The 129,237-nt window shown below is 38.4% G+C and overlaps 5 protein-coding genes across 5 annotated transcripts; 2 read left to right on the forward strand and 3 right to left on the reverse strand.

Annotated features, from left to right (window-relative positions):
- The first annotated feature begins 36,740 nt into the window (after nucleotides 1-36,740).
- Nucleotides 36,741-39,692, forward strand: LOC128220463 (carboxypeptidase N subunit 2-like). The gene has a single exon (XM_052928872.1). The coding sequence runs from the start codon at nucleotides 36,858-36,860 to the stop codon at nucleotides 39,054-39,056; it is 2,199 nt and encodes a 732-aa protein (XP_052784832.1). The 5' UTR covers nucleotides 36,741-36,857; the 3' UTR covers nucleotides 39,057-39,692.
- A 4,190-nt stretch (nucleotides 39,693-43,882) lies between these two features.
- On the reverse strand, nucleotides 43,883-44,377 carry LOC128219359 (octapeptide-repeat protein T2-like). Its single transcript, XM_052927166.1, has 2 exons — nucleotides 44,218-44,377; nucleotides 43,883-44,052 (listed from the first exon to the last, which is right to left on the reverse strand). The coding sequence occupies exons 1-2, from the start codon at nucleotides 44,375-44,377 to the stop codon at nucleotides 43,883-43,885; spliced, it is 330 nt and encodes a 109-aa protein (XP_052783126.1).
- A 6,831-nt stretch (nucleotides 44,378-51,208) lies between these two features.
- On the reverse strand, nucleotides 51,209-62,521 carry LOC128220702 (serine/threonine-protein kinase TNNI3K-like). The gene is made up of 5 exons (XM_052929200.1): nucleotides 62,462-62,521; nucleotides 60,439-60,898; nucleotides 59,629-59,730; nucleotides 52,833-53,039; nucleotides 51,209-52,235 (listed from the first exon to the last, which is right to left on the reverse strand). Exons 2-5 carry the CDS (start codon nucleotides 60,881-60,883, stop codon nucleotides 52,048-52,050), a joined length of 942 nt encoding a protein of 313 aa, XP_052785160.1. The 5' UTR covers nucleotides 60,884-60,898; nucleotides 62,462-62,521; the 3' UTR covers nucleotides 51,209-52,047.
- Nucleotides 62,522-83,822: 21,301 nt separating this feature from the next.
- On the reverse strand, nucleotides 83,823-96,873 carry LOC128220505 (uncharacterized). Its single transcript, XM_052928925.1, has 6 exons — nucleotides 96,721-96,873; nucleotides 90,336-90,498; nucleotides 88,624-88,707; nucleotides 87,698-87,866; nucleotides 86,051-86,104; nucleotides 83,823-84,749 (listed from the first exon to the last, which is right to left on the reverse strand). The coding sequence occupies exons 2-6, from the start codon at nucleotides 90,474-90,476 to the stop codon at nucleotides 84,706-84,708; spliced, it is 492 nt and encodes a 163-aa protein (XP_052784885.1). The 5' UTR covers nucleotides 90,477-90,498; nucleotides 96,721-96,873; the 3' UTR covers nucleotides 83,823-84,705.
- A 931-nt stretch (nucleotides 96,874-97,804) lies between these two features.
- LOC128219360 (uncharacterized) lies at nucleotides 97,805-100,335 on the forward strand. Its single transcript, XM_052927167.1, has 4 exons — nucleotides 97,805-98,194; nucleotides 98,587-98,738; nucleotides 99,177-99,785; nucleotides 100,170-100,335. Exons 1-4 carry the CDS (start codon nucleotides 97,805-97,807, stop codon nucleotides 100,333-100,335), a joined length of 1,317 nt encoding a protein of 438 aa, XP_052783127.1.
- The last annotated feature ends 28,902 nt before the right edge of the window (nucleotides 100,336-129,237 follow it).

Genomic DNA, 129,237 nt, shown 5'->3' on the forward strand with positions numbered 1-129,237 from the left:
TCAAACCCATCATTTAGGCTGACCTCAAGCACATCATTTAGGCTGCGCTTCAACCAATTATTTAGGCTGACCTTAAACCCACCAATTAGGCTTACCTTTAATGCATCATTTAGGCTGTCTTTCAACCCATCATATAGGCTGACCTTCAATCCATCATTTAGGCTGACCTCCAGCACATCATTTAGGCTGCGTTTCAACCAATTATTTAGGCTGACCTTAAACCCACCATTAAGGCTGACCTTCAAACCATCATGTAGAATGACCAACAACACATCATTTAGGCTACGCTTCAACTAATTATTTAGGCTGACCTCAAACCCATCATTTAGGTTGAGCTTCAACCCATCATTTAGGCTGACCTCCAACCCACCATTTAGGTTGACCTTCAATCCATCACTTAGGCTGACCTTCAATTCATCATTTAGGCTGACCTCAAATCCATCATTTAGGTTGAGCTTTAACCCATCATTTGGGCTGACCTCCAACACATCATTTAGGCTACGCTTCAACCAATTATTTAAGGTTGACCTCAAACACATCATTTAGGCTGACCTTCAATCCATCATTTAGGCTGACCTTCAATCCATCATAAAGGCTGACATCAAACCCATCATATAGGGGTTGCGCTTCGACCAATTATTTAGGCTGACCTTAAACCAATCATTCAGGCTGACCTCCAACCCATCATTTTGGCTGACCTCCAACCCATCATTTAGGCTGATCTCCATCCCATCATTTAGGTTGAGGTTCAATCCATCATTTAGGCTGACCTCCAACCCATCATTTAGGCTGACCTTCAACCCATTATTTAGGCTGACCTTCAACCCATTATTTAGGCTGACCTTCAATCCATTATTTAGGCTGACCTTCAACCCATTATTAAGGCTGACCTTCAACCCATTATTTAGGCTGACATTCAACTAATTATTTAGGCTGACCTTCAACCCATTATTTAGGCTGACCTTCAAGCCATTATTCAGGCTGACCTTCAACCCATTATTTAGGCTGACCTCCAACCCATTATTTCCAACCCATTATTTAGGCTGACCTTCAACCAATCATTTAGGCTGACCTCCAACCCATCATTGAGGCTGACCTCCAACCCATTATTTAGGCTGACCTTCAACCAATCATTTAGGATGACATCCAACCCATCGTTCTTGTTTAGGCTAATCTTCAACATATTTTTGAGCATAAGCTTCAACCCATTGTTTAGGATGAGCATCTAACTATCATTTAAGCTAAGCTTCAACCAATCATTTTTGCAAGAAATATCAGTATGTCAAATGGTGCAAACGACGCAAGAGATACGCCTCTAAATGAAGTCATTCCACTTTGTCATTTAACAATTATTGTCTAACTTAAACTATTTTGAATATATATCCCTAATATCATAAACATGCTAAAATTAATTAACGTTTTCATTTTTAACTCAGTTTACCATAAAAGATCAGCATTCATTTAATCTCATACTTGTTTCTTTCAGACATTATTCATTCGTTCATACTAAACGTTGTTTTTTACATTTTTTGTCAAGTTCTCGGAGAATATATTTTTAAAGAGCAAACAAATGTAATTGAGTACCACTCATTCTTTTGAAAATCAGCCAATGACATTTTTAGTAAGTTGTCTTTGAAGCATTTACACTGATGGGTTATCAAAACATTCTATGAAAAGAGACGTTTTTAAAAGGAGTAAAAAATATTTGAGCTGAGGTTAAGATTGAGATTTGACATAAGTATTTATTTTTGACACTGGGGCCTGATGTTCTCAAATGAAGCTAAAATATTCATTTAAAGGCCTAGTTTAAGGAATTTTGGGCATGATAATCCCCTGCTGTGCATCTTCTGCTAATTGTACTGGTATCACAGTAGGGGCCTGTTTCCTGTGTATTCGCTTTACCGGCTATCGGGTCAATTTCCATAATAAAACCTCCCAAACTGCACAGCAGAATACTCACATAGGAGCTCTGATAAGAGAGATCCAGGCAACTATATTAAGATCAATACACAGAGGTTGTGTACTGTACACAGATTGGGGGGGGGGGGCACTTATAGCAGGTTGAAACTAAGCCCTTTAAGGGTACTATAACCATAATATCAAAATATCGACGGTACGCTTAATCTCAGTGCAAATAAAAAAACAACAAGAGTGTTTCCCCCGAACAAACATATATCATAGATTCGGGATGAGGTTATGTTTATATCTGTCTACCTATGGCGTATGATCTAGTATACTTGTGCGTTTGGGCTTTTACTTGACGCTCTTCTTGAAAAGATAATTCACTATGCACTCCAATAATATACCTTACGGTTTTACTATAACACTTGCTCATGTGTTTCATTCCATAATCACCAACTGACCCACTTTAAAATACGTTTGCAACACATTATACAGCAATGGCCTTTCTATGTTCACTATGACTATTGACCCACTATGACTAGACATTTGCCCATTAAATGCAACACAATATTCAGTTATGATCTCTCCATATTTACCAATTGACCCACTATGACTAGATGTTTGCCCATTAAATGCAACTCAATATACAGTTATGGCCTTTTTCATGTTTACAAATTAACCCACTATGACTAGACATTTGCACATTTAATGCAACACAATAAAAAGTAATGGCCTTTCCATACTCACCAATTGACCCAATACGACTAGGTATTTGCCCATTAAATGCAACACAATAAAAAGTAATGGCCTTTCCATACTCACCAATTGACCCACTATGACTAGACATTTGCCCATTAAATGCAACTCAATATACAGTAAAGGCCTTTCCATGCTCACCAATTGACCAACTATGACTAGACACTTGCCCATTATATGCAACACAATACACATATATGACAGCTCCATATTTACCAATTGAGCCACTTTGACTAGACACTTGCCCATTATATGCAACACAATATACATATATGACTGCTCCATATTTACCAATTGAGCCACTTTGACTAGACACTTGCCCATTATATGCAACACAATATACATATATGACTGCTCCATATTTACCAATTGAGCCACTTTGACTAGACACTTGCCCATTATATGCAACACAATATACATATTTGACTGCTCCATATTTACCAATTGAGCCACTTTGACTAGACACTTGCCCATTATATGCAACACAATATACATATCTGACTGCTCCATATTTACCAATTGAGCCACTTTGACTAGACACTTGTCCATTATATGCAACACAATATACATATATGACTGCTCCATATTTACCAATTGAGTACTTTTACTGGACATTTGTCCATTAAATGCAACTCAATATACAGTTATGACTGCTCCATATTTACCAATTGAGCCACTTTGACTAGACACTTGCCCATTATATGCAACACAATATACATATCTGACTGCTCCATATTTACCAATTGAGCCACTTTGACTAGACACTTGCCCATTATATGCAACACAATATACATATATGACTGCTCCATATTTACCAATTGCGCCACTTTTACTGGACATTTGTCCATTAAATGCAACTCAATATACAGTTATGGCCTTTCCATATTCACCAATTGACCCACTTTGACTAGACATTTGCTCATTTAATTTCAAGTCAACAGTTTATTGAGTAATTAAGGCCACTGGCCCAAAATACATAACATACATGAAAGTCATGAGTTGTGTCAGGGTTATTAATCAATACATGCAAAGTGTAAATCAAAATCATGATTACTTCCCCTTAACCATTAATGATTAGGAGATGGTATACATAATAAGCTAGTTTTTGTAAATCTTCAGATTGATTTATGTTTAATAACTTATAAAAATCTTCTTATTCAGTACCATTAGAATGCCAATTAAATAAATATTGCGTTCGTATATCATTACATTTACAACATATAAAGATTGCATGGTATTCACAGTTTAAAACAAAAATGTTAATAATATCTAGACAAAACCGACAAACGCGGTCTTCTCTTGGGAAATTATTATGCCTACCAGTTTCAATTAACAATTTATGATTTGAACATCTAAATTTGCTAAAAGCTAATATGTGTTTGTAAGGTATGTCTAAAGATAAATAACGTTCCACATTAAGCACAGTTTTGTATTCTTGATAATGAAAACACCGACTGGAACTGTTTATAGAATCGTGCCAGTTTTGTTTGAAACAATCAATAATTCTCCGTTTAAAAACACTGATAAATATAGATATATCGCCAACATCTTGAGATATCCAGATATAACCGAAGCCATGCATTAAAAGCATATTCTTAATATAAGTTGCCCAGCAAGTGCGTCCAACTTCATCCAACGACTTGAGCATTAAGTAATATTGTTTAGGGTATCTATTATTAGAACGTTGTAATAATTTGCAAAAAATATCTGATACAATTAGAAAAATAATTTATACATGAAGGCAATCTTCCACATTCACTAAGAATCATACATGTATTAGTGATTTTATTAACACCAATATGCGTCCTACAGAAATCGTTTTGTACATATTCAATCTTAGGACAGAATGTATAGCCCCAAATCTGGGACCCATAACATAGAATAGGTTTTATCATAGTGTCAAGCATTTCTTTTGTTGGAAAATAACCAAAAGGTTTCTGGTAACGTTAAATAGCAAAAATAGCTTTTTGAGCTTGAGCTGCTAGTTTGTTTTTTGCTGGCGTCCATGCCAACTGTGGACTAAACAATATACCCATGTATTAATGCAACACAAAATGGCTACGTCATATTCACCAACTGGCCCACTATCACTAGACGTTTGCCCATTAAATGAATAATAATATACAGTTATGGCCTTTCCATATTCACCAATTGACCCACTATCACTAGACGTTTGCCCATTAAATGAATAATAATATACAGCTATGGCCTTTCCATTTTCACCAATTGACCCACTATCACTAGACGTGTGCCTATTAAATGAATAATAATATACAGCTATGGCCTTTCCATATTCACCAACTGGCCCACTATCACTAGACGTTTGCCCATTAAATGAATAATAATATACAGCTATGGCCTTTCCATATTCACCAATTGACCCACTATCACTAGACGTTTGCCCATTAAATGAAGAATAATATACAGCTATGGCCTTTCCATATTCACCAATTGACCCACTATGACTAGACGTGTGCCCATTAAATGCAACAAAATGTACAGCTGTGGCCTTTCCATGTTCACCCACTATGACCAGATAAATCGAAAATAAACCCCATATAAACTAGTGAAGGGGATAAAGGAAATTTAGGCCGCTTACAAAAATACAAACACTACAAAAACAACCAACCCTTATCAAATTAGCTTTACAAATAAAGAATGTGTTTACATCCTTGAAATGGTCTACTCCGTGTGTGTATACCACGTGATAAAATGAGTCATAAATGCCACGTCGGAAGGCAATATTAATTATGAAGACTTTAAACAAAGATAACTAGTTCTTCACCATATTAAATGAGACCTAGCGCAGTCTATGCCGCTTACAGAGCCCCGCATTCTTGTACCAGAGTTTAATTGAGAGTTTAGTTTCTTAAAACACTTCGATTAACCTTTTCTCAAAACCGCCGCCTGATGGAACACGGTCAAAATATTATTTTGAAAACAGGTTTGTCGAAGTGTTTGATAAAACTTATCACCTTATCGAACTCCTGTAAGTACACGAATATGGGACATTTTAAGCGACATTAAGTATGAAAGAATGAAAAACGACTAAATAAATGTTGATGTTATATGGTAAACTGTGTTTAGATTGAAAACGTTAATTAATTTTAGCATGTATATAATATCAGGGACATATATTCAAAAAGTTCTAAGTTAGACAATTATTGTTTAATGACAAAGTGAAATGGCTTCATTTGAAGTCGTACCTCTTTTGTCGCTTGGATTATTTGATAAAACTTGACGTTTACTAGTATATTATATAACAAGCAAGGTATTATGACGTCATTGTTTATTTCAATTTTGCGCGCCTGCTTAATAAGTGCAACATCATTTAACCAATGCAATACGACGTTACAAAATCAGCTGTTCTTTTGCACAAACTTAACCCCATAGGTGCGCTCGGGGTGCATACATAACCCAAGTGGTGCGCTCGGCATGTATACATAACCCAAGTGGTGCGCTTGTAGTATATACATAAGCCAAGTAGTGCGCTTGTAGTATATACATAAGCCAAGTGGTGCGCTTGTAGTATATACATAAGCCAAGTGGTGCGCTTGTAGTATATACATAACCCAAGTGGTGCGGTTGTAGTATATACATAACCCAAGTGGTCCGCTCGGCGTGTATAAATAACCCAAGTGGTGCGCTTGTAGTATATACATAACCCAAGTGGTGCGCTAGTAGTATATACATAACCCAAGTTGTGCCCTCGGCGTGTATAAATAATCCAAGTGGTACGCTTGTAGAGGATATATTACCCAATTGGTGTGCTCGGCGTGTATATATAACCCAAGTGGTGCACTTGTAGTGTAAACATTACCCAATGAGTGCGCTTGTAGTGTATACATAACCCAATTAGTGAGCTTGTAGTGTATTCATAACCCAAGTGGTGCGCTTGTGGTGTAGACATTACTCAATTGTTGCGCTTGTGGTGCATACATAACCCAAGTGGTGCGCTTAAGGTGTATGCATAACACAAGTGATATACATGACAAAATTGGAGCGCTTGGGGTGTAAACATTACCCAAGTGGTGCGATTGTAGTCTATACATAAAACAAGTGGCGCGCTTATTGTGTATACATAGCCCGTGAAGTGCGTTTTTAGTGTACACAATACCCATGTTGAGCGGTTGTGGTGTATACATTACCCAAGTGGTGCGGTTGTGGTGTATACATAACCCAAGAGGAGCGAATGTTGTGTATACATTACCCAAGTGGTGGGGTTGTGGTGTATAAATTACCCAAGTGGTGCCCTTGTGGTGTATCCATAACCCAAAGTAGTGCGCTTGTGGTGTAAACATAATCCAAGTCGTACCGTTGTGGTGTATACATAATCCAAGTGGTGCGGTTGTGGTGTATACACGATACAAGTGGTTCGGTTGTGGTGTATACATAACCCAAAAGAGTGCACTTGTGGTGTATACATAATCCAAGTGGTGCGGTTGTGGTGTATACATAACCCAAAAGAGTGCGCTTGTGGTGTATACATAATCCAAGTGGTGCGGTTGTGGTGTATACATAACCCAAAAGAGTACGCTTGTGGTGTATACATAATCCAAGTGGTGCGGTTGTGGTGTATACATTACCCAAAAGAGTGCGCTTGAGTTGTGAACATAATCCAAGTGGTGCGGTTGTGATGCATACATAACCAAACGTAGTGCGGTTGTGGTGAACATAATGTATGTGGTGCGGTTGTGATGTATAAATTACGCAGAGTAGTGCGCTTGTGGTGTATACATAACCCAAGTGGTGCGGTTGTTGGGCATACATTACCCAAGTTGTGCGGTTTTAGTCTATACATAACCCAAGTGGTGCGCTTGTGGTGTATACATAACCCAATTGGTGCGTTTTTGGTGTATACAATATCCAAGTGGTGCGGTTGTAGTCTATACATAACCAAAGTGGTGCGCTTGTGGTGTATACATACCCCAAGTGGTGAGCTTTGAGTGTATACAATATCCAAGTGGTGCGTTTGTTGTGTATACATAACGGAAGTGGTGCACTTGTGATGTATACAATACCAAAGTGGTGCGCTTGTGGTGTATACATAACCCAAGTGGTGCGTTTGTGGTGTATACAATATCCAAGCGGTGCGCTTGTGGTGTATACAATATCCAAGTGGTGCGCTTGTGGTGTTTACAATATCCACGTGTTGCGCTTGTGTTGTATACAATATCCAAGTGGTGGGCTTGTGGTGTATACATAACCCAACTGGTGAGCTTGTAGTGTATACAATATCCAAGTGGTGCGGTCGTGGTGTATACATAACCTAAGTGGTGCGCCTGTAGTGTTTACAATATCCAAATGATGTAGTTGCGGTTTAAACATAACCCGAGTGGTGCGGTTGTGGTGTTTACATTACCCAAAGTAATGCGCTTGTGGTGTATACTTAACAAAAGAGATGCGGTGGTGATGTATACATTACCCAGGTGGTGCGCTTGTGGTGTTTACATTACCCAAAGTAATGCGCTTGTGGTGTATACTTAACCAAAGAGATGCGGTGGTGATGTATACATTACCTAGATGGTGCGCTTGTGGTGTAAACATAACCCAAGAGGTGTGCTTGTGGTGTAAACATAACCAAGGTGGTGCGCTTGTAGTGTATACATAACACAATGGGTGTGTTTGTAGTGTATACATAACCCAAGTGGTGCGCTCGTGGTGTATACATACTCCAAGTAATGCGGTTGTGGTGAATACATTACCAAAGTGCTGCGGTTGTAGTGTATAAATATCTCAAGTGGTGCGGTTGTGCTGTATACAATATCCAAGTGGTGCGCTTGTGGTGTATACAATATCCAAGTGGTGCGCTTGTAGTATATACATAACCCAAGTTGTGCCCTCGGCATGTATAAATAACCCAAGTGGTGCGCTTGTAGAGGATATATTACCCAAGTGGTGCGCTTGTAGTGTATACATAACCCAATTGGTGAGCTTGTAGTGTATACATAACCCAAGTGGTGCGCTAGTTGTGTAGACATTGCCCAATTATTGCGCTTGTGGTGTATACATAACCCAAGTGGTGCACTTGTAGTGTAAACATTACCCAATGGGTGCGCTTGTAGTGTATACATAACCCAATGAGTGAGCTTGTAGTGTATTCATAACCCAAGTGGTGCGCTTGTGGTATAAATATTACTCAATTGTTGCGCTTGTGGTATATTCATAACCCAAGTGGTGCGCTTAAGGTGTATGAATAACACAAGTGATATACATGACAAAATTGGTGCGCTTGTGGTGTAAACATTACCCAAGTGGTGCGATTGTAGTCTATAAATAACACAAGTGGAGCGCTTATTGTGTATACATAGCCCGTGAAGTGCGTTTTTTAGTGTACACATAACCCATGTTGAGCGGTTGTGGTGTATACATTACTCAAGTGGTGCGGTTGTGGTGTATACATAACCCAAGAGCAGCGATTGTTGTGTATACATTACCCAAGTGCTGGGGTTGTGGTGTATACATTACCCAAAAGGTGCGGTTGTGATGTATACATTACCCAAGTGGTGCGCTTGTGGTGTATCCATAACCCAAAGTAGTGCGCTTGTGGTGTAAACATAATCCAAGTCGTTCTGCTGTGGTGTATACATAATCCAAGTGGTGCGGTTGTGGTGTATACATAATCCAAGTGGTTCGGTTCTGGTGTAAACATAACCCAAAAGAGTGCACTTGTGGTGTATACATAATCTAAGTGGTGCGGTTGTGGTGTATACATAACCCAAAAGAGTGCGCTTGTGGTGTATACATAATCCAAGTGGTGCGCTTGTGGTGTATACATAACCCAAAAGAGTACGCTTGTGGTGTATACATAATCTCAGTGGTGCGGTTGTGGTGTATACATTACCCAAAAGAGTGCGTTTGAGTTGTGAATATAATCCAAGTGGTGCGGTTGTAAAGCATACATAACCAAAAGTAGTGCGGTTGTGGTGAGCATAATGTATGTGCTGCGGTTGTGATGTATACATTACCCAAAGTAGTGCGCTTGTGGTGTATACATTACCTAAGTGGTGCGGTTGTTGTGCATATATTACCCAAGATGTGCGGTTTTAGTCTATACATAACCCAAGTGGTGCGCTTGTGGTGTATACATAACCCAATTGGTGCGTTTGTGGTGTATACAATATCCAAGTGGTGCGGTTGTAGTCTATACATAACCAAAGTGGTGCGCTTGTGGTGTATACATACCCCAAGTGTCGCGCTTGTGGTGTATACATAACCCAAGTGGTGAGCTTTGAGTGTATACAATATCCAAGTGGTGCGTTTGTGGTGTATACATAACCCAAGTGGTGCGCTTGTGGTGTATAAAATATCAAAGCGGTGCGATTGTGGTGTATACAATATCCAAGTGGTGGGCTTGTGGTGTATATATAACCCAACTGGTGAGCTTGTAGTGTATACAATATCCAAGTGGTGCGGTCGTGGTGTATACATAACCCAACTGGTGAGCTTGTAATGTATACAATATCCAAGTGGTGCGGTCGTGGTGTATACATAACCTAAGTGGTGCGCCTGTAGTGTTTACAATATCCAAATGATGTGGTTGCGGTTTAAATATAACCCGAGTGGTGCGGTTGTTGTGTTTACATTACCCAAAGTAATGCGCTTGTGGTGTATACTTAACCAAAGAGATGCGGTGGTGATGTATACATTACCCAGATGGTGCGCTTGTGGTGTAACCATAATCCAAGAGGTGTGCTTGTTGTGTAAACATAACCCAGGTGGTGCGCTTATAGTGTATACATAACACAATGGGTGTGCTTGTAGTGTAAACATAACCCAAGTGGTGCGCTTGTGGTGTATACATTACCCCTGTTGTGAGCTTGTAGTGTACATATAATTCGAGTGGTGCGCTTGTGGTGTATTCATAACCCAAAGTAGTGCGCTTGTGGTGTAAACATAATCCAGGTCGTTCAGTTGTGGCGATACATAATCCAAGTGGTGCGGTTGTGTTGTATACATGATCCAAGTGGTTCGGTTGTGGTGTATACATAACCCAAAAGAGTGCACTTGTGGTGTATAAATAATCCAAGTGGTGCGGTTGTGGTGTATACATAACCCAAAATAATGCGCTTGTGGTGTATACATAATCCAAGTGGTGCGGTTGTGGTGTATACATAATCCGAAAGAGTGCGCTTGTGGTGTAAACATAATCCAAGTGGTGCGGTTGTGGTGTATACATTACTCAAAAGATTGCGCTTGAGTTGTAAACATAATCCAAGTGATGCGGTTGTGATGCATACATAACCAAAAGTAGTGCGGTCGGGTGAACATAATTTAGTTGGTGCGGTTGTGATGTATACATTACCCAAAGTAGTGCGCTTGTGGTGTATACATAACCAAAGTGGTGCGGTTGTTGTGCATGCATTACCCAAGTTGTGCAGTTGTTGTCTATACATAACCCAAGTGGTGCGCTTGTGGTGTATACATAACCCATTTGGTGCGTTTATGGTGTATACAATACCCAAGTGGTGCGGTTGTAGTCTATACATAACCAAAGTGGTGCGCTTGTGGTGTATACATAACCAAATTGTTGCGTTTGTGGTGTATACAATATCCAAGTGGTGCGGTTGTAGTCTATACATAACCCAGGTGGTGCGATTATGGTGTATACATAACCCAAGTGTCGCGCTTGTGGTGTATACATAACCCAAGTGGTGAGCTTAGAGTGTATACAATATCCAAGTGGTGCGTTTGTGGTGTAAGCATAACGGAAGTGGTGCACTTGTGATGTATACAATACCAAAGTGGTGCGCTTGTGGTGTATACATAACCCAAGTGGTGCGCTTGTGTTGTATACAATATCCAAGCGGTGCGCTTGTGGTGTATACAATATCCAAGTGATGCGCTTTTGGTGTATATAATATTCAAGTGTTGCGCTTGTGGTGTATATAATGTCCAAGTGGTGCGCTTGTGGTGTATACATAACCCAACTGGTGAGCTTGTTGTGTATACAATATCCAAGTGTTGCGGTCGTGGTGTATTCATAACCTAAGTGGTGCGCCTGTAGTGTTTACAATATCCAAGTGATGTGGTTGCGGTTTAAACATAACCCGAGTGGTGCGGTTGTGGTGTTTACATTACCCAAAGTAATGCGCTTGTGGTGTATACTTAACCAAAGAGGTGCGGTGGTAATGTAAACATTATCCAGGTGGTGCGCTTGTGGTGTAAACATAACCCAAGAGGTGTGCGTGTGGTGTAAACATAACCCAGGTGGTGCGCATGTAGTGTATATATAACACAATGGGTGTGCTTGTAGTGTATCCATAACCCAAGTGGTGCGCTTATGGTGTATACATAACCCCTGTTGTGAGCTTGTAGTGTATATATAATTCGAGTGATGCACTTGTGGTGTATACATACTACAAGTAATGCGGTTGTGGTGAATACATTACCAAAGTGCTGCGGTTGTAGTGTATACATAACTCAAGTGGTGCGGTTGTGGTGTATACAATATCCAAGTTGTGCGCTTGTGTTATATACAATATCCAAGTGGTGCGGTTGTGGTGTATACAATATCCAAGTGGTGCGGTTGTGGTGTATACAATACCCAAGTGGTGCGGTTGTGGTTTATACATTATTCAAATGGTGCGGTTGTGATGTATACATTACCCAAGTGGTGCGGTTGTTCTCTATACATAACCCAAGTGGTGCACTTGTAGTGTATACATTATCTCAGTGGTGCAAGTATGATGTATACATAACCCAAGAGGTGCACTTGTGATGTATACATTACAATTATGGTGCGCTTGTGGTGTATACATAACCCAAGTGCACGCATGGTGCGCTTGTGGTGTAAACATTACCCAAGTGGTGCGCTTGTTGTTTATACATAAACCAAGAGCAGCGAATGTTGTGTATACATTACCCAAGTGGTGCGCTTGTGGTGTATACATAACCCAACAGCAGCGAATGCTATGTATACATTACCCAAGTGGTGCGCTTGTGGTGTATACATAACCTGTGTGTCGCGCATGCCGTGTATACATAGCCTGTGTGTCTTCCTCGACTTGCCGAGTATACAAAACGCGCTCTCCGTGTATATATCACGCGAGTGTCGCGCTTGCCGTGAATATATTACGCGTGTGTCGCGCTCGTCGTGTATATATCACGCGTGTATCGCGCTCGCCGTGTATATATGACGCGTGTGTCGCGCTTGCCGTGTATACATAACCCGTATGCCGCGCTCGCCGTGTATACATAGCCCGTGTGTCGCGCTTGCCGTATATACATAGCCCGTGTGTCGCGCTTGCCGTGGATGCGTTACCCGTTTCTTGCGCTTGCCGTTTATGCATAAACTCTGTGTCGCGCTTCCCGTGTATACATAGCCCGTGTGTCGCGCATGCCGTGTATGCGTTACCCGTTTCTTGCGCTTGCCGTTTATGCATAAACTGTGTGTCGCGCTTGCCGTGTATGCATTACCCGTTTCTTGCGCTTGCCGTTTATGCATAAACTGTGTGTCGCGCTTGCCGTTTATGCATAACCTGTGTCGCGCTTGCCGTGTATACATAGCCCGTTTGTCGCGCTTGCCGTGTATACATAGCCCGTGTGTCGCGCTTGCCGTGTATACATAACCCGTGTGTCGCGCTTGCCGTGTATACATAGCCCGTGTGTCGCGCTTGCCGTGTATACATAGCCCGTGTGTCGCGCTTGCCGTGTATACATAGCCCGTGTGTCGCGCTTGCCGTGTATACATAACCCGTGTGTCGCGCTTGCCGTGTATACATAACCCGTGTGTCGCGCTTGCCGTGTATACATAACCCGTGTGTCGCGCTTGCCGTGTATACATAACCCGTGTGTCGCGCTTGCCGTGTATACATAACCCGTGTGTCGCGCTTGCCGTGTATACATAACCCGCGTGTGTCGCGCTTGCCGTGTATACATAGCCCGTGTGTCGCGCTTGCCGTGTATACATAGCCCGTGTGTCGCGCTTGCCGTGTATACATAGCCCGTGTGTCGCGCTTGCCGTGTATACATAGCCCGTGTGTCGCGTTTGCCGTGTATACATAACCCGTGTGTCGCGCTTGCCGTGTATACATAACCCGTGTGTCGCGCTTGCCGTGTATACATAACCCGTATGTCGCGCTTGCCGTGTATACATAACCCGTGTGTCGCGCTTGCCGTGTACACATAACCCGCGTGTGTTTGATTGTCATACCTCTATTCTTCTAGTGCCTTAATGGGTAAAAAATTAAAATAAAAAAGAGATTTACCGACAAAGGGCTGGAAACGTATCCTTTCGGACATGTCGTTGTTTTTTCCACTATAATATCGGTCGGTTTGCGGTACAAATCGAAGATATTCATTGTCAATCTTGTGAGGATTTCGTTGCCCTTTCTTTTCATCCCTACCATTGGTTCATCGCAAACAATCTGGTCAGAAATCTCACCAGACACACACTGGTAACAGTAAGGATTTCTATACACACGTTTGTCCGGTGCGATAAACGGCGCAACAATAGACATACATTTGCGTTTCAAAACTGGATCGGAGCAGTCTTCGGCGTAATGATAGTGACATATAGGCATCCTATAGGTGTTTAGGTGCATCTTGACTGGCACGTATTGTTGATAGTATGGACCAGTCCCCTTGCGAACTTCTTTTTCATTCATAACGTTTGTGATTACATCGCTTCGAAGTCCTAATGGCATTGAAGTAGTTCCCGTCACATGTATGCTGCGTTTCCATTTATCGTAGTTATAGTAGCCATTACATTCTGCGTAATATGCATTTTTAAAAATTATAACATTGGCTACCACAGGCGCCACTTCATCAGTGAAGACTGTAGTAAGATTTTCAGTTTTCGTACAAGTGTCCATCATATAATAATCCTTTGAATCAGGAATAATCTTACTACCAGTTGGTATACAATTATTATTAAAGAATGTGGTTTCAACGGATTCATCACAGCACGGTCTCATATAGACTTTGCAGTAGAAGCTACAGCTGCACGGCCTACAGCAGAACTCTTTCTTCTCACCAAGTGATTTATTATATTGTGCACCTTGTATTTTTTCACAATAGGACGTATATGGACAATATTTAGGCAGATCATCAAAGATGTCAAAATCGTACCCACATGCCAAATATAACAGTCCATTTAATGCACAGAAGAACACGAATTTTAACATCGTTAGTTCAGATGTGAAACAGAATCCCAGGTATATTTAATTTCAAAATATATTTTCATATCGAACGCAAATATGCAACTTAAAAATACACTATGCTTTGGAAATTTAAAATACAAATCCAAAGAAATATCCTCCTTGTTTCCGAGTAAACATTTCGAAAAGGCTACCGTGCTTTATTCAAGCGATGTTTACTGTGACACGCCCGATCTCGTCGCTTTATATTCAGTTCAACACGTATGAAGGCCGTGCAAAACTAATTATATGTTTAATGTTTGGTTAAATGTTTCATATTGAAAAATATTTATTAAATATTTTCATTTATTATTATGTTGAATACTTAAATGTGTGAGTAATGTATTTTCATTATTCCCGCCAAGATATTCCAAAACGAGCTATATAAATTTGATACACTCATATGTATAATTGTCCTAATATTAATTGCTCATTTTCACACTTGTCTTAATATTTATTGCTCATGTTCACACTTGTCCTAATATTTATTGCTCATTTTCACACTTGTCCTGATATTTATTGCTCATTTTCACACTTATCCTGATATTTATTGCTCATCTTCACACTTGTTCTAATATTCATAACTCAGCTTCACACTTGTTCTAATATTCATAACTCAGCTTCACACTTGTCCTAATATTCATAATTCAGCTTCACACTTGTCCTAGTATTCATAACTCAGCTTCACACTTGTCCTAGTATTCATATCTCAGCTTCACACTTGTCCTAATATTAATAACGCAGCTTCACACTTGTCCTAATATTAATAACGCAGCTTCACACTTGTCCTAACATTTATAACTCAGCTTTAAACTTGTCCTAATATTTGTAACTCAGCTTCACACTTGTCCAATTTGTTACTGCTCAACCTCACACTTGTTTTTTTATTGTTAAGAAATACTGACACCGCAACGGCCAAACAAACAGTTCATTTATTTAAACACGGTTACACATTAATTCAAGAATGGTAGAACATAGGAACAAAGGATTGGTATAAGTAGAACATGTATTTAGTTTTGTGGTTTTGCATTGCAGTACAATATGCCCGACAAATTAAACACAAAATAAACTTGGCATGGCGTACGACACTCCGTATGTTTTATTTAGTAATTATTAAAGGGCAACGAAGGTTCAAGACAAATATTAGGTTCACTTTATTCACTTATTTGCAAATGGAAACCATTCATTATTGTGGTTTATCTACGATGTGAGGATAAAATATCGAAGACAGTCTTATGCCCGTATTGCATTTCAACAAATTAGATGAACGGAATACCATTATTTTCAAATAAGCAGGATTCGCGGATCAGCATTTGAAGGTTTTCATGTACCTTATGTATGTGAAAGAGAGAAGCTGCACTCTCACAGATACTCTGTTTTTAAAACTCTTTTATTATTTGTCTTGGAAGGAGCAAATTTTTGCGTAAATATCTGCAAACCAATGAAAAAAGATTGCTGACGAAAGATCAGATCGCCGATTTTCACATTTCCGTTCGAGAATTAATGTTTTATGGCTTAAACCGTTAATAACGGTTTAAGAAAAATGCATAAAACATTAATTTTTGAACTTAAATATAACACTCTGCAATCTAATTTTTTGTCAGCAGTATATACCTGGTTTCCATGCATTTTCACAAAAAAATGGCTCGTTCCAACACAAATAATAAAAACGTTTTTTTAAACGTTAAATGTGTGAGAGTGCAGCTTAAGACACGATGACATGAGGGATATAGGATACCTTTCCCGAGGATGTGTTTTGATGTATCAACGCCAAAGGTATGATGTATTTAAGGACTGAATTGTTCCTCTAGACATCATGTCAATTATGAAAACAAACATGGAACCATCATAGACAACTCCAGTACACAAACATAAACATTTAAAGATGCACTCTTACTCCCAAATAAGATTTACCACAATAAATAATATTGTTTCAATATACGAAAAATGATGAATAAAGGTCGAAAACAATGGTTCTATGAAGGATAAAAAGTTTAATTTGAAAGAAATGAGCATGAAACACGGTATTTCTACCTGATGAGACTATAGTAGACCACCGTAAATCTTTTAGCACTCACTAATCATTTAATATTTTTGCGCTTTCTGTTATTAAATACACGGTTACAATCTTGTTATCAGTAATTAATATTTTCCATAAAATACATTATTTAGTAAGTAGTTAAAGGTATATCTGTCAAATTGATGTGTATTATATATGTGTATGTATTGAGTTTGACTTAGAGTGTTACTTTAAAGCTGCACTCTCACAGACCGTTTGGACATTTTGGACACTTTTGTTTTGTTTCAGAATCAGCTGCTTTAATGATTTCTCCTTCAATGTAATCATATAAATAAACTCACATTAGAATCGATCTCAATTGTTCCGTACCCAGCGTTGGTAGCGCCATTAGCAATAAAATGGCTCATGCAGAGACATATATAAACGACAATATGTACAAACGGTCAATCTTTGAGAGTGCAGCTTCAAACCATGATAAAGGAACAATGTATGAGTCCTAACGACATGATACGACTATACCCCCAGCAGTTCTGTTTAGAAAATGTCTTCTTACGGTTGTAAGCGGACCACGCATGAGAATTTCGAGTAAACCCACTAGCCGATACATTGTATTAAGAAAGGTCATGATAATAATATAATGTTTACCTTCCGGATATTTTTCTTCTATTTATCAATCTGAATATATTAATTTATTAATGCATTTATTTGCTCACTTATATATGCAATATATTTATCGTCGTATAAGTCAGATACAGTTAGACGTTTTTTCTTCGAACCGTTATCAAGGACGAACACCAAACAAATTGGTTTTCGTCCTAGCGGAACGGCTTCTTACGTCTGTAAGAGGACACTTTTGAACTCGTACTGTATCTTTTATTTCAGCAAGAGACACAACCGAACATATACCATAAGACAACATATGAATCAGAACGATCTTTATCAATAAGTAAGGAGATAGTCGCCTTGGAAACGATCAGTGACAGAAAAGCAGTTAAAAGCTTTAACAATGTTTGTTTTTTAACAATTTGGTTAACTAAATAATTTTCTGCATATCTTATGATGATGATTAGCTGTGATATGCACTCAGTTCCTTGACAATAGGAACAGAACTGAACACAAACGAAAACATATTAGATACGGAAATGAAAGGTCTCCTTTACGATTTAAGCATAAAGAGCTCATCGTCACATTACACAATTGTAAACTACAAATACAGAACACACTAACAAACGCACGCATGTACGCACGCTTGCACGCACGCAAATACACACACACACACACACACACACACACACACACACACACACAATTATTCAATCATAGTCTGACATATTATGGATGTTTATCATTCGGGTTTGATATTTCTGAATATAATTATGCCAATATAGAAGGGTGCGTAGTATTATTGTCACAATTAACCTTAACTTGAACCTCATTAAATTCACCGTGTTGAAATCAGATACTTTGTTAACTCAAATATTTCCATTATTGGTATCGTTAAAAGTAATGACTGTCTTGGCTGGCTGCCATATAAGGTGCGTCTCTTACTTTTGCCAATTTCGGAATTTGTTGTTTGTTCATTCCTCATTTGTTATAGTCAAAAGGTAACCAGAAGGTAGAACTCTTACCATGTGATATGTACCAATGCCATTCACTTATTTGCTCGCTTCCCATTAAACGTAGCCCTTGATATTAATATGGTACTGGACATTCATCATATAGGTTCTAATTCGGAACTCCTCGGCCATTTTTATCGAAAACAACCTCGGATGTGTGTCGTTACATCAGTTGAAGTAGTTCGTAAATTTGTTAATTGTATCATTAATTAAATGTAGCGTTTTAGAGTTGTATTTATTGATGTAAGTTTAAATTAATTGCCAGTAAAGTGAATTATTGCAAACATAATTAAGATTTCTAAGAGTTAAGTCATAAAGTTTAACTGCTAAATGAAATTCCGACGCGATCTACTTGCAGCGCACGTAAACGTACCACTTTTTGAGTATGTAAACCGTCCAAATACATCCGAGGTTGTTTTCGATAAAAATGACCAAGGAGCTCCGAATGATAGGTTCTTTAGTTGTCCGGTTAGAGCAGTGATAAACGCATTCGCTTCTCACCAAGGCGACCCGGGTTCGATCCCCAGCCTGGGCGCATGTGAGTTTGGTTCACGCCGGACAAGTGGGTTTTCTCCAGGTACTCCATTTCCCCCCACAGCACAAGACCACATTCTCGCGCAATATACTGCATACTAACGGGTGTGACTCGTTATCATAAATTTCTTCACAATCGTTGTAAAACATATATAATATTTCAAGTGACACTCTTATTCAAAAACAATACACATGTATAACAAATATAAATTTTGAGTGATGAACCTTAAACTACTCACTAAAAGATGCATTTATGGATAATATCAATTACTGATAACAAGATTGTAACCGTGTATTTCAAAGCAGAATGCGCAAACAAATTAAATGAAAGATGCTAAAGGATTAACTGTGGTCTTCTATAGTTTTATAAGGTAGAAAAACCGTGTTTTATGCTCATTTCTCCTCTTTACTATGTTACTATTGAGGACACATTTGATGGTATCAAGCGTGCCCACATTGCTACTGGTCATGGTGGTCGTGATCGCATGATCAAGGAACTACAACGAAAATATGCGAACATCACTACCAAGGCTCTAGAGCACTTCAAGTCACTTTGTGCGGAGTGTCAGAAAAAGAGGAAGCGCCCAATGACCAAGGGTGTAGTGGTGCGACCTATTCTGACCAAGGAGTTTGCATGTAGAGGCCAGGTTGATTTAATAGACATGCAGGCTATGGCACACTCCAACTACAAGTGGATCATGGTTTACCAGGACCACCTGACCAAATTTTGTGTCATCCGACCACTCACCACCAAGCGTGCCTCAGAGGTTGCCTTCCAGCTCATGGACATATTCCTCCTCATGGGAGCTCCTGTCATTCTCCAGAGTGACAATGGTTCAGAGTTTACATCCCATGTGATCACAGAGCTGAAGGAAGTGTGGCCAACCCTTAAGTTTGTACATGGCAAACCCCGTCATCCACAAAGCCAAGGTTCTGTAGAACTTGCAAATGGAGACATCAAGGACATGTTAGTGGCATGGATGGCAGACAATGAAACACAGGACTGGGCTACAGGCATCAAGTTTGTACAATTCCAGAAGAACTCAGCACATCACTCGGGAATTAAGTGTTCACCATACTCGGCCATGTTTGGGTGTGAAGCTCGAGTGGGCTTAACCTCTTCAGCACTACCCACAGAAGTGATCTACAGGATGGAGAGTGAGGATGATCTTCTGGCTGCTTTCTCGTGTAGCACACCTCATACACAAGAAGCTGACATCATACAAGTCATCTCAAGCAGCACAACTCCTTCTCATGAAACTAACAGCATCACAGCCTCATCAAACAGCCCAGCTTCTTCTCAAGAAACTGACAGCATACCAGCCTCCTCAAGCAGCCCAACATCTCCACATGAAACTGACAGTATACCAGCCGACCATTCCCAGATATCCCCATCAGTCACCACCACACCAATCTTGGAAGACCACACTATCCAGACCAGGAAGCGTAGAGCTGAAGCCTATACAGCACTACTATCTCAGGCAGAGAGGATGGTGAAACGCAGGTGTGTGGATCTCAAAACCGGTGTGCCTGGGGACAATGTGGCTGTTCCTATACCGGCAGTAGATCGTGGCAGAGGGGATCCTCGTAACATTCTTGGTGTCATCGTCAACAGAGACGTTGACACTGACCAGTACAAGATTGCTGTAAAGGCGGGTGTTTTAAAGGGACAATACTCCAGGAACCAGTTTGATTTGTGTCCTCAGTGATTACTGACAGAAGCTGATGTCAGTCAGGAGAATGTAACGTCACTTCGTTCTTCTGTTATTGCGGAATCTTCATCTGGTGGGCAAGGTTTTACCAAGTGCAACTGCAACGGTCCAAAAAAGTGCCAGTCCAACAGATGCAAATGTTTTAAAGCAAAGCTGAAGTGTAACTCAAGATGTCATTCCAGCCTCACACGCTGCAACAAATAAACTGTTGATAGATATGCCCAATATACAATGGGAAATGTGCCGCATTAATCAGTTACTGCAGTGCTCATTGCACTGGTGCAGTTTGGTTGAACTACGCAAGAAACTATACCTGAAATGTATACCTGATTATTCAAATGTATAAATAAATAAAAAATCACCAGATGTATTGTCTGCTTATTTCCTCTTCAGGGATTTCATGAAATCCCTGACTACATTTTTTCGGGATTTTTTAGGGATTTCACGAAATTACTGGAATTTTCAGGGATTTCATGAAATCCCTGAGTGATTCAGTAATTTCGCGAAATTACTGAAATTTTCAGGGATTTCATGAAATCCCTGGTTTCACAATTTTACTGTAACACACACATATATATAAATAAATAAAAAATCACCAGATGTATTGTCTGCTTATTTCCTCTTCAGGGATTTCATGAAATCCCTGACTACATTTTTTCGGGATTTTTTAGGGATTTCACGAAATTACTGGAATTTTCAGGGATTTCATGAAATCCCTGAGTGATTCAGTAATTTCGCGAAATTACTGAAATTTTCAGGGATTTCATGAAATCCCTGGTTTCACAATTTTACTGTTACACACACACATATATATATATATATATATATATATATATATATATATATATATATATATATATATATATATATATATATATATATATATATATAAAGAGAGAGAGAGAGAGAGAGAGAGAGAGAGAGAGAGAGAGAGAGAGAGATAATATAATCCATTTAGAGCTTGAGAGAGAGTAACGGCAAACATATATCCCAGTAATAATTGTTTGAGAGAAATTAAGAGTACACATAAAGTCCAGTTACCTTTTTACAGAAGGGAACAGCAAACATATGAGAACCAAATCGTTTGAGAGAGAGTAACAACAATCATGAACTCGTTCAACCGAATACGAGGGGACAACAGCAAACATGTTTCCATTAACACTTCAAAAAGGGCACTAAATATCATTAACAGAATCAATCCCATGTATGCTAAAGGGTTTTCAGTGAAATCATGTCATACTTATATGTTAAAATTTAGCAGTGGAAAAGAATGATTAGCAACAATAACTGGTAACAGCATCACTTTAGACCAGCATATATCAATATATATATTAGTCATTGAATCACATTCTTTCCATTTGTAATACTCGTAAGAACATATGTTCACATAATTTCGCCTAGAAACAATGCTGCTACAGTATTACTATCTACAACTATCAATAACAACAATACGTTGTGATCATAAGACGTCCACTTATTTTCATAATAATAAAACCTTGAAAACTTAAACTGAGAGTGACTGGTCCACTATAAAACAGCTTCCGTAAACCCTTTAGAACAAATGGGAATACGGTTTCTTACACAGGCACAAGTGCCATCTATAGTTTCAACACGTTTCCTGTGTGAATTTAAATAGCCTTAGTTGAACCAAATCCATGACTCTAGAAACGGAAAAGGTATAATGCTTTTATCCTAAACCTGTAAGATTGTGGCCATTATTGTCTGAGCAGTAAAATACAGTCGAACCCCGTTGGCTCGAACTCGCTTGGCTCAAAATCCTCGTTGGCTCGAACTGGATGTAAAGGACCAGTTTATTTACACTGAATGTAAGCATTCCCGCTTGGCTCGAATTTTCCAAGGCTCGAGATATTTTCGCCGGTCCCTGGGAGTTCGAGCGATCGGGGTTCGACTGTATGATTTGTTGAAGCAAAATTTGTTATCGGGCTCCCAAGGGAAAGATTATACGCCAAGCTTTTCTTAATTTTAGAGCAATAGTTACACTTTAGCACGTATATTGAAATATTTGTTGAGCAAATCCAAACCAATCTTAGTGAAGAGAGTCATATTTTACCTTATGAAGGTGGCAAAGTAGCACCGACTTTTGCAGACTCAATCAAATCGAGAAGGTTTTTGTTCATGCTTACATAGTTTGACACACTTTGTATTTTCATAAGATCCCTCGTCTAGAATGTGATCAAGTTCTAAAGCTGAAATCTTACAGTTTTGCTGGAACGAATTTTATTTGAAGTTAAACTTAATTCTTATCAATATACGAGTAACAAAAGAGTTCTTTAGAAAATGCTTTGTCGTTTCTAAAAACAATTTATCGACAATCTATTATGCCCGTGTCATTGCTAAATATATGTTTTATCTACTACATATTATAGTTCAACATACTGAAAAAACAGATAATACTAATGTATGACGAAGTAGATCAAAAGGCTAAATTAGTACACACAACTGCTTTCTTAACAAACAATGATCCTCTGCCGTCCGTATGCTTAAGGCTAATAAAAAGACATGTTTTTTTTTTCTTACAGGCACTGTTGTAATTATTTGCTTGTATCATCCTGGCAATTGCATGCCAATTGTTGAACAGATTGTTGACCTGTCTGGCGCAAACACTTCCCATGACATGCTATCCTTTAGCTAAGCAAACGATGGAACTAAGGTGGAATCAGCTTAACATTTGATATCCGTATTATGTTATGTGATAATAAACGTTCGCTCAAATCATTTGACATTTGTACTTAAAATAAAAAAAAACTTTTTATATGATTGTTTGCTGCAACGCATGAACAAAACAGATAGATTTGAGTTATTCAGGTTGACGATAGTGTGTGCATCCCCGTTTAAAATAGTTTTAAGCTTTTGAGTAATGCCCCACTAAAGAGGTATCAATATGCAGATTGTTTTAACTTATCTTTATTATTCAACCTTGATTTGCAAAGATCAGCTCAAAATACGTTTTAGATTCATAGACAACCTATTGGGCAACATCAGGGGTTTCAGGTAATTCGATTAGTAAATAAGATCAAACGAATGGCATATACCCAGTTCGATGAATCCTATTCTTATTTTTATATCTAATACGCACTTTTACCACTTCCATGATAAGGTGACAATTAACTATACACGAGATGTATCCAGTTTATATTTCAGCAAAATGCAAAACGGAATACAACATAAATAACAATACTTTTATCGACGTAAGTGTTCTATATGATATTCATGACAACTGCCAACGAGTCTTTAACGTTTAGCCCATGAGTTTATAGCCTTATTAATATTTTTATCAAGTTTTTTTCTCCACCCGTCCCTAAGAGCCTTTTAAGACCTATCACTAAGTTAACGTTACGTTTCTGTAACCGGCGTTTGATGATGCTCTATATTCCAAAGCCCATTGGAACATCATCTGGTGATATTGGCATTGATTCGTTATATAGTTCACTTTATTATATTCTTTAAGTAATAAACGGTTTATTGCTGATATGTGCTGATTGAGGCACTGTCCTTTTGAAAAAAACATTGTGTTTGAACCTTCTGAAAAGCGTTCTGGAACCTCGCGTTGATGACACAGCAGCCGAAGCCATGAAACCCTTGGGAAAAGAATCACGCTTAACAAATTTAAGTTTGTCACTAAATGTTCACCCTTTCTCATGTATCAAACTTTCAGACGTCCATACGAACCACATAAATACACATTGCCTCGACCGAAGTAACACTAAATTTTTATCTGCCCATGCGCAGCCTCAGGTACAGACTCCATGATCTAGCCTCCTCTTTATACGGGCCATGTTGAGCTGATAAACTATGCACCTTTTCTAAACATAAGCCTAAAGGAGTTCGTTAATAATGTTCTAACAGGTCTTCAAGAGATGCCTAACTTCGATTGCTTCTCCCATTGCGTCAGTGAACTGACCTTTGAGGTCATACAATATATGTTTATGTTGTCAGGTGTGGCCACATGACGCCGGTATCTAAACTTCGGGGCAGTGAGCCAAGCATTGCATAGCGTTGTTGATCAATATTATCATGAATTAACTTGATAGAGCCCAAAGGAATTGTATATTAAAACTCAGACCTTGTACATGGACACTACCTATTCCCTTTTGCAGTAATACTTCTTATAACACCAGCCGCCACCACTACCAGCCCACTTCAACTGAAACCTGGTTGATTGGACATTACCGTCTACCTTTCAAAATTAAACTTCTATGACCACCAGCCGACAACCAGGCAAACACCTTCCCACCAAAGACTTATTACAAGGACGACACTTTCTAGCTTTCTCTGTCATGCTTCTTTTACTCCAACCGACGACCTGGCCTAGACCTATTCATTGATACCAGTTACATAGATAAATTATACCTTTCGCAGTCACACTTTTATTAACAACATCCGATAACCTGGCCATGACCTCAACATTCAAGAATAGAAAATGGACGGTACTTCTTTTAACTTTGGCCGACAGCCGGGCCCAGCCCTATACACCCGAGATTTGGTAATAGCTGGTTCCTTCTATCTTTCGCAGTCATTTGTCTATTTACTCCTATTGACAACCTTGCATAGATGCGAGACCCTGAGCATAGCCGTTAGCTTCTACCCGTTACAAATTGTACTCCTGTTACCACCAGGCGACAACCTGGACAAGCCCTCCACGCTCAAAACCTTGTACATTGACGCTATCTTCTACCTTTTTGCAGCCATACTTAATTCTATTATTAGCGTTTTAACTCGAGCCGACCACCTGGCCTAGTCATCTATATCTGAGACATGATACACGGATTATGCCTTCTACTTTTCGTAGCCATACTTCTTTTTAACACCAGCAACAAACTAGCCGAGTGAGTATCAACTGATGAACCGAGGGAGTAAACATTAAGGTTAAGATGCTGCATGCCAGATGGTTGAAGTGAAAATTAAAGATAGATTGTTTATTTCCTCCATAATTGGAGAGCAAATACATAGTTACATACAAATGTGACATAGATACAAAAGTTTGGTGACACATAAGCACATATTAAACATTACATACAGCAAATAAATAGTATACATGTAAAAAAACAAAGCAAATACATAGTTACATACAAATGTGACATAGATACAAAAGTTTGGTGACAAATAAGCACATATTAAACATTACATACAGCAAATAAATAGTATACATGTAAACAAACAAAGTGTGCAAATTAATAATACTTAGAGCATAACCTATTAAGACTATAGGAAAATATAAGTAATTATTAATTACAAACAAATACGTGTAAGTTCAATAATAATCAACCTAAACATTCTAGGGTCGAAACAAAATGTACTAGACATGTTCTATGACATTAAAGAACTATTATCACATATTTTCAAATATTTTATATGTTTAATACATTGCACCCATATTGTCCTAAAAAATGCACATAGCGTACTGCAATTTTAAAGCAGGACACACGTTTCATATCATTCATGCTAATGTGAACGAACCCAGATAGTAGTTCGAGCATTTGTTCGTCGGGTTCAAGACTCACAAACTGTTGGTAGTTTTTCGCACCCATGCATTTGTATATATGTTTCCACATTTGCTGTCTATACTGGTCCGTTTTTCTACAATAGAGTATTGAGTGTGCTGCTATGTTTTCAGTCGAAATGTTACATTGGTGACATGTTACAGTATATCGTCGTCCGAAGAATTTGCAGAGGACTCTCATTGATGAGCGGCAGTATAGAAGCTGATCGCTGTAGATTTTACTGAAGACCCACAGAATCGATGAGGAGTAGTCACAGTGTATTGTTTTGAAAGTTTCTAACTGTGTATCGCCTCCTCTAGACTTGTACTCTTGACATACATGAATATGAATCGCTTTTCGGACTGCTGTTTTCCACGCGTTTTCATTTGGGAAGTGTGAGGTCGCCATAAATTCTTCGAGTACAGCTTTCAATGAATATTTACAAAATAGTCTATACAAATCTGGAACAAATCCAATTTGATCACTTGGAGAATTGATAAAGCTGAAAAGCCGGTATATAAATAGGCGCTTCAGATTTTTGTCAGAATTGGTCCTGCATAATTGTCCAAAGAACAGTAGCTTTCTCTTGTCTATATATGTTTCTAGTGGGTATACGGCAAGACAGCTAAGTTTTATGTCCGATCTTGTATGTCGTGGCATACTTTGAATATGCTTCACACATGTGCGGTGTGCCCGTTCTAGCTGCAATATTTGTGATGATGTCAATCTGTTCCATACTTCGCAGCCATAGAGTGCTTTAGGTAGGACTACACTTTCGTAAAGACGTTTTATGGATAATGGATGTACAGTGTTACTGTTAAGGCCCGTTTCACCAAGACCAAAATAAGTTCTTCGTAGCTTTGCACAACATTCATCTATATTTACATTTAGGGTCGAGTATTTGTCTTTTGTTATCCCAAGATGAACGTAGCTCTCAGCTTCTTCTACGATGTCACGACCAATTAACCATTGTAGTTTCTGTTGATTTGGCTTTGGTTTAGAGTCATTGTATACTACAATTTTACATTTACTGGCGTTATACATGTAGCGATTTTTTCTAGTGTATTCATAGCATATATGTAACATACTTTGTAGACCGTCTGGTGTTAATGAAAAAAGCATCATATCGTCGGCGACTGTTGGGCATGCGAACTTTGTGTCGTTAATATGGAGACTTATTGAGGAACCACAAAGGTCTTCGAGAAGATCGTTTATGTATACGAGGTAGTAGAAGGAACTGAGACACTGGCCCTGTCTGGCCCCTTTTCTGATCGGGAACCAATCTGACGTAATCGGACCTGATCTGACGCAGCTTTGTACCTCAGCCTGTAGATTAATCATTATTTTAAGTATATTGAGGGGAATACCAGCGTTATAAAGTTTATATATAAGAATCTTGAAGTCCAAATTGTCAAAAGCTTGTTTTGCATCCAGGTAGCAGGCGTATAATTTAGATTTATTTTCAATGGCATAATTTATACACTCGTTGGTCATAAATGATGTTGATAAACAGCTAAGCCCTCTTTGGAATCCACCCTGCAGTCCATTTATTTTGACGTACCTACATGTGTCTATATTCCATAATATCACTTTCTCGTATAATTTGAGAATGGTCGAGCAGAGAGAAATTGCTCGGTAATTGTTTGGATTAGTTTTATCCTTTTTTCCAGTTTTGAAGAGTGTCGTTATTATTCCCTTTTTCATATCTTTAGGACAATATCCGAAGTCCGACATGTTTTTAAATAAGTATGTTAAGACACTGATAAAGACATCTCCACCATATTTCATATGTTCATAGTAAATTCCGTCATGCCCACAGGATTTATTTTTCTTACATGTCTTCAAGGCGCTTTTTACGATATCTTCTGAAATAAGTAAATTGTTCTCGTTCGAATTCTCTGCAAGTATCCTGTTAGGTGGTATTAATCTATAGCATTGCACATGCATTATCAATTATATGCAACGAATGTTTTTATTTTAAATTGTTTTATATTGATGGGTTTAAACGCATACCGATCATAGTTTAAACCATTGATGTGATGCATATATTTAATATACAGTGATATTGACTCAATTAACTATGATGTGTTTTATTATACATCAATTTATATGTGATATTAATTAAGTTAAATAATTATTTTATATCCTTGTGTAATTTATCTTTAATTCAGATTTTAGGTAAACATATGGACTTCAAATTTTTAAGCTCTATTTGATTTTGTTCTTATACATGCAGGTACATATTTATCTAAACTTTAAATACAATCGATACAATGCATATGCATCAAATATTCTGATTTGTTTAAAATACTAATTACTAATGTGAAAAACTATATCAATATTACATAAAGCCGTATTTGTTAAGTATGCGACATGATAAAAAGTATAGAATAGACATTTATCGTATATACCTTTAACCATACAGCGTGAAAACGTGTATATACACGTGGACAAGTAGATGGTATATTTTATTCTAATTAAAAAAATAGTGGTCAAACAAAAACATATAAGTATTTGCATAAATTGTAAGTAATTCTATACTGAGAGTTTTGCATAATTAAAAGGTTATAAGTATAGTATTACTATCTGTGATCAATAAACCATGGACATAAATATACAAAATCCATCATCTCGAGGTGTTCGATATATTGCCTATCTCCCTGTTAAAACGATAGATTGTTGTACAGTGAGTCAAAGTCTAGTAAAATATAAACAAAATCCATAATCATCTTATAATTGCCTAATATTGGATACCAACGTTATATAATCATTATTTCAATCATAAATGGTTTGCTCATAAATAACATTACAATGAAATTATCAGTAATTGTTTTTAAGCCAGTACTTCATTACTATTTTATATAGGTTTAAATACACAGGAAATATCATTTTTTCACTGAATGCACATGCATTTTATGTTTCCGGTTTTATAATTAATATCGTATATTGCATTTTTTTAGTTTTTAAGATATTCAATTTCCCCAGACCTCCGAAACAGAATACAAATGGGACATATGCAAATCATGAAACAAATGGCATAAGGCTTTTGAACTGATGTCGTTTTAAATTCCTTTGGGAAAGAAAAATAGTTATATCGTCTCGATTATCGATAACGTTAACATTATATGAGCTTATTTAAAAGGTTATTTCACATTTATTATAATATTCGACAGATATTAGTCTTCTGCAAAGTCAAAAAACGAAAAAAGGGACATAATCTACCCTTTGCGTATGCCAACAGCATAATCCAAATACAAGATTTGTCATAGAATAACACAAAAAAATTCTTATCGACAAAGAAAATATAAAGTCGTTTATATCAAAATGAAAAACACTGTGTAAAGGGGCACAAACTGAGGAACAAAACGACAATCGTTCCATTTCGTGCAATGCGTTCGAAGTCGATTTCACTTGTGATGACCCACACTTAACTTGACGCTACGTCAATAATAAAAGCTAATTTCTTTTGATATAGTGATGCAAAAACTGCAGTGCCGTCGTGCACTTCTTGCACTTATTTTATAGTTTATACGAATAATACAAAATTAACAAGTTAACATAAAGTTAACTTCTGGCTACATGGTTCATCTTTGTTCTTTTACTGCAATATTTTATACGAATAATGCAAAATTAACAAACTAACATAAATATAGTTCTCAGCGTTACACCTTATAGCAGAGAACAATTGTCTCAAAATAGCCTGTCAAAAACTGGTTTGGTCAGTTTTGTTGGCGGCGCTATAAAGCGCGGGAAATGACGTTGTTAGGCGGGAAAAGTGGGCTTTGGTCATTTCTACCGAGACTGCTGTTAGGTCAACATCTAATTTGAATTATATTTCCGTGATGACCATGTAATTGGGTGAAATTTATATTATTTCACAATATAACCGCAATGAGATTGAATATACATTTAAATCATATTTTTTAATTTGTATAATGGAGCATGTTGAGATATATTCGTTGTCTCATATTTGAAGGGTTAGTCGGTGAATGACTAAAGTGTTTCGGGCATTGTTACGAATACAGGTTTCCTTGCACATTTTAAAAAGATGGACGGCCAGTATCCCAGAGAAAATATTCGATCTTATCTTTTTACATAAGTTACTGATTCAGAAACATATGTTTTTCGATAGGATTGTGACATGCTCAGTTTAGGGGTGATATATGTATACTTATTTGGGATGCAAACGAATATTCGAATATTCGATCAAACATTTGTTATTTGAATGTCAAAATCGGTATTCGATTATTCGATGTTTTGTTGTTGAATAAATATAGTAATAAATATGTTGCCTACAACATTGTTGTTGTGTTTAAGATTCGTTTGTCTTGTTTTAACAACGATTGACCCATAATACCAGAGGTGTGAATGTGATGACAATACACTAAACACGCGTCATATGCCATTTAGGTACATATATTGTATGTGTACAAGTGACGCGAAAAATCCAAATATTTTCCGTAAATTGCCTTTACCAATTAAGAAATAAAATAGTTCCAAGTTGGTTTGGTTTTTCCATAGTCTGTTTAGCAAAAGTCAATCCTAGAACTATGCTGCTCTTCCTACTGAAATACCCTCCATTGGCGCATAACGCCAATTGACCAGAAATCCATCTAAGTCCACGTTGTTTACAAATATGAAGGCAGAGGAATATAAATTAAAAGTAATTTTGTTTTTTTTCTTTGTTCATAAATAATTACTGTTTTTTTCTGAAATGAGGAATTTCAGAGGCTCATTTGGTGAAATTCAGGTTCCGCCGTGCGTAGTGGTTACGACAAAGTAAAGCTAAAATGCCCCGGCTATTACTATAGTGAAATTATAATAGTTTACTACAACTTTTAAATGATGTATTTTGGTAATCGAATATTCGAATATTCGTTCTAAAGAATTACCAAATATTCAAATATCATTTTTGCCATTCGTTTGCATCCCTAATACTTATGTACATGTTATAACGTTATAACGTTATGTATGATAATACATAAAAATGATAGTATAGTTTTATATACACGCAAAGAAGTAAATAATAGTTATAGTACACTCTTGTGTTTAGATTTTTGTTGTTGCCACCCCCTTGTATATGTTGTTGCCACAAATAAACGTCAGCATAAACAATGTTTGTTTTGGTAAGGGTGGGTTGAGAAAGTTAATTTCTGGCTACATGGTCCTTCTCTTTTTTTACTGCAATATTTTATATGTTATACGTATAATACAAAATCAACAAGTTTACATTAAGTAAATTTCTGGCTAGACATGGTTCCTCTCTGTTCTTTTACTGCAACATTTAATACGAATAATGCACAATTAGTATATTAACATAAAGTTAATTTCTGGTTCGATGGATCGTATCTGTTCTTTTACTGCAATATTTTATATTTTATACGAATAATACAATATAAACAAGTTAACATAAAGTTAATTCCTGGCTACATGGTTCATATCTGTTCTTTTACTGCAATATTTTATATTTTATACGAATAATACAATATCAACAAGTTAACATAAAGTTAATTCCTGGCTACATGGTTCATATCTGTTCTTTTACTGCAATATTTTATATTTTATACACATAATACAAAATTAACAAGTTAACATAAAGGTAATTCCTGGCTTCATGGTTAATCTCTGTTCTTTTACTGCAATATTCGTTCCCAACTGTTCCAAGAAACATTTTAACAAATAATCATTTTATTAATAAAAACAAGTTAAAGTTACACTGCAGGTTTTAAATTGACATGATGACTTTGGTCTTATTTTCATTTCTCGTCAGACGACCGTTTAACGACGCTTGATGAAAGGTAGCACAGCCATTACCGATCCACCAAATATGCACAGCGAACCAAGCAAATAATAAGAGTAAACGTAGGATCCGGCTTTGTCCTTTATCATTCCTGGAATAAACACAAAACAATCTAGGAAAATGAAAAGTGTACATATTTAATCCATAAGTTACATGCATTCATTAGCTTTTTAGAAAGTAACAATTAAAACGAAAATAAAGATCTGTCCACAGAGGAAATGTGTGTCCCAAGACCACAATTAATAAAATAATCACCAACAAAATAAAACATCAATGCCTCCATCAATCCGGAAAACAATGCATTGAAGCCAAGTGCTCCGTTAAGCAGATCATGCCCGAGGAAATCCACGATGATTGCACAATTTAGCGAAAAGTAGGTCAGACTAAACAGTCCCAAAATAATGGAATATATTACAAGACTCGTGTATGTTGTGTACAATTCCAAAAGTAGTTCTGATATCCCAACTATGGTTGACGATGCAACTGCCATGGTAGACCGCCTCAAATAGTTCTTATCAGCAAAAAAGCCTAAAATAATCCTTGCCAGTAAGTCCGATAGACTGTAGAAAGTTGCTAATGCTGCTATACTGTTTTTGTCAATTCCATTTTCTTTTGCCCATGGTGCAACGAACAATGGACTTATTAAATTACCTGATCCGAGAAAAATGACGCAAAATTCATATGCAATAAACATTGGATTTTTTAGTATGTTTATGTCGAGCATTTTATTAATGAACTTTATCTTTTTGTTTGAGTTTCCTTTGTCTTCATCGTACAATTCAGCACAGTCTCGTTCTTGATTCATAGTTAACTGGAGGCCGCCATCTACTAAATCCTTTGTTTCTTTGTCTTCCTTTGATGAGGTTTCTTTGTCTGTATTGTGTGAGTCAGTATTATCATGCACAAGAAGCTCCATACATGTATCAAAACCGATTTTTTCACTTCCAGTGTTTTATCGTTTGTACATTTAAAGGCTTTTATTGCAATCTTTGAAGACAATGAATGTTCAATATTTAACTTTTTGTCATAGAATGCAATTGGTCGCAGAACAAACAGAACAAAGTGTACGTTCATAGCAACAGAGGTGAATATGTTGGCAACGCAAAGTACCAAACCCCCACTCATTACGAATGTCCTGCAACTGAAGACCTTCAACCCCACTGTCATTACTAACGGAGCTGAAAAAGTGACATAGATTTTGAACTAGTGATTTAATGCACCCGGTTTTACAATAACTGGAAAGCCGTTAGGATATTCGAATGTTTTTTCTCGTATAAAGTGGCTTACCCGTGAAGCAGTACGACATGAATTTTAGGGTATACATTAGAGAAGTCAAGGCTGCGGTGGCGTGGAACCTCTCCTGTATCGCTACACACAAGATTCCTGTGGACTTCTGTACGCCCAAAGTCAACCCCAACTGCAAAGATGTGCCTAAAACAGTAATGTTTATTAGACAGTATATGTTTTCTCACAGACAGTTTGAACTGTCGAACACTATTACAAATCTCGCTAAAATGTTTGCTTTTAGACACATTTGTCTTCGGTTACACTATGATTGACAACTTTTTTGACGGCGGAAATAGAAGAGCTACCTGTTTTTCACTTCGGTACAAGTTGCCCGCGAAATAATCAGAAGATCTGGTGTGTCGAACAATATTGGCAAAATGTGTGGGTAACAATACGTTGACTTTATTTGTATGTTACAGTAACGTTTAAAATGTCTTTGAATAAAATTATTATTGATTATAAAAGACTTAACAGTGTTGGTACAACGGAGTTAAGTTGTGTGGACGAGCAGTGCGGGGCCTCATATATGACTGAGGCGGCGTAAGTGATGTCCCCAGTGTATACTCTGAAAAAGAAAGAGCTGAATTTGGACGACGAGGGCGATTCGGGCGTCGAGGTTGCTGAAATGTTGGCGGAGTTGAAGTTCTTGGACGAGAAAGAGCAGCAACTTCGATGACATGGAGAGGAGGAAGAGCTACGACGGCGGTTGGCAGAGAAGAAACGGTCGGTCGAGGCACTACATAAGTATAAACAACATTTTTCTAGCCCATTTCAGAAACCGACAAATTCCATAACATAGACCTAACATCATCAAGACAGATGCCAGATTTACAGAGAGTGGTGGCAAAACAACTTAAAAAGTTGGATTTAACATTATCAGACACTGATTCTTATACTAGTTCAGAAAACAATTCATCTTGTGCAGAATATTCTACAGATATAAGGGTTAAAGGGACTGTCAAACCTAAGAAAAAGAAACAAATCAGGAATAAAGGCTAACTGCGCAGATAAAATACGGAACTCCCAGAAATATCCTCATTCGATATGAATATGTGATCCAAAATATTGCTTTTAATGAACTAACTTTTACCTTGTTTGTAGCCGGTGAGCTTGAGATCAATTTAAGATGAAGCTACTTCGTCTATTGACAAAAATGGTCGTTTAGATTCATTGAAACACATTATGTATCTGAATTCTCATTTCAGTTTTGTTAGCCTGAGAGCCTTTCACGCAGCAGTATTAAGGGAGATAGAATTGGGTGAAAAACATTGATGAGCCATTTTTCATTACATAGAAACTTGCATTTTGAGTAATAAGGTGAATGCCAGTCCCTTAGGGTTCCAAGCAAGCCGGGAATCGAACCTACGTAGTCGTTTTAAGAGTTCTAAAACTACAGAAGAAGACAGGTCAGTGTGATTTTGTAACTTTTATCAGAAAATAAGTGTCTGCATTCTTTAGTATTTAAAGGGAAGTTGAGAATGGCCCAACACATTTGTGCGGTATACTGGCAGAAAGCTAAAAATAAACTGGAACATCTAGAATGTGCATCGACAAGTCCATACTCAGGCTCAGCCTTACGTTGGAGTCAGATGAAAAAAAAATATGAAAATAAAGTGGTAGATATATTTTTACCACGATACTGTTTTGGCAAGTATGAATCGGATATCAATTCAGCAAAGACAAATACATTTGAAGTTCATGGGATAATAAGTCAGGAAATAAAGGATGTACGTAAATAAAAATACGAAGCATTTGTGTGTAAATTTCATACACTCATGTAAATTGTGCAAAGTTTTGACACCACATGAGAGTTGGAAAGAAGTTGGTAATATGGTTAGGGTTCATGAGTTAGTTAAACGTTCAGGAAACTTTAATTTCGAGGGCTGTAGAATACCTAATAATAGGATCAATACAAGGTAAATGAGGTTGATGATGTCAAATTTTCGATATAAGGATAAGTTAGTATGTGATTTGTTTAAATATGGTTTCCCAACAGGTTTTACAGGTGATGCGAATGGTATGACTGAGATAAAGGATATCTGGAAGTATAAGAATTACACCATGACGATGACGCGTATTATATTTAAATCAGTAGGTCTATGGTCAAGATAATATATAGAGATGGACTGCCTTGATGGTGACAGTGGATATTGTCGACTTTAGGTATAAACTGTCGACCGAGGCGAAGCTGAAGTCAATATCTATTTCATTTTACAGAACAAAAACACCGAGATATTCCCGAGCAACACACCTACAAACAATCCTCCGTGCATTATCAGAATCCTTCGAAGTCTATGAGCCATTTTCACTGAAAGCTGCAATTCTTGCTGCCATTTTGGCAACAATTGTCGGCTGGTAAACAAAGCGCTCAGGTGGTGCAGACTTTAAGTCAAAACCTAAGTAAATCACGTATTCGTAGCATATTGCCAATTACGAATGTTCTATAGAAGGGATGTAAAATAATAAGTGTATTTTAAGGTTGCAATGCCAGTTTTATTTATCATAATGTTCACATAAAATTCCAACATGGCGGCGTATTTGTAGCGTATTGTCGAGTTCATGACGTCAGAGGGTAACAGTGCGGCAGAGGGTGATAGTCGAAAATATTGCCCTGGCGTTTATACTGTATGTTCTTTAGAAGTGAGGTATAATGACAGCTAATGTTAATATAAAAAAGTCCGCGCAATAGTATAAAAATAGCTGTCGTTTGATATACTAATAACAATGTATTAATGACGTTTACCTCTTTGGTTTTCCTTGATATCAAAATGAATACATATGTCTTGAATAGGTTTGTCATCATTTTTTTTGACGATTTATGACAACTCTTATATCTATGTTTCCATAGCTACCCCGACTTATTGCGACTGTATTGGTACTTTCTATTTTAAACGGACCGACTTTTTAAAGAAATTGTCTTCGGAAAATGGTCAAATGTTGATACAAGGAACTCAAAACTTATATTAAAGTTTTCATCAAATTTCTGTACGAAAATTGTATGTTTAAAACCCTTCTACCTAGATCATTATCAAGTTTACTATTAAACAAACTATCAAGCTTAGTATAATTGAAGAATGTTTTGTTTATACACCGCGTGTTAGAAAATTACTATCAAATCGCATATGTCTTAATGAATTTAAATGACATAGGACAAGTCTACACTAAACAAATCATTTAAACCAATTTGTATAAATGAATACGGATTGAATAGCACAATACCGAAGTTCATCTTTATCTGTATAAGGTTGCGAACGTAGTGTTTGAACAAGAGATCTAATCGATTAAAGGACATTGTATCGTCGCTGTCATCACTCTACAAATACGATTATAATAGAATGAATTGCATAGCACATTGTTACATTAGACATTTAAAACTCCAATCCATTCAAAAACAATCGATTTAGGTATAATGATTTGCATAATGCATACTTGTAAATTCACATTATATTTTCAGTTTAGAACGCCTAATGAATAAAGTTTATGATAAAGCATTTAATTTGAGTTGTCTGCACTTTTGAAAACAAAACATTAATCAAATACTGCGGTTAATGATTTGTATCCCCCAAACTAATAGACACTGTAAATAAGAATGGATGTGCTAATGTTAACCTTGTGGATATTAATTGGATTGATGTATTCCACAACGTCAGCCAAGCATTGTCCACAACAATGTGAATGCCTAGAACATGAGATAGTGTGTAAGGATATACCAATATCTGATGTTCCCTTGCACAAGGGAGTGACGCAGGTCCAACTGAGCAATCTAGACCCGAGTCGCCTGTTTTTGGAGGTGTTCATGACAAATTTATTATGGACACACATACAATCACTGGACATAACATGCATCGGTCAGCAACAACTAATCAACGGTGTTTTTAAGGGTTTAGGAAATCTCACAAAACTAGGCTTTCATAGTGAGAATTTACATCACATGGATAGTGATGTATTTCAAGGACTAGATTCTTTAAAAGAGTTGGATTTTTCTGGACAAAAACGCCTGTTCCTGGAAGAGTTATTGCCAAGTTTGAGAAACTCGGACTTAGTCCATCTTGAAAAGGTTGCCTTGTCATATATACAGAATCCCCGTGTGAAAACTATAGAACTTGACATGGATTTCTTCAGAAGCTTGAGCGGAAGTAGGAAGAGGAATATCAAGTATATTGATATATCCCATGTTCACATTGGTACATTAGACTTTGCTTCGTTTGTAAATGCAGGATTATGCCAGTCGGTAGAAGAAATAGTTTTTCGGTATAATCATTTCCAAAACTTCTACAACCATATGATTCCAACTTGTGAAAGTTTAAAGATCTTGGACATAAGCTATTCATCAATTCCAAACTTGTTTGAGTTCTATCTTGAAGACATAGACTTCATTTGCCAGGCGGCAAGCTTCTTTTTTAATATAGAAGAGATATACATGGACTCGATGCTAGTGACTCTTCCTTTCAAGGAAACATCGGAACTTCATTTTAAAGACTGCCCATTAAGGCTACGAAAAGTGTCTTTAGCTGACAATCGGCTTGAGTTTATAAACATTTCTGTTCCTGATATGAGTGATGTGATGAGAGAAAGCTTAAGTTGGATCGATATATCGGCGAATCAGATCGAATATCTATCACCAGGACTATTTTCACCATCAGTGAACTTGCAACATCTAAATATCTCGTATAACAACCTAGGAAAGATGCTGACGATACATACCCAAGACTTTGAAACATTTTTAATGAATAACAATGAACTTCGTTTTCTTGGCTTATCTGGAAACAACATTAACAAATTGCCGTTTCTCACGCTTCAAAATAAAAGCAAACTTGTGGACCTTGACTTGTCAGACAACAAATTGGTGGATTTAAACTTCAATGTAGATGATCTGAAGAGTTTGCGTACACTTAACTTAAGTAAGAACATGATGAAATCATTAAGCGTAGTTTTAATGAATACGTTTGATCTTATGTCTAGAACAAACGGATCTTTGCGTCATCTAGATCTATCCCGTAACCCATTTGAGTGCTCCTGTGAGGAAAAACATCAGGAAACAGTAGAATGGATCAGAAAGCAATCTGGAGCATTGATTAAAGATTCTATTTCTAATTATGCATGTCACTTAAACGAGAAGAAAATAGCCTTTCTTAAAGACGAAGATTTTGCCTTTGTTATAAACTATTGCAAAGTACAAAGGATAAAGGTCATTATCGCTATAGTTGTTCCCTTGCTTGTTGTTTTGGGGGTTGTGTTTGTGACAGCATTTGTGCTCGTGAGACGAAAAAGGCAAAGACAGATTTCAAGACAAAAATTATTTGACAACATTCAACTGGGTCAGTTCCGAAAAAAGTATCTTGTTTTCCTATCATATTGTTCGGAGGATGCCGATCTGGTTGAAACCAAAATCAGACCTGGCATTAGAGCAGGTCTTAGGGATTTGACGCAGTATAGCGGTGAGTTGATCTGCTCAGGTGATCTCAATTTTAGACCCGGGTTCCAGATAGGGGAAGAAATAATAAGATGTATCGAGGACTCTGCCGTAACAATAATTGTGGTTTCTAATTCATTTTGCTTCAAACAGTGGTGTAAAAGAGAGGTACAGGAATCATACGATCAGAACAGCCCTGTGATAATTCTGCTTGTTGAACATGTAGAGCCAGACTTGATGGGGACAGTTCTTACGAAGTTGTTTAAACGGTTTTCGCATGCGTCATGGATTTCTGACTCTGATGGAGGCCACATTGAACCAGATTGGCCTATACTTTGCCAGTCAATTATTGATCTTGCTTCATGCCAAACGTGATCAGTCGCTGATAAATGTGTCTAACCATGTGTTTTACTGCAACTGTGTGTTACGAAAAAAAACCAAGTCACACTCCCAGTTATTCTGATTATTCTTATGTTGTAGTGAAAAGGGAAATTCAACTTCTGTTGCCACAATGTTTTGACATAACGATTTTATCTGAAGACTGCCTATGCCGTACGTCACTGTGTTTCACTAATTCATCGTAGATTTAAGATTAAGTGTTATTAATACGTCTGCTTCATCGTTCAATACACTAGCATCACTTTTTATCAGCATCAATTAACCTTGACATGTCAGGATTTTATTGCAGTTATGTCAGTTTTTTAATTATATTTTAACATTTGTTCCTGAATATAATTATGACGTCACTAGCTCTTGACGAAGGTCACTTTAAGCCTAAAATAAAATGGTAAATGATTTCCCTGCCATTATTGTTCTTTTATATAGGTTTGCATTTCTCCTTATTCGACTGTAAAATTTGTATAGTGTTTGTTTCCGCTGTGTTTTATGTTTACAATTAACATTCAAGCAAAAGTGCGAAATCATTTAGCTATTTCTTAACTGTTAACTATCTGTTTTTGCACACGTATAATATGACACTTTCTTTCATGCAGTTCGATTATGTATTGAGTTTTATCAGTGCAATAAACAATTGTGAAAATATCGATTTGATGTTTATACTGCAAACTAAAACGAGAAAATATCAACTGTAGGAACTAATAAACTATGCTTCATTGTAGCTCCTTCCCCTTGATCAAAACTAAACAAGTCCCTTTTGAACCAGAAATCGTTTCCAAGAGGAAACAAACAAAATTAATAAGGTTGCATAAGTTTAAAATTAGTTTAAATACATTTGGAAATAAAAAAAATCAACGTTTATTAGAAAATGGTTATTCTGTTTTTCAAACGTTTTCTTTAACTATGAAGCTGAATGTTCGAACATTTCATTTCGTAATAAACACATTACAGACAAAAAACAACTGCTTGAACATAAATTCGATGTTATATCATCATTCAAATATTTTGTTGAACTGTGTGTCTTTGTTATACGTAATACGAAATTCCCGAAAAATTCACAGAACATTTCACACATTAAGTAATGGTTGTTTTGCCTCACCCACGCCTCAATATTTGCCAACAACTTTGCGTGGTCTTCACCCTTTTACCTGCATTTAAGAAAATCAAACTGGTCACTGACAGTGAAGGATGACTGAATTATACCCATGTACCACGGAAGACACTCTTAAACTAGTAGTTTTAAGAGCACATATTCCCGAACGTCCACAAATCAAGTCACGGACCTCGGCACATATTCCTGAACGTCCAAATATCAAGTCACGAACCTCGGCACATATTCCTGAACGTCCACAAACCAAATCACGGACCTCGGCACATATTCCCGAACGTCCACAAACCAAGTCACGGACCTCGGCACATATTCCTGAACGTCCACAAACCAAGTCACGGACCTCGGCACATATTCATGAACGTCCACAAACCAAGTCACGTACCGTGGCACATATTCCCGAACGTCCAAAAACCAAGTCACGTACCGTGGCACATATTCCCGAACGTCCACAAATCAAGTCACGTACCGTGGCACATATTCCTGAACGTCCACAAACCAAGTCACGTTCCGTGGCACATATTCCTGAACGTCCACAAACCAAGTCACGGACATCGGCACATATACCCGAACGTCCACAAGCCAAGTCACGTACCGTGGCACATATTCCCGAACGTCCACAAACAAAGTCACGTACCGTGGCACATATTCCCGAACGTCCACAAGCCAAGTCACGTACCGTGGCACATATTCCGGAACGTCCACAAACCAAGTCACGTACCGTGGCACATATTCCGGAACGTCCACAAACCAAGTCACGTACCGTGGCACATATTCCCGAACGTCCACAAACCAAGTCACGTACCGTGGCACATATTCCCGAACGTCCACAAACCAAGTCACGTACCGTGGCACATATTCCCGAACGTCCACAAACCAAGTCACGTACCGTGGCACATATTCCTGAACACCAAGTCACGTACCGTGGCACATATTCCTGAACGTCCACAAACCAAGTCACGTACCGTGGCACATATTCCTGAACACCAAGTCACGTACCGTGGCACATATTCCCGAACGTCCACAAATCAAGTCACGTACCGTGGCACATATTCCTGAACACCAAGTCACGTACCGTGGCACATATTTCCGAACGTCCACAAACCAAGTCACGTACCGTGGCACATATTCCCAAACGTCCACAAACCAAGTCACGTACCTCGGCACATATTCCCGAACGTCCACAAAACAAGTCACGTACCGTGGCACATATTCCCGAACGTCCACAAACCAAGTCACGAACCGTGATACATATTCCCGAACGTCCACAAGCCAAGTCACGTACCGTGGCACATATTCCCGAACGTCCACAAACCAAGTCACGTACCGTGGCACATATTACCGAACGTCCACAAACCAAGTCACGTACCGTGGCACGTATTTACGAATGCCCACAATGTTCAAAAATGTTAAAATAATAGCACAGTTGTTTTATATTCATAATAACGCAATAGCTGAATTTCCAGCAATCTGATAAGCTCTTGCGATAGATTTTTTTCTACTCAGTTATTTTTTTAGGCGAACATTTCATTTCTGCAATTTACTTTTTAAATCGCTTTAAAAACGTTTTTCAAACGGACCCGGTAAAGTCTCCGCTTCATTGTTTGCATTAGGTATGTTTTGGTATTTTAATCAGTTAATTGTGTAAATTTTCAGGCAAGTTCGTATTGCAAAGTCTGAGAGAATGAAAGTATATTAGTTACATGCGCTTAACAACAAAATTATTTTTGAATCTTTGTTTTGTACTGAAGCAATGTTCAAGCTCTTAGCTTCAAAAAGCGTTCGAAAAAAGGGATGGCCAATTTGCCATTGTAGTGTCAGACCTATAGGGCACCTCCAACATATCTTTTGTTGAGCCAACTTTTAAAGCGATGTTGTTTTCATGCGGGTCGAAAGGTACGGGGTTGGTGCAATTTACGTACCTTGGCACATATTCCCGAACGCTCACAAAGGGAGGTAACGATAAGTTATGCTGCGTGCTGTTAACTACGCAGTTATCACGCCTGAGTAATTAACCTAAGCATTGACTATCTCAACCAGTAAATCATAGTATTTAATACAATTTAAAAATGTATTAAATATCAATAGTTAAAAATAAATATTTATCAGTCGCAAATGGTCTACTTTTTTGGTAAATATAAACTTTTAACCTACCCTTTGTTTAAAAAAATGATATACATTGAGGATTTACAGCGACAAAATAATATACTATGGCTTTGGCTACATAAGTCACACAATTGATGTAATTTCCATTTAAACACAGCGAAGCTAAATTTTAAGATTTTACATTTGATTTGATATTATCTATAGATTACATTTAATTTACAGTCGAACCCCTTTGGCACGAACTCCCAGGGACCTGCGAAAATACCTCGAGCCTTGGAAATCTCGAGCCAGGCGGGTATGCTAACATTCAGTATAAGGAATCGGTCCTTTACATCAAGTTCGAGCCAAAGAGAAATTCGAGCCAAACGAGTTCGAGCCAACGGGGTTCGGCTGTATTTCACAATCCCATCAGCTCACTAATTATTTCCTCAAAACAAACATAGAATTGTCAATACGGTCACGTATTGTGACGATAATGCCTCATTTACATTATTTAAATAATAAACACAACAATCATGTTACCCAACGTGCAGTCTAAGGAGTGTTGCCCCGTTTCAGAATAACGCGGAATGGTTTATCTTTTATAAATAATGCCGATTGTTTTCAGAACGCCTTGATCATTTTAAACACGAACCTGTCAATAACCGTTTTAGCCAACTCGCATTTTCAGCAGTGTAATTAATCTCTTTCAAAAGTGACCATCGATCAATTTCATCAACGATGTCAAGCTGCCGGGTTCTGTATCTACGTTGTTTTGCTGCAATTGTTCCTTTCCTTGCACTGTCGGTCCATTTGAAAAGCTATGATGTGTGTACAGTCGAAACTCGATGGTTCGATATTCTAGGGACCGGCCAAAGTATATATTCAGCACGCAAATACGACGTCATAAATAACGATTAATTTACTGACATAAACTCACTGGGAAAACACACATGGTAGATTTCGAAATAGAAAAATGTAAAATACTGAGAAGGATAAATGCGAAAGTCACGTGATACTTTCATTTTTTGTGAAATATCACCACCTCCTCTCTTCCCCTTTCTAACCTCCCTCCCTACCCACACCTCCTCTCTTCCCCTTTCTCACCACCCTTCCTATCCCCCACCTCCACATCCTTCACCTTTTTTACCTCCCTCCCTATCCCCGCCTCCTCTTTTCCCCTATCTTGCCTCCTTCCATATTCCCCGCATCCCCTCCTTTCCCTACCTCACCTCACTCTATATCCTCCACCTCCTCTCTTCCCCTTTCTTACCTCCCTTCCTACCCACACCTCCTCTCGTTCCCTTTCTCACCTCCCTCAATATTCCCCACCTCCACATCCTTCACCTTTAGTACCTCCCTCCCTATCCCCGCCTCCTCTCTTCCCCTTTCTCACCTCTCTCCATATCCCCCGCATCCCTTCCTTCCACTACCTCACACCACTCTATATCCCCATCTCCTCTCTTCCCCCTTTCTCACCTCCCTCCATACCCACACCCCCTCCTTCCCCTTTCTCCCCCTATCCGTATCTCCTCTCTTCCACTTTTCTCACCTCCCTCCCTATCCCTCTTCTTCCCATTTTTTCACCTCCCTCACTAACCCCAACCTCCCCTTATTCCCCTTTCTCACCTCCCTCCCTATCCCCCTTCTCCCCTTTCATACCCTTTCTCCCTTTCCCCATCTCCCCTCCTTCACCTTTCTCACCCCCATATCCGTACCACATCTCTTCCACCTTTCTCACCTCCCTCCCTATCCCCCTCCTTCCCTTTCCCACCTCCTTCTCTTAACCCCACCTCCTCTCATTCCCTTTTCTCATCTTCCTCCCCAACCTCTAGCTCCCCACCTTTCCTTTCATACTTCCATTCCTCACTCCATATCCCCCTACTCCCCTCCACCCCGTTCTCACCTCACTCCCTATCCCCACCTCCCATCCTTCCCCTTTCTAACCTCCTTCCCTATCTTCCACCTCCTCTCTTACCCGTTTCTTATCCCCCCTCCTATCCCCCACCACCTCTCTTCCCCTTTTCTCATCTCCTTCCCTATCCCCGCATCCGCACCTTCCCCTTTTCTCATCTCCCTCCCTATCCCCCACCTCCTCTCTTCCCATTTTCTCAACTCCCTCCCTATCCCCCACATCCTCTCTTACCCTTTTCTCATCTCCCTCCCTATCCCCCACCTCCTCTCTTCCCCTTTTCTCAACTCACTCCCTATCCCCACCTCCTCTCTTCCACTTTTCTCAACTCCCTCCCTATCCCCCACCTCCTCTCTTCCCCTTTTCTCATCTCCCTCCCTATCCCCCACCTCCTCTCTTCCCCTTTCTCATCTCCCTCCCTATCCCCTACCTCCTCTCCTCCCCCTTGACATAGCGATTGTTTAATATTGTTCGAAGCCGCGCAGTCATTTCACACACACACAATGTTTGAAAATGATGACCTAGTAAAATTTCTTAAAACAGAATCACATTGTCATTTCAATATTTAAAGCTGCACTCTCACAGATTTTCCGTTTTTACAACTTTTTTTATTTTTTTGTCTTGAAAAGAGCAAATTTTTGATAACATATCTGTAAACCAATGATAAAAGATTGCTGACAAAAGATAAGAAAGCAGATTTTCATATTTCCGTTCGAAAATTAATGTTTTATGATTTAAACCGTTACTAACGATTTAAGAAAAATGCATAAAACATCTATTTTTGAACTTTAATATAAACTCTGCGATCTTTTTGTCATCAGTCTTATATAACTGCTTTCTATGCATTTTCACAAAATTTGACTCATTCCAAGACAAAAAAAGACAAAAAAGTTGTCAAAACCTTCAATCAGTGAGAGTGCAGCTTTAAGTAAGGCCGTAATCAAGTATCATCCATCCTAGCCTTCTCCGTCCATGCAGGACCCCGCTAAAGATGGGTAGGCTGTACGGTGCAATTGACCAGGACGTCCCCACTTCCCCCCTCGTCACACGGGTGAACTCAACTGTATTTAAATGTTAAATAGCAAACACAACGCTATCGAGGTTATATTGGTTTACCATTGTGCTAATGGATAAAAAAATATGTGTGCGCTTTTTTAAATGAAGCCACTATGGAAGCGTTAATTGGACGCCCACTTTATATTATCAATGGTATATGTAAAAAAAACTATAAATTCAGCAAACGGTACGTATGTATTTTAATAATGACATCATTTGTTTTTATAATGTATTTTAGACCAAAAATACGGAAGAAGCGAATAGTTCCTAAACGCTTCCGTACTAATCATATTCATGACATTCCACAACTTGGAAATTTAAATGTTAAAAGATCACTGTCTAGAAATCGATTGATACTGTGATTTGTTTTTCTTTCTTTTTCCTTTAAGGTATATGGAGCGAAATCTTCTTGTTTGATTTTTAAAACTGTGAACACTATCAAATTATTGTTTCATGATAAAATATAATCTTAATATCACTGATAAATCTCTTCAAATCACCGGAAAACAAATAATAAACTGATGCATGGTGGATGATTTCTGCCTTTTCTATATTTGCCGTACGAAAGTATGACAAAACAAAAAAAAACACAATACAAAAAAACGCCAAGTAGCGGGCCGACGAGAACACACAACAACGACATTGCAGAAATCATCCACGTAAAGATGTGTTCAACTGATGTTACCGAACAATTTCTTGTGTGCCGGAAGGTGATGTATTCAGAAAAGCTGCGTGTGGGTACGAAAAATATTGCAAGAATTGTATGTTTTGTATTAATTTATATGCATGACAAATATGAACCTACAGACAGAAAAAAAGATCAGTACTTTTTGCTCTGCAAACTTTGTATATATTCTTAAAGACAAAACGGTTTGATGGATTATATTTGCAGATAGTCTTTGACCTTATGTGTTTTTGCTTATTAGCTTACACTTGATCGAAGTTTACCATAAATTTCCCCGCATCCCCCGTGAATCAATATCCATACACGACTAAAGTGCAATTATCGTTTTTATTACTCCGATAGACAGCTTTATCAAGCAAATCAAATAATATGGTATAATTAACTATCGCCTTATCTTATTTAAGTACAAATTCAAGCAGCTGAATGTGTCACTAGACGACTTTATTTGTCATGTTTTTATTTGTGATATCAGTGGCCACACTGCAAAAATATACATACATTAAAACATAAACAATACTGTGTGTGGGTGCTTCTATGCAATCTCTATGGAGCATAACTTGCAAAGTCTTCGATGTATTGACTTCAAACTTCATATACAGGTAAATCTCATTGAGGCAAATTACAGTGCACAGGAACCGTAATCATTTGATAACCATTCAGATCTGCTCATGCCTCACTGGGTTATGGCCCCTTGAAATTGACATAATTGCTATAATTTAGTTTTAGGAATAGTGCTTCCAGTTGTTATTGATCTTCACCCAGCTTGGACATTAGTTGGATATTCATGAGGCCTCGGTTCTTTTTCGAAACCCTTCCAGATCTGACCATGCATGACCGGGTTATGGTCTTTGAAATAGGCTACATTTCTGTATTCAATTAAGAGCCTTCATATTCTCATTGCAGATTATATGTAACAAGACTGTAATGGCGGCATCCAGGAACTAACACGAACTGTTTCAAGTGAACTATCAGTATGCTGCCTATTACCCATAAGTAAATGCTTTGTATACAAAACATGCCATGACAGTAGAGCATAGGCCATCGCGAGCCTCTTGTTTTAATCGGTCCGTATAGTCAAGGACAATGTTAGAATAAGCGCGTTTCTGTGCGACGTTTTGATTTGTACAGTATGCCAGAAATACTTAAAACTGACGAAGTGAAAACAAATAGAAATATTGTGCATTTAACTGGTTTATTTGAAAATACTCAAAGCTGTGTTTAAACTAGCGCAGACGGCAGAGATTGTTTAATGTTTCAGACCAATTGACCTTGTAAAACCGTTTAATGAGGACAAATTTCAGTATTCTTCATCAAAATAAAGCACAAGCTCTCTAAGTATTGGTTATAGGTCATACATTACGAAAAAAACGAATATTTTCCGTGGGATCGACAGCGTAAGCATTTTTGTATTTTATAAAAACTCTTGTTTCTTAGGATATGCAGATAGATAATCTGTCTGCGGCGGGATTAATAATATCTTATTTGATATCCTTTGAAATTTAAACTCCAAAGTAATAGTAGAACATTGTGATTTAAAAAAAATCTAATTAAAAAGATATCATCAATTAAGTACGAACCCCAAGAATGAAGGTCACATGGTCCGTGCTATAAATTGGAATATTTTTAGAGCAAGGGCTGCATGATGCATGACGCATTGCAAAAAGAAAATGTGTGACTTCCGCACACACACACACACACACGCAGGCGCACACGCACACACACACGCACACACACACACACACACACACACGTGATCATGTGAATCTGGCATGTAACCAATCATACCATCATTCACTCTGACACTCGGACGTAGCAAACAAACGAACCCTGACATTGGCTGAAGGCATTACAGCCAGACGCTATTAACATGTCCCTTGGGATTAATTAATCAGATGCCGCATGACAATGACGCAGATCAACTTATAAAGAACATCGGCTAAATTCGACAGTGTCGGAATCTTCCGAGTCGACTCACCCGAAGCACATATTCATTGAAGTGAGGAAATATTTTAAAATGGACTCTACGTTTATGCAATGGGACCGATAAAACCAGTAAATAACACCGTGACAAAGGTAATGAAGTGAAGCTAATTAAGGGACCTAAGGAAGCATATATAATAATTGCGATGTCAAGCTCTCGCTGTATATGCATTGTTATGAAAACGTTCACGTGCGCTTAACGCTCAAGAAAAACAAACCTGAAATAAACATCTTACAATTTGAGTGCGATTCCACAAGGAAGCCATAAATATGATATTCTGCCACTGTATTGTTTTTTGAGTGTCCAGGCAGTGTTGTTGTCATGGCTGTCGTGCTATCATTTGACGAAACCCGTTAAGTTCTGCCCCGACGTGTTGTACACGGCTCCAGAAAGGTATGGACCACTAACTGTGGCAGGAGTTAGAATCCAGTACAATTTGAACTCCTCCGCCATTTTCCATTGAAAACAATCTCGGATATATTCCGGTACATCAGTAAAAGTAGTTCGTAAAAATAATAAAATTCATTAATTGTAGTGTTTTAACGTGTAATCTGTATTACTGCGCAAATTCCTAGTGAATAATTAATAAGGAATATCTAAGAGTAAAGTCCTTTATCTGTTTATTCGTCTAATTGAAGTTATTATGCGATCTAATTGCAGCGTAGTTAAATGTAAAGAATAGCATTGTAAACCGTTCATATGCAGGTTACAGACTATTAAAAACTCAATATATTCTGAAGACAATTAAATGACGTCCAGCTCGACGTTCCAGGTCGACATTAAATATCTGCTATTATATCGAATGTCGAGCTAGAATTCCGTCCAGCTCGACGTTCCATGTCGACATTTAAGATTTGCTATATAATATCGAATGTCGAGCTAGAATTCCGTCCAGCTCGACAATTCATCACTACATTAGATATTTGCTATATAATATCGAATCTCGGGCTAGAATTCCGCCCAGCTCGACGTTCCATGTCGACATTGAAGATTTGCTATATAATATCGAATGTCGAGCTAGAATTCCGTCCAGCTCGACAATTCATCACGACATTAGATATTTGCTATATAATATCGAATCTCGAGCTAGAATTCCGCCCAGCTCGACATTGCAGCTCGACATTGAAGATTTGCTATATAATATCGAATGTCGATTGTCGATGGCTGAGTCAACTTCAGACACATGTTTTATGGTTTAAACCGTTAATAACGGTTTAAGAAAAATGCATAAAACATCATTTTTTTAGAGGAAATGTGAACTTCTGAGATCTGATCGTTTGTCATCAGTCTTTTATCACTGGTTTTCAGATATTTACGCAAAAACACTCGTTCGAAGACAAAAAATAAAAAAAAAGTGGTCGAATCGTTAAATCTTTAAGAGTGCAGCTTTAATAAATTATGCTCTATTTTCATTTCAGCTTGTGTTACGTTTTCCTTTCATCCATACGAGTTCGATCCGGCCTGTGACTAAGTACCTTGACCTGACAATACATAACACAATTAGTCTTATGTCTCTTAATTTTAGAAAGTTCAAACTGTCTTCTGTCTTTTTTTGTTGTATGCTCTTCGAATGATTTACTTATCTTTACATTTATTTGATGATATCAAAATAATTATACAGCTGAAAAGCACATTCAAAAATGCCTCTTCCTCCTTGCCATATGAATATTCACAAATTAAGGCTCTGTCCTTAACTTTAAAGAATATGTGCTGAAAAATTGCGACTTGTCTGTATAAAACAGCTAGTTGTTCTTAATGGCCCGAGAGGCCAGAAATGCCGGCCGCGATGTATTGTAGAACACGTGTTTCATAAAAAGAACTACGATTCCGGCAATAACACTTCAAGCCCGTAGAGGCAGCGCCTTAGTTCATATTATCAAGGGCAAAAAGTGACGCTGAAAACGACGACATTTCAATCATTTGACGAGAATTATGACCACGGTTTCTAGTAATTCTTATAAAAAGCTATTTAGCAGTTCATGCCTGACGTATAACGACAGAGAAAAAATAGGACCTATATAGGACCTATTATTCCGCGGTGTTTCTTTTATGTTGTTCGGTGATTTGAAATGAAAATTAAAAGTAGAGTGCAAATATCGATTTAATATTGATCCATCTGACTATTTATATATACAGTTGTTATCTGCAAATCTGTAGAAAATATCTGCAGTTATATAAATAAATGTACTCGAAATTTACTGAATTTATAAGTATGAAATGTTGTTTATAGACTTATCTAATTGTATTTTAGTCATGGTTTAAACGTGCATGTTACATATTTATAAATTGCTTGTGTTGCTTTAATGCAGTATCATAATGGAGGAAAAGTATCTGTACGCAATTTGGAGCGCTATGCTAAAAATCTGCTAACAACTGTCACTTTATATCATTTTCATAATAATAACTATCGATTTCAATGTAAGACCGCAGTTAACCTCGTGATCACCAAAACTAAACTTGTGCTTGAATTCTTGAAACTTTGTATGCATATTTGTCAGGGTCAATGTATGGCCCCTATTTATTTTAACATTAATAGGTGAAAGGTCAATGTTGTGGTGACCTTTACTTGGAAAACTGTTTTCGATCAACAACTTACGAAGACTTCGTTTCTGGAGTCCTTGAACTTAATAGGTTAACAAACATGACTAATACATTGTAACCCCTTGAGCTTTACGTTACTAGGTCAAAAGTCAAGGTCGTAGTGACGTCGACTTGAAAAGGTCTCGACTGTTTATGTCCGTTTGATCGTATATATATAACAGTCCTCAAACTTGGTAGAATATTGATTTTGATTTTGACAAGTAATGATTCCTTTTGATTTTTGAGGTGAAGGTTAAGGTTATGATGTCCTTAATTTAAATAGCGAGTTTAGCTTAATAAATCACAGTATGCTTGGCTCATCAAAGTATGAAGGATATTGATAATGACTCAATATGAAGCACATGCTTTTGATGTCAATTAGGTCATATTGCAAGGTTGTAATATCCTTTACTTCAGATAAGTATAGTTTCATATGCATAAATGATAGCAAAATAAATCTAAATTGTATGTATTTGTTATGATTTATTTTTCACTTAATCCTACGCGTCACAATATAAATAGGACGGTTGAGCAGGAACAGTAGATGACCCCTATTATGTTCGAAGTCAAAGTAAACCATTACCATGGCAATAAGAGGCACTCCCGAAGGTCTAGTGGCTTGTGACATGTCCATTCGTTGAATTCTAGTAAAAAAAACCCTCACATTTTTGTTAAGACTTTATTCAATTTTTATCTTGAATACAACAAAATGTATATAACGTCCTATTAGTGCAAAAAGGTGAAGAGCGGTTTTTTCGAGGTAGTCGAATTTATATCTTTTACCTACTAGAATTTAAATATATATATGAATATATTGCAATAAAAATTTTCATGGTTGTAAACGGCTGAAATATGCCCCAAAATCATTTTTGGTAACAATGTTAGTTAGCACCTTTCTGCACTAAGGGGCGATAACATGACATCGTTAAACACTTTGAAGTTTTAATTTGTATGTAATACCGTCGTTCAAACTATATACATGCATGTATATGCTTCGTTGATATGATACTGTGTTTAATGTTTCCTTATATAAATAGATGTTTAAACAAATAGACACAATTTAAGATAATCTTTCATTTTGATTTTAATTCAATTTTGCTGAAAATGAAAAACATATATTTACAACTGAAATAGTCTGTGTTTTACAAATGTATTAAATGTTTTCAGTGGTGTTAATGTTCTCAATACAAAACGAAAACGTTTCACTTTGTGGACGCACACATTCAGTCATCCGACTGTTGGACATATTCCTGCTGAGAATGTATGTTGACTTCTCCAAAATATACACTCGTTACAGAAAACACTGACTTTAAGTCCTTTACCATAGCCTGTATTAAGATATTTCGTAACAAACAGGGTAAGTTGCTGGTTCTATAACGAACACGGAACAAGACGAGTATGGTTCCAACATAGCAGTTGAAAGGCTGCTTATTGTTGAGGTCGCATACGAACACGGTGATGGCCAGATTTCTAAACCAAGCGTCGATGCACTGAAAACATGTGGCAACTGAGTGTCAAAATGTCCATAAAACAAATTGAATTGACAACGAATGCCACATAAAGTCAGGATGTTGAAAAACTCCGAAATGTTTTTATTATTTTTCGTTTTCCCGTACTCAGAAAAGAATGGCGTTTTGTTGAGCTGTCCTGGCCCGCCTTTCTAAGCACTTTGCGATGCAGTCTAGAGTCTTTAATTGTAATTGGACATCCTTCAGTTTCTAACCAGTCGCTGTCCTTTTTAAAATCATAATCTGAAAGTATGAACAAGGTGTATGTTTAATGTTTTTGAAAATATATTGCCGCTGTAAAAATAATGTGAAATAAGGCACTACCTTGGACAGACTTGAAATCTTATGAACTACAGCAACTGCTAATACTGTTTCATTTTTCCCAGGTAAACAAGTGTAAAAGGCAAAATTGATTTTAAAGGACAGAAATATAAAAATATTATTCTTTATTCGCATTAAAAAACAAGGTGATAACTACAATTTTTCATAATCAAATAATGTTTGTTCTTTTGGAAGTGAGCCTTTAAAATCTGATTTCTGATAAATGTACCACGATATCACACTGTTATTTAATGATGTTAAATAACCCCTGACATGTTATCATATTGATAACCAAATGACTGATAGGTTGATACATTTTATACTATAGCCAATTATTTAATAGGATTAATGAAATGTTAATCTAGATGTCAACCATAACAAGCACATTCGTAATAAGTAAAGCAGACATTACATTTAGAACCTTAAAATATCTTTTGTTTCCAGTAAAATTCAACAATTGCTTGCCGAAAATTATCTAAGTAGAGTAGGTCTAAATACAAGCCTTGGTTAAGTGTATACCTGTCTTAAGGATACGTTTTGTAAAGTGGTCAACGTTGATTTTGTTTGAATGCGCAGCTGCAAAGAAACATGTCATTCCATTGGCGGTCGTCGTATTGACGTCACATTTGTTATCCAATAGGAAGTCAGCAATTTCCTCCCAGCCTCGTTGTAGTGCCCGGTAAATCGGGGAACATCCCGTCATATCACGCACATTTATGTCGGCTCCTGAAACGTATCAAACACATGTGAACGATGAGAACACATATGATGACATGTAAATACATCTGAAAATGTCTTGCAACAGAAGTTCCCAATGTATGTATTTCTTTAGACCTTGCGGTCAGGGATAACCCGTAAAAGTGCAAACACTTATTTCCAACGGGGTCCTTTGTTTTTGCCGAAGGGACAGCACGCTGAAGAGACAGTGGTGGGATACAAGGAAGTCCGGGTCCGGGTGCGTTACCGTAGCTCTTTTTCGAAGAGACCCCTTGGTTCTTTTACGTGCTCGGTGTGAAGCACCGATACACGGTGTACAACTTTCCTGGATTAAACCAGTACTGAGTACACCACTTTTCCAAGCACTACCCTCTAAATGCCAAGCGCCAGACAAGGGAGCTACTTGTACCAACTTTTAACGTCTTTTGGTATGACGCGGCCAGGGATCGAACCCTGTAAGCGGACGCTTAACCACTAGGCCACAGAGACGGTTTAATGCACATGGTCATAGCTTAAAGGCGCGCAATATAGTTTAATGTTTTAATGCATTATCATGTTTAACTTATAAAAGATAAAAGCAAATAAGCGATGCGATTTTTTTGCGCGTTTCGCACGGGGGAATTTGCGGCCCCGTAGCTAATAACTAATAAAAAAAAACATTGATAAAGGCTAATCAGTATTTATATGCTTTTTATCATTCAAGTTAAATGAGACAAACATGAAAAGCATTAGGATAACGGTATAAAAAATGCAGCTACCCATATTGTGCGCCTTTAAAGGACAAGGTGACTCTTTAAAATTTGTGATGCTATTTAGGGAACTCTTTTGTGTAACTCATATTTGCGTCGAATGTCTTTACACTATAGGTCCATTGTTGGGCTTGGATAAATGAATATTAGAAGCTTCATGAAAATACGCCTTGTTGTCAAAAAGTCGTTAAGAGAACATGCAAAACTTAATTAAATAGATAGAGCGATACAAAAACAAACTGATAAAGACAACCATATCAAATGTAATGAGATAATGGTGATGATAAAATATGAAAGTGAATCGAATGATATTGCGTAAGTTGTCAAATATTTACAAAAGACCACTCCATTTAATAACAAAAAAACGAGTACAAGTAAACTTGACAAATAAGCTGCTGTATGGTAAAAACATGCAACAAAGCTCAAGATAGCAACTGTATGGAAGACGGAATTAACACTCCTCCGTAAGAGGTCCATGGCTTGACGTTGGCGGGTGAAAAATGATATGTGTTTTTAGTTTTATTCCTAATCCGTGCTAACACTATACACCTGGTTGCAAAAAATGTATTTGGCTTTGTAAGGTGTGATCTCTGCATTTGCTCCACGCAAGTTTCAAGCTTTATTCAGTAAACTAATGCCATATAATTATATGTATGACACAATGAACACTTCAATGAATACATGTAAAGAGGAATGACAAATAAAGAGGAGAACATAGTGTTGATAAAACAATCAAATTCAAAACGTCCTTTAAACAGTCTAAAAATCTCTAATTTACTTGAAGAGCTGAGATTGAGTGAGAACGTTCAAAAACAAAACAGACAATTTCTGCTTTACCCTGTGATTTAACCATTACATGTTTCATTTGGAAATTCGAAGTTTTGCCTCACAGTAATAAGTCAACATTTCATCAGAGTAAGTTTAACATGTTTATCCAATTGAAATCTCTTACATTTACAGAATATATACAGCCACTTAAAATGCTCCACCATAAGTGCAACTTTTGCTTCATTCATCAAATAAATCGACTGCCCCCCGTTACCGATTTGGCGTATACGTTTACCTATCACGTAGAACTACCTACTGAAGAAGCTGGCCGATACCCCAAAAGCATACATTCTTATAGATGGTTTGAATTTATTACACTTCTTTACAATCGCGGCTTTTAATTATGCTCGTAAGAAAAGAGCGGCGATAAAAACACACTCGCTATACAAAGAGTGTTGAATGCCGTTGTCTGTGTGATACCAATTCACCGTCTCTTCGGTGCAAAATTTGCATTGCAATCCATTGGTGAGCACCTTTGCAAACATGGAAAAAACCCACAAACTTCTACTTCTTTCGATGGGTATATTAATCATATCAAAAATGACGTACCTTAATATCTGAACAAACAAATGTTCTGATAATGACAGATAAGTGTTCATCGTTTGTCACCAACACAGATAGTGATTATCATAATATACATAGTTTTTTACCCAACCTAAACTCAGTTACCCACTGTTTTCAGGCAGGGTTAGGGCACAGGGGGCAGAAATAAATTATTTTCTTATATATATTTGAATATATACAGTCGAACCCCGTTGGCTCGAAATCGCTTGACTCGAATTCCTCTTATGCTCGAACTGAATGTAAAGGACCAATTTATTTAAACTGAAGGTAAACCTTCCCGCTTGGCTTGAATATTCCGAGGCTCGAGGTGAATTAGCCGGTCCCTGTGAGTTCGAGCCAACGGGGTTCGACTGTATACATATAAGAAAATAATTTGTTTCTGTCCCCTGTGGGTAAGGGTGAGGCTGTGAGCCTGTCAGGCTGGTATGTTTAGTTGTGTAGTTATATATACATTTCAAGACAAGTGTGAGGTTGTGTTCATATTGTAGGGCCAAATTAAGAACAACCACTCTCGCTCAAACATCTGTAAAGGGAGGTCTTTAAGAGGTTTTATTGGCGGTCATTTTTATTCATTTGTTTATTGATTATTCATTTTATTTACTTACTCCTTACAAATGTCATGTTTAATCGAATAATAATGAAATGAGTTTTTTGCGAAATGATATAAGTGTTGTTTTTTTAAGTGATAAGCACAACTAGTCATGGTTGGCCATGAAGGGATGCAGGTTTCACATATGTCCAAAAGAAAAATCAAAGGCAAACACGATTTAAAGAACATCGCTTCAAGCAAAATCAGACGTAGCAATTGTGTATAGGATGAGTGGCAGTGGGCAGACCTTTAAACACCCGCGAAAGTTGAAATTCGTCATGATTAAGTCTAGTACTAAATGATTGCCTATCTGCAATTTCATTGGCTGTCAAAGAAGGTTGATCTCGAATTAAGCGAATATAACAATTTCATTCCGTACTATATTTTGACAGCATGGACGCGATGTTTTATTCAGTTTCATTCCGTACTATATTTTGACAGCATGGACGCAATGTTTTATTCAGTTTAATTCCGTACTATATTTTGACAGCACGGACACAGTTGTGTATTCAGTTTCATTCCGTACTATATTTTGACAGCATGGACACGGTTGTGTATTCAATTTCATTCCGTACTATATTTTGACAGCATGGACACGGTTGTGTATTCAGTTTCATTCCGTACTATATTTTGACAGCATGGATACGGTTGTGTATTCAATTTCATTCCGTACTATATTTTGACAGCATGGACACGGTGGATCATTCAATTTCATTCCATACCATATCTTTGACAGCATGGACACGGTGTTTTATTCAATTGTAATGCGTACTTAGTCCCCTTTTCGCCGCGCTTTTAAGCAAATTAACAAATATTTAAACTCACATCTTCCATTTAAAGCTTAATAAACAAGTGAAGAGTTCATGTTTACTGACCGCTTTACAGGACCACGAATTACCATGAACTTTTTCAGCAGTTTAACCCTTTGCATGCTGGGTAAATTGTCGTCTGCTCAAAAATGTCGTCTGGTTTATTCTAAATTTCTTTCAATTTACTTAAAACTTTGGGCATATATTGACTGAGTGGCAAAGAGCTTGGAACCTGACCAGGCGCCGAGTTACTCAGCGTCTGGTCTGGTTCCAAGCTGTTTGCAAAGCCTTTAAAATTGCCATCAGCAGTCTAAGGGTTAAGAAAAGGTGAAGGACCGAAAACCGTATATTATGTCAGAGAAAGAACAGACTCAGACACGCAGTTTTTTTTTTCGCTGACATAATTGACAGTTTGAGGCGTTTCACTTACTTAAAACATGTAAACAACGAGGTCAAAATCATGAATTTCATGGTGCTATTGTCAAATTATTGGACACTGTAATACCCTTTTAAAAGATACTAATCATATAGCATGCAAATCTTTAAAGGGAAGTAAAATATTCTTGCGCTCTTTAACGTGAACATATAAATTGTATTTGCAGATTTTCATATTTAGGTTTAAAAATTGATGTTTTATGCATTTTTCTTAAACCGTTAGTAACGCTTTTAGCCATAAAACGTTAATTTTCACGCAAACATTGTCTCATTTCTAGACGACAAAAATTAAAAAAGTTTTCAAAATGGTGAATCTTTGAAAGTGCAGCTTTAAAGTGTGTTTTTTTCTCCAAATATTGGACAGTTGATAAAAAAATACACTAGTACAATAACACAAATAGAGTACAAAGAGAACAATGGATGACGTCAAAAACATGTTTTAAATGTAGGATAAAGATGTCCAATGGCTTGTTCTACATCATAATTGTATTTACGATATATTCATGAACCATGCATTAACAGTGCATGTGACTTTAGAGGTCGCATCAGCTTGAGAATAAGTAATACATGTGTAATGAATAGTTTTTGTGGAATGCTTGAGATAGACAAACTAAATTTTATTTCCAATGTATATGTTACTGATATTTTACGTGCATGTAATATCTACGTAATACTTTGAAAAGATAAATGTATAATTAGTATAAAACATATTAAAAATTCAGTTTCCTGATAATCTTGCTTTTGAAACAGTCCTTGTTAATATGAGTTTGCTCAATGGTAATGTTAGTTGCTTTCACCGTAAGGGCCGAGACTTGAATTGACTCAAATTTAGAAAATCGTGAGGATTCTAAACATATCGTTAGCCCATTCGTAACGGCATCTTCGGTGAATTGGGAAGTGCCCAGACTGTTTGCAACGTTCAAAACTGATCTGATGCTGTTACGATTAGCTACGACTGTTTCAAAGCGTAGACAAATCTTAGTACACACATCGTTGCTATTCGTTTTCCCGTTCCTGTCGAGGTACGATACTGCCAGCGTGGAGGTTCATAACAACTCGTACAAAAAATAAATCCTTAGAGCAATCACCACAGTTATGTATTGACTACTCTCGTGTATTCAGGACGGGCTATGCTTGACATCCCATATCTTTGCGATTACCTCTAGACCTAACAGAAAGGATTTAAGGTGGAAAATAGGGACTGGAAATTGAAATCCCTATCAGAAATACCCTGACTCTGTTTACCAACCAATTTCAAAACTTATATTGACCTGTTCAGGTCAAGTTGCTTTAGAGTAATCAAGACAATGAATCAAATTTCCTTACTATGGCACTACAATGATCTAAATCACACGCCCCACCACCTCCCTACCAAAAAAGAAGAAAAATGCATATATTTCACCAGCACTTAATACTAGAATTATCAATGAACTGCTTAAGATTACAATGTTTAGCTCAGTTTTAAAATATCATAACAAATGTATGGATATTGAGAATATCACCGTATCACTGTTAAAGCTAAACACTCACAGATATACCATTTTTACAACTTTTTTTCGTCTTGGAAAGAGCAAATAAATGCATAAATATCTGCAAACCACTGATATAAGATTGCTGACAAAAAATCAGTCGCAGATTTTTATATATCCGTAGAAAATTAATGTTTTAAGAAAAATGCAGAAAACATCAATTTTTTACCTTGAATGTAAAAATATGCGATCTTTTACTTTGTCAGCAGTCTAATATAACTAGTTTCCATGGATTTTCGCAAAAATTGGCTTGTTCCAAGACAAAAAATAAAAAAAGTTGTCAAAAAGTTCAATCCGTGAGAATGCAGCTTTAACACTGCCATCGTATTCTCTTACCGAAGGTACCCTGTATCATAAGTCATTTCTACGTTGTTGGGCTACAGTTCATACATGCGTCTAATGACTGGGACCTTAATCTATGTCGGACAAACGCATGGTACAATATGGAAGGCTTCAGGTTGACCTCTATCTTGGGAACAAATTTGAACATAATGCGTTCCTGTCAAGTTCCATGATGGGACTTGGAAATCAGCCATAACATTGAAGGCGTCCGCGGATTTTGGAATGTATATTGTAACCAAATATACACGGCCTTATTCATCAGAGATAAGTAGAAATAGAACAAGTGTGCGTGTTATTATTGACCTCGATATTACTTTTAAGATTATAGTTTCACCAAGTGAACTTCTGTCTGCAGTCTCTTTGATAAGACTTAAAATTTGGTCACAAACTGTTATCAGAGTTCATGTTTAACAGAAAGGTAATCGTCAATGAAAAATGTTTATTAACTAAATTCTTCTTTACATATGAATAGTTCATTTTCCATTCATATCTAGTTCACCTTTGATCAAATGGCAACTCCAAATGGAACGACTTAATGTGTGGACGATAGATCGATGTACAATTCAGGCAATATACCTATCAAAAATTGCAGTAATTTACACGAAAACCACACAATTTGCAGGCAAAATAGACGTCATTTCATTATAAGACCCTGTGACATTTTTCTTATATTACATCTAAACATTATAATGCAATGCTGATTAACATTCAGGAAAATTCGGGGCGCCGATGACGCTTATAACAAATGCTTACCATATTTGTGAAGCAGCTTGACGGCGTCTGTGTGACCGTGAGTGACCGCGAGCATAAGCGGCGTCTCGCCGTTACCACCCGTCACGTTCACGTTAGCCTTGCCTGTAAATACGATATGACGTCATCACTATACTGTTCAAAATATTGTAGTTTGCCGGAATAAAGAGACTCACTGGTAGGTTTTGTATAATAACATAATACCTTAAAGCTGCACTCTCACAGATTGAGCGTGTTGACAACTTTTTTTATTTATTTTTTGTCTTGGAACGAGCAATTTTTTGCGAAAATTCATGTAACCCAGTTATATAAGACTGCTGACAAAACATAAGATCGCAGATTTTTATATTTAAGTTCGAAATTTTATGTTTTATGCACTTTTACACCATTATACATTATCATTCGAACGGAAATATGAAAATCTGCGATCTGATCTTTTGTCAGCAGTCTTATATCATTGGCTTGCAGATATCTACACAGAAATTGCTCTTTCTAAGACAAAAAAATAATAAAAAAAGTTGTAAAGATGGTATATCTGTGAGAGTGCAGCTTTAAAGCTGACTTTTAGCTAACCAATATGGCAACATTTTTTGTGATAACATCAAGATTCCATTCATTACAAAGAAAGTTGGTACTATATCCATATAATAATTATTAAAACTATAACAATATTGACAGAAAAGTCAAGATGTCGATAGCCATTTAGCTGGAATCGATACAGTTGCTGTTGATGCTGTTGCTAATGCTGTTTTTAAATAATAAGTATGACAATTATGAATAAAGTGTCAATGTTGATATAAATAGTATTCCTACCATCTCTCAGGAACATCTCCGCGATCTCTAGCTGGCCCTTGTCCACAGCCTCGTGCAGGGGCGTATTGCCCAAGTAATCCGTCTGGTCCACGCCGCACCCTGCCTCAACCAGCTGTCTCGCCGTGTCCCCCTGACCGTACTTGGCCGCGTAAAACAATAGTGACCTCCCCTTGCTGTCAACCGCATCGACGTCACCGCACAGACACGGCGTGCACGTGAAACGCGCCGACCAGCTCGTAACTTTCCGTTCCTTACGATCGCGTTTCCGGAATCTCCGAATTAAACTCTTTGGTGGTTCTCGGGAACTTGCGTTCGATATGTCGATGACGGAGTTAGCACGTGACTGTAGGGGTGATGACGTAGCCGATGACGTTGCAAACCACGTTTTCTGGCGGTCTAACATCCACATCGACTGGCTTCGCTTTACTTTAGAGCCAATAGCCATTGCGACAATGTTTACCTAATAATAATAATAATAATAATTATAATAATAATAATAACTTTATTTAAAGAAGGTAACACATTAAGACATAGGCATCATAAATAATAATTATAAACAAACATAACACACGAGTTATTTACAATGTGGCCTTCTGAAAGAACATACACACGCACACACACATAAATGCTTAGAATGAAAACGTAAGCATGAATTTATGTTATAACAAAAGGGTACGTATTAAAATGTTATACGAAAACGTAAAGAAACATTAATATAAAACATTAATTAAAACATCAATGCCGAACAATACATCAATTTGTACCTAAAGGTTAACAAAACATAATTATTATTAAAATTAATTAACTGAGTAAGTAGGACAGTCACACATGTATTTAACACCTTACTCAAGATATACATAATGTAAAAGCAATAGTCATGGAATTATGTGTACAATTCTTACAACTGTTTTTGCAATTATTGATGATGTAAAAAGAACTTATATATAAGAAATATATAACAGTTAGGGGTGATCAGTTTACCCCAATTCTAATCCGTCTCTGTTCCACAAATGATACACTTGCGCATGGTACAACAACACATATTGTAAGTATTCATTTGATTTTAAATCATTTTTGTTCAATAATTTAATCCAAAAAGAAAAGGTCATGCCCGTCGGCAACGTACGTTAGTTATAAACGAGAGTTACGTTAGATAACAACGTTTCCGTTTCACGTTAAACAAGCGCTCCCCTTTAAACTTTCTGACACATGTTGACTTTTGTGTGTTTTTCATTCGTGTTTGAGAAACCAATTTAATTTATTGGTAAATTAAAATAAACACCAATCCTGCGAGGGTGAATTAACGGACTTAGATCATTTGTTATAAAAGCCACAATATTAGTTCGATTTTTAGCACGCTTGATCGGCTTCGTCCTTCTGACAATTCTCTTGAAGGAAAGATATAGGGGTTTGAAGGCATGATCTGGTTTAGCAGAACAAATAATATGAAATACTTACGTTGTTTCATCAGTAAAAACTATTTTTAATATTAATTTATTTAAATATTATTTTTTTGTAAAAGATCAGTCATATTGTACATCATAAATAAACGATAAGTTCATATTTTAACCTCTCTAGGCGCACAATTTAGGTTGATGCTATTTTTAATGCATAATCGTATTTTACTCATTTGACTTAATCATCGAAACGAAAAATGGCTATGATAAGGTAAAAAATATTGTGATATTTTGGCGCTTTTTAAGTGGGAAATTTGTGGCCACGTAGTTATTAATTAAAATGATCAATTATAGAGGACATTTTTTTTTAAATATGTTCCTAAATCATTTGCTTTTCTGTATTACTTATTTTAAGTCAAATGAGTTTAACACTATAAATCATAAAAAAAATATAAAAAAGCACAAAAAACAAATTTGCCTCAACCTATCTTGTGCGTCTTTAAAGAAATGTTATGCTTCCACAGATAATTATTTATGTTTTTTAACAAGATGCAAACTTTGAATTAGAAATTCAACATCTTTTTCTTATTTCTTCAAAATAGAGTAAAACAAACTAAACAACGTACTGTATGAAATATTCCGATTTGGCTATCCAAGCAAAGCTTAAATTTAATTTGTTTTATCGCTACGTTAGTCCAGCTCATGAAATTATGATAACATTGGTAAACAAACGGGTATTTAAACATTTGTCAAAATTTTAGCGCATGCGTATTCATAAAATTTATCAGACTGCGTTGTTTATAGAGCACATGTACTTAAAAATCGAAATTAAATCAATGCCGGATTATCTCGAGACAAACAAAACAGACACTTGGTTTAAGCACGACTACAGCTGACTATCTATCAAGGACGTTTCCTAAAATATCGCATTATAATAATCCGCCACGACGCGCCCTGAAATGTCGCTTTATGATAATTCAACACGTGCAGCACGACGCTACCTGAAATATCGCATTATGATAATCCGCCACGTGCAACACGACGTTCCCTGAAACATCGCATTGTTTTAATCCGCCAAGTGCATCAAGACGCTACCTGTAATATCGCATAATGATTATCCGCCACGTGCAGCATGACGCAACCTGAAATATCGCATTATGATAATCCGCCACGTGCATCACGACGCTACCTGAAATATCGCATTATGATAATCTGCTACGTGCAGCGCGACGCTACTTGAAACATCGCATTATTTTAATCCGCCACGTGCAGCAAGACGCTGCCTAAAATATCGAATTATAATAATCCGCCACGTGCAGCATGGCGCTACCTGAAATATCGCATTATGATAATCCGCTACGTGCATCACGACGCTGCCTGAAATATCGCATTATGACTATCCGCCACGTGCAGCATGACGCTACCTGAAATATCGCATTATGATAATCCGCCACGTGCATCACGACGCTACCTGAAATATCGCATTATGATAATCCGCTACGTGCAGCGCGACGCTACTTGAAACATCGCATTATTTTAATCCGCCACGTGCAGCACAATTTTACCTGAATTATCGCATTATGATAATCCGCTACGTGCATCACGACGCTGCCTGAAATATCGCATTATGATAATCCGCTACGTGCATCACGACGCTGCCTGAATTATTGCATTATGATAATCCGCTACGTGCATCACGACGCTGCCTGAAATATCGCAGTATGATAATCCGCTACGTGCATCACGACGCTGCCTGAAATATCGCAGTATGATAATCCGCTACGTGCATCACGACGCTGCCTGAAATATCGCAGTATGATAATCCGCTACGTGCATCACGACGCTGCCTGAAATATCGCAGTATGATAATCCGCTACGTGCATCACGACGCTGCCTGAAATATCGCAGTATGATAATCCGCTACGTGCATCACGACGCTGCCTGAAATATCGCAGTATGATAATCCGCTACGTGCATCACGACGCTACCTGAAATATCGCAGTATATTTACACCTCAACTTCCATTCCTTAAATGAACGTCATTTCGGCAATTGCGTTCATCAATCGATGAACGCAACATCTTCGGATATGTTCGGATCGCAATTCATTGCATAACAATATACATGAAAAATATTTATCTTGTTATTGTTTGTATTGTGTCAGAAGGTCCCCTAAAATATAAATCAACATTTTAGAAAGTGTTAGTTTTTTAAAATTTAAATGTGTAGTTGCCATAACTGTTTGAATTTTACGTTTAAAAGTGATTTCAAGTGGTTGATCTTTTCCCGCGATATTGTGACGTCATTTAAAAAAATGCTTCCGGTTAGAGTCGGGTCGTTCTATTTACAGAATGGGTAGGAATGGGTTACTGAAAAGTTTTTTTTTAAATGAAATGAAGTTTTTTTTAACAATTCTTGAATGAAATAATGAACTATTGGTGTAAATATAAGTAATGAATTGCGGGCTTGATGTCATTATCGGGGATATGAACGCAATTGGGCTGGTCAAAGTGTGTGGAGTCCGAAGGACTCCACGAGTACTTTGACCAGCCCAATTGCGTTCATACACCGATAATGACATCAAGCCCGCAATTCATTCCTTAAATGATAATCCACTACGTGCATCACGACGCTGCCTGAAATATCGCATTATTTTAATCCGCCACGTGCATCACGACGCTGCCTGAATTATCGCAGTATGATAATCCGCCACGTGCAGCATGACGCTGCCTGAAATATCGCATTATGATAATCCGCCACTTGCAGCATGACGCTGCCTGAATTATCGCATTATGATAATCCGCTACGTGCATCACGACGCTCATTGAAACGTCGCATTATTTTAATCCGCCACGTGCAGCACGACGCTACCTAAAATATCGAATTATAATAATCCGCCACGTGCAGCATGGCGCTACCTGAAATATCGCATTATGATAATCCGCCACGTGCAGCACGACGCTACCTGAAACATCGCATTATTTTAATCCGCCACGTGCAGCACGACGCTAACTGAAATGTCGCATTTTGATAATCTGCCACGTTTAACCATGGCCTTAACTTTGGAAATATGGAGTGATGTGTTGTTCCTTAAGGCCTCCATTGTTTGGTATCAGCATTTTGTTATTCTGTTTTTAAACATGACAAACTGCAGGTAAGATCGAAGGTATAATAAATTTGTTTACGGATATGGCCATAACGTCATAAGACTGCCGAATATCCTTATAGTTACATCTAATAATAATATCGAATCTCATTTTTTTTTCGATGCACTGATCAACACATGTACCAGAGTTTTATTTCCAACACGTTGCGTGTACCTGATTTTAGATTAAATGTTTCGAACTTCAAAACACGCAATGGGGGCGATGTGACCGAATTTAAACCCTAACCTACCCGTTCCAAATACCTCTTACTCCTAGGAATACCTGGCACGTTGTTTACACTCTTATAAAGCCGACAAACCTATCCACACACCCCTCCCAACAGAATGTCGTTTTAATTTTAACTGAAGTCCTGATTATCATTTAGTAAATACATTGCATAAAATGTCTAAAAACTTCTATTATGCAGGGTAAATTTATATTGAAGAACTCATTAAGAATCTGGTGTACCTAACTTCGGCACCCAGAATATGGCTAAAAATAGCACGGATTAGCCCGCATGAACTTGTTTTGTGGAGGGATGACTCCTCGATTGCGTTTATTTCACTCAGTGAAGTTTGTGCATTGCCACTGTAAAGAAATAACTCCCATTCATTGCCATAGTTCAGCAATAAATCACAAGAACTTTAATATTACGGCGCACTATTGCATTACAAGCCTTTTTGTAATACTGACTCGCTCAGTTAATCACAGTTAATCAATTTGTGCAGTGTTTAAAGCCGAAATATTTAGCATATATTTCTATATTTATTTCCAATTTATTGTTACGCAAAAAACGACATGTGAACTTCTGAATTTAAGTTGACCGCCCAAAGTTGACCATGTTTTGCTGACCTCTTTAGCTGCCCCGATACTGTTAAGGGGTTTGTCTTCCAGAGATACGCGGCTAATAGCAATTATTGGGTCAAGTAGGCTTTGTTTTCTAAACATCTTTGATTTAACCCGAGCCCTGGGTTGCCTCATTGTACACTAACACAATTCGTTGATAGATAATATGGCAGCATCAGTTTAAAAAAATGTATAGTCTCAATTTGTGAAGCTACTAGAGACTATGAGTTCGTGTCTTAAAATATGATGATGAATCATTATCATCATTATCATTGATAATAATGCTCATTTCTTTTGTCATACATTCCCATTCGAATTTGTCAATATAACACAGTTGTTGATAACCTAGGTCAAGTTGATGTCACCAGTTATTTAGCGTTCTTCTGTATTAGCTATCGATTCTTTACCATGCAATCAAAACGTCAAAATGGTCACCTTTTCTTTCTAACCAAGACGCTATTGAGATCAGTTATAGTTAGATGAAATGAATTGATCAGTTATAGTTAGATGAAATGAATTGTAATTTTAATAATTAAGAATGGGCAGAGTGAACGTAGCGAGCGAGCCCTTCGTAATCATTAAGGTGCTACATGTGTGATTAAGTTGATCTAACAGACTTAGAATACAACCTCATTTAGTATCCAACCTCATATAGTATAGAACATCATATAGAATACAGCAACATTTAGTAAACAACCTCATATAGTATACAACCTCATATAGAATACAGCCTCATATAGTTTACAACCTCATATAGAATACAGCCTCATATAGTTTACAACCTCATATAGAATACAGCCTCATATAGTATACAACCTCATAAAGTATCCAACCTCATATAAAATACAACCTCATTTAGTATCTAATCTCACATAGTATACAACCCCATATAGTATACAACCTCAGTATACAACCTCATATAGTATACAACCTCATATAGTATACAACCTTATATAGTATCCGACCTCATTTAGTATCCAACCTCAGTATACAACCTCATATAGTATCCAGCCTCATATAATATATAACCTCATTTAGTATCCAACCTTATATAGTATCCAGCCTCATATAATATATAACCTCATTTAGTATCCAACCTTATATAGTATCCAGCCTCATATAATATATAACCTCATTTAGTATCCAACCTTATATAGTATCCAGCCTCATATAATATATAACCTCATTTAGTATCCAACCTTATATAGTATCCAGCCTCATATAATATATAACCTCATTTAGTATCCAACCTTATACAGTATACAACCTCATTTAGTACCCAACCTCATTTAGTATCCAACCTAATATAGTATACAGCCTCATATAGTATCCAACCTCATTTAGTATCCAACCTTATATAGTATACAACCTCATTTAGTACCCAACCTCTTTAGTATCCAACCTAATATAGTATACAGCCTCATATAGTATATAACCTCATTTAGTATCCAACCTTATACAGTATACAACCTCATTTAGTACCCAACCTCATTTAGTATCCAACCTAATATAGTATACAGCCTCATATAGTATCCAACCTCATTTAGTATCCAACCTTATATAGTATACAACCTCATTTAGTACCCAACCTCTTTAGTATCCAACCTAATATAGTATACAGCCTCATTTAGTACCCAACCTCTTTAGTATCCAACCTAATATAGTATACAGCCTCATATAATATATAACCTCATTTAGTATCCAACCTTATACAGTATACAACCTCATTTAGTACCCAACCTCATTTAGTATCCAACCTAATATAGTATACAGCCTCATATAGTATCCAACCTCATTTAGTATCCAACCTTATATAGTATACAACCTCATTTAGTACCCAACCTCATTTAGTATCCAACCTAATATAGTATACAGCCTCATATATTTTCCAACCTCATTTAGTGTCTAACCTCATTTAATATCCAACCTCATTTGCTGACACATTGTCAACACAAAATCTGACATCGGATGAGTGGCATTGGGCGGACCCTTAAACGCTTATTATATAGGTAATTGCTGAGATATACCGTATACAGGTGATGATTGTATTGTTTTATCCCCGTTTGCGGATCCGTGATCTAGTGGTAACACATTTGACTATCAATCCAGGGTCGCAGATTCGATTCCCATGGCATCACTAAAAATACTAAACGTCTTCTGTGAGGGACGTTAAATGGGGTTTCCGTGTGACAGTGCTATACACTGGTACAAGTTAAAGAACCAGGGTAGCTCTAACCAGGGTTACATTCTGTCTGTGCACTATGCTCCAACAACCTAAAATGACTAAGAATCTTAACGGAGCACTCGCCGAATGGAAAAGGCCCGAGTGCGAGTATAAATAAGCTAACACACCCACCCATCTTGTCCCCGTGTGCGATATTGTTCGGACAATATATACATATATTATATATCATCTCCGAACGTCAATGTATAACACGCTTACGTAAATTCGCCAGACGCATCATCCACACAGCAACCAAGACCGGCGTGGCTCCTGAATACACTCAATAAACATTGGGATATTTGTGACTTAAAAACAGGATATGCAATTCAGCCATAATGAGTTTCGTCACTATGTACAGGGCCCAATAAATTTAACGCTACATCAATCTCTGTCTCACGTACCATACATGTTATAAGCGTTAAAAATAATAAACAAAATTAAACGAAATGCAAGTGTTTTAAGCATTGATCTATTGTGACGAAATTTACTTCATATTTGGCAGAAAGGATTTGCTTTCATCTTTTGGTACTGAAATGCAAATTTGCTGAGCTGAGCGAAATTGTAATGCTTTATTGTTGCAATTATTGAAATTGCCTATTGCTTAACCCTTTAAAGTGACACTCTTATTCAAAATCAATACATATACATGTAAAACAAACATAATTTTTGAGTGATATACCCTCAACTACTTACCAAATAATGCATTTATGGAAAATATTAATCACTATAAACACTATTATAACTGTGTATTTAATAGCTAAAAATAAAAATAAAATGGTTGGTGAATGCTAAAAGATTTACTGCGATTAACTATGGCCTCATAAGGTAGCAATACCGTGCTTTCTGCACATTTCTTTTAAATTAAACGCGGTATAATCTATAAGAACCATTGTTTTCGACATTTGTTCAGCCGTTTCGGTATATTTAAACAATTGTATTAAATGTGTTAAATCTTATTTGGGAGTAATAGTGCATCTTTAATGAAGGTCGACATGATCACTGTGTGGGAACGGACACCGGATATAGCTCAAAAAGTGATCAATCGATAAGCGTATGATTTTGACACATGGACAGTTTTCTATCATTTTTTGTATTTTATGGTGATACATTTAACAAAATCGAAGAGTTTTGAATTACTTGATACTGTGCAATATATGACTATGATGGAAATGTGTCTCCTCTTTAGTATTATAGCCCAATTCTCACAAATGTTCATTTATGTGGTACGATTTCAAACATAAATCAATAAATTGAAAATAACAATAAAAACTGAATCGAGCGATTTCATTGTAATTACATAATCTAGTATTGTGTAAAATATAAATATGATATATTTTGCTGTAACGGAGATATTCATACCTTTTGATGCTCTGGCAGTGTACTGGGGATAGATGAAGCAAATAAATAACTGCACAGGGGATAGCTATTAAGTGACCTGAGGATAGTAACGATGTATTTAGATAAACGAGACTGTGGTAATGATTACGGTTATTTATCTATACGCGAGCTCGAGGGAAATTGTTCGATGTTGTCCATATTGAGGGATGAGAGCAAAGACATGTTGTTTATCTGTATGCACTTAAAACTGTTTCAGTCATACATATTAGTCAACCATGATGTGTTTTTCACAAGCATCAATATCTAAATATTTGAAACACGCCGGTAAGCTGATTGATTGAGTAACACAAAACATATGACCGTAGAATTTATGTGGTGTTTGCTATTCTTATATATACTATTGCTTTGTTATTCAAGTAGGTACGTTTTTGCAAACAGAAAGTCACCAGTAGGGAATGAGATATTGTGATCAAATTTGGATCACGTAAATCTTTTTTCTAAGCTCTGGTCGATGTTGGTATTACTTAGAACAGAATGATGGTCTCCGCTCGTTCACTTCAGTGAGAAAGAATGTATTGTGACCAATCCTGATATTTACACAGCTTGCATATATACGCTCATTAAGGAAAGCACGGATCAAACTCATTGTTAACTAAAATTTGCTCAATAATTTCTTATCAAATTGTACTCTCACTTTTTGCAGATTATTTGAAAGTTCGAAATAGACATATACATATATAGTGTATATTAACAGTGTTACTATCAATGTTTGTCCCATTTTACATGTTATCACCAGGACACACATTTCACAACTTTGAGACTATCCCCAGTACATAATACGGCTGTCCCCAGTACAGTACTGTAAACATTTCTAAGGGCATATCTTTAACAGTTTGAAAGTTACATTGCCATTTCTTACAATAAAAATAGTTGAGCTTATTCTTGTGAAATCCTTGGATTCAGATTTTTTATTTATTCGATATATTTCCTAAAAATAACAATACTTGTCGAAATTCAGTAAGTTTTGAGGTGATCATCTCAGATTTGAAGAAACATTTTACGAGGTCTGCTAAATCTTAAGCACTTTAAAGTATACCATAGGCCAAATTTAGCATTTAGCTATTAGTTCAAACAGTTGCTTCATTTGTGGATACGGTAGATATGCGTTAACACAGCAAGATCTTACCTAGTAAATTAAAACAACTGTATAATTGTCTGTTTACTTATCACTTTTTGAGTGTCCCTTCCCACACAGTGATGATAGACACTAAAATGTAGGTGACCAATTGGCCTTTAATCGGGTCAATATTTTTTCTCCTTCCTATGTTTAATAACGCTTTTGTGCCAACATGTTATATCACTCCTCCTTGTGATACCTAGCTAGTCTGCAAATATTTGATAACAATTGATCACTGTGTCTCAACAAATGGACTTAAACTTAAAATGGAGCCTCGCCAAATATTCCAAACAATTTAAACGTTAATTGCTAAAATAAAATATGTTTCTTGGTTTAAGAAGACATAGTTTTACAGTTTAAGAAAAACCTACGGAATAAGGGTGTCATAAAAAGTTGTGAGTATGATTTAATAGAGAGTGTCCAGTGTGTGTATACCATGTGATATATTACGTCATATATGCTATGTCGGAAGGCAACAATTTGCTTAAAATGAAAACTTTAAACAATTATAACTTTTCTGTTACTTCAGCATTTTAAATGAAACAAAGGGCATTCTATGTCGCTAAAGAAGCCCCGCCTTAGTTTTATTACCGGAGTTTGATATGGTGATTAATTCTATCAAACACTTCGACAAACCTGTTTCCAAAATAATGTTTTGACAGTGCTCCCTCAGACGCCCGTATTGAGAAAGGTTTTGTCGAAGTGTTTTAAGAAACTGGACTCTAAATCAAACTCTGGTAAAAGACCTAAGGCGGGGCTCCGTAAGCGGCGTAGACTGCGCTATGTTTCATTTATAATGGTAAAGAAATAGTGAAGATATTACATTCCGATGAAGCATTTATGACGTAATTTATCACGTGGTATACACACACTGGTGTCGGATTAAGCGTTACGTTACCAGTGACTAAGTTTAAGTCATGGCATGGAAGCTCGGCAATTTACCCTCAATACCACAATTTGTCGTTGTGGTAAATCGACATCTCCATTTTAACCCTATTGTTACAATTATTACTAATAGTCCGATGAAACCAAGGGTAAACTGGTTGAAAAAATAAACACTTAAATCTAAACCCGCTTCACTGTCTACGACATGAGTTGTTTGACCGACCTTTAAATAATTTCGTTGTACACAACGAATAACAATATTGCTTTGAGGTATTTTTCAAGCAAGATTTTACCCCACTTAATTATTTGCTTGAATTCGAATATTTTCTAATGAAAAAGTAGCATAACTCGATTTTGGAATATGGAAGGTAACATACTTGTAATTAAATTTCGAAAAAGCAATACATTTTTTTCAATTACATGATAGAACATTGCTATTTACCTCCAAGTAAAATAACCTCCAAAACACATAATAAACATAACGACCACAAAATATAAAAAGCATAGCTACTACAATTTTTTTAACATTACCACTTCATAAAATTATTCACATGGCAACTACAAAACACACATGGCATCTAAACAACATAATGACCAGGACCACTTTACAAAATAATGACCATAACCACAAAACAACATAATGACTATGACCACTATACAACATAATGACCATGACCACTACACAACATAATGACCATGGCAACTATACAACCTGATGACCATGATCACTATACAACATAATGACCATCAACACTTTACAACATAAAGACCATGACCACTACACAACATAATGACCATGACCACAAGACAACATAATGACCTTTACCACTACACTACATAATGACAATTACCACTAGACAAAATAATGAGCATGATCACTGCACTACAAAAAAACCATAGCCACTTCACTACATAATGGCCATAACAACTACACTACATAATGACCATGACCACTATACAATAACTTATAATGACCATGACCACTACACAACATAATGACCATGACCACTATACAACAATATGACTATGACCACTATACAACAAAATGACCATGACAACTATACTACATAAAAGCCATGACCACTACACTATATAAAACCCCTGACCACTATAGACCATAATGACCATGACCACTACACTACATAATAACTAAGACCACTATACAACATAAAGACCATGCCTACTATACAACATAATGACCATGACAACTATACAGCATAAAGACTACGACCACTACACTACATAATGGCCATGACCACTACACAACATAATGACCATGACCACTACACTATTTAAATACCCTGACCACTATACACCATATTGACCATGACCACTGCACTACATAATGACCATGACCACTGTACAACATAATGACAATGACCACTTTACAACATAATGATCACTACCACTACACAACATAATGACCATGACCACTTTACAACATAATGATCACTACCACTACATAACATAATGGCCACGACCACAACATTAAATAATGGCCATGACCACTACACAACATAATGACCCTGACCACTACACTATATAAAGACCCTGACCACTTTATACCATAATGACCATGACCACCTCACTACATAATGACCATGACCACTACACTATATAAAGACCCTGACCACTATATACCATAATGACCATGGTCACCTTACTACATAATGACCATGACCACTACTACACAACATAATGGCCATAACAACTACACAACATAATGACAATAAACACTACACTGCATAATGACAATGACCACTACACTACTTAATGACGATGACCACTAAACTACATAATGACAATGACCAATACACTTCATGATGACCATGACCACTATAAAACATAATGACCATGACCATTATACAACATAATGACCACAGCCACTACACTGCATAATGAAAATGACCACTACACTACATAATGGCGATGACCACTACACTACATAATGACAATGACCACTACACTTCATAATGACCATTACCACTACACTACATAATGACCATGACCACTACACAACATAATGACTATAACCAGTTTGACCATGACCATTACGTAGCATTATAGCTGTGACCATTGCACAACATAATTGATATGATCAGTACGTAGCATAATAGAGATGACCATTGAATAATATAACTGACATGGCCACTACGTGGCATAATAGCGATAACCATTGAACAACACAATTGACATGGCCACTAGGCAGCATAATAGCAATGACCATTTAAGAACATAATTGACATTGCCACTAGGTAGCATAATAGCAATGACCATTTAACAACATAATTGGCATGGCCACTAGGCAGCATTATAGCGATGACCATTGCAAATCGTAATTGACATGGCCACTACGTATAATAATAGCGATGACTATTGAACAACATAAATGACATGGCCACTACGTAGCATAATGGCGATGACCATTGCACAACATAATTGACATGGCCACTACGTAGCATAATAGCGATGACCATTGCACAACATAATTGACATGGCCACTACGTAGCATAAAAGCGATGAACTTTACACAATAAAACTTAATGTACTGCAAAAACACCGAACCCTCGTTCTGCAAAATATAATCAGCGAACATGTGTCTTATGGGCTAAAAACAGGCGGAATACCCAACTATAGCTGTTCAACAAACATTGTTTTAAATTCATACACTTAACAATCAAACACGTTAAGCTAAATGAAATAAAGGGAAGCAAACAAAGGACACAAACTAAGCTTAGTTGCTAGTGTGTTACCGTTCCTTCTTTTTGAAATTACTTTCTCCTTCCGCAACATATATGTTCAAAGTAAGGCTGACGCTGTGCTGCAAACCATAGACTTCAAACGTCGTTTCAATGACGTTAAAATGTGATAAACGTGGCCTATAATGTATTATGTCGTCAACAATTAGACTGACTGATAATTTAATATACCTTGCTTGACCAATGATACACATTTAATGACTTTTTATCTCTTAATGTTTTTTTAAAGCAACACAATATTTTTCCCATTAAATGTATTGAAATGTTTTATACTATCAATGTTCCTTTCGAAATGTACATTAAAGAAAATATTTGATTATGTTTCTTTTATGTACCCACAGTGGCTTGATGACAAAGGCTCATTAAAGTCATAATAAAAAAATTCAACTAGCCAAAATTATATTTTATACATACTTGAACATGTATATCATCAATATAATACATTGCCATAAACATAAAATGAGATTTGAAAAAAATACCCTATACTGTATTATGAAACAAGTGAAGAATGTTCGCCCGGCGAAAATGTAAACAAAGACCAATTCTCGTCGAAAATGATAACTTCCAACTAAGCTACAAACAAAATACCTGGCTCATATATGCAGCGACCAGTTATGTGCAGGTTAACACCGGTATTCTTGTCGCGAGAAACAGTATACGACGAAAATGCTTCAAAATGCGAATTATCACAAGCGCTAGGAAGACATTGTGCTGTCAAAATGACGTAGTACCCGGCTCGCCTTCATCGATTAGCCAAAGCGACCGAAGGACGGGAACCACGGGAACACGCAACACTTTTACATAGACTATCGTTACCTTACCTCAAAAGGTTCTCCTGTCAATTATTCAACCCGTCGTATAGTTTGCATTTTATCAAAAACGGTGGAAAAACACACACGCAACAGACGACGGGTTGAATATTTGACAGGAGAACCTTTTTGTATTATATTGATGATATTCATGTTCAAGTATGTATAAAATATAGTTTTGGCTAGTTGATTTTTTTTATTGTGACTTTAATGAGCCTTTGTCATCAAGCCACTGTGTATGTACCAAGTCGCAGCACTTCTTTTGTATGATACACAATTCATACTTGGCAAACATTGCACAGGAACATTGTTGCTGTTTAATGTTTTTAGATAAAATGCAATGATACTTCTACGTGCTCTTGGTGGTATCGAATTATGGAGCTACCTAACGTAATAACAATTTTTAAACCTTTAAAGGGCTCAAAGACAATGTGTCAAATACATGCTGTTTCTTTTCAAATCCAGTCTCATCTAGACCCAATATAAACCATGTTTTCTGTTGCACTTAAGCAATCTTTACAACAATTACTAAAACATACTTAAATGCTTTACACTCATTATGCAATCTCTACTTTCGACTTGATGTAGAGGATTGTAAAAAATGCAACTATGCAATAGGGAATGTATCATTTCATCCAATTTTGTCCAAACAATGAAAGTAGTAGAAATTAACTCTAAGAGTAGATTATCGAAGGTATTAGGAATAGATTATTTGAACTGGTTCTGTGAACTGGAGCCAATTCTCAGTTATTACAATTTGTTTTTCAGAATTGATAAAGCTAAACCTTGACGATAATCTATGTGTTCAATCTTTAAAATTATTTTTGAGTTACATTGATCAACTGTGGTACTGAACAAAAGTTGTAAATATAAAAGTAGTATATAATGTTGCTTGAAACCCATTGCAGCATTATTGTGAAAATATAAAAACGTTTGCGAAATGATACACTTCAGGCATTTATTTGTCTAACATGCATACATGTCTTAATGCCATGATCTATAATTATGAATTACATGTAATAGGATATATTGTATAGTTCTGCTTTTTGTTTACATGGATGCTTGTTTATTAACTATTAATACACTTTGCTTATTATGTCTGTTTTCGTGTATGAAGGATAAAAGAGTAACCTTTCAGGATTCAAGTACTATATTAGAGGTTATATTTTCATAAGTCTTAATTTCTTCTCTGCATTAGTTATAGCGGGACAGGTGTTTCTTGAGCCTCAACTGCAGTAGTAGAAGTGGGGCAGGTGTATCTTCCACCTTAACTGCAGTCGTAGTAGTGAGGCATATGTATAAGGCGCCTCCCTTAAAGTGGAAGAAGTGGGACATGTGTATTTGGCGTTTCATATGCAGTGGAATAAGTGGGGCAGTTGTATCTGGAGCCTCCCCTGCATTGGTAGATATGGCGAAGGTGTATCTGGTGCCTCCACTGCAGTGTAAGTAGTAGGGCAGGTATATCTGGTGCCTCACCTGTCGTGGTAGTTATAGGGCAGGTGTATCTGGTGCCTAACCTGCAGTGGAAGTAGTGGGGCAGGTGAATCTGGTGCCTAACCTGCAGTGGTAGTAGTGGGGCAGGTGTATCTGGTGCCTAACCTGCAGTGGAAGTAGTGGGGCAGGTGTATCTGGTGCCTAACCTGCAGTGGTAGTAGTAGGGCAGATGTATCTGGTGCCTAACCTGCAGTGGTAGTAGTAGGGCAGGTGTATCTGGTGCCTAACTTGCAGTGGTAGTAGTGGGGCAGGTGTATCTGGTGCCTAACCTGCAGTGGAAGTAGTGGGGCAGGTGTATCTGGTGCCTAACCTGCAGTGGTAGTAGTGGGGCAGGTGTATCTGGAGCCTCCCATGCAGTGGCTGTAGTGGGGCAGGTATATCTGGAGCCTCACCTGCAGTGGTAGTAGTGGGGCAGGTGTATCTGGAGTCTCTCGTGCATTTGAAGTAGTGGGGCAGTGTATCTGGAGCCTAACCCGCAGTAGAAGTAGTGGGGCAGGTGTATCCGGAGCCTCACCTGCATTGGTAGTAGTGGGGCAGGTGTTTCTGGAGCCTCACCTGCAGTGGAAGTAATTGGGCAGGTCTATCTGGAATCTCACATGCAGTGGAAGTAATGGGACAGATGCATCTGGATCCTAACCTGCAGTGGAGGTAATGGGGCAGGTGTATCTGAAACCTCAAGTGCATCTCCGAATGCAAGACCATAATAACCATCCATTACACTCATTGACTGGACAAGTACAATCATAATACAAACAAATATTAAACATATGAATAAAGGTGCTTATAAACTAGTTTTATCTAAAATAATAAAAAAAGGTTTTCTTAAGCCTTTCCATGTGATGAATTTATTATTAATATCATTCAATCTAATAAAACGAAGCCCCATCAAAAATACAATACTATATTTATTGAAATACACGGAAACTAAATAAACATTTTCTACTACTCGGGTTCGGTTAAAGAGATCTTGGGAACAATGCTGGTGCCTTTTAGCAAGTTTACTGTAAGATTTCAATAACCAACAGAAAATGCCTATTCATTTATGTGTATTTCTGTAAAAAAGAAAATTTTATTTATTGATTGAAACAGATTTTCGGACTTTCAAGAAATTCTAATAAAAAAGCGAGCGAGATGAAACATAGCTTTGTTGATGGTGTTGTCCACGGCAGCACAGGAAGCGAACTCCAGTGCTAGTGAAGCCCCATCCCGCCAACCTGAGTAAATTAGATAAATAAACTTTGAATGGGCAAAACTTGAAAAGTATTAACTAATCGATTCATCAGCCTATTTTGCAATGTGAATATCTTGAATGCCCAAGTAAGCACTAATATCTTCTTCTTCTTCTTCTTCTTCTTCTTCTTCTTTTTCTTCTTCTTCTTCTTCTTCTTCTTCTTCTTCTTCTTCTTCTTCTTCTTCTTCTTCTTCTTCTTCTTCTTCTTCTTCTTCTTCTTCTTCTTCTTCTCAGCCCCTCTTCATCCTCATCACTATCATCATCGTCTTCATCTGTCATAATCTTCATCTGTCACCATCATCATCATCATCAGCAGCAGCAGCAGCAGCAGCAGAAGCGTTTTTCTTCTTTTTCGTCCTCATCTTCATACTTATTCTCACCCACCGCCTCATCATCATTCTCCGAATGAAGGACCATAATAACCATCCATTACATATTTAACCCTTGAACACTCATTGACTGGACGCATTTTACTTATCACTATTATCATTATCTTTTTTTACCAATATAAATATGAATGAGGTTTCAAAACATATTTTTACCTCATCCAGTGCCGCTGTGAGCCATCATCGCCTCATTGGTGGGTTTTCATCAATAGCCAACTCCACTGCAAGGGGCATCTCTTCGGGTGGATGGTTGGACCCTTCCGGTACAGTGGACACTAAAACATTTGAACAGAAGCAGCATCACATGTTCCAATATGAAGTTTATATATAATTAAATCAAGAACAATCATAATACAAACAAATATTAAACATATGAATAGAGGTGCTTATAAACTAGCATTATCTAAAATAATAAAAAAAGGTTTTCTTAAGACTTTCCATGTGATGAATATATTATTAATATCATTCAATCTAAAAAAAACGAAGCCCCATCAAAAATACAATACTATATTTATTGAAATACACGGACACTAAATAAACATTTTCTACTACTCGGGTTCGGTTAAAGAGATCTTGGGAACAATGTTGGTGCCTTTTAGCACGTTCACTGTAAGATTTCAATAACCAACAGAAAATGCCTATTCACTTATGTGTATTTCTTTAAAAAAGAAAATTTGATTTATTGATAGAAACAGATTTTCGGACTTTCAAGAAATTCTAATAAAAAAGCGAGCGAGATGAAACATAGCTTTGTTGATGGTGTTGTCCACTGCAGCAGAGGAAGCGAACTCCAGTGCTAGTGAAGCCCCATCCCGCCAACCTGAGTAAATTAACTTTGAATGGGAAAAACTTGAAAAGTATTAACTAATCGATTCATCAGCCTTTTTTGCAATGTGAATATCTTTCCTGTTGAAAATTATTGAGCACACAGAAAATGTACTTAATTGACAGTATTAATAAAACGAAATGGTCATAGTTCATGCCATGCATGAATCATTACATCGGATTAAATGCATGCATGGACTAAATGTCAGCATTTTCCTAACCAGCGTACAATTACCCAATGAAAAGTAAGTTTTAGGCCATAGTTTGCGTATGTTTTTTTTTCCAGCTAACTCTGTTGGTTGTGGTGGGGTTGGCGTGAACTTGACCCCCAGTCAGCTTTATCAGTTGAAAGCCATGCATGGCTTTGCCATTTAACATTATTGGATTTGGACAGCAAACTGAACATTTATTTGCAATCAGTTCTGTGGAGTTGGGTTGGGGTGGTGGCTATTCAACGGGCAATGTACCATACAAAGTGCGTGGGAGTGCGGCCGAAACGTTGTGTTAGATAAGTTGGCAGAACTTGACTGTCTTCAAAAAGTATTTGTTCATGGCAGATCACGCTTGAAATAGAGCTTACTTTTCCTCATAGGCTGTGGATAAACCTCATTAAAAGTCGCATACACAACATATTTGACTTAATCAGTAATTGCTAGTCTTAATATCTTTGAGTAAATTGTCACTTTTTATTAAAAAACAAACAACCAAAACAGTACCTGATAAGATACCCAATTGAACTTTTTTTTGTAAATAAAAGCCTAAAACAAAATATTCAACCAGGTTACTAAGCTTTTCAGCAATGTATACCAGATTTTATTTCAATAATACTAAACAACCTATTTTGAATAATAAGCCTTTATATCACTGTTCACACATAATGACTCTTTTTAATGTCCGATTCCATACAATGCAAACAAGTATCATTCTAGTAATTATCAGTTTGATCAATATGTCCCTTAATTTTATTTTAAATATTAGTCAAGCAATTACGGAGCCATCTGTATGCAATCCAATGTAATACTGAGTATAATTTAGTTTTTGCTCCCATTTTTAAATTTCATTTCTGTGCCAAGCCCTTTTAAGTGCTTTGAGTATTTTGGGAGACTTCACAATCTTTCTGATGTTTAACACACAACTTAAATCTGCATTATAAAAAATACTGAATGTCACAGTCTTAACCATAAACTCACAATAAGTGATCTCAAGCATAACCATGCGTCAAAGTTTATATTTCTATGCATTTTTTTGTCTAAATATATGACCGGTCTCTTTGGCAATAACCAAGCTTCTTTGAGTATTTGGCTTGACCTTATGGTTTTTAATACATTGTTTGAATGAATTATTTGCACACAACATTGATAATGACACGTATGCTATGCCAGGACCTCAACACATTTTCTTCAAACAAAGAAAAGGAAATGCTGTCAGATTAACTATTATTACATCAGTCTAGTCAATAAACCCATACAATCAATGAAATAAAAATGTACCCGTAAAATCCCAAGTCATGTTTTGTGTTCGTTAAATTCAACTTAATAAAGAAAATAAAAATTGGTTGCAGTAAGCAATGCTCATCCGTTATAATAAACATTCCGACAGACTGTAAAACAAATCAACACAAAAAAAATAAAACTGTTGCCCGTCAACTAGTATCTTATTTCATGCCTAGTCATTTTAGCTAGATTGCTATGCAAGCTGAAAGCTAACAGAATCACTCTCAGGTCGGTGGCCTTAGTAGAAACTAGTATGGACGCTCTTTTTCTGGGGCCATAAGAAAGTATCTTGGTGGGGCTTGAACCCACAGCCTTGGATTTGAGGCAGACACCTAGGCTTATCCTCTAGAACACTTTCACCTATCACATTTTAAAGAGCCCTATTCACAATATGGCATTTCCAAGGATGTGCCCTATTAAATGATTTTCTAAAGTCTTTAAAACTAAACTGAACAAAATTATTTCTCCTTTATTTGGTCTGTCAATGCCAAACCAAATTATGACGGCATGCATTTTAAATTGTTAGGCTATAAATTTCGTAATCAAGGGTAGTGTGTGATTTCATTGGCTGAATATGGATGTTATAATCTAGGTGTACGTGTGCAACTTAATTTTCGAAGTATTTCTCTCACAAACAAGTTTATAAACAGCTCTAGAAAGTAATGAACGATTACAATGAGGTTGACCGCGACGTACAGAACTCCCCGTAGCATTCGAACGAAGACGGAAGTAAACGAATCGACTTCAGATGATAAACCGCATATCACTAACCGGAACGTATAAAAGCAACGATTCTGCATATCATGACAAATTATTTTGGAAAATGCAATTTCAGCTCCTGGCATAAGAAAGTAAGACCTATGTCAACAGCCTTATTTTATGTAAGCGATTTTTTTTTATTTTAGATTTAGCTTCACTTGACGATGACAAGTCATGTGAAGCTTATTGGTTAAGCGTTCAACTCAGCTGTTTTGTAATTTTCATTGAACTTTCTCACGTTCTATATTGTCAGATATAGAAAACGGTGCTAAAGTAAGCCATGCACCATTAAGTGGCAAAAATATTTTTGTGCATTTTAGATATTAACATAACCTCTATGTTTAGTTTAAATTGATTAACCATTAATTCAGTTGTGCACTGATTGCATTATTTTAATAACTCTTTTATGATGATTCATTTACGATAAAATATATTTAAGGGAGGTAACAAAACAAGGTTTTACTATGATTATATAGCAATGTTGTTGATTTGTTTCTCCAATACCAAAATGCCTTTATAAAAAAAATATCGGGAAAACTTTAAAATATTCAAAATTAACATTTTGTTACTTTAAAATGAAACATAACAAGAAGCAAATGTGTGTTATATTGCTCTATGGATTGCCGTGAATGTGAACAAAATGCTACTTTCAATGAAAGAGCACCTGCCACTTGCTAGAACAGTGGTATATGTGTATATAAGTAAGAAAAATCAATCCATTTAAAAAATAATAAACCTAAAATCGTTGCCAACATAAATCATGTGGGTAAGTTTCTTTTTAGAAACTTCTCAGCAAAGGGTTAGAACGTTACATGATTTTTTTAATAGGCGAAGACTGCAATTGGACTATTTTACGCTTTATTTTAATGTCACGTGTTCTTGGTCCATTACATTGTTATTCTATTTGATTCATATACACCAAAAAATCCCACTTGTTTGTTATGTTTATTCATGACATTAAGAGAGCGTTAGAATCGTGTATTTTCGTATTTTCGTATTCAACGAAAATGCACATTTTTCATTTCAGAAAAAAAATAATCAAAATGGGATTCAAGCACCGTTAGTGTCCTTGTGCTGCTGTTGGTTCTGCTGAACCCTACGGAATGATGGTTTGTTAAAAAGGCACTTAAGATACTTGGAAGACATATCAAGAAGGGTGTGGAAAGAATTGGTTTTGGCATCAAGAAGGCTGCCAGGAAGGTTGGTGGTGCGGTAAAGAAGCTTTGATGTAAAGTGAGTATTATATGAATATCATATGGCAGCATGTGTGACATTGATATTGTCAACCCGAGAGCAGAATGTGTGACATTGATATTGTCAACCCGTAAGCCGATTTCACTCACAACGTTTACCGCAACAAAATCAGTGGATGCTTTTCCTGTTGTGTTAATTTTGCGAAATAATTGTTTTTGTTATTATTATTTTTTGTTTTGTTTAAATAAAATCAAACTGATTGACGACTATATTTTGTTGTGTGTGTTTTTCTAACATTCATGTTAAAAGCGAATTGCGATCATAATCAGCGACCGAATGTTCACTTTAAAATTGCTTAGGTGCGTAGATCATGGTCAATTATCGGTAATTTAATTCTACGTTCCTATATTTTAGATTGTAATATTTTACAACCTGTGTAACTACAATGAGTATAAAGTACGTTTACGCAACTTTTGTAGTCCCTCCTTCTAACGCCTATGAATATGTTAGAGTTCCTTTTTTTGCTTTCTACATATCAAAGAGCCGCCTTGTTTCGGGGTTTTTGTAGGGTCTCGTAATTGCACTCTTGCTTGTTCGGTGTTTGTAGGTGCAATGGTCAGATTCGATCTACGTAACAAAACGAAGAAAAAAATTAAAAAATCCTCGATTTTCATTGGTCCTCACAAAAATGCAACACTAAGTGATTATCACGTATAGTAGCCAAATGTATAAAGCTGATAATTTGTTCATATGTTGTCTGTGACGGATCCGTGATTGAGTAATACACTTCACTGTCAATCCAGGGGTCACAGGTACGATTCCCCGCCGCATAACTAAAAAACTGATCGTCTTCCGGGAGGAGGGATGTTAAATAGGGGTTCCGTGTAACAGTGCTATACTCTGATGCACGTTAAAAAAACATGGTAGCTCTAACCAGGGTTACATTCTGTCTGTGCATTATGCTCCAACAACCTAAAATGACTAACACTCTTATCGGAGCACTCGCCGAATGGGCAAGGCCCGAGTGCGAGTATAAATTGGCTTACACACCCCACTCAGGTTTTCTTTTGGCAAGTTGACTAATTAAAACGATTCGATTAGTAAGTAGTTATTATTTGATGAATATTGATCAACCATTACACGTTTTGGATAACCGAAAAGCAAACTTAACCGACTCTTCACCACTGGCTTAAGTACGCTTACAAATAGTAGATGATGAAGGATCGTACTATTTCAATGAACTTATTGACTGACTTATGTTGCAGACGACACACTGAATACATGAATTTACCTGTGTTCATATGAAAGTTTGTTAAGGATTATCCTGTTAATAAATATCCACTGTACATTATATCCCGGTAAAAGAAGTGACTTTCCTAGACTGGGTTTATCATCATGGGTAATAATCAAACAAAAGTCAAGTTTAGTTCCCATGTTGTTTATAGCATGATAGCATAATAGATAACATGATAATATTGTTTCACATGGTATTTAGTATAATTAAGTTGTTAATTTATTTCGATATCGTATATTTTAAAGTCCATACAATACAATACAAACCAATATCAGTATTTCCTCCTTTTAGGAGATATGCATTTTATATTACAAACAGAAAAAATAATATTAAAAACTCTAATGGAGCATTACAAATATAATTATACAGCATGTGTCCAATTAGGGTGAGTAGTCTACCATATGTTCTCTTCATTGAAAATAATATTAAATTTGATAAAATGCCGAGCCAACAATGACTCATCTCAAGGACAACGGATGACAACGTGGGTCAACATAAAAAAGCAATAAAGTTGGCATGATAATCAGATAAAAACAAGCAGATAATGATAAATTCTTATCGATGTAAGACTAAGCCATTTAGGGACATGGAAGAAATGTAAGTAAAAATCTTTAAAACTTATCAAACACATTTATTAATTAAATTTTAAGTTTTCAAAAAAATGGTATGAAAAAAACACAGTATAAAAATCAATAGACATTAAAATAGTACAAACAAGTATTGTTTTCTATTAAATAAAATACAAAGATAAAAATTGTTCCAAGTAAATAATTGAAACTTATTGCCGATGTAGGATACATTTTACCAATTAAATCTAGCCAAAATTCCTGAACCAGTTAGCTGTGAGTCGTATAAACAATAAATAAACCGTCACTTGCATGTCGAGATCAATTAGAAGTCATGATTATTTTAGAAAAGACAGTTACTGTAAAGAGACATTACATTTCTGACCGGAAATATTATACATATAGTATAAACATATACTGCCAAATCGGCTCAATTCCTCTCTTCTCAGACGTAGCTTATTGTGTTCGTTGCATTTGATTGCTCGACATCTGAAAAAAAAAAGTTTGTGTTTAAAAGCTCGTTCTATTATAATGTATGATTCATTGACAAATATGAAGTACGTGAATTTATTGATTTTAAATAAAACTGAGCCAAAACTTCTGTATATTTATGAATACTCACACCAACGAATATGACTCATAAAAAGAAACTACTTCATTAATATTTAAGTATTATTGTTCTCAAATACAATTTGATACTTATAGAAATTATTTCTGGATCCCAAACATTCTGTCGATTGTTCAGAAGAATTTTGTTAGAGTTAACAGGCAGACAGACAAATAGACAAATAGACAGACAGACAGATAGAATTGCAAATAACTGTTTCTTGGCAAAACATGATATACATCAGAAAATAATTAATAGAGTCAAAATGATACATGGCATATTACAAGGAAAAATATAAACAAAAACATAACAGAGAAGAAAAGTGTTTAAAAACCCGATGGATATCAAACTCAAAACGTTAATCATGGTTAACAACGTGGTCAACGTCAGCGTTGTCATTAAATCATACAAAACAAAAACACCTGGAACACGTGTCTCAATCCGTATAAGAAAAACTGCAGATTACATATGTATCCATTAAACGTCCAGGAGTTGTATTCAATTTTCAACTTAGGTTAACCTTATGGTCATACATCATTGACCTTATTCACTCTTTTGCAATTGGTCAGTTAATATTAACAAGTGATCCGATTAGCTACATCATTCTTAGATCCAATTAAGACCACATTGAATACAAGCCCAATACATTAAAGACTTAAAAGTTAACAATGGTGACATAAACAACATTGTTAACATTAACAAAGTTCTGAACAATCGGCTCATTGGTGGCTAAAGTGAATAACCACATATTTTTACCTTAGCCATGATGAATACAAACGACTTTAAAACAGTAACACTAATGCACCAGTCCATTGTAACCACGCCCCCCCCCCCCCAGGTCCGGGGAATAGCAGGGACTTTGACTTTCGGTCCAGCCAACCCCGGGTAAAATCTCCGCCCTGCGGGAAAAAACATATGGTAAATTCCCGCCAAATGCCCCCGCACCCCACGGACCCTGAGTTAGGCCCAATCTCCGCTATATTTTTGTGAAGACAAAACCACCGCATTCACCCGGCACTTCGGGGCCACCTGGAAGGTAAAAACACGGCCCATTTCCCCGGCTATCCCCGGTATACCCCCAGACCTCGGGGGGGGGGGCGTGGCTACAATTGATTGGTGCATAACACCCTGAGAATCCCTTCAAACATATTAGATAGAAAATGTCCAATATTGTGACACTTACGTGCAAACAAGAAAGGGGCAGCAATGAACTCCTGCGTGTCCAATTCACCGTCACCTATAGAATGAAATAAGAAACATAATTATGTGTGTGCAATTGCTCCAAAAAGCTGCACTCTCATATATTTACCTTTTTACATTTTTTTGTCTTGTAAATATCTGCAAATCAGTAATTAATGACTGCTGACAAAATATCAGATCGCAGATTTTCATATTTCCGTTCGAAAATTAATGTTTTATGGTTTAATGTGTTTCTAACGGTTTAAGAAAAATGCATAAAACATCAATTTTTGAACTTGAATTTAAAGTTCTGCGAACTGTTTTATGTCAGCAGTCTTAAATGACTTGTTTACATGCATTTTCGCATAAAATGGCTCGATCTTAAAATACAAACTATATTTTCAGCCAATGAAATTGCAGATAGGCAATCATCAAGTATTAGACTTAATCATAAAGAATTTTGCGGGTGTTTAAAGGTCCGCCCACTGCCACTCATTCGATACCCATCTCTGCGTCATATTTTGTGTTGTCAATGTGTCAGCCAAAAAGGTAGTATTCTAAGACAGTTAGATAACCTGAACTAATATCAAAATGATTAAGCAAAATAATAAGGAATTTACAGGGATTTATTAAAACGTTGTGGGTTCTTATGTTAGATCCAATATGTTTAATTATATTCAACTTAGTTAGTGCATGTAGTTATAACAAACAAACTGGTAGGATTTATGCGAATTCTTGTTACAGGCAAACAGTAGAAGGAACCTGTTAATCAATGACATTGTTTAAGTTTTAACTGTATAACACATGTGTTTTTTTCATTATATATCTAATTAACTAAACTATTTATACAGCGTTTTATATCTACAGTAAAATTGCGGTCGTTCGAACAGGCGGTCGTTCGAGAACCGTCGGTTCCTCGAAGACGAAGCTTAGTTAAACTATTTATACAGCGTTTTATATCTACAGTAAAATTGCGGTCGTTCGAACAGACGGTCGTTCGAGAACCGTCGGTTCCTCGAAGACGAAGCTTAGTTCAGAACATTTTTTTCTTCTATTTTCATATAAAATATATCAACGCTGCGTCAAAACCTAAATAAGTCGAGGAGTCGAGCACAATAGCCGGTCCGGTTTTGTATTATTATTCACAATTGCCAAAGATGGACATTCTCCATATTCCATAACTATACTTTAATTGTTCATAGATATATGTACTTTAATTGTTCAATAATATTGACTTACTTGCCATGATGATCACATGCATGAATATTTAGTTTTCTTGTATATATCTGTTTGACGAGATGCCTTGTTGCATATTAAGTCGAAAAAAGTTCTGGGGTCGTATTTATAAATCATCTTAATTCATTTCCTACCTTAAATCATTTTCTTAAGTTTTATATCTCTCAAAGCATAGGAGATAATGGTATTATGATTTCCGAATTCCTTATTTTTTTGCCTTAATTAAAAATACATACGTTAATGATGAAAATACTTATATTTTTCCTTAAATTTGATTTTTAAAATTTTAAGAAATTACCTTAAGTTACGAAATGACTTAAAGGTTTTATGAATACCAGCCCTGGTCTGATATGTTATGTTCTGTGCTGTTCTGTTCTGTTCTGTTCTGTTCTGTTCTGTTCAGTACAACACTCACCATTGACATCAGCAAACGTGAACGGTCGGCGCAGCTCCGTTGGGTCGGCCAGGTTGACAGTTCTCGTTACCGCGAACACAAACTCCTCGTAGTTCACGCGTTTGTCACCGTTGACGTCATAATCGCTTATGTCGTCAGAAAATGGCACTATGTTAACACTCATGTCAACCTGGAAATAACAGCATAATAAAAGTTGATTGGTCATTTCTCCCGCTTATGTTTTGGTTGGTTTCTGTACGCTTTTCAATTTCATTTATCGGTGTATACTCGATTGTAAAGCAGCTTAACAGTTTACATGAATCACAAGTCCATTTACTTGTCAGAAACTGGAACCGGTGTCAAATACAGAGGTCAAATAGAACAGTTAGTCAAAGTCGAGCCATAAACTTTTTATAGACCCTGAATTCTTACAACAAATGACTGAATTTGCTCATACATGAAACCGTATGCATAATCGCTCAATTGCTTCGTTTTGCATTGAATTGAATCCCCCAAATAACCCTCTCATCCCCTCCCTCCCCACACACGCACACATGCACGCGATCACGCACGCGCGCGCACACACACACCCACAAGGCATTTCTCTAATACCCTTCTCCATCCCTCCCACACACATATACAATGCGTTCCCCACTACCGTTGTATCAATGTTAGACTAATTCATATGACCTATGTTACACCTGTTCTAACTTCCCATTCAGCATGTGGACTGTCCCGTCATTAAACACCCGCGTTCACTTCACCGACCTCCAAACATTCAACTTCCCGTCATATTCACTTACTCAAAGTTGCTTTCTTCTCACACTTTGTACGTCACATATCTCGACATAATTCGAGCAGCTACCATCGCAATACCAGCGCCATATATATATAATCATAACAAAGTCTTACAACACTTTTTCATTAACCCATGAGGAAATACTTACACTTCGTTTGCAAATCTTGTTCTGCCCAACTGTACACGCAACTGTTGCGATTGGATTGGACGGACAAGCTACTGCGAACAGAGCCTGGAATATATTACAATCCTTTCATAAGGGTTGCCTAGCAATACTATGATGACACATGGAGTGGTTGGTATTCAATAAGCCAATCGTATGCTCAAAATCTTTGACTTCATTGACTCTATTGGTCAGTTATAAATAGTAAGTAATCCGATTAGCTACATCGTTCTTAATACTAATATTGAATACCAGCCCGTGACTTTGTGAAGCGTTCATACTGTTTTGAAGTTTGATTGTCCTGGCTGTATGAACAGGTGACGTCTTACTTATGAACAGAAAATATTAAACATTCAATGTATTGAACATGTAATAAGAAGTTTTCCATCTTGTATTCAAATTCAATACATGCATAACAAACTTACTAAATAATTGCATTTATGGAACAATATTAACTTCTGATAACAAGATTGTAGCTGTGTATTTAACAGCTGAAAACGCCAAAATATTAAATGTCTGGGGGGGGGGGGGGTCCTAAAATATCTACAGTGATCAACTATCGTCTCATAAGGTGGAAATACCTTGTTTTCGGCACCTTTCATTCAAATTAAACACGATATCATTCATGATAATACTTGTTTTCAATATGTATTAATCCTTTTCGTTGAATTAAAACAATTGTATGAATTGTGGTATATCTTGTTTGGAAGTGAGAGTGCATCTTTAAGTATTGCAAAGAAATCCTGACAATCCATCGATTAATACGAGTTTTATTTTAAAACACTAGTTGTATGGTTGGTGTATCTTTTAGGTGATTAGTTTTGAACGGAAAGCCTCCAGTAATTGTTTGTTAATGGTGTAGTTACATTTGGGCCTTTTTTATAATAAACTAGTTTTGGTTTTATATTGGTGTCACGAACTGTGCATTTCTTGTGACAGTTTCAAATAAAATTTTATAGTTTTTGAAACTATCGAAACTCCCTCCGGAGGCGGTTTCATTGTTTCGTTCAATCCGAAAACCAGCTCACTTTGAAAAAAACAATATGGCGGACAGTGATCCAACACATGTGTTTAAACACCATTTGGTTGAAATGGGCAAAAGACCATTTGCGGTATCCTTGTTTTGAAGAAATATACAAATTATGGCTACATACAGAACCTCCATCATGCTGTTAAAGCTGTACACAAAACCATACATTTGTTACTTCAAGCAAAACTTCAAGAAAATTTGGTTGTCCGGTTATTGCAGTGGTTAGCGCACTCGCTTCTCACCAAGGCGACCCGGGTTCGATCCGCGGCTTGGGCGCATGTAAGTTTAGTTTGTGGTCACCAAGCCGGACAAGTGGGTTTTCTCCGGGTACTCCGATTCCCCCACAACACAAGACCACACTCTCACAAGCTATCATAGCTTTCTTCACAAACGTGGTAAAATATATAATATATACTAGTATAATGTTTAAACTAAACAAAACTTTCGAAACAAGTTTCCAAACCATCGAAACCCTTAAAACCAAAATTAAACTGAAACCGGTTTGGTATCAACAAAAACGCCCTTGGTCATTTGTGTTCTTGGCTTTACCTTACAGCCTTAAAACATTAGTCGGTGTATCTTTTAGGAGATTAGTTTTGAGCGAGAAGCCTCCAATAAATGTTTGTAAATGTAGTTGATTTTTGTGTTTTTGTGATCTTGGTTTTACCTTACAGCCTATTTTCTTCACCGGTTCCGCCACTTTCTTGATAATTTTCTTCAGTTTCTTCTTAAGTCTTCTGCCCCACGCATCTGAAGGGTCAATCAGGAGTATGCAGACAAGCAATACCAGTGTGTACTTGAACAGCATTATGTTGGATCTTTCTCACTTCCTGAATAGATAAGATATAAAAGAAATGCGCGAATGTAAATGCATGGATTCGTGGCGGATTCGTGGTCGTGAGGGGTCGCAGGTTCGATCCCCCGTCGCATCACTAAAAAAAAAAATAATCGTCTTCCGAGAGGGACATTAAATGGGGGTCCCGTGTGACAATGCTATACACGGGTGCACGTTAAAGAACCAGGGTAGCTCTAACCAGGGTTACATTCTGTTTGTGCACTGTGCTCCAAAAACCTAAAATGACTAACAATCTTAACGGAGCACTCACCGAATAGGCAAGGCCCAAATGCGAGTATAAATAAACTTACACACCCCAACGCAAAATGCATTTATTAAAGGATTATTCGCAAATGTAAATATCATTAAAAGGAAAAGAAAGTCAATTTGAGAGTTTTTGTTTAAAGCTGCACTCTCACAGATTTACCGTTTTTACAACGGTTTTAATTTTTCGTCTTGGAACGAGCCATTTTTTTGCGAAAATCCATAGAAAGCAGTTAGATAAGACTGCTGACAAAAAATTAGATCACAGATTTTTATATATAAGATTATAAGTATCTTCCATGGCCGAGAGTGTAAGATAGGTTCATTCCGACCCGAGCGTAGGGTGTTTTGCGGAAACGAGGTTTACCGAGCGGCTATGGTAGATGCTTTTTCTCCCATCTCAGTAAAACAAAATTAAGTAAAAACGTTTGTTTTTTTGGCTAGAAATCTTTTGTGCTTTGTGAAAATACTTGCGTAAGGATATGCGATAATTTGTGGTTGTCATGGATATTCGCGCAGTGATTCAGAGTATGTAAATGGTCCGATCGGTCTTTAAATAGGTCTAAGAAGAGTGAAGCATTATTTCTTGAAAGGTGCATGAAAACTGTTTTCTGGTGACTTTTGAAGCGAGAAATAATTAACTAGCGTTCTAAATATTGCCACAAGACAAGGTTCCCATGATGCGCTACAGACGACAGTCTTCAACAAGGGAGGTAATTACACTGTGGTGACCATTAAAAGAAGTTCCATCCGGGCATTTTATCTTCGCCCGTGGGCAAGATAAGAATTTCTAGCATGGTTAAATCAATGGATCTACATATCTGAGGAGGGAGAAGGGCAAGTAATGTCAGGTGCGTCCATGCTTCCCGGTTCATTGTTTTGAGTAGAAAACGTCCTCGATTCGGTGAGTATTACCACTGTTTTCTATATGTTTTAACGATAATTTTAAGAAACGACCTTGTGCACTGAATGAAGAACAATTGCTAGTTTACGAAGTCGCTTGTTTTAGATCAAAATATTGTCTGTATTAAAATATCTCGTGAAAACAATGCACGTTCTTACTAGGCTTCCCGACTCACTCAGTGCATTTTTTTTTGTTTCAAAACAACTATTTAATACCGTTCTCTTGCGTACAAACCCCACCCGATGCTTTGTTTTTTGACAATAAAAGTATTGCTATTGCTTTCCGAATGCAAACGGCCAATTTTTGAGTTAAATCGGCTCATTTACGAAAATGCTTGCTGGTTCATACTGTACATTTTTAGAACCTAGGTTCATCCCAAGTCTGGAAGATCTGTGGCATATTAAAATAACGAATAAAAGGTGTCGATTTTTTTAAATTCAAGTATATGTTCTAAAGATTGTCTAGGAAGGTTAATTTTGTACAGGCAGTGTGTGTATACCACGTAATAAATTACGTCATATATGCTACGTCGAACGTCATATATGCTACGTCGAAGGGCAACATTTTGCTTAAAATGAAGACTTAAATCGAAGATAACTTTTCAATCACTACACCATTTTAAATGAAACAAAGAGTAGTCTATGCCACCTAAGGAGCCACGCCTTCGTTGTTTTACCGGAGTTTGATAAAGTGATTAGTTTCAATAAACACTTCGACAAACCTGTTTCCAAAATAATGTCAGACGGCCGTATAGTGAACAGTTTTGTCGAAGTGTTTTAAGAAACTTAACTCTCAATGGAACACTGGTAAACGACCGAAGGCAGGGCTCCGTGAGCGGCGTACACTGCGCTATATTCAATTTAAAATGGTAAAGAAATAGGAAAGTTATCTTTGTTTAAAGTCTACATTCGGAGCAAAAATTTTGACGTAGCGTTTATGACGGTTTTTTTTTTTATCACGTGGTATACACACACTGACAGGGCTCTCTACTTAAAGTAGAACTGCCATCATTTTTGGAGGTTATATACACAAGCGGATTTAGAGGGGGGCGTAGCCGGTGTGTGCCCCCCCCCCCCCTAAAATCATCCAAGTTTACTGTTTTCATCAATATGAGAGAAACAAAGGTAATAAAATAAGCTCATAATGCACCATTTCCGACTACAAAGTGTTAAAATTTTCATAAAGGAGTAACCCCAAATCCCCATACAAACAGTTTATGCCATATACTTTCGGTTCTGAGGGAGGGGCACATGTCAAAAGTTACGCCCACTCTAGCGTCAATTCCTGGATCCGCCCCTGATATAGTTAGTCGAGACACGGTTATGTCTTTACGAAAATCAGTTTTATCAACTAAGGTATAACGTACAACATTTAAGACCTTAAAGTGTTGACGGTTTCCTGCAGGTTGTCTACCTTTTTATTTCGATTGCCAAAGTAAGCATATAGCACACTCTTTTAGGTAAACTCTTTGTTCCTTTTCATTGATTTTTCCTTAAAAGGTATTTTGAGATAATCCACAATTTTACCTTACATTAATTACATAAGCAATTTTTAAAGGGGCTATACTCCGTATGATGAAATAGCCAAAAAAGAGAAAGTTGTCGAAACCTGACATTAACCTCGTATCGATTTGTACAATGCAATAATACTTACAAAATGACGTATCACATAGCTCAAAATTGATATGTTTTCGCAGTTTATTCGTATTTTTTCAATCAAAAAAACAACTTTACTGTATGTCTCCCTAGTGGAATTCATTCCCGTAATGCGTGTATGGCTAGTCGATGGCATCACGTGATATTACCAAGTTAGGTACATAGCTTAAATATTCCAACCGTTTAGGGTAAGCCTTCGCAGCACAGTGGATACCACACTGGACTGCAATTTTGGCGACACCGGTTCCAACCCGGTCTACAACTCGATTTTTTCTACAATTTTGATATGAAAGAGTAAAACATTTCTTTAAATAATTGTCCTGAATTTCTCTACAGAAAAAAACAACAACATTCTTTTTGGTGCCAATCTGGTGTATAGTCCCTTTAATATATAAAGAACCTTTTTTATTTTACCATCAAGTATGCAGAGTTCATTTCTTATGTCATTTATATAGACGACCTTTAAGCGTCTAGTTTTTTGTCTATTTAGACTCAGGTTTGATCTCGTCTTTCGTTTCATCGTTTATTCCCTTAAAATATCAATTATATATCTGTACACCCTCTTATTTATTTGAATATTTAACAAAATTAATTTTTGTGAACCCCCCTCCCCCCCCCCAAAAAAAAAAAAAACACCCTTAATTCGGGTAAATACAGCGTGCCATGATCTTCCAGATTTGGGATGAACCTATGTTCTAAAAATGTACTGAACGAACCATTCAAACATACGACTGTTTCCAAATATAATGAAAAATACAGGAACAAGCCCAGTAGTCAAGAAATAAAGCCATTGGTTCGATTGTTAAGCACTTTGTTAAAGTTAACAACGGGAATAATGACATCGTTGTTAACTTTTTAGGGTGAAATATTTGATGATGTGCTCACATATTATTTAAATAAAGTAAAGTACAGCTGAAACAGTTTTCTCAACTCTTGTTAGGAATACTGCACATTATAAGTGTGAAACTTACAGAGGTATATTGGTTTGAAAGTTAACAGCGATGACGTTTACAACGGAGTTAACTTTAACAATATTCTGAACACTCGGCCCATTGAAACATAAAATATTATATAGATCGGTGAAACATGCTTAACAAATAGTTTAGAATTGATGACGCAGATGCTGAATATGCATGTTACTCGTGCGTTGCCGTGGAAACCGGTTCAAAATCATAAGGGAAATCTAAGAAATCTGCGAGCGTTTGTAATATGTACGATAAATAAGGAAAAACGGTGTTCGGGTTGACGGTGTTTAAATGTATCTGTTGGATGCTAAATGGTCGTCTTAGAACATTTGACAATTTTTAAGATGCAATGCTTCAGATGTAAATTGAATAAAACTGTATGCTTCTGTAAGACACTAACTACTAAAAACTTCTTAATTGTTTGAAAAACGTGAACAAATATAGATACGTCTTTAAAGGCACACACGTTTGGGTTTCGAAGTGGTATAGTCATGTAATACATTGTTTTAAAAGTTTCGCCATTACAAACTTAATTATGTATATTTATAATTTTTTTTAAAGTAACAGAGTAATGTCACTTTTATTTGTTCTACCAAAATACTCTCACATTTGTTTGTTTTCTTTATAATTTATACATATTTCTAGATATTACAGCTACAAAAATAGCATTTTTTTTAAACTTTTGGTGAAAAGGTCAATATATTCAAAATTTTGAAAATGCGGTATATTTGCTTTATATATATGCTAACGTACGGTTTTCCTAAAGTGACATCCGACACATATTTTTATTTCGTTATTGCGAAATATTAATTCGAATTATTCGAAAATACGAATTATCATTTCGTATATACGAAATATAAATATATGTCGGATATGTGTCGAAAAATCATTTTGAAAAATACGATTGAACGGACTAACGGAATAGAACAACGTATCACAAAACAAAATTCAAATGCGAAATCGCCAAATTTCTGCCAACAGGTTTAACATTTCTTGCATAAATCGAAATGATTCCAACTTTAGCACTGTTCTTCTAACTTTAGCATTGTTATGAAATATACAGTTAAACAAATGGATTACCATTTCACATTTAAATAATGTAAGTTTGAAGGAGCATTTGTGCTTGAGTGCCTTTAATGAAATGCTTATTTACATTGGTAACATAGCTTATGAGCAATTTTCTTAACGTAGTTTTCACATAAGAGTTCAGTAATTTGAGCGTATCTGCATTTAAATCAACCAGTTTCCTACACAGTCGTTGTAAAATATATAATGTTTAAACTAATAATCCCGGTTTACTACCGAACGTTTCATACTCTTGATTTTTATTGTTTTCCTTGAAAATTATTAATATGTATCTTATGAGTTTACAAACGAATATGTTCTGAGTCACAGTATTACGAAACATAGTGTTTGAAAATGGAAGTACAAGCAAAGGTCATTGAATTACCCTAAAAGCATGTAATAAAAAAGTATATGTATCGTATAAGATCGCACTCTTCACCACGTGATCACCAATCCGAAAGTTTTATACCCTTTCTTTTTTCATTTATTGTTTTCTTTGCAATTATTCAAAAAGCTATATTATTGGTTACAATCTTACAATTTTACAAAACTTTTAAAATGGAAGAACAATAAAATATCAATCTAATACCCTAAAAGCATGAAATGAAAATAAATCATATGTGTATTATAAGATCGCACCTTTCACCACGTGAAAACCAATCCGAAAGTTTTATACTCTTGCTTTTTATCATTTATTGGGGGGGGGGGGGTGGTTGTAATCATTTTCATTTCTAATGAGTTTGAAAAACTATATCATCGGCCAAAATTTTAGAAACTTAGAGATACTCTTATTCGAAATCAATACATACACTTGTATAACAAACATTAATTTTGACTGATAACCCTTTTACTAATCACTAAAGAATGCATTCATGGGAAATCTTTATGAAAAAATTGTAACCGTGTATTTAATAGCAGAACGCGCAAAAATATTAAATGATAGGTGAATGCTTAAAGATTTACTGTGGTCTACTTTAGTCTCATAATTTAGAAATACCGTGTTTAAGCTCATTTCCTTAAAATTAAACTCGGTATCCTTCATAAGAACCATTTTTTTCGACATTTATTCGTCCCTTTTGGAACATTAAAACAATATTATTAATTGCGGTAAATCTTACTTGGGAGTAAGAGTGCATCTTTAAAGTTTTAAAATTGAAGAACAATAAAATGTCAATCTATTACCCTAAAAGCATGTAATAAAAAGAAAACAAAAATATTTGTTTCAGTTCAAGATCGCACTATTTTTCACCACATGAAAAACAAATCATCGTGGCTACACCAATCGTGAAATATAGATTTTTGTGATCAATGGTTGAAATATATTGCGATCTCACACTGAAAAAAAAACAACCAAAATAACCTACCTTCTCTATTCCTTAGGAGATTCAAGACTGAATAAACTTCGTAATCGGCTGCTTAAATAGTATCAAGATTGTCAAAATGGATTTCCAATTCATTAATTAAACCCCTGTTTGTTTGTGGTTTTGGGGGATTTCTCGTTTCCAAGACCTGTTTTTAGAAATTTTCTATTTCAATTAAAAACCACAAATACCGTGATATTTTGATATTTATGCCTCGCTCAGCCGGATCCCGTTTGTTATGTTGCTACTTGCTACAAAAGATATATTTGTTGTGGTGGCTCATTTCTGCCATCTCTTTTTATAGTGTTGGCTCCCCGCCAGCACAATCACATGGCATAACGATAAATACTGTATATGTGGTGTTGATTCGCTAGTGTTTATCGCAAACATATCATCGAGGGAGCTAATACGACATTTTTCTACGCGCTCGTCTTTTCTTTGTAAGGGACGGTTTCCCTGTAATCAGCATATCGGGAGATAGGGACGTTATGCCCGTAAAGCAGCGCGGCTCTTGCGCTGTCCGGTGCGCTTTCGTCGGCCCGTGAAAATCTGAGCGAGACGGTGTTAATCTCGTGCCGGACAAAACCCATATCAGGGCCCAATTTCAAAAAGCTGTCTTAATAAATTAGCTGTAAACCCTACGCTGCTTAAGGGTTCTCGGGTACACCCGTTAAGCTACAGGCTGAATCTATGCGATCGTATGTCCCTACGATATTGTTATTAAAACGAAGATTGCATCATTATAAAACGTACGCAATGGCGCCCCATAAATAACGCGTGGTGGCTTCGACAAGCCCGGACGACTATTAAAAAGTATTTACAAAAGAGAAACGTCTGGGCCCCGTTTCAAAAAGACATCATTAACCTGCACCACTGCTTAGTGTATGTTCCCTCCTGAACAGATCACTTCTCACGAGTGCCACTGGTGTATGCTCTCTCTCTTTTAGACTGATCACTTGTCACGTGTGCCACTGGTGTATGCTCTCTCCTGGACAGATCACTTGTCACGTGTGCCACTGATGTATGCTCCCTTCAGGACAGATCACATGCTCTCTCCTGTATATATCACATGTCACGAGTGCCAGTGATGTATGCTCCCTTCAGGACAGATTACATGTCACGTCTGCCACTGATGTATGCTCTCTCCTGGACAGATCACATGTCACGTGTGCCACTGATGTATGCTCCCTTCAGGACAGAGCACTTGTCACTAGTGCCAGTGATGTATGCTCCCTTCAGGACAGATTACATGTCACGTCTGCCACTGATGTATGCTCTCTCCTGGACAGATCACTTTTCACGTGTGCCACTGATGTATGCTCCCTTCAGGACAGATTACATGTCACGTGTGCCACTGGTGTATGCTCTCTCCTGGATAGATCACATATCACGTGTGCCAGTGATGTATGCTCCATTCAGGACAGATATTATGTCACGTCTGCCACTGATGTATGCTCCCTTCAGGGCAGATCACATGGTAAGTGTGCCACTGATGTATGCTCTCTTCTGGACGGATCACATGTCAGGGGTGCCACAAATGTATGCTCTCCCCTGAACAGATCATAGGTAACGTGAGCCACTGATGTATGCTCTCTCCTGAACAGATCACTTGTTACGTGTGCCACTGATGTATGCTCTTTCCTGGACAGATCACATGTCACGTGTGCCACTGATGTATGCTGTCTCCTGTACTGATCACTTGTCAAGTGCAGAACTGATATATGCTGTCGTCTACACAGATCACATGTCACGAGTGCCACATATGATTGCTCTCTTCTGGACAAATCACATGTCACGTATACCACTGATGTATGAACTTTCTTGGACAGATCACATGTCACGTGTACCACTGATGTATGCTCCCTTCAGGATAGATCACATGTCACGTGTGTCACTGATGAATGCCCCCTTCTGGAAAGATTACATGTCACGTATGCCACTAATGTATGCTCCCTTCAGGACATATTACATGTCAAGTGTGCCACTGATGTAGGCTCTCTTCTGGACAGATCACATGTCGGGTGTGCCACTGATGTATATTCTCGTTTGGACAGATCACATGTCAACAACGCCACTGATGTATGCTCTCTCTTGGACAGATAACATGTCACGTGTGCCATTAATGTATATTCTCTTCTGTATATATCACATGTCACATGTGCCACTGATGTATGCTCTCTCTTGGACAGATCACATGTTACGTGTGCCACTGATATATGCCCTCTCGTTGACGGATCACATGTTACTTGTGTAACTGATGTATGCTCTCTCCTGGACAGAACACATGTCACATATGCCACTGATGTATGCTCTCTTCTAGGCAGATCACAAATCAACCATGCCACTGATTTATTCTCTCTTCTGAGCAGATCACATGTCACGTGTGCTACCAATATATGATCTCTCCTCGACGGATCACATGTCATGAGTGCAACTGATGTATGCTCTCTCCTGGACAGATCACATGTCACGTGTGACACTGATGTATACTTTCTCCAGGACATTTCACATGTCACGAGTGCCACTGATGTATGCTCTCTCCTGGACAGATCACATGTTACGTGTGCGACTGAAGTATGCTTCTTCCTGGACAGATCACTTGTCACGAGTGCCACTGATGTATGCTCTCTCCTGGACAGATCACATGTCACGTGTGCCACTGATGTATGCTCTCTCCTGGACAGATCACATGTCACGAGTGCCCCTGATGTATGCTCTCCCTTGGACAGATCACATGTCACGAGTGCCACTATGTATGCTTCTTCCTGGACAGATCACATGTCACGAGTGCCACTGATGTATGCTCTCTCCTGGACAGAGCACATGTCACGTGTGCCACTGATGTATGCTTCTTCCTGGACAGATCACATATCACGTGTGCCACTGATGTATGCTCTCCTCTGGACTGTTCAAATGTCAGTTGTGCCACTGATGAATGTTCTCTACTGGACAGACCACATGCCGCATGTGCCACTGATGTATGCTCTCTTTTTGACAGATCACATGTCACGTGTGCCAATGATGTATGCTCTCTTCTTTACGGATAACAGGTCACGTGTGCCACTGATGTATGCTATCTCCTGGACAGATTACATGTCAAGTGTGTCACTGATGTATTCTTTCTTCTGGACAGATCACATTTCAACCATAACACTGATATATGCTCTCTTCTGAACATATCACATGTCTCGTGTGCCACAGATGTATTCTCTCTCCTGGACCGATCACATGTCACGTGTGTCACTGATGAACGCTCTCTATATTGGACAGAACACATGTCTCCTGTCCCTCTGATGTATTCTCGCTTGTGGACAGATCGCATGTCACGTGTGCCACTGTTGTATGCTCTCTTCTGGATGGATCACTTGTCACATGTGCCTCTGATGTATGTTCTCTCTCCTGGACAGATCACATGTCACGTGTGCCACTAATGTATGCTCTGTTCTGGACAGATCATATGTCAACCATGCCACTGATGTATGCTCTCTCATGGACAAATCGCATGTCACGTGTGCCACAGATATAAGCCTTCTCCTGGACAGATCACATGTCACGTGTGCCACTGATGTATGCTCTCTACTGGACTTATCACATGTCACGGGTGCCACTGATGTATAGTCTTTTTTAAGACAGATCACAGGTCACGTGTTCCACTGATGAACGCTCTCTTCTGGATGATCACATGTCACCTGATGTATGCTCTCACCTGAACTGATCAGATGTCGCGTGTGTCACTGATGTATAGGTTCTTTTTTAGACAGATCACAGGTCAAGTGTGCCACTGATGTATGCTCTCTAGTGGACTGATCACAGGACACGAGTGCCCCTGATGTATGCTCTCTACTGGACGGATCACAGGTCACGTTTGCCACTGATGTATGCTCTCTACTGGACGGGTCACATGTCACAACTTTACGCCAGTGGACCGTGTCGCTTATTCGTGCTATCATACTGACATTTTATCCATATTTGCTTTCTGAAATGAAAAGTACATTGCCGCTATAAACAAATACTAAATCCAAGGTTTTGTTAGTTATATTTTATGCACTTTTAGAAAAGAGAATAATAAAGTTGTCAAGTTTACGTTGTAAATAGACAATTAATTTAACAAATTACTCAATAACACTTGTTTTTATTGTTGAACTTTAAAAGAGATTAATTTTATGAGTATAATTACGATACAGATACTGTTTGAAAAATGGATTTTGTTGTTTTGTAGAAACAATTCATCAAAATGATTCTTGTTGTTTTATATTATTAATTTTGCGAAACAAAACCTCATCAAAACCGTTCTTTATAAGGTTAACCGCAAATTGTTTACTTGTTTGTTTCTTGGAAGAATGAAAACAAAAAGATATGATATTGATGGCACAGCTAAATGTACCAGTCAATTGTAACCAAGCCCCCCCCTCAGGTCTGGGGAAAAGCGGGGACTTTGACTTTTGGTCCAGGCCAACCCTGCGGGAACGTACTGGGGTGGTAAAACCCCAGCCAAATGTCCACGCACCCCAGGGACCTTAGGTAAGGCCCATTCCCCGCTGTTTTTTGAGCGAATACAAAACCACCGCATTCAACCGGCACTGTGGTGCCACCTGGAAGGTAAAAACACGGCCCATATTCCCGGCTATCCCCGGTATACCCCCGGACCTGGGTGTAAGGGGCGTGGTTACAATTGACTGGTGCATAATGAACGAACCTAGTTTCTTTGCTTTACTTGTTTGGTCATCATTAAAACATCCAATAAATTCGCTGAAAATGGAGCCAAGGGTGCAATATGATTTATAATTTAGTTCAGACTTATTTATCTTTTACAACGATTGTGTAACAAACTATTACATCATTATATTAATCACTCTCGTTGGCACGATTTTACGCGAGAGTGTCGTCTTGTGTTGTGGGAGAAACCGGAGAACCAGGGGAAAACCCACTTGTCCGGCTTGGTGAACACAAACCAAACTCACATATAATTTATGTTGAGGTGAAAAGAGATTTATGCCTCTTTATTTGTATCTGCTAACTAGAATGCCCATTTTGTTATGTATAAGTGACATGAGTTATAATAAATGAAACACTTGAGTGTGAAATATATTGTCAGCTAAATTTAATTTTAATATATAATGTGTTTAACTTGATGCTATTTTAATGGCTATTTTTACAATTTATCCATTGCGATGTTAATTTTGTCATGGTATGTTATATATGACAAAACGTAACTAAATAAAACTTGAAAATGCTTTCAATCGAGCATTTATGACAACTGGCGAGAGAAAAAACTGTCATTAATTATTTTGTTATTATCCTTGAATGTGTTAAAGCATTATTTAAGCTGCACTCACACAGATATACCATTTTAACAACTTTTTTTGTGTCTGGTAAGAGCAAATTTTTGCTTAAATATCTGCAAACCAATTATGTAAGATTTGCTGACAAAAATTAGAGCGTAGATTTTCATATTTGAAAAAAAATGCATAAAACATCAATTTTTGAACTTAAATATAAAAATCTGCAATCTATTTTTTTTGTTGGCAGTCTTATATAACTGGTTTCCATGCATATTCGCAAAAATTGGCGCGTCCCAAGACAAAAAATAAAAAAAGTTGTGAAAACGTTCAATCTGTGAGAGTGAAGGTTTAAAGTATCTATTAAGCAATTATTCAGTTGTGAATATTCGAATGTCCTCATAAAACAACTTGCACTCAGCGGCCGTATATATAAAGTATCTTAGTGAAAAAATTCAAATTAGTGAAAAATGCTTTTTTCTACGTTGATATTAAAGCTGCATTCTCACAGATTTAACGTTTTGGCAACTTCATTTTTTGTCTTGGAATGAGCCATATTTTGCGTAAATATCTGCAAACCAGTGATATTAGAAGATAAGATCGCTTATTTCCATATTTCAATTCGAAAATTAATGTTTAATGGTTAAAAGCGTTACTAACGGTTTGAGAAAAAAATGCATAAAACAACAATTTTTTAACTTAAATATTAATTTCTGCATTCTGATTTTGTATATCACTGGTGTCTATGCATTTTCGCATAAATTGGCACATTCCAAGACAAAAAAATAAAAAAAAGTGATCAAAATGGTCAATTTGTGAGAGTGCAGCTTTAATGAAAACTAACAATATTTTAACAGTGTCAAGGTGGAAATAAGCAAGAGTAAAAATCCAAATGATAAAGGCATACAAATAAATTTGATAAAAAAGAGGGTATTTAAAATATTCGTTGTTAAAATAAATCGAAATTTTCACTTAGAACCTATATGAATACGACCCCAGGTAGTTGTGTGAAGTTAGCTAAACATTCGGCATTGCATATTGGACATTAAAGAATGAATGTCGTGCTGGCACGGCATTGGACATTGGACATTCAAAACAGGAATGTCGTGCTGGCATGACATTGAACATTGCAAAGTCAAACGACATACAGTTTTGTACTGTTCGGTGTTCGGGGAGCTAGATATTACTGTATTGAATATTTAATGCTATGAGTGCACGACATTCTTGTATTAAATGTTCAATGCAGTGAGAGCACGACATTCCTTTTTTTGAATGTTCAATGCTTTGAGAGCAAAACATTCCTGTTTTGAATGTTCAATGCTGTGAAAGCACCACATTACTGTTTTGAATGTTCAATGTTGTGAGAGCACGACATTCCTATTTTGAATGTGCAATGCTGTGAGAGCACGACATTCCTATTTTGAATGTTCAATGTTGTGAGAGCACGACATTCCTATTTTGAATGTTCAATGTTGTGAGAGCACGACATTCCTATTTTGAATGTGCAATATTGTGAGAGCACGACATTCCTATTTTGAATGTGCAATGTTGTGAGAGCACGACATTCCTATTTTGAATGTGCAATGTTGTGAGAGCACGACATTCCTATTTTGAATGTTCAATGTTGTGAGGGCACGACATTTCTATTTTGAATGTTCAATGCTGTGAGGGCACGACATTCCTATTTTGAATGTTGAATGTTGTGAGAGCACGACATTCCTATTTTGAATGTGCAATGTTGTGAGAGCACGACATTCCTATTTTGAATGTTTAATGTTGTGAGAGCACGACATTCCTATTTTGAATGTTTAATGTTGTGAGAGCACGACATTCCTATTTTGAATGTTCAATGTTGTGAGAGCACGACATTCCTATTTTGAATGTTCAATGTTGTGAGAGCACGACATTCCTATTTTGAATGTTCAATGCTGTGAGAGCACGACATTCCTATTTTGAATGTGCAATGCTGTGAGAGCACGACATTCCTATTTTGAATGTGCAATGTTGTGAGAGCACGACATTCCTATTTTGAATGTGCAATGTTGTGAGAGCACGACATTCCTATTTTGAATGTGCAATGTTGTGAGAGCACGACATTCCTATTTTGAATGTGCAATGTTGTGAGAGCACGACATTCCTATTTTGAATGTGCAATGTTGTGAGAGCACGACATTCCTATTTTGAATGTGCAATGCTGTGAGAGCACGACATTCCTATTTTTGAATGTTCAATGTTGTGAGAGCACGACATTCCTATTTTGAATGTTGAATGTTGTGAGAGCACGACATTCCTATTTTGAATGTTGAATGTTGTGAGAGCACGACATTCCTATTTTGAATGTGCAATGTTGTGAGAGCACGACATTCCTATTTTGAATGTGAAATGTTGTGAGAGCATGACATTCCTATTTTGAATGTGCAATGCTGTGAGAGCACGACATTCCTATTTTGAATGTGCAATGCTGTGAGAGCACGACATTCCTATTTTGAATGTGCAATGCTGTGAGAGCACGACATTCCTATTTTGAATGTGCAATGCTGTGAGAGCACGACATTCCTATTTTGAATGTTTAATGTTGTGAGAGCACGACATTCCTATTTTGAATGTTTAATGTTGTGAGAGCACGACATTCCTATTTTGAATGTTCAATGTTGTGAGAGCACGATATTCCTATTTTGAATGTTCAATGCTGTGAGAGCACGACATTCCTATTTTGAATGTTCAATGTTGTGAGAGCACGACATTCCTATTTTGAATGTTCAATGTTGTGAGAGCACGACATTCCTATTTTGAATGTTTAATGTTGTGAGAGCACGACATTCCTATTTTGAATGTTCAATGTTGTTAGAGCACGACATTCCTGTTTTGAATGTTCAATGTTGTTAGAGCACGACATTCCTTTTTTGAATGTTCAATGCTGTGAGAGCACGACATTCCTATTTTGAATGTTTAATGTTGTGAGAGCACGACATTCCTGTTTTGAATGTTTAATGTTGTGAGAGCACGATATTCCTATTTTGAATGTTCAATGTTGTGAGAGCACGACATTCCTATTTTGAATGTTTAATGTTGTGAGAGCACGACATTCCTATTTTGAATGTTTAATGTTGTGAGAGCACGACATTCCTATTTTGAATGTTTAATGTTGTGAGAGCACGACATTCCTATTTTGAATGTTCAATGTTGTGAGAGCACGACATTCCTATTTTGAATGTTCAATGCTGTGAGAGCACGACATTCCTATTTTGAATGTTCAATGTTGTGAGAGCACGACATTCCTATTTTGAATGTTCAATGTTGTGAGAGCACGACATTCCTATTTTGAATGTTTAATGTTGTGAGAGCACGACATTCCTATTTTGAATGTTCAATGTTGTGAGAGCACGACATTCCTATTTTGAATGTTCAATGTTGTGAGAGCACGACATTCCTTTTTTGAATGTTCAATGTTGTTAGAGCACGACATTCCTTTTTTGAATGTTCAATGCTGTGAGAGCACGACATTCCTATTTTGAATGTTTAATGTTGTGAGAGCACGATATTCCTATTTTGAATGTGCAATGTTGTGAGAGCACGACATTCCTATTTTGAATGTGCAATGCTGTGTGAGCACGACATTCCTATTTTGAATGTTCAATGTTGTGAGAGCACGACATTACTGTTTTGAATGTTCAATGTTGTGAGAGCACGACATTCCTATTTTGAATGTGCAATGCTGTGAGAGCACGACATTCCTATTTTGAATGTTCAATGTTGTGAGAGCACGACATTCCTATTTTGAATGTTCAATGTTGTGAGAGCACGACATTCCTATTTTGAATGTGAAATGCTGTGCGAGCACGAAATTACTGTATTAAATGTTCAATGCTTTAAGAGCACGTCACTCCTGTATTGAATGTTCAATGTTGTTAGAGCACGTAATTCCTGGTTTGTATGGACAATGTTGTAAGAGCACGACATTCTTGTATTGAATATTCAATGCTGTGAGAGCACGACATTCCTGTTTTAAATATTCAATGCTGTCAGTGAACGACATTCCAGTATAGAATTTTTAATGCTGTGAGAACACGATATAACTATTTTAAATGTTAATTGCTGAAAGAACACGACATTCCTGTATTGAATGTTTAATGCTGTTAGAGCACGACAATACCGTTTTGAAATTCCAATGAGTGAACGGCATTTGTGTTTTAAATGTTCATAACTGTGAGAGCACGACATTCCTGTTTTTAATTAACAATGCTGTGATGGTTCGATATAACTCGATAGTTAATGCTGTGATAGCACGATATTCCTGTTTTGAATGTTCAATGCTGTGAGCGGAAAACATTCCTATTTGAATTTTCCTTGCTGTGATGGCACGAAATTTCAGCATTAAATCGCACGACATTCCTGCTTAGAATGATCAATGCTTTGACAGCAAGACATGAGGGTTTTGAATGTTCAATGCTGTGAGAGCACGAGATTCCTGTATAGAATGTTCAATGCTGTGAGAGCACGACATTACTGTATTGAATGTTCACTTCTGTGATAACACGACATTCCTGTATTGATTGTTTAATGCAGTGAGAGTACGGCATTCCTGTATTAAATGTGCAATGCTTTCAGAGCACGACATTACTGTATTTAATGTTCATTGTTGTCAGAGCACGACATTACTCTTTTGAATGTTCAATGCAGTGAGAGCACGACATTACTGTATTGAATGTTCAATGCTGTGAGAGTACGACAATCCTGTATTGATTGTTTAATGCAGTGAGAGCAAGACATTCCTGTATTAAATGTTCAATGCTGTGCGAGCACGATATTCTTGTATTGAATGTTCAATGCTTCGACAGCACGACATTACTGTATTGATTGTATAATGCAGAGAGAGCACGACATTCCTGTACTGAATGTTTAATGCAGTGAGAGCACGACAATACTGTATTGAATGGTCCTTGCTTTGAGAGCACGACATTGATGTATTGAATGTTCAATGCAGTGAGAGGACGACATTTCTCTATTGAATGTTAAATGCTGACATTACTGTATTGCAAGTTCAATGCTTTAAAAGCACGATATTACTGTTTTAAATATTCAATACTGTGAGAACACGAATTTCTTTTATTAAAATTTTAATGCTGTGAGAGCACGACATTCCTGTATTAAATGTTAAATGCTGCGAGAGCACGACATTACTGTTTTGAAGGTTCAATGTTGTGAGAGCACGATATTACTGTATTGAATGTTCATAGCTGTGAGAGCACGACATTTTTGTTTTAAATTTTCAATGCTGTGTGAGTATTACTGTTTTTGATAGTAAATGCTGTTAGTGCACGATATTCCTCTTTTGAACGTTCAATGCAGTGAGCGTACAACATTCCTGTATTGAATGTTCAATGCTGTGAGAGGAAGACTTTCCTGTATTGTATGTTCCTTGCTGCGAGAACACGACATTCCTGTTTTAATATTCTATGCTGTGAGAGCACAACATTACTGTGTTTAATGTTCAATGCTAAGAGAGCACGACATTCCTGTATTGAATGTTCCCTGCTGTAAGAGCAAGACATTCCTTTATTGAATGTTTCTTACTGTAAGAGCACGACATTACTGTTTTGAATGATCAATGCTGTGAGAGCACGACATTACTGTTTTGCATGATCAATGCTGTGAAAACACTACATTCTTGTTTCGAATGTTCGATTCCGTGAGAGCACGAAATTCCTGTTATGCATTTTCAATGCTGTGAGTGTACGACATTACTGTTCGAATGTTCAATGCTGTTAGAGCACGACATTACTGTTTTGAATGTTCAATGCTGTGAGTGTACGATATTACTGTTCGAATGTACAATGCTTTAGAGCACGATATTACTGTTTTGAATGTTCAATGTTGTAAGAGCACGACATTACTGTTTTCAAATATTAAATGCTGTGTGAGCACGAAATTCCTGCATTAAAAGTTCAATGCTGTAAGAGCACGACATTCCTGTTTAAGATATTCCTATTTGAATGTTCAAAGCTGTGAGCGCACGACATAACTGTCATTAATGTTCACTGCTGAGAGAGCAGGACATTCCTGTAATAAAATGTTAAATGCTTTGAGAGCACGACATTAGTGTTTGAATGTTCATTGCTGTGAGAGCACGACAACCTTTTTTAAATGTTCAATGCTGCGAGAACACGACATTACTGTTTTGATTGTTCAATGCTTTGAAAACACGACATTACTGTTTAAATGTTCGATGCTTTAAAGCAAGACATTCTTGTTTGAATGTGCAATTCTGTGAGAGCACGACATTCCCGATTGATTGTTCAATGTTTTGGGAGCACGACATTTCTGTTTTGAATGTTTATTGACGTGAGAACAAGATATTTCGGTATTAAATATTTAATGTTGTAAGAGCAGGACATTCTGGTTTCAAATATTAAATGCTGTGTGAGCACGAAATTCCTGCATAAAAAGTTCAATGCTGTAAGAGCAAGACATTCCTGTTCACGATATTCCTATTTGAATGTTCAAAGCTGTGAGAACACGACATAACTGTCATAAATGTTCAATGCTGAGAGAGCAGGACATTCCTGTAATAAAATGTTAAATGCTTTAAGAGCACGACATTAGTGTTTGAATGTTCATTGCTGTGAGAGCAAGACAAACTTTTTGAAATGTTCAATGCTGCGAGAACACGACATTACTATTTTGATTGTTCAATGCTTTGAGGGCACGACATTACTGTTTTGGATGTTCAATGTTGTGAGAGCATGACATACCTGTATTGAATGTTCATGCTTTGAGAGCACAACATTCCTGTTTTAAATGTTCAATGCTGTGAGAGCACGACATACCTGTTTAAATATTACATGTTGTGAAAACACGACATTCCTTTTTTGAATGTTCGATTCGGTGAGAGCACGACAATTCTGTTTTGAATTTCTAATGCTCTTAGAGGACGGCATACGTATTTTAAATGTTTAATACTGAGAGAGCACGACAATCCTGTATAAAATATTAAGTGCTTTGACAGCACGACATTCCTGTATTGAATGTTTAATGCTGAGAGAGCACGACATTCCTGTATAAATGTTTAAATGCTTTGAAAGCACGACATTCCTGTATTGAATGTTCAATGCTGTGAGAGCACGACATTCCTGAATTGAATGTTCAATGCTGTGAGAACACGACATTTCTGTTTTGTATGTTTATTGCTGTGAGAGCACGACATTTCTGTATAAAATGTTAAATGCTATGAGAGCACGACATTAATGCTTTGAATGTTCATTGCTGAGAGAGCATTACAAACACTTATAAATGCTGTGAGGTTACGACATTACATTTTTGAATGTTAAATGATGTGAGAGCATGACATTCCTGTTCTGAATTATCAATGCTGTGAAAGCATGACATTACTGTTTTAAATAATTATATTGCTGTGAGTGCACGATATATCTGTATTCAAAGTTCAATGCTGTGATTGAGGGCACCACTTTCATGTTTAAATGTTCAATGTTGTGAGAGTACGCCATTCCTGTATTAAAGAGCACGACATTCCTGTTTTGAATGATCAATGCTGTGAGAGAAAGACATTACTGTTTTGAATGTTCAATGTTGTGAAAGCACAACATTCCTGTTGAAATGTTCAATGCTGTGAGAGAACGACATTCCTATTTTGAATATTCAATGCTGTGAGAGCAAGACAAACCTTTTTTGAATCTTCAATGCATTGAGAGTACGACGTTCGTGTTTTGAATGTTTAATGTTGTGAGAGCAAGACATTACTGTTTTGAATGTTCAATGCTGTCACAGCAGAACATACCTGTTTAAGTGTTCATATTATGAGAAAAAAGACATTCCTGTTTAATTGCGCAATGCTATGAGAGCAAGACATTCCTGATTGAATGTTTAATGCTGTGAGAGCACGACATTCCTGTTTGAATGTTCAATATTGTAGGAGCACGACATTCCTGATTTGAATGTTCCTTGTTGTGAGAACAATATATTCCAGTTTTAAATGTTAAATGCTGTGAGAGCACAACCTTCCTGTTTGAATGTTTTGTTCTGTGAGATCACAACCTTCCTGTTTGAATGTTTTGTTCTGTGAGATCACAACCTTCCTGTTTGAATGTTTTGTTCTGTGAGATCACAACCTTCCTGTTTCAATGTCCTTTGCTGTGAGCACACGACATTCTGGTTTGAATGTCATATGCCGTGAGAGCACGACATTCTTGTCTTATATTTTAAATGCTCAGAGATCACGACATAACTGTTTTGAATGTCCAATGCGGTCACAGCAGAACATATCTGTTTGAATGTTTAATGCTGTGATAGCACGACATTACTGTTTAAATGTTCGATGTTATAAGAGCAGGACACTCCTGTTTAAATGTGCAATGCTGTGAGAGCACGACATTTCTGTATCAATGTTTAATGCAGTGAGAGCACGATATTTCCGATTGAATGTTCAGTGTTTTGGGATCACGACATTTCTGTTTGAATGTTCATTGTTTTCAAAACAAGATATTTCGGTATAAAATGCTCAATGCTGAGAGAGCACGACATTCCTCTATTAAATGTTAAATGCTTTGAGAGCACGACATTACTGCTTTGAATGTTCATTGCTGATAGAGCACGACAAAACACTTATAAATGTTCAATGCTGTGAGGTTACGACATTACTGTTTTGAATGTTCAGTGCTGTGAGAGCACGACATAACTGTTTTGAATGTTCGATTCTCCGAGAGCACAATATTAATGTATTGAATGTTCAATGATATTAGAGCACGGCATTACTGTTTTAAATGTTCAATGCTGTGGAACACGACATTCCTGTATTAAATGCTCAATACTGTGAGAGCACGACATTCCTGCTTTGAATGTTCAACTCTGTGAAAGCACGACATTCCTGTATTGAATGTTCAATGCTGTGAGAGCACGACATAACTGTTTTGAATGTTCGATTCTATGAGAGCACAATATTAATGTATTGAATGTTCAATGATATTAGAGCACAGCATTACTGTTTTAAATGTTCAATGCTGTGGAACACGACATTCCTGTATTAAATGCTCAATACTGTGAGAGCACGACATTCCTGCTTTGAATGTTCAACTCTGTGAAAGCACGACATTCCTGTATTGAATGTTCAATGCTGTGAGAGCACGATATTTCTGTATTGAATGTTCAATGTTGTGAGAGCACGAAATTCCTGTATTAAATGCTAAATGCTGTTAGAACACGACATTCCTGTATTGAACGTTCAATGCTGCGAAGGCACGACAATCCCGTATTAAATATTTAATGCTGTGATAACACTACATTCTTGTTTTAATGCTCAATGCTGTGAGATCACTACATTCCTGTTTTGAATTTGCAATGATGTAAGATACGATGAGATAAGATAAGATAATCTTATTTAAAGTCGGTTATGATAAACATAAACAACACTAGCTGATAGCTATTTTCCGACATAATAGATTATCCAATAACAGACAAACAAAAGACCTGAAAATATTCATGATCATAATATCACATGTTAATTAAAATGTTAAAACATAGGTTATAATGAGATTATAGGCTTCATTACCAGATACATCAAAAGTTACAAGATAAAACATAGTTATGATTTAAATGCTGGTCCAATGCATTAAGTGAAATTTAAATAAAAGCAACAGTAAGACACACAACATGTAATTCAAACAGCAATACATATTTAAGTGATTAGATAATTGTTAGCGGCTATTACAAAGCAATTCAACATATAGGACAGATTTTTACTATATACACAAATAAGATGCTGGAGGTGAACGCTAATCGTTTTTTAAAAAATATATAAGACGAAAAGAAAATAAGACACTGAAGAAAAATCACGCATTACGATGCATAGATAAAAAATGGGTATAAAAGATCCTATTATCACCACGGTCAGACCTGTGGTGAACTGATTAGCATTCACTTCAAGCATAGGAATAAAACCAGACTACAGAAAAGCAAAAGCTTTTTGCTAAGAAAAAGATGATGCATTACTTACATACTAAAACATTCTTCTAATAATAAAACAGGAAAACGGCTAATAATAATTAATATGGCTATAAGCTATGAAGAGGTTTTTAAATTGGTCATGCACATCATTTGGAGAATATATAAACAGATAACAAAAGCACATAGTTCACATTTCATGCATAAAGCAACTAAGACACATTTCATCTAAAGCTATACATTTGTTATACAAGCACAAGCAGTGGTTAGTAAAGCTTACAAGCACATAAGGTAAAAGGAATAACAGAAAAGCGGTTAAACGATACACACATAGAGCATTTACATTTGCTGACACTCCAAGTATGGATCAGTCTCTTAAACTCTTTGAAATCAGTAGTTGTGCGTAATTCGTTTGGCAGACTGTTCCATACTTGGGTGGTCTCAAAACGAAAGCTTTTCTTACCATAAGTAACTGTATTTACACTTGGAATGTCGAGCAAGTTTTTATGTCTGAAAGAGTAATGTTTAGATTTAACAGAGACAAGTTCTTGTATGTAAATGGGAGATAACTTGTGTAAGCATTTGAAAACTTCAACAGCGATTTGTGGCTTATATGAAGGGTTGGCATATTTACCCTTTCTAAAAGCTGTTTATAACTCGATGTATAATCATTAAAGACTAATTTCAGAGCTCTATATTGCAAATGTTCTAGTTTTTCAGTGTTTTGTTGATTACAGAAATGCCATACTAAAGGGCAGTAGTTAAAATTGGAACGGACAAAACATTTGTAGATAAGTAATTTTGTATCTTGTGTGAGATATTTAGACAATCTTGACAAGACATTTATTTGCCGGGCTGATTTCTTACAAATTGTTGCAACATGAGCATCAAAGTTTAACAGTGAATCAATTTCCACTCCTATGAGTTTAACACTTTCTTCACATTGTATTTCTGAGTTTTCAATTCTGAAGGAATCTATTTTACTTAATGTGGACTTTTCGATTCATATTGATTGAAATTTATCAGGATTTGCTTGCATTAGATTATCTTCAAACCACTTAATTAGGATAGCACTTTCAGATTCAAGAACTTGTTTTAGGTTGTTGATGTTGGAATCACAGTGAGATAAAGTATTGTCGTCAGCATAGTTGTAAACTTTGGCTTGATGAATGAAATAAAATATATCATTGATAAAAATATTGAAAATCAACGGTCCCAAGATTGATCCCTGTGGTACGCCTTTTGATATATCCATCCACTCACTATGAAAATCGCCCAGTTTTACTCTTTGCTTGCGGTTAGTCAAATAATCATGCATGAGGTCGGCAGCTTTTTCGGAGAGTCCATAGGCTTTAAGTTTTAGGACAATAAGATCGTGGTGGGGGGGTCAGTCGAAGGCCTTGGACAGGTCCATCAGTATAGCCGCTACATACTCATGGTTGTACAGGGCCCTCTTCCAATCCTCCATTAATCGGACTAGAGTAGTTTGGCAACCAAAGTTTGTTCTAAAAGCTGATAAAAAATTATGAAAAATATTTTCAAAATGAAAACAGAGTTGCTCACTAACCGACTGCTCGTAAACTTTGGATAAAGTAGGGAGAATACTGACAGGTCTATAGTTTTTGTTTTGGAATGGGTCTTCTTTTTTTAAATAAGGGTGTAACTTGAGCAAGTTTGAGAGCATTTGGGAAGTTTCCTGTTGCAAAAGATGTGTTGACAATATTTGTAAGGGGTTCTGTCAGTGAATCTGCACCTGCTTTAAAACCCTTAGTGGGAGAGTATCCACACCAGTGGCTGTGAGCGCGTTACAATTATGTTTGAATTTTCAATGCTGTGAGAGCACGACATTCCTGAATTAAAGAGCACGACATTCCTGTTTTGAATGTTCAATGCTGAGAGAACACGACATTCCTATATTAAATTCTAAATGCTGAGAGAGCACGACATTACTGTTTTAAATGTTCATTGCTGTGAGAAAACGACATTCCACTTTGAATTTTCAATGCTGTGAGAGCATGACATTCCTGTTCAAATGTTCAATACTGTAAGAGCACGACACTACTAATTTGTATGTTCCATGCAGTCACAGCAGAACATTCCTCTTTAGATGTGCATATTTTGAAAGACAGACATTCCTGTACTATTCTTCAATGCTATGAGGGCAAGATATTCCTGATTGAATATTTAATTTTGTGAAAGTACGACATTCCAGTTTGGATGTTCAATGCTGAGAGAGCACGTCATTCCTGTATTAAATGTTCATTGCTGTGAGAGCACGACATTACTGGTATAAATGTTCATTGCTGTGAGAGAACGACATTCCATTTCGAATGTTCAATGCTGTGAGAGCATGACATTCCTGTTCGAATATTCAATGCTGTAAGAACATGACATTCCAGATTTGAATGTTCTTCTTTGTGAGATCAAGATATTCAAGATTTGAATGTTCAATGCTGTAAGAGCACGACATTCCTGTTTGAATGTTGAATGCTGTGAGAGCACAATATTACTGTTTTAAATGTTCATTGCTGTGAGAGCATGACATTCTTGACTTAAATTTTAAATGCTGAGAGAGCATGACATTCTTGTTATGACTGTTCAGTGCTCTGAGGGAACGACATTACTGTTTTGAATGTTCAATGCTGTGGGAGCCCGACATTCCTGTTTTGAGTGTTCAATGTTGTGAGAGCACGACATTCCTGTATTGAATGTTAAATGCTGTGAGATCACGAGCTTCCTTTTTGAATGTTTTCTGCTGTGAGAGCAAGACATTCCTGCTCTGAATGTTTAATGCTGTGAGCGCATGACATTCCTGTTTTGAATGTTCATTGCTGTGAGAGCACGACATTCCGGATTGAATGTTCAATGCTTTGATCGAATGGCAATCAAGTTTGAATTTTCAATGCTGTGAGAGCACGACATTACTGTTTGAGTGTTAAATGCTGTGAGAGCACGAAATTCTTGTACTAAGTCCTGTAGTAATATTCAATGCTGTGATAGCTCGATATTACTGTTTGAATGATCAATGCTTTGAGAGCACAACATTCCTGCTATGAATGTTCAATGATTTGAGAGCAAGACATTCCTGCTTTGCATGTTCAATGCTGTGAGAGCACGACATTCCGGTTTGAATATTCAATGCTGTGAGAGCACGGCAATCCTGTTTGATTGTTCAATGCAGTGAGAGCCCGACATTTCTGTTTTTAATGTTCAATGCTGTAAGACCTAGACATATTTGCATTGAATGTTCAATGCTGTGAGTGCACGACATTACTGTTTTGAATGTTCAATACTGTGAGAGCCAGACATTCCTGTTTAAATGTTCAATGCTGTGAGAGCACGGAATTTTTGTATTGTATGTTCTTTGCTGTGAGTATGTTACAATCTCGTTTGAATGTTCAATGCTGTGAGAAGACATTTCTGCATTGAATGTTCCATGCTAAAGAGAACACGACATTTGTGTATTAAATGTTAAATGCTGAGAGAACACGACATTACTGTTTTGAATGTTCAATGCTGTGAGAGAACGATATTACTGTTTGTAATATTGAATGCTGTGAGAGCACGACGTTTCTGTTTTAAATGTTCAATGCTGTGAGACCTAGACATATTTGCATTTAATGTTCAATGCTGTGAGCGCACGACATTACTTTTTGAAAGTTCAATGCTGTGAGAGCTAGACATTTCTGTTTTAAATGTTCAATGCTGTGAGAGCGCGACATTTTTGTATTGCATATTCATTGATGCAAGCGCATTACAATACTCTTTGAATTTTCAATGCTGTGAGAACACGGCATTCCTGAATTAAATGTTGAATGCTGAGAGATCACGACATTCCTGTATTAAATGTTAAATGCTGAAAGAGCACGACATTATTGTTTTGAATGTTCAATGAGGTGAGAGAACGGCACTCCTGTTTGAATGTTCAATGCTGTGAGAGCAGGATATTATTGTTTGAATGTCCAATGCTGTGCGAGCACGACATTCCTATATTGAATAGGAATGTTCAATGATGTGAGAGCACGATATTACTAATTTGAATGTTCAATGCTGTACAGCACGACCTTTCTGCTTTAAATGTTCAATGATGTGAGAGCACGACATTCCTGCTTTGTATGCTCAATGCTGTGAGAGCACGACATTCGTGTTTTAAATGTTCATTGCTGTGAGAGCACGACATTCCGGTTTGAATATTCAATGCTGTGAGAGCACGGCAATCCAGTTTGAATGTTCAATGCTGTGAAAGCACGACATTTCTGTTTTGCATGTTCAATGCAGTGCGAACACGACATTCCTGTTTTAAGTGTTCAATGCTGTGAGAGCACGACATTCCTGTGTTTAATGTTCAATGTTGTGAGAGCCAGAATTCCTGTTTTAAATGTTCAATGCTGTGAGAGCACGACATTCCTGTTTTGAATGTGTAATGCTGTGAGAGCACGACAAACCTGTTTTGAATGTTCAATGCTGTGAGAGCACGACATTCCTGTTTTGAATGTTTAGTGTTGTGAGAGCCAGACATTCCTGTTTTAAATGTTCAATGCTGTGAAAGCAAGACATTTATGCATTGAATGTTCATTGCTGTGAGCGCACGACATTATTGTTATGAATATTCAATGCTGTGAGAGCACGACATTCCTGTTTTAATGTTAAATGCTGTGAGAGCATGACATTTCTGTTTGAATTTTTAATGTTGTGAGAGCACGACATTCCTGTTTTGAATATTGAATGCTCTGAGAGCACGACATTCCTATTTTTTTATGTTCAGTGTTATGAGAGCACACGTTCCTGTTTTGAATGTTCAATGCTGAGAGAGCACGACATTCCTGTATTAAATGTTAAATGATGAGAGAGCACGACCTTCTTGTTTTGAAGTTCAATGTTGTGAGAGCACGACAATCCTGTTTTGAATATTCAATGCCGTGAGAGCACGACTTTACTGTTGGAATGTTGTGAGGGCACTACGTTCCTGTTTTGAATGTTCAATGCCGTGAGAGCACGACTTTACTGTTGGAATGTTGTGAGGGCACTACGTTCCTGTTTTGAATGTTCAATGTTGAGAGAGCACGACATTCCTGTTCTTAATGTTCAATGCATTGAGAATAAGACATTGCTGTTTTGAATGTTCAATGTTGTGAGAGCACTTTGGATAGTGCCCGGGGCAGTTTTCGCACACCATTGCTACCGAGCAACACATTGCACCCTGGTCTGCCGCCCCCGCACACCCCGAACGTCAAACTTTTTTATTGCGAAAAACACTGCCAATACATCCGCATTGGCATTCTACAGCACTTAGGATAGTGCCCGGGGCAGTTTTCGCACACCATTGCCACCGAGCAACACATTGCACCCTGGTCTGCCGCCCCCGCACACCCCGAACGTCAAACTTTTTTATTGCGAAAAACACTGCCAATACATCCGCATTGGCATTCTACAGCACTTAGGATAGTGCCCGGGGCAGTTTTCGCACACCATTGCCACCGAGCAACACATTGCACCCTGGTCTGCCGCCCCCGCACACCCCGAACGTCAAACTTTTTTATTGCGAAAAACACTGCCAATACATCCGCATTGGCATTCTACAGCACTTAGGATAGTGCCCGGGGCAGTTTTCGCACACCATTGCCACCGAGCAACACATTGCACCCTGGTCTGCCGCCCCCGCACACCCCGAACGTCAAACTTTTTTATTGCGAAAAACACTGCCAATACATCCGCATTGGCATTCTACAGCACTTAGGATAGTGCCCGGGGCAGTTTTCGCACACCATTGCCACCGAGCAACACATTGCACCCTGGTCTGCCGCCCCCGCACACCCCGAACGTCAAACTTTTTTATTGCGAAAAACACTGCCAATACATCCGCATTGGCATTCTACAGCACTTAGGATAGTGCCCGGGGCAGTTTTCGCACACCATTGCCACCGAGCAACACATTGCACCCTGGTCTGCCGCCCCCGCACACCCCGAACGTCAAACTTTTTTATTGCGAAAAACACTGCCAATACATCCGCATTGGCATTCTACAGCACTTAGGATAGTGCCCGGGGCAGTTTTCGCACACCATTGCCACCGAGCAACACATTGCACCCTGGTCTGCCGACCCGCACACCCCGAACGTCAAACTTTTTTATTGCGAAAAACACTGCCAATACATCCGCATTGGCATTCTACAGCACTTAGGATAGTGCCCGGGGCAGTTTTCGCACACCATTGCCACCGAGCAACACATTGCACCCTGGTCTGCCGCCCCCGCACACCCCGAACGTCAAACTTTTTTATTGCGAAAAACACTGCCAATACATCCGCATTGGCATTCTACAGCACTTAGGATAGTGCCCGGGGCAGTTTTCGCACACCATTGCCACCGAGCAACACATTGCACCCTGGTCTGCCGCCCCCGCACACCCCGAACGTCAAACTTTTTTATTGCGAAAAACACTGCCAATACATCCGCATTGGCATTCTACAGCACTTAGGATAGTGCCCGGGGCAGTTTTCGCACACCATTGCCACCGAGCAACACATTGCACCCTGGTCTGCCGCCCCCGCACACCCCGAACGTCAAACTTTTTTATTGCGAAAAACACTGCCAATACATCCGCATTGGCATTCTACAGCACTTAGGATAGTGCCCGGGGCAGTTTTCGCACACCATTGCCACCGAGCAACACATTGCACCCTGGTCTGCCGCCCCCGCACACCCCGAACGTCAAACTTTTTTATTGCGAAAAACACTGCCAATACATCCGCATTGGCATTCTACAGCACTTAGGATAGTGCCCGGGGCAGTTTTCGCACACCATTGCCACCGAGCAACACATTGCACCCTGGTCTGCCGCCCCCGCACACCCCGAACGTCAAACTTTTTTATTGCGAAAAACACTGCCAATACATCCGCATTGGCATTCTACAGCACTTAGGATAGTGCCCGGGGCAGTTTTCGCACACCATTGCCACCGAGCAACACATTGCACCCTGGTCTGCCGCCCCCGCACACCCCGAACGTCAAACTTTTTTATTGCGAAAAACACTGCCAATACATCCGCATTGGCATTCTACAGCACTTAGGATAGTGCCCGGGGCAGTTTTCGCACACCATTGCCACCGAGCAACACATTGCACCCTGGTCTGCCGCCCCCGCACACCCCGAACGTCAAACTTTTTTATTGCGAAAAACACTGCCAATACATCCGCATTGGCATTCTACAGCACTTAGGATAGTGCCCGGGGCAGTTTTCGCACACCATTGCCACCGAGCAACACATTGCACCCTGGTCTGCCGCCCCCGCACACCCCGAACGTCAAACTTTTTTATTGCGAAAAACACTGCCAATACATCCGCATTGGCATTCTACAGCACTTAGGATAGTGCCCGGGGCAGTTTTCGCACACCATTGCCACCGAGCAACACATTGCACCCTGGTCTGCCGCCCCCGCACACCCCGAACGTCAAACTTTTTTATTGCGAAAAACACTGCCAATACATCCGCATTGGCATTCTACAGCACTTAGGATAGTGCCCGGGGCAGTTTTCGCACACCATTGCCACCGAGCAACACATTGCACCCTGGTCTGCCGCCCCCGCACACCCCGAACGTCAAACTTTTTTATTGCGAAAAACACTGCCAATACATCCGCATTGGCATTCTACAGCACTTAGGATAGTGCCCGGGGCAGTTTTCGCACACCATTGCCACCGAGCAACACATTGCACCCTGGTATGCCGCCCCCGCACCGCCCGAACGTAACACATTTTTTATTGCAAAAACACTGTCCAATATATTCCGCATTGGCAATTCTACAGCATAGAATGGTGACCCCCGGGGCAGTTTTCGGGGGGGGGGGCACACCATTGCTACCGAGCAACACATTGCACCCTGGTCTGCGCCCCCGCCACACCCGAACCGTCAAACTTTTTTTTTGCGAAAAACACTGCCAATACATCCGCATTGGCATTCTACAGCACTTAGGATAGTGCCTGGGACAGTTTTCGCACACCATTGCCACCGAGCAACACTTGCACCCTGGTCTGCCGCCCCCGCACACCCCGACGTCAAACTTTTTATTGGCGAAAAACACTGCCAATACCCGCATTGGCATTCTACAGCACTTAGGATAGTGGTCGGCGCAGTTTTCGCACACCATTGCCATCCGAGAAACACATTGCACCATGTCTGCCGCCCCGCACATCCCGAACGTCAAACTTTTTTTATTGCGAAAAACACTGCCAATACATCCGCATTGGCATTTACAGCACTTAGATAGTGCCCGGGCAGTTTTCGCACACCATTTGCACCGACAACACAATTCCCCCTGTCTGCCGCCCCCGCACACCCCGAACGTCAACCTTTTTTATGGCGAAAAACACTGCAATACTCCGCATTGGCATTATACACACTTAGCATAGTGCCCGGGGGCATTTTCGCACACCATTGCCACCGAGAAACCACATTGCCACCTGGTCTGCCGCCCCCCACACCCGAACGTCAAACTTTTTTATTGCGAAAAACACTCCAAAACATCCGCATTGGCATTCTACAGCACTTAGGATAGTGCCCGGGCAGTTTTTCGCACACCATTGCCACCGAGAAACACATTGCACCCTGGTCTGGGGCCCCCGCACACCCCGAACGTCAAACTTTTTTATTGCGAAAAACACTGCCAATACATCCGCATTGGCATTATACAGCACTTAGATATTGCCCGGGCAGTTTTAAGCCATTGCACGAGCAATTGCACCCTGGTCTGCGACTGCACACCCCGAACGTCAACTTTTTTATTGCGAAAAACCCTGCAATACATTCGCATGGCTTATTCTAGCACTTGATGGTGCCCGGGGCAGTTTTCGCACACCATTGCCACGAGACAACACATTGCACCCTGGTCTGCCGCCCCCGAACACCCCAACGTCAAACTTTTTATTGCAAAAAACACTGCCAATACATCCGCATTGGCATTTACAGCACTTAGATAGTGCCCGGGCAGTTTTCAGTTGCACACATTGCACCTGGTCCCGTCCCCGCGCACACCCGACGCAACCTTTTTTATTGTGAAAAACACATGCAATACATCCGCATTGGCATTCTACAGCACTTAGGATAGTGCCCAGGGCAGTTTTCGCACACCATTGCTACCGAGCAACACATTGCACCCTGGTCTGCCGCCCCCGCACACCCCGAACGTCAAACTTTTTTATTGCGAAAAACACTGCCAATACATCCGCATTGGCATTCTACAGCACTTAAGATAGTGCGGGCAGTTTTCAGTTACATTGCAACCCTGGTCTGCCGCCCCCGCACACCCCGAACGTCAAACTTTTTTATATGTGAAAACACTGCCAATACATCCGCATTGGCATTCTACAGCACTTAGTAAAGTGCGCGCGGAGTTTTCGCAACCATTGCCACCGAGAACACATTGCACCATGGTCTGCCGCCCCGCAACCCCCGAACGTCAAACTTTTTTATTGCGAAAAAACTGCCAATACATCCGCATTGGCATTCTACAGCACTTAGGATAGTGCCCGGGGACAGTTTTCGCACACCATTGCCACCGAGAACATCATTGCACCCTGGTCTGCCGCCCCCGAGTCAAACACCCCAACGTCAAACTTTTTTTATTGCGAAAAACACTGTCAATACATCCGCATTGGCATTCTACAGCACTTAGGATAGTGCCCGGGGCAATTTTCGCACACCATTGCTACCGAGCAACACATTGCTCCCTGGTCTGCCGACCCCACACCCCAAACGTCAAACATTTTTATTGCGAAAAACACTGCCAATACATCCGCATTGACATTCTACAGCACTTAGGATAGTGCCCGGCAGTTTTCGCACACCATTGCCACCGATAACACATTGCACCCTGGTTCCGACCCCGCACACCCCGAACGTCAAACTTTTTTATTGCGAAAACACTGCCATACATCCGCATTGGCATTCTACAGCACTTAGGATATTGCCCAGGGCAGTTTTTTCGCACACCATTGCCACCGAGCAACACATTGCACCCTGGTCTGCCGCCCCGACACACCCGAACGTCAAACTTTTTTATTGCGAAAAACACTGCCAATACATTCGCATTGGCATTCTACAGCACTTAGGATAGTGCCCGGGCAGTTTTCGCACACCATTGCCACCAAGCAACACATTGCCCCTGGTCTGCCGCCCCCGCACACCCCGAACGTCAAACTTTTTTATTGCGAAAAAACACTGCCAATACATCCGCATTGGCATTCTACAGCACTTAGGATAGTGCCCGGCCAGTTTTTCGCACCCATTGCCACGAGCAACACATTGCACCCTGGTCTGCCGCCCCCGCACACCCCGAACGTCAAACTTTTTTATTGCGAAAAACACTGCCAATACATCCGCATTGGCATTCTACAGCACTTAGAATAGTGCCCGGGGCAGTTTTCGCACACCATTGCCACCGAGCAAAACATTGCCACCTGTCTGCCTCCGCCCCCGCACACCCCGAACGTCAAACTTTTTTATTGCGAAAAACACTGCCAATACATCCGCATTGGCATTATACAGCACTTAAGATAGTGCCCGGGGCAGTTTTCAGTTACATTGCACCCTGGTCTGCCGTCCCCGCACACCCCGAACGTCAAACATTTTTATTGCGAAAAACACTGGCAATACATCCGCATTGGCATTCTACAGCACTTAGGATAGTGCCCGGGGCAGTTTTCGCACACCATTGCCATCGAGAAACACATTGCACCCTGGTCTGCCGCCCCCGCACACCCCGACGTCAAACTTTTTTATTGCGAAAAACACTGCCAATACATCCGCATTGGCATTATACAGCACTTAAGATAGTGCCCGGGGCAGTTTTAAGTTACATTGCACCCTGGTCTGCCGCCCCCGCACACCCCGAACGTCAAACTTTTTTTATTGCGAAAAACACTGGCAATACATCGCGATGGCTTTTCGGACTTAGGATAGTGCCCGGGGCATTTTCGCACACCATTGCATCCGAGAAACACATTGCCCCTGGCTGCCGACCCCGACAACCCCGAACGTCAAACTATTTTTATTGCAAAAAAACACTGCCAATACATCCGCATTGGCATTCAGCACTTAAGATAGTGCCCGGGGCAGTTTTCAGTTACATTGCACCCTGGTCTGCCGTCCCCGCACACCCCGAACGTCAAACTTTTTTATTGCAAAAACACTGCAATACATCCGCATTGGCATTCTACAGCACTTAGGATAGTGCCCGGGGCAGTTTTCAGTTACATTGCACCCTGGTCTGCCGCCCCCGCACACCCCGAACGTCAAACTTTTTTATTGCGAAAAACACTGCCAATACATCCGCATTGGCATTATACAGCACTTAAGATAGTGCCCGGGGCAGTTTTCAGTTACATTGCACCCTGGTCTGCCGTCCCCGCACACCCCGAACGTCAAACTTTTTTATTGCGAAAAACACTGGCAATACATCCGCATTGGCATTCTACAGCACTTAGGAAAGTGCCCGGGGAAGTTTTCGCATACCATTGCACCGAGCAACACATTGCACCCTGGTCTGCCGCCCCGCACACCCCGAACGTCAAACTTTTTTATTGCGAAAAAACTGCCAATACATCCGCATTGGCATTCTACAGCACTTAGATAGTGCCCGGGGCAGTTTTCGCACACCATTGCACCGAGCACACATTGCTCCCTGGTCTGCCGCCCCCACAACCCAAACGTCAAACTTTTTTATTGCGAAAAACACTGCCAATACATCCGCATTGGCATTCTACAGAACTTAGGATAGTGCCTTGGCATTTTTCGCACACCATTGCACCGAGCACATTGCTCCTTGTCTGCCGCCCCCACACCCGAACGTCAACATTTTTATTGCAAAAACACTGCCATACATCCGCATTGACTTCTACAGCACTTAGGATAGGCCCGGGCAGTTTTCGCACACCATTGCCACCGAGACACATTGCACCCTGGTCTGCCGCCCCGCACACCCCGAACGTCAAACTTTTTTATTGCGAAACACTGCCAATACATCCGCATGGGCATTCTACAGCACTTAGGTATCCCGGGGCAGTTTTCGCACACCATTGCCACCGAGCAACACATTGCACCCTGGTCTGCCGCCCCCACACCCGAACGTCAAACTTTTTATTGCGAAAACCACTGCCAATACATCGCATTGGCATTCTACAGCACTTAATAGTGCCCGGGCAGTTTTCGCACACCATTGCCACCAGCAACACATTGCGCCCTGGTCTGCGCCCCGCACACCCCGAACGTCAACTTTTTTATTGCGAAAAACACGCCAACATCCGCATTGGCATTCTACAGCACTTTAGGATAGTGCCCGGGCAGTTTTTCGCACACCATTGCACGACAGCACACACATTGCACCCTGGTCTGCCGCCCCGCACACCCCGAACGTCAAACTTTTTTATTGCGAAAAACACTGCCAATACATCCGCATTGGCATTCACAGCACTTAGATAGTGCCCGGGCAGTTTTCGCACACCATTGCACCGAGCAACACATTGCACCCTGGTCTCCCGCCCCCGCACACCCCGAACGTCAAACTTTTTTATTGCGAAAAACACTCAAACATCCGCATTGGCATTTACACACTTGGAAGATGCCCGGGGCAGTTTTCGCAACACATTGCCACCGACAACACATTGCACCCTGGTCTGCCGCCCGCCAACCCGAACGTCAAACTTTTTTATTGCGAAAAACACTGCAATACATCCGCATTGGCATTCTACAGCACTTAGGATAGTGCCCGGGCAGTTTCGCACACATTGCCACGAGAAACACATTGCACCCTGGTCTGCCGCCCCCGCACACCCCGAACGTCAAACTTTTTTATTGCGAAAAACACTGCCAATACATCCGCATTGGCATTATACAGCACTTAAGATAGTGCCCGGGGCAGTTTTAAGTTACATTGCACCCTGGTCTGCCGTCCCCGCACACCCCGAACGTCAAACTTTTTTATTGCGAAAAACACTGGCAATACATTCGCATCGGCTTTTTTCTGGACTTAGGATAGTGCCCCGGGGCAGTTTCGCACACCATTGCACGAGAAACACATTGCCCCCTGGTCTGCCCCCCACACCCCGAACGTCAAACTTTTTTATTGCAAAAAACACTGCCAATACATCCGCATTGGCATTTACAGCACTTAGGATAGTGCCCGGGCAGTTTTTCGCACTGCTTCACCGAGCAAACATTGCACCCTGGTCTGCCGCCCCCGCACACCCCGAACGTCAACTTTTTTATTGCGAAAAAACACGCCAATACATCCGCATTGGCATTCTACAGCACTTAGGATAGTGCCCGGGCAGTTTTCGCCACCATTGCCACCGACAACACATTGCACCCTGGTCTGCCGCCCCCGCACACCCGAACGTCAAACTTTTTTTTATTGCGAAAAACACTGCCAACATCCCATTGGCATTCTACAGCACTTAGATAGTGCTGGGCGGCATTTTCAGCTTGCCACCGAGCATTGCACCCTGGTCTGCCGCCCCGCACACCCCGAACGTCAAACTTTTTTATTGCGAAAAACACTGCAATACCCGCATTGGCATTCTACAGCACTTAGGATAGTGCCCGGGGAAGTTTTCGCAACCATTGCCACCGAGCAACACATTGCACCCTGGTCCTGCCCCCCCGCAACACCCGACGTCAAACTTTTTTATTGCGAAAACACTGCCAATACATCGCATTGCATTCTACAGCACTTAGGATAGTGCCCGGGCAGTTTTCGCACACCATTGCCACCGAGCAACAATTGCACCCTGGTCTGCCGCCCCCGCACACCCAACGTCAAACTTTTTTATTGCGAAAAACACTGTCAATACATCCGCATTGGCATTCTACAGCACTTAGGATAGTGCCCGGGGCAATTTTCGCACACCATTGCTACCGAGCAACACATTGCTCCCTGGTCTGCCGACCCCACACCCCAAACGTCAAACATTTTTATTGCGAAAAACACTGCCAATACATCCGCATTGACATTCTACAGCACTTAGGATAGTGCCCAAGGCAGTTTTCGCACACCATTGCCACCGAGAACACATTCACCCTGGTCTGCCGACCCCGCACACCCCGAACGTCAAACTTTTTTATTGCGAATAACACTGCCAATACATCCGCATTGGCATTCTACAGCACTTAGGATATTGCCCAGGGCAGTTTTCGCACACCATTGCCACCGAAACACATTGCACCCTGGTCTGCCGCTCCCCGAACCCCGAACGTCAAACTTTTTTATTGCGAAAAACACTGCCAATACATCGCCTTGGCATTCTACAGGACTTAAATAGTGCCCGGGGCAGTTTTCGCACACCATTGCCACCGAACAACACATTGCACCCTGGTCTGCCGCCCCGCACACCCCGAACGTCAACTTATTTATTGCGAAAAACACTGCCAATACATCCGCATTGCATTCAATACAGCACTTAGGATAGTGCCCGGGCCATTTTCGCACACCATTGCCACCGAGCAACACATTGCACCCTGTTCTGCCGCCCCCGCACACCCTGAACGTCAAACTTTTTTTATTGCGAAAAACACTGCCAATACATCCGCATTGGCATTCTACAGCACTTAGGATAGTGCCCGGGCAGTTTTCGCACACCATTGCACCGAGCAACACATTGCCCTGGTCTGCCGCCCCACCGCCACCCCGAACGTCAAACTTTTTTATTGCGAAAACACACTGCCAATCATCCGCATTGGCATTCTACAGCACTTAGGATAGTGCCGCGGCAGTTTTCGCACACCATTGCCACCGAGCAACACATTGCACCCTGGTCTGCCGCCCCCGCACCCCAGAACGTCAAACTTTTTTATTGCGAAAAACACTGCCAATACATCCGCATTGGCATTCTACAGCACTTAGGATAGTGCCCGGGGCAGTTTTCGCACAACCATTGCCCGAGCAACACATTGCACCCCTGGTTCCCCCGCCCGCACACCCCGAACGTCAAACTTTTTTATTCGCGAAAAACACTGCCAATACATCCGCATTGGCATTCTACAGCACTTAGGATAGTGCCCGGCAGTTTTCGCACACCATTGCCACGAGCAACAACATTGCACCCTGGTCTGCCGCCCCCGCACACCCCCGAACGTCAACCTTTTTTATGCGAAAAACACTGCCAATACATCCGCATTGGCATTCTACAGCACTTAGGATAGTGCCCGGGGCAGTTTTCGCACACCATTGCCACCAACAACACATTGCACCCTGGTCTGCCGCCCCCGCACACCCCGAACGCACGTCAAACTTTTTTATTGCGAAAAACACTGCCAAAACACTGCCAATACATCCGCATTGGCATTCTACAGCACTTAGGATAGTGCCGGGGGCAGTTTTCGCACACCATTGCCACCGAGCAACACATTGCACCCTGGTCTGCCGCCCACGCACACCCAACGTCAACTTTTTTTATGCGAAAAACACTGCCAATACATCCGCATTGGCATTCTACAGCACTTAGGATAGTGCCGGCAGTTTTCGAACACCATTGCCATGAGAAACACATTGCACCCTGGCTGCCGCCCCGCACACCACGAACGTCAAACTTTTTATTGCGAAAAACACTGCCAATACATCCGCATTGGCATTATACAGCACTTAAGATAGTGCCCGGGGCAGTTTTCGCACACCATTGCCACCGAGCAACACATTGCACCCTTGTCTGCCGCCCCCGCACACCCCGAACGTCAACTTTTTTTTGCGAAAAACACTGCAATACATCGCATTGGCATTCTACAGTACTTAGGATAGTGCCGCGGGCAGTTTTCGCACACCATTGCACACCGAGCAACACATTCACCCTGTTCTGCCGCCCCGCACACCCGAACGTCAAACTTTTTTTATTGCGAAAAACACTGCCAATACATCCGCATTGGCATTCTACAGCACTTAGGATAGTGCCCGGGCAATTTTCCGCACACCATTGCTCCACCGAGCAACACATTGCACCCTGGTCTGGCCGCCCCCGAACACCCGAACGTCAAATTTTTTTTATGGCGAAAAACACTGCCAATACATCCGCATTGGCATTCTACAGCACTTAGGATAGTGCCCGGGGCAGTTTTCGCACACCATTGCCACCGAGAAACACATTGCACCCTGGTCTGCCGCCCCCGCACACCCCGAACGTCAAACTATTTTATTGCGAAAAACACTGCCAATACATCCGCATTGGCATTCTACAGCACTTAGGATAGTGCCCGGGCAGTTTTCGCACACCATTGCACCGAGCAACACATTGCACCCAGGTCTGCCGCCCCCGCCCACCCCGAACGTCAAACATTTTTTATTGCGAAAAAACACTGCCAATACATCCGCATTGGCATTCTACAGCAGCACTTAGATAGTGCCGGGCAGTTTGTCGCACACCATTGCCACTGAGCAACACATTGCACCCTGGTCTCCGCCCCGAACACCCCGAACGTCAAACTTTTTTATTGGCAAAAACACTGCCATACATCCGCATGGCATCTACAGCACTTAGGATAGTGCCCGGGGCAGTTTCGCACACCATTGCCACCGAGCAACACATTGCACCCTGGTCTGCCGCCCCCGCACACCCCGAACGTCAAATTTTTTATTGCGAAAAACACTGCCAATACATCCGCATGGCATTCTACAGCACTTAGGATAGTGCCGCGGCCAGTTTTTGCACACCATTGCCACGAGCAACACATGCTGCACCCTGGTCTGCCGCCCCCGCACACCCCGAACGTCAAACTTTTTTATTGCGAAAAGCACTGCCAATACATCCGCATTGGCATTCTACAGCACTTAGGATAGTGCCCGGGCCAGTTTTCGCACTCCATTGCCACCGAGCAACACATTGCACCCTGGTCTGCCGCCCCCGCGACACCCCGAACGTCAAACTTTTTATTGCTAAAAACACTGGCAATACAATCCGCATTGGCATTCTACAGCACTTAGGATAGTGCCATGGCAGTTTCGCGCACACCATTGCCACCGAGCAACACATTGCACCCTGGTCTGCCGACCAGCACACACCCGAACGTCAAACTTTTTTATTGCGAAAAACACTGCAATACATCCGCATTGGCATTCTACAGCACTTAGGATAGTGCCCGGGCAGTTTTTCGACACCATTGCCATGAGAACACATTGCAGCCCTGGCCTGCCTGCCCACGCACACCCCGAACGTCAACTTTTTTATTGCGAGAAAAACACTGCCAAACATCCGCATTGGCATTATACAGCACTTAAGATAGTGCCCGGGCAGTTTTCGCACACCATTGCC

Source organism: Mya arenaria, chromosome 15 (assembly GCF_026914265.1).
Source record: "Mya arenaria isolate MELC-2E11 chromosome 15, ASM2691426v1".
Classification (NCBI taxonomy): domain Eukaryota; kingdom Metazoa; phylum Mollusca; class Bivalvia; order Myida; family Myidae; genus Mya; species Mya arenaria.

Excerpts from the sequence above, each read along its gene's own strand:
- LOC128220702 (XM_052929200.1), bottom strand. The coding sequence starts at position 60,883 with ATGGCTATTGGCTCTAAAGTAAAGCGAAGCCAGTCGATGTGGATGTTA. Across the intron at positions 59,731-60,438 it reads GGAGATGTTCCTGAGAGATG|GCAAGGCTAACGTGAACGTG; the intron begins GTAGGAATACTA and ends TCGTATTTACAG. Across the intron at positions 53,040-59,628 it reads CAAGCTGCTTCACAAATATG|GAGCCGACATAAATGTGCGT; the intron begins GTAAGCATTTGT and ends GATACGTTTCAG.
- LOC128219359 (XM_052927166.1), bottom strand. The coding sequence starts at position 44,377 with ATGGGAAGAGAGGAGGTGGGGGATAGGGAGGGAGATGAGAAAAGGGGA. Across the intron at positions 44,053-44,217 it reads GGTGGAAGATAGGGAAGGAG|AGAAGGAGGTGGGAAAGGGA; the intron begins GTTAGAAAGGGG and ends GGTGGGGTTAAG.
- LOC128220505 (XM_052928925.1), bottom strand. The coding sequence starts at position 90,476 with ATGCTGTTCAAGTACACACTGGTATTGCTTGTCTGCATACTCCTGATT. Across the intron at positions 86,105-87,697 it reads CACGTTTGCTGATGTCAATG|GTGACGGTGAATTGGACACG; the intron begins GTGAGTGTTGTA and ends TTCATTCTATAG. Across the intron at positions 84,750-86,050 it reads TGCCCCTTTCTTGTTTGCAC|ATGTCGAGCAATCAAATGCA; the intron begins GTAAGTGTCACA and ends TTTTTTTTTCAG.
- LOC128220463 (XM_052928872.1), top strand. The coding sequence starts at position 36,858 with ATGGATGTGCTAATGTTAACCTTGTGGATATTAATTGGATTGATGTAT.
- LOC128219360 (XM_052927167.1), top strand. The coding sequence starts at position 97,805 with ATGTATGCTCCCTTCAGGACAGATTACATGTCACGTCTGCCACTGATG. Across the intron at positions 98,739-99,176 it reads CTGGACAGATCACATGTCGG|ATCACATGTCACGTGTGACA; the intron begins GTGTGCCACTGA and ends TCTCCTGGACAG. Across the intron at positions 99,786-100,169 it reads AGGTCACGTGTGCCACTGAT|ATCATATGTCAACCATGCCA; the intron begins GTATGCTATCTC and ends TGTTCTGGACAG.